The sequence below is a fragment of the Triplophysa dalaica genome, chromosome 17 (genome assembly GCF_015846415.1).
Source record: "Triplophysa dalaica isolate WHDGS20190420 chromosome 17, ASM1584641v1, whole genome shotgun sequence".
NCBI lineage: Eukaryota > Metazoa > Chordata > Actinopteri > Cypriniformes > Nemacheilidae > Triplophysa > Triplophysa dalaica.
The window spans coordinates 2,664,996-2,770,931 of NC_079558.1; the positions used below are offsets into that span (position 1 = coordinate 2,664,996).

General features: G+C 38.2%; 4 protein-coding genes across 9 annotated transcripts in view; 2 read left to right on the forward strand and 2 right to left on the reverse strand.

Annotated features, from left to right (window-relative positions):
- The first annotated feature begins 379 nt into the window (after nucleotides 1-379).
- Nucleotides 380-37,848, forward strand: aatkb (apoptosis-associated tyrosine kinase b). Its single transcript, XM_056771282.1, is given in 15 exon segments — nucleotides 380-964; nucleotides 17,443-17,576; nucleotides 22,754-22,895; nucleotides 28,240-28,319; nucleotides 29,003-29,121; nucleotides 29,593-29,680; nucleotides 29,964-30,082; nucleotides 30,964-31,048; nucleotides 31,194-31,315; nucleotides 31,581-31,730; nucleotides 31,836-32,076; nucleotides 32,079-35,339; nucleotides 35,427-35,571; nucleotides 35,682-35,891; nucleotides 35,974-37,848. Coding segments are annotated over 15 exon segments (5,007 nt in total). The 5' UTR covers nucleotides 380-882; the 3' UTR covers nucleotides 36,003-37,848.
- Nucleotides 37,849-38,747: 899 nt separating this feature from the next.
- On the reverse strand, nucleotides 38,748-85,992 carry baiap2b (BAR/IMD domain containing adaptor protein 2b). Of its 5 annotated transcripts, XM_056771313.1 has the most exons (15): nucleotides 85,741-85,992; nucleotides 74,528-74,603; nucleotides 71,698-71,784; nucleotides 60,874-60,935; nucleotides 60,240-60,311; nucleotides 59,311-59,448; nucleotides 53,683-53,835; nucleotides 48,969-49,199; nucleotides 48,381-48,579; nucleotides 47,182-47,383; nucleotides 46,813-46,881; nucleotides 46,547-46,709; nucleotides 45,817-45,854; nucleotides 40,820-40,847; nucleotides 38,748-39,110 (listed from the first exon to the last, which is right to left on the reverse strand). In XM_056771313.1, exons 1-14 carry the CDS (start codon nucleotides 85,810-85,812, stop codon nucleotides 40,820-40,822), a joined length of 1,590 nt encoding a protein of 529 aa, XP_056627291.1. In that variant the 5' UTR covers nucleotides 85,813-85,992; the 3' UTR covers nucleotides 38,748-39,110. The 5 variants fall into 5 exon arrangements, with proteins under 5 accessions (XP_056627291.1, XP_056627290.1, XP_056627292.1 ...); XM_056771312.1 differs by lacking the exons at nucleotides 38,748-39,110; nucleotides 40,820-40,847 and adding an exon at nucleotides 42,010-44,564; XM_056771314.1 differs by lacking the exons at nucleotides 38,748-39,110; nucleotides 40,820-40,847; nucleotides 71,698-71,784 and adding an exon at nucleotides 42,010-44,564.
- A 3,162-nt stretch (nucleotides 85,993-89,154) lies between these two features.
- Nucleotides 89,155-92,287, reverse strand: chmp6b (charged multivesicular body protein 6b). Its single transcript, XM_056771327.1, has 8 exons — nucleotides 92,088-92,287; nucleotides 91,487-91,596; nucleotides 91,310-91,397; nucleotides 90,941-91,027; nucleotides 90,736-90,801; nucleotides 90,522-90,602; nucleotides 90,324-90,393; nucleotides 89,155-90,135 (listed from the first exon to the last, which is right to left on the reverse strand). The coding sequence occupies exons 1-8, from the start codon at nucleotides 92,148-92,150 to the stop codon at nucleotides 90,083-90,085; spliced, it is 618 nt and encodes a 205-aa protein (XP_056627305.1). The 5' UTR covers nucleotides 92,151-92,287; the 3' UTR covers nucleotides 89,155-90,082.
- A 754-nt stretch (nucleotides 92,288-93,041) lies between these two features.
- sec24c (SEC24 homolog C, COPII coat complex component) overlaps nucleotides 93,042-105,936 on the forward strand; it is a 15,649-nt gene continuing 2,754 nt past the window's right edge. The window contains exons 1-20 of one of the 2 annotated variants that reach the window (XM_056771283.1): nucleotides 93,042-93,181; nucleotides 95,433-95,623; nucleotides 97,078-97,164; nucleotides 98,568-98,679; nucleotides 98,816-98,985; nucleotides 99,079-99,936; nucleotides 100,056-100,198; nucleotides 102,303-102,414; nucleotides 102,695-102,822; nucleotides 102,923-103,061; nucleotides 103,154-103,269; nucleotides 103,383-103,507; nucleotides 103,705-103,896; nucleotides 103,999-104,092; nucleotides 104,319-104,435; nucleotides 104,589-104,759; nucleotides 104,859-104,955; nucleotides 105,197-105,342; nucleotides 105,438-105,576; nucleotides 105,742-105,860. In XM_056771283.1, the coding sequence (XP_056627261.1) occupies nucleotides 95,452-95,623; nucleotides 97,078-97,164; nucleotides 98,568-98,679; nucleotides 98,816-98,985; nucleotides 99,079-99,936; nucleotides 100,056-100,198; nucleotides 102,303-102,414; nucleotides 102,695-102,822; nucleotides 102,923-103,061; nucleotides 103,154-103,269; nucleotides 103,383-103,507; nucleotides 103,705-103,896; nucleotides 103,999-104,092; nucleotides 104,319-104,435; nucleotides 104,589-104,759; nucleotides 104,859-104,955; nucleotides 105,197-105,342; nucleotides 105,438-105,576; nucleotides 105,742-105,860 (3,237 nt within the window). In that variant the 5' untranslated portion in view covers nucleotides 93,042-93,181; nucleotides 95,433-95,451. The remainder of the gene's footprint in view (nucleotides 93,182-95,432; nucleotides 95,624-97,077; nucleotides 97,165-98,567; nucleotides 98,680-98,815; nucleotides 98,986-99,078; nucleotides 99,937-100,055; nucleotides 100,199-102,302; nucleotides 102,415-102,694; nucleotides 102,823-102,922; nucleotides 103,062-103,153; nucleotides 103,270-103,382; nucleotides 103,508-103,704; nucleotides 103,897-103,998; nucleotides 104,093-104,318; nucleotides 104,436-104,588; nucleotides 104,760-104,858; nucleotides 104,956-105,196; nucleotides 105,343-105,437; nucleotides 105,577-105,741; nucleotides 105,861-105,936) is intronic. The other variant, XM_056771284.1, reaches the window with a different exon arrangement.

Consider the following 105,936-nt stretch of genomic DNA (forward strand, 5'->3'; position numbering starts at 1 on the left):
AACACTGAATTGCTTAGCCTGGGGTGATTTTAAATAACTAATAAATAAAATGACAGCAGCAATACAATAAACGCCAATTTGTTATAAATAGCCTAGTCATAATTTTAACCTATATGTAGTATAATAAATTCGCGTAAAGCTAGATTTTGGACTCTAGTTCGCAGTTTGGCTCATTTATTTAGAATTCCGTTATCGTGCGGTCACCAATAAGTGTTGATTGGCTTTTTGCTTCTGTCTCAATAGTGGCTCGTGCAATCAGAGCTGAAAGCGGAAACTATTCGTTGTATAAGAAAGCAAAAGCGTCAATCCCAGCTGCGGTTCTGGCGCAATCCCCTCCCCTTAAACGGATTCCAGCAGAAGTGTGATTCTGCGGAGCAATCGTAATGTGTAAGATGGCGCTGTGTCTTTCAGCACTGGACAGCTCCCATTAGACTTATTAAAGCGCCGTCCAAACCTGCTTGATTTGAGATTTAATAAAGCGGAACACAAAGCCATTCAAATGAATTGCTGATTTTGCTTTTCATCGTAATCTTGACATTCTGTCAGTGCTCCACAGGACGTGCGCGTCGTTTGGTGCAGAGACCACAGAAGACCCTCAATGGTGCCTCCGTAGAGACCTTCTCAAATTGAATGACCAAAGAAGAACCAGAGGAAAACATCAATGGCTCGCGATGACAGACATCTATGAAATGGACTGAAATATTCAACTTGATCCGTGGATTTATCCGTCTGTTCGGCAGTCTTTCTATAACATGGGGAGAGAGAGCACAGAACCAACGAAAGCTGTGTTTAAAACGAGAGAATGACACGTTTGGACTGATATTAAAGTATTTTATTTAATATCAAAGCCGTTTTAATGCCTGACTTCATCTTATCTTCAGCATGCCAGCCTCTCTAGTAATGCTGATCATGTCTGCGTCGTTTTTCAACCCGAGTTTTGCACTGAGCTCTCATTTTGACTCAGGTAGGTTGTTTCGATATGCCACTGATATTTTTCATAAATGCATGTATATGCATGGATATTTTGGGCCGTTTAAACCGTTGTGCACGTGCACGAATTCATCAAGTAAAGAGGTTTCGGTAGAGATCGTCATCCCAGCATCAAATGGTTAATGGGGTTTAAAAGAAGATCTTCAAAATTATGCGTTTTTAATTGAAAGTGTCATTAAGTTCGTTTCATTTCTGTTCTTCTCCTCAACCAAAATTTTGATATCAAATTAATTTATGATTGTATGCCTAATTCAATGCTTCAAGCCGTGTTGACTTGTTAAGGTACTGTAAGCAAAATGACTCAATTTGCCTATCCACATGTTCACTGAATCACATGCCAAAGGTGAGAGGTGGAGGTGTGAGATTGGCAGAGATACGCACAAGTAGCCGATTCTGATTGGATAAACTGGGCACTATCACCCTCCTGGGAGGTTTGTGTGTAGTAAGGAGTTCATTAGGCATATAATGACTGGTAAAAGAGGAAGAATCCAACTTGGATCAACTACAAGGTCAATTAATAGAAGTTTTGAGTCGTTTAAACTCAACACACATATACTATATAACACATATTTAGTCTACTCAAAATGTGAAAAAAAATGGTTCACCGTGTACAGTATTAAACATCTAATTATGGTTATATTCCATTTTTTGTTGATATTTGAGTTGTGTTTTGGTTAGATTTTAGCTACATTTTAGGGAGCAGTTCATCCTAAAATTAATATTTATTTATTTATTAACATGTTCCTGCAGGTTTGTTTTATATGAGTATCTTATCGTATATCCGGCTTGAAACAGCATTATGGTGAATATGTAATAAAACTATTTTTATTTTTTGGGCGAACAATCTCCCCATGGTGTTAAAATGAGCCATCTTGTGGGTGGGCGGTTGCTAACAGTGAATGGTATTCCCCTACCTCTCCGATGTGTTTGTAGCCTCCTAATATGGTTGTCATGGTTACTAAGAGGGTCCACAGCCTCAGATTTGGAACCCCCTAAGAAGCTGTTCAGTTTCCGGGTTTTTTTTGCATTACCCGTTAGGATATTGATTCATTTCATTGTAATGTTTTCTGTGTGGGTTACACAAATTCGCATTCACATTGGAATTTCATATTGAACATTCTGCCATTTTGCATTTTTATTTCTACTAGCAGATCATGTCCCATCCTTGACTCTAATCACGTCTGTCAGCAGTGATCAACCGGACAACCTAGTGTTTCTGTCAAGGTGATAAATGGAAGGAGAGAACATCATGAAGGTCTGGGAACGATTAAAAGGAGATAAAAGACAGAATATGTCATTTTGTGTCTGTTTCAGACTATGATGCTGAAGCCTGATTCAAATTGCTTTAGTAATTTTCCCTGTATATTTGTTAGGTTGCCCATCTCTCTTTCTCAATCCCTTCAACATGGTAGTTAATGGTAGTTGTTAAAAATGCTGTCGGTTTCACCGTGCACTTGGTTATTAGGAGGTCTTGAATTGTATTCAGTACTACATAATTTTCAATTTACTCGCATGTATTGTGTTGTTTTGTGCTTGAAGATGACTCAGAGTTATTCTCTGAATTCATGAGATGTATCATTTCGATAGTTTAGAATGTAAGACATCTTTGTGAATCATTGTGATATAACCCTGAGCATCATTCCAGCAGAATCCTCTTAATGAATTTTAATATAAGTAACTATAAAAGACATGAGACATTTTTTGTTTTGTTTAAAACAACATAACCTTTTGGTCAGCAGCTCCTATTTGTTTTTTTAAATTGTCTGTAATGTACGAACCGGAACAGCATGGGACTGGGAGGTCTGGTATGGTGGTGATGACATCACCTGTCTGGAAGCAGTGTTTGTTGGGTAATTTGTGGTAGAGTTGGCAGCGCTCCCATGCCAGCCTTCAGAGCTCAAGTTTCTTGACCGCCCGACGATCAGACTCGCCTTCAGCATTTGACTCTTCCTGAAAGACCTCTTGCTGTTTTGCTTCCTGCTTGTGAGTGCGCAAGAGCTGACCCAAAACAACACATCGGTAGGAACATTTTTCACCAAATAACCAGATGAATGCTTATAAATCGTAGACAATTTGAATGAAAATGCGACATTTGATTTAATGAAATTGAGTGAGCGAGTTTGCGCAGAGCATGTCTGGTACGAGACATAAAGGTGCTGAGATATTGTTTTTGAAGGACGTAGCTCTTACAGGATGCCGGCTGAAGGGCAGTTATATGGCAATCGGATGTAAACAATCTGGAATTGGTCAGTATGAGTTCAGTGCCGCTATGATTTATCTAAGCTTGGCTGATTTAAAAGAATTAGTACCACTGAATTTATAATAAGTTTGGCTGTTTCCAACCATGTTTGTTCTGTTCTAGTTCAATTCCCTTTGCATTGACATTTACAATGCAGTTCAGGTTAAGATCGCTTTTGTATTGGAGTCAAACCCATTTACTTGATGTTAAAAGCTCAATGTTCTATCATTCGAGCTTTAAGAACTTGGCACAGTGGTATGTAAAGACTTACTTGACCCTGTAGTATGTGCCTCGGCAGACTTTGTTACTTTCAGGATTAGCTCTCTGCACTTCTGTTCTACAGCAAGCAAAGCTCTCCACAGCCACATTTTCCTCCGAGCTTTATCATTTTACACCATTCTATCTACTTTATCAGAGAGTATGCTTTCCAGGATCTAACAAGTCGCTTTGATTATAAGAGGGCTTTTACTAATGGCCCCGTTTCTGCAGAACTACTGTGCAAGTGTGTGTGTTTGTGTAAAGAGGGAAAGTGAGTTTGTGGGAGTGCTCAGAAAATGGTGGAGGATAATCGATCCTGATTAGGAGAGGAATCGAGGAGATAGAAAACTCTAGAGCATCATCTTTCCTTCAGTCTTTTTCAGATTCCCCATAGGGTGCAAAATGGATGAAAATCCATAATTGTTTTGTTTGCTGTAAGTTTAGGACTTATACGTTTAAACAAGGACACTGAATGTTTGAGTCTTCACAAATATTTGATAATAATACCGAGCACATATTTTCTAAAAAGCAAGTTTGCCTGTGGAGGTAACCATAGCAACAGCAGATTGAGCGTTTTCTGATATGCAGTGTTTTAGAAATATCTAGGAATATTGTGATAACATTTTTATTTACCCAAATTTTTTATAAGCTCGTATATAGTTGACATTTGGTTATACCCAGCAAACAAAAAACGTTTTCCTAACGTTAGTACAGAGGTAGGGTAACCTTCCCCAAACAAAAATTACCTATTAAGTAAACCTTGTAAAAAACATGAACTCCCAAAAGTCGCTGTATAATTTGCACACTGTTTCCTTTCATAAAGACTGCATGCTATTTTATATCTCTTTTCATTACTCTTTGTATTGGTTTCTTTCTTGATAAAGAACCATCCGAATGGATATACAAAACATAGCTCAGTAGTCTTTGCTTTTACAAACAAAGCTTGAAAGATATACAAGTCTAGCACAACCGTGTATTATAAATAAGAATTTAATTGAACATAAGACATTTATTTGCTAAAATGCATGAAAGTTTGTTGAAAAAAGACAAAAGAGTTTGTTATCTGTGCACATTCTTTGAGTATTGATAAAAAAGCATTTGAAAGCCTGTGCTTTGCTTGTAAACATTATTTTTTGAGTCTGAAAAACATGGCTGATTGCATGCAGGATATTTAGTGCGAGAAAATAGAAAAATGGTGACCTAGAACAGAAATGAGGTACTCGTATTGCTTTTATGCTCAGTGTTAAGCTGTATACTCTTATGCTCTTTTTTCCTGAGGCCAAAAACACATGTAAAATATTTGAGTAGCACAAGAGCTATAGTGGTCTTTAGTGTTAACCTTACATTCATATAAAGCACTAAATACCAAATAAACACAAATACACACACACTTAAAAAGAAACCCCAAATGTGAGCAATTTTACAAAAATATTTCTGTATAGCCTTATTCTCATTTTTCACTATTACAGCTGTACATTGAGCAGCATTGAATGGCATATAGTTCCTTGATTCCTCAATTTCAACATTTTCAAGCCTCTTCAAAGCTAAAGTATTTATTTATAGGATTATTTCTGTTCAAAACAGATGTTAAAATTCACTTATCCACTTTGTTGATTCATCTAGAACAGGCAGCAGGTTTGCAAACATAATAAATGAATCCCTACAGATAGGTCAGAACCCCCCTTTAGACATCGAGGGTAAAAAATGCAGCAGTTAAGCATCTGCTGAAGAAAAGTTGCTGGCATTCCAGACTGCAGTGACCCAGAAAATACAGATGGATTACACAGCAAAATCACTTGTGTTAGAACAAAAATGCTGGAAGGGTACACTGTACAGACAAGAAGTTTGACTGTAGGAATGACTAATGTGGTTTGCACCCGAAAGTCAGAATGGGTTAGATGTTTAGATCTAGTGGTTTGAGATTGTATGATGCGTTGCATATACATATGGTTGCCTGCAGTTTAAACGGTATATATTTTATTGCACTTTTACTTCGGCCTAAGCATCACAGAGAGCTCTGAGGAAACATATAACCGGAGGGGATTACATCGCTCTCTTCTTGTCTACAGTATATATTTAGCATGTTGATGGACGGCAAGGCAAAGAGTCAAGCTCAATATGAAATCCATTTGGTACATTCTCTCTTACTCTCTCATTCTCTCGCTCTCCCTTTCTTCTTCTCTTTCCCTCTCACTTGTTATTCATAATTCCAAGGCAAATGCACAATACAGACTATCGAACAAAGTGCAAGAATGCTGATTGAGAACAGATTTTCATGGATGTCGTTTTATAGCGTCTAGAAATTTAATTCAACAGAGGTGATTTGAAGAGTGTGGGATTTCTTCTTTGGCTTGATGTTATATCTCTGTTTCGTGTTTCTAACATCATGAAGGCCTGTGTAATATTATGATATGAACACAATGTTGAATACAATATCATATCTGCACATTTGTTTCAGATTGTAGAAAGCTAGGCAGCGAGTTAAGGGTCAATATAAACGTGAGAGAAACATAAAAGTGTATGTGTTCACTTATTTATAAGTTGAAGGAATAGTTCACCCAAAAATGAAAATTCTCTGATAATTTACTCAATCCCAAGTTGTTGCACACGTGTATACATTTATTTGTCATGTACAACACAAAAAAAGATATTCTGAAGAATATGGGAAACTAAACCGTTCTGGGACACCATTGACTACTGTAATAGATTTGTTCCTACTATGGTAGTCAACAGTGCCCCAGAACTGTTTGGTTAAAAACATTCTTACAAATTTATTTTTGTTTGCTCAGCAGAACAACAAAATTTGTACATGCTTGAAACAACTTGAGGGTGAGTAAACGATGACAGAATTGTCCTTTTTGGGTGAACTATCCCTTTAAAGTTGTGGGAAACCCCCGTTAATATTTGCATGCAGGTTTGACTGTGTGTGTGATCAAGAAGTGTGAGACAGAAGTGTTGAGTTTACACAGCAGATGCTTGCCTCTATGTATCCATAGCAAGAGGCGACACAGATGTCACACCATCCCATCATTTCGGTCTCATTAATCAAACCCTGATTAGTATAGCCTGAAGACTTCATTCACATGATGCTGAATCACCCTGAACAACCAGAGTTATATATGACGAGTTAATGGCAGGGCATATGAAGACGCACGTAGGTGCTAGTTGGTGTAATTATTGAAAGACGTCATTTTGTATGTTTTCCTGCAATTTCACTGTAATTTAACTATATGACTGTTTTTCATATTCTTAATGAGAAACAGTCTGTTTTTGCTGCTGTGCCTTGAAGACGTCTGTATTTAAATGGCCTGTTGTGATTGATTAGCCTTTGCGTTCAGGTCTTATTTGTTAGTCTGAAAACAACATTGTGTTTAAATGGGATTGAAATTATGATGCAATGATAATATGAGGGTTTCTGCGGCTAAACAAATCACTTGATTTTATCAAAGTTGACCAGAATAATCATAATCAGCGGTTACAGTCTTCATTCTTTCTGTCCGAACCCAAATTCAAGAGATCAGGCTGCGCTATTTTTATATACAGTAATTGAACTGTTATCCAGTCCTGACCTTCAAAGCCCACATCATGTTATATGCATCGAAATTAATGAAACATATGTAGCCTCCCTGTCTCCATGGCAACAGCTGTTAGGCATCCATGGCACAGTGTGAGCACACTTAAGCTTTCCATTCTCAAAGCGTAATCACGCTGTTGCCATCTATAACCACAGCAACAGCAGGACCAATGATTCAGGTTTTAAGGGAATTAGAGGCACTGCCAAAAATTGAGGTCTTGTAGATCCATCATTCAAAGACGAACCAAAATCCACTTCTTGTCCTGGTTGTTATTCTCTACAAATCTGATAAATAATCTGCCAAATTTGGCATACCCATGTATTCTTGGTGAATATACAGTACTGTATGTGTGAGCAAAGTCCGTTAAGGGAAGTCGTCACATCTTTGCAACATGCTTCCGGGCAGGTAGGGCAGTTATTAGGAAATTCAAACCAGACGTGAATGGGAACTTTAAATCATTGGAGAATTCTCCTTAATTGGAGAATATCTCCTAAAATTCACATTTAAAATGGGCTATAGCAGCTAATGTTTTATTACTCTATGTTTGCTTAGTCCTTGCAGTCTAAAAAACAATTCATGTTTCAGTGCATATTTCTATTTACCATTTTCTACCATTTTGTTTTTTGGATAGGTGTTTTTGTCATGCTTTAATGAGTTGCCTAAGGTTAGAGAAAACATGTTTCTGTAGCTTATTTTTGGTAAATTGTCAGCAGGGGTAGAATAACCATGTGGCGTATAGAGACTTTTCCCAGGGGCTAGCATCTAAAATTGAATGGAGGGGACCCCTGGAATGCAAAATACTTGCGCGATCGGGCAAGAACGCAATTGGGGGACGGACGGAACAGATGGAAGGCAGCTCTTGGACATGAAGTCCAGGCTATTTTTTGGATGGTCGGTTGTTGTTATTTTACATATTAAACCATCCTGAGCTTGTTTAGTCTGGTCTACCTTATCTCTTTATCTTGTAAGTACTCCAAACCCTTTTCAAATTAGCAAAAAAGACCATCAAATAAGAACCAGCAAACCAACCTAGGCTGGTTAAAGCTGTCTTTTCAACACGAAAAAAGAACTCGCATTACAATTCAGCTGCAGTGAAATATGATTAGCAATGAAGTAACTCCTGGTGAGTTTCAAAGGAAAATATTTTAATAAGAAATATGCCCCGAGGCATAGAGAAATGATGGGACATTTGCATGCTTTCCAGCTTCTGATATTAAGAGAACCGGGGAAAAATGCTAAATTGATCTCTATCGCAGAATATATCTGAATATTTGGCATCGTTTAATTCTATAGTACATTGTCTTCCTTTTCACTTCTTCATAATTCTTTTATAAAACTGCTCTGCGTCGTAGGAGCTCTTAAGAACTTTGTTACAATGTCCCATTATCCACTGCTTCACTTATATGTGCACGATTAAAATTTAATGTCATGTTCTCGTACAAGGAACGAGAAGCACAAGGAACCTCGCTGCATATCCTGACCCAAAGCAGACAGGAATGCGTTTGAAGACTTTAAAAGGATGCCTCTGTTTATTTTTAGTAGAGGTTACATAACTTGGTTATGTAAGTTGCACAAAACCATGCCGAGATCTGCATTTCTGAGAGGAGATGATGTAGTAAGTGTCTACCAAGATCAAATATGGAATATTATGCGATTTGGATTCCTTTGGCTGGTTTCCACTTTGAAGACTGAGAAGACTTTAAAGTGTATTATTATAACACAGGCTTTTAGAGAGTTCTTTGTTTTTTGTCTTCTAAGGGTGCTCCCATAAAAGACAACAACATAGCATACTAGGTTTTGAAACAGAGGCAGGATATAGATGAAGGATGGCAGGTGAACCATTTGTGGGCTTTTCTTTCTATCGACTTTGTATTTCTGTATCCATCACTTGGTCTTTGAGGGCGCAATGACGGGTTCTCACGACAGGTGGACTTAGAGAACTCACAATTTGAATTGAGGGGGGTTTGGATTCAAAAGGCTTCTTACTGTGCAGAGAAGCCCAGCAGTATGTGTGGTGTGTATCCTGGCATGTCCCAGTTGGCACATTCCTGTCCACTGCATATCCAACCCTCCGTTCATGGCTAACTTAATTGATATATATACACACAGGCATGTACATTTTTGTCTCATTGGGCTTTCCAGCAAATAACTTAGACAACAGGGTGCATGTTTAAAATATGCTCAATATTCGACCCATGTAGTAAGGAATAAAGATATGATGCTATGGGATGCCCTTGTTTCATGAATCAGTGTTGTCTTAAAGAGATATTTATTTCAGCAAGTGTGATGAGGAGACCTGACCAAACCAACAGCTCCTGCACTACGATGGCTGACACAGGGCTAAGATGTCATCACTTTTCCGCTTCTTTGTGGATGGAGATAACGTATTTACGAAATGTGCTCTGTAGAGCAGTTTGGCCGTTTAGGGCTACTGTAGAAACAACACGGCGAATTCCATGTGAGGGGACCCACGGTGTACTATGTAGATGGAAATGGCTCATTCTAAGGTTATATAAACATAACGCTTGGTGACATTAGTTCTTCATAAACTTCTGAAGACATTGTTATGTATATTATATTGCATTTCTGTCAATAGATCCTCTACAAAATTACTCACAGCACCTTTAAGAAAATGAGATTAAAGAGGAAGTGTAGTTTACCGATTCCAGCTTAAAGGACACAGTGGGAAAATGGATTGTTAAATAAAAGGTGACAACCTACAAAATTAAATGAAGTGTTTTTGCCGTAAGTTTGAGGTATCAGGAGAATCAGAAAGACAGACGGGTCAAGTAATAAGCTACCAGCGAACTCTGAGGTACCACTGACACACACACAAATGTTTGTGTTAGACTTTTCTGCACTGTTGAAGTAATCCAATCCAAGTGTCCCTCGTGCAAAATATGACACATTTAGTGATGTTGACTGACCCAAATACTAACGGCCTGCTTTCTGGACAGCGTTTGTAAAAAGTGGGATGAATATCTTTGTGTTAGACTTGACTAGCAAACTATGTGAAGATAGGGTGTACAATACTGCAAACAAACTAGTCACCTTGGGTTTTTTGTCTCTCACTATGTTTGTGAGAGGATGCATACAAAATGTTTTTGTATATAAACTGGTGGCGTGGTGGATTTACTGATACTGATACTGCATATTTACTAATGTTGAGGCATTTCATTTGCTTGAAAATTTAATATGCATGGTCAAAGTTCCTACTGTACACGACATTATAAATATCTATTTGATTTCATTATTCTAGAAGAATTCTTCAAAACTCACGCAGTACAGTCTATGGCTTTTGTTTAAAGCTAAAACTATACCAAGAAGAAAGTAAAATGCTATAAACAATATGTACAAATATATACAAGGATGTGCATTCTGGATAATGCAGACGAACAAAATATTTCTTGGAAAGAGATTCGGTTTGCTCTTCATGTATTTTCACTCATCTCACAGGAGAAACATTTGAGACTTTTAAAAATCTGTCAAGCAGGAGCATCCCAACGTGACTGCTTCACACTTTTAATTTGTCATTGCTTTAGAGATCTGTAAAGACTGATTAGCTCCTCCATTACAAGGTTGTGTGTGTGTGCATGCTTCCTATTTACTTCCCGTGAGTGCATTTGAGAGGAGTCAAAATAATGAGAGACAGAAATGCTTTTTTGAAAGTCGCCATGGAGACTAGCTATTGTAACCCAGCATGTTATTAATGGTGAAAACAGATGGTACGCACCAACCCTCGCTGGGCCTGAAAATATCGTTACCCCTTAAAATAATGCAGCAAGAGAGATTACTATAAAAAGCATGGTAATGGTTTTTATACTGTAGCTGAAATTTGAACCGAATTAGAAAGTTAGGAGAAAGTATCTTATAACAATGATATATATACTGTGATAAATATACTGCATATTTATATATATGCATGCAAGGTGATCCGCCATTAAATAGCTGAACATATACAGCTAATGTTCAAAACATAGAGTAATTTGGGGCATATCTGATGCCCTGTCCCAGATGAAGCCGTTTTCTGTGCTCTGCTTCTTCAGGGTTTTGGTTTCTCATGCTGTATTTGGGGTCAGTCTGACAGCGAGAGCTGTTCGATAACCATATGCATCTCATGTCTCTGGCCGTTTCCAGCCCGTCTGCTATGGGCTGCAGTCCAGCTCCACCTTTCCCTCCTCCACCCGTTCCCTTATACGCCTTCTGCTCATCCATTCTGTCTGCTCATCAATATTAGGCTTCAGTTTATTAGATTAATCTTCCTATCATGTTTACACAGACTGTCTCTCTGTCTCTCTCTGGTGTTGCCAGATATCACTAGAAAAGCAACCTGGTCTGACAAAACAAGCCAAAAATAAGCCATTACTTGTGTAAAATAAGAAAAAGGGTAATGATGAGAATATTTTGTTGGGGGACGGGTATCACACGACTACAAGATTTAGAATGGGAACAAGCAAGAACTGTTGTATAATTGTATATATTTTATCTCTATCGTTTTGTCTTTCTTTATGTCTGACTTGGCAAAGCTGTCAGAAACATCTGCACATGTGTATACAGACCTTACATAATGATGCGATGTGTTTCAATTACCTTAGAATGAACATTTTCTATCTACATACTAGGGATGCACTGATAAAAATTTTTTAAGACGGAGTATGAATATTTTCTACTCGCCGATACCTATAACCGATGCCTGCATAATGTATAATTCTGTTAATAAACCAGTATCTTAGTGGTACATTTTCTTTTTTTCTTTTGTTTAGGTCTACTTAAATTTAAGTAATATTTTTGAATTAAGTAGCACAATTTTACTAGCACATTTACTTCAGTTTACTAAAGTAAACAATATACTCTGATCGCCGCAAATGGTGTTTGTTTATGTGTTCGTGTCCTAGTGCAGTGAAATGCTGGTGCTGAAAGCTCCATAAGCACAATGCTTTTAGTACACGCAACCGCACTACTCTTTCACACACAGTCACGCAAAACAAGCAGAATACATATTTAAACAGTATCTGAATATTTCGTAAACTGTTCAGTGCTAATTTCTTTTTAGGATATAATACATTTGCCAGATTACGTGCCATTCCGTGTTGTACAGCAAATTCAGTTTTTATGCCTGGATTCCTCGATTCTGTCCGCATTTTCCATATTGCGAAAATCCAGGGCTCTATGTATGTCACATGAGGTATCGGTCTTTGTTATCGGTGTGTCATTACGAGTATGAGTATATGAGCTTGAATCACTTGCATAGAATTCAGCATGTTGTTTCTACAGTAGCCCAAAACGGATAAACTTTGTCAAAACATTGTCTTCTTCGGCAAAGAAGCTGAAACATGACATTTTTGTCTTGAGCCACCATAGTGCTTTGAAAGGGAGGGGTGGAGTGAGCTGTTGGTTGCAATTCGCAACCTCACCCCTAGATTCCACGAAGTTTCATACACTGGACCTTTAAAACTACCAGTGTTAGAGTTTGTGTGTGTGTGCGTGTTAAAGCCGATCTTCTGAGTTCAGTGGGTTTGTGGTTGTATACTCTCAGACTACATCAGCACTAGACAAGACCTACAGCTAACAATAGCACTTCATCCCATACATTCGTTAACACACTTTGGCATAGTGATCTGTTTTTGGCGGTTTTGTAGCTTAAGGACTCTTGCCAGATGGGCAGCAGAAGGGTACAATAAGCTGATTTTGCTTTCTGACATGTTTGAGAGAGTAGGGACAGTTGGCACATAACATAAATTGTATTTGTTACATAAACCAAAAAAACTGCAGTTGAGAAGACTATGAGTTAAAAGGGAAAAAATTATAAAAATGTCTTGACGTCCCATACGGTGTGTGCAAATGTAAAGCGGTTGCTGAAGATGCAGTGATTTGTGTGTCACTTCGTGCCGTCTGATTTTGGTATTGCTGTCAATCATCAAACCCTGTATGCTCCTCCGCAGGTGTTTGTTGGTATGTGGTGATTTGCATAGAGACCCTGATTTGCTCCTCTGACAGTTTAGTTTTCAGTGAAAGTGCATGACCCGTGAAAATAAATCACCTGTCACTCATCTCCATGGTAACGGATGGCTCCTTCATCCAGGAATGTTGTCTCGGACCCACTTAGGTAATCCGGGGAACCGCTTATGAATTATATATCTTGGTCCCGTAAAATGTATTTGCAACAGTCCTGCATTTTTGCTGGTTAAGTGAACAGAGAGAGCTTGTGTTTAGTATATGCTATTCCACAAACTTATTTTTGGTGTATCTGAATAGCTGAATGCTGTTGTTTTCGACACAGCTTGACAGAGGAAGCCAGGCTGCTGTAAATGAAGCTTTCTGCTCGAGTTCTTTTGCTCAGCTCAAGTGGCTTCCCACGGGGAAGAGAGTACACGTTTCCTCCAGACCTCGTGGCTCTCCTCTGTGTGCCCCCGCTCTCATCATTTAGTCATTAGAGGCGCTTCTGCTCACCGCCTGAGACGGGTACCAACCCCTGAGCTCCTCTGAAGGAGAGAGAGAGCTACTCTATGTTGTGAAATACTGTCTAAATTCTCAATATGAAGAAATGATAGAACACTAGGTAGAAAACTAGAGGTTTCACTTTAAACTAGCATGCACAATGTTGTAGCAATTGGACACTAGGTGACGCTATTACATTAAAAACATAAAAAATCTACATTTCTCATAGTCCCAATTGTCTTGAAATGTCCAGTTATTCTCCTCTGTCCTTGCAGTTTATTGTGAGCAGAATTTGACGATGAGAATTCTCTATGCGTCAGTTCCACCAAACACTGGACTATAGTTTGTCTGCAAATCGAAGGTTTGATTGAATCAAAAGAAACCTCGAGGGCAATAAAACCTGTGTGCACCTGAAATCTAAAAGCTTTGTAATGGCTCAGTCAGACTGGGATGAGTCACATGACTTAAAATAAAAGCTCAGAGGTACCTGACAAAGTCTTTCAGGGAATGCGTTGCAATGAAGATCCCCATCTTAGAAAAAGCTCAAGATGCATGACTAATATGACTATATTTATGTAAAAGCTGTATTAAAAACATACTTATGGATGCACATATTGTGCAGTAGATAAGCATCGCATATCTAATCATTATGATTTCTCAGTGAGGCAGGAAGAAGCAGAGCAATTGGTTGTAATGATAGGCTTTAGATTATACTTTGCATTAGCTATTAAAATAGATCAGTGCTTTGACTAATTATGTTTCCTATTACATGATAATTCTGTTAAATTTAAACACAATTGCCTGTAGAGCGATTTAATTTGAAACATTGCTCATAATGGAGAAATTAACACGTAATTGAGTTTGTGGGGTATTTTATGTCTCACATGGCAATATATGAAGTGATGGTCTTTGATGCATTAGTTAGTACTCTGTAGTGCGTAAAAGAGTTATTAATGTACAGTTATTGTTGTTTATTTAGTATATATTGTGGCTTAAATTTACCTTAATATGTGTACTTGGCCCTAACTTTTTCTTTGCAGAATGTTTAACTTTTTCAAGTTTCAGTATATGTTGACCACCAGTGTTGGTAATTCATAATATAAAACCTAACAATTTTGCATGTATTAGACACGTAAAAATTGCAAAAGTTAAAAGTGTTGGAATAAAAAATCCTTATAGCGAATGCTCACCCAGACCTGCCTGAAACGCCTCGTGTAACCAAACCCCCACAAATCAACGTCAGTTCGTGGCATGATTTGACTAAGACCGCCCAAATGTAAACGCAAGTAAGGTGTCACTACAAATGTTTTGGAACCTGATGTTCCAAATATGGTAAGAAGCGTTACATTTCCGTCACATGCTTGCAGTTTTGGACCAATCACTCCGCACTGGTTAAATGACCAATCATAGCACACCTCGCTTTTCAGAGCGATGAGCTTTGTAAAAAATCTGCGCGTTTCAGAGAGGCGGGGCAAAGAGGAGATACAAACATGCACGGCATGTGGAAAATACAGCGTTTTTTTAACCTTAAATCGTGTTTACACATTGCATTCTTCTAAAACAAACGATAATATTCGTTTTAGCCGTGTCATACGACCCCTTTAATGTCCCCCTGTGGTGAAATTGAAGTTTTTAATCTTGTTTATGTGTATATGTGGTGTTTTATAGTTTTAGAAAAAAATGCACAAATATCGTTTTAAACCAATGCAGAGTATTTTCTCTTTAAACCTGCGGGGTTTAATTTGCATATTGATCAGTCTGTGTATACGAAAGGAAGCAAGGTGTACACATTACATTCGAGTCATTTTAAGGCATGAAGATATTATCATCACAGAAGAAGGAATGCAGAATCCAGATTAGACATTAAATAAATTCAGTTTCCCATATGAAGACAATGCATTTTAAACATCGCTTAAGTGTAAACACTGTGGCCATATCAAAATCTTGCAATGTAACATGAGGCTCAACCAATCATTTGAGTTTAAGGCGGGACTATCTGCTTCTCTAACTAATGGCACTATATTAAAGTTTATTAAGTAAAGAACAATGTGAATAAGGCATCAGATAATGAACAGAAGTATTCATGGATGTTTGTAGGAGTGTATAGAAGTCTTGTTGCTTAAAATGGTTGATGTGTCTTTTTTTCTAATACTACAAATACTCATTAACAGTGAAGAGGCCTTTTGCTCTTCAGCCCCTCTTAATGGCTTCATTAAGACATGACTCAATAACACTGATCTCACAATGTTGTGTGTGTGTGTGTGTAGGTGTGTGTGTGTGTGTGCGTGTGTGCGTGCATGCCCTGGCACAGGAGGGTTACTGTACTTTTTCTTCCAACCATTCTTTGTTCATTAAAGCAGCTTGTTTTATATCAGATCCCTCTCTGTGTCTCTTCACTGCATGAGATCCCATTCATAAATATGCAAACCTTTATTTCAGCTCAAATTTTGGCATTTATGCTGTGACCTATTCTTTAAGATAACCAGATACGCTCATGTGGAGAACGAAGGAGGTCTAGCTTCAATACGGTCTTAATAACCGGCTTTTTGAAGCTTGTCGGTGTAATCCACTTTTCATTAAAGATGGGTTTAAGTAGTGGCTGTTTTAAATATGAGGTTTGATAATCTGATTGTAATTCAGCTGCATTGAGCAGTTTTGCACCTAGAAACTCTCCAAGCTCCAGGTGTAGTGAAATATTGATGAATGAGACCTCATAACACACACACAAACACACACTAAAACCTACCCCTCACATGATCATTTTTACATTTTGAATGATTTGTGAGTTGATCCCCACATGGACAAAGAAGACAGATACACACTGTTACTGTTTTTTCATTATCTCAATCAGCTCCCTTGTTCATCAGTCAGGGCATTGACCAGGGAGTCGGACATTTTAAGGGCTATCTCATTCGCAAAATCCCTCCAGTGCACTGAAAAGTTAATTCCCTGAAAAATCCCGACAATGCTCCCTTGTTTTTGCAATTTTTTCGACACTCCCGTACCCTTACCGGAAATCGAGTGACAGGTTTTAAAGAGATTTAACCGAAATGGCTGGAACCAACTCAATGAACTTCATTAAATGCGACAGGACTTTTGAAAGCCAAACGTTCATTCAAGCACAATTGTTGCTAGACAGGCAGGCAACACCATCTAGGCTACTTGTCAGTTCAATTTAATAATCGACAAAATTTAACAGAATAATAATTGTGTTTCTCAACCAGTATTTAAAAAATAAAGACCCTACTCCAAGTACAAACCACAAAAAGTGGTTTGTACCACTTTTTTTCTGATGAAGTTTATTAAGATATTTACTAAACTAATCTAAGAAACGTAGTTTGAAACATCTACAATTTGAACTGAACAGAGTTTTTTTGGCTTTGGCATCGACCATTTATTTTGAGTAAATCCTTTCATCAGTAGATGGAGACAAAGAGTGAGTCTTGAATGTAAGACTAAACATAGCCGTCTAATCCATACAGAAATATTGTGTTTCTATACAGTGTCAATATGTCTTGACGTGTTGATTTTGTTCACAAATAAAAGGGCTTGTTTAGGCCTTCAGATCCATGTTTAAAATGGATTCAAAACAGCAAGAAGGCTAGTGAAGTGAATGGGTGAAGGGTGTGTTCAGTCAAGAGGTCCAACCAATCGTATTTTCTTCTAGACTTTTTTTAAAGCCCAAAGGTTGTGACTTTATTGACAAACCTGTGTTTCTTTAGTTTAAATGTGTAAATTATGTGTTTCTTTAATTTGATGCTTTTCTCTGTTCTGTTTTGCTCACGTCTCTACTGTTTGTGCTAAAATATTTTTTTCTTTGAAAACATGCAATGCAAAAATGCTACATTTTGAAAGTGTTCTAAAAATAAAATTGAATTGAAAGTTACTCTGATTAACTGCTATGATAGCAGAATGTCTAATGATACTACACCTGTCTTGCAGATGGCGCTCCTCTGAGTGAGCTGTCCTGGTCATCATCTCTGGCTGTGGTGGCTGTCTCTTTCTCTGGCCTCTTTACTTTTATCTTCCTCATGCTGGCTTGCCTGTGCTGCAAACGTGGAGACATTGGTTTTAAGGTGGGACCTACTCTTATTTCACATTCTTTTTTAATCATTAGTGAGTTTGCTGTCCTAGAATGGAGCAAACGTTCATGGTTTTACACGCCCAACATCTGGATGAGGCCTACATGAATAAATACTCACGTAATAAGAAAATGTTAACATTCATTTTCTATTCAGATCTGTAAAGTTATCACAGTGCAAAACACAAATCTGATTTTCAATTTGAATCTTTATTGCTGTTTTCAAGTTGAAATGCATTTTTTTATCACTTGTTGCAATGTAAGCAAACAGAAAACACCAATAGAGCAAGAGAGAAACTTATCAGGACTTAACACAACATGCGTGTCCTCAAAGATAACACACATGGAATAAAAGCAAAGTATAATAATAATAAAATATATATATTATTTAAATTTGTCTGAGTTCTGCATAAATTTGTCCATTCAGATTTTACAAATGTATCAATGATATTTAAATATTTTATTCTGAAAACGAGATTGCTGATAACAAAACTAAAATACTGATCAAATAAATCTGGCTATAGCATTTGCTATATACAAAAAACCTTAATCTAAGACCTTGGCCTGATGCTGTCCTGTATTTATTAATGAAATAGTTGTAAAGGGTACATTCTTGAATCTGTGTCAGTTTTAAATAAAACAAATCTGTTTCAGCTTTGTTGGAATGCTTTGCTTAAACACAGAGAAATGCATTTGTATGTCATTTTGCCATTGCGAGGTTACAGAAGCCAAGGGTTTCAGAGAAATGTCATTTCTGCAGTGCATCACTTTAGGTGGTCTCTTAAGGTTAAAGAGAGACTGCAAGCATGTCTCTATAGACCTGTTTTTAAAAGTGAAGCACATGTGTAAAGATCTCAGAGCACATTGTGCATTTTTCAGCAGAACTTTCAAAGTGGGTCAAGACACAAGAGAAAGATCTGTGGTCATGAGAGAAAGAGAGAGAGAGACTCTTTCATGCTTCTCAGCACCTGGTCTCCAGTAAAGGCCAAGTATTTGTAATTACAATCCCTCAGTGGAACTACAGCTCACTGCTTAAACAGCATCTGTCGTAAAGGGACCCGCAGTACCTTTTTATTTCCCTCTCGTCCTCTCCATCTAGTACCCAAAACAGTTTCTGTTTCTATTGTTTCTAGTGTTTTAAATGTTTCTAATATCTCTTCTGGACACACAGATTGTATCGTTACATAGATAAAACAACACAGAGGTGTTAGGTTTAAAGTACCCTGTTGTATATTCACGGTCAGAAATGAACATGTGCTGTATGAATGTAGTAAATTTGCTTTGGAAACATCTGGCACAAACTGTGCTTCCTCTACAACTGCGTGGAAACAAATGTGTTATCAGAATTATATATAGGGTACATACAGTTATTAATAACTTGCAAATGCTTGTGCATGAATCACAGTAAACAAATATGTATTTGTTTATTTATCTGTTTTTTATAATTCAGTGACCATAGGCAAAGTATATTTTTGGACCATGTGTAAAATGGCTACAAATGCAGCATGGGTCTCCAGGTTAATTTGTAAACTTGTCTATTTTAGCTCTAGATGCTGATTTTAATTCAGGTCAGTTCGATAATTCACTTCTAAATTTAGCGAAACAGTTGTATTTGTACATGAACTGCACATTTCTCAAAGATGGATTGCTTAAACACTATGCATACATGCAAAATCTGATCTTCACAATAGGTCCACATAGATAGAAAGAGCTTTGTGCGTGTACGGTCATGTGTGCTGATAGCTAAAGAAAGCGCCTGTCGTGCACATGTGCAATAGAATGTGCTCGAGGAATTAAGGAGGAAAAAAAGAAGTGATGTCATAAGCACAGTATGTAAAAGGCCTTACCCTCTTTCCCTGTTAGCGTTTTTCAGCCACACATTTTTGTGGGAGCGTCTCCACTATTCTTAGTCCTCCACACTGTCTGAGAAGGAACAGTGAAATGGCCCTTCTTTACATGCTCATCAATTTGCTTCTTATTTGTATGTTTTTGGAAAATTGAGATGTGTTCTGGAGAACAAATGTTTCATCCAGTGAACTACCTGTATGGGGTCATGTGGGCACCTTCAGGTGCTCGATGGAGAGGCCAGCGGTGGTGGGGAGTGTTATTCAGGATTCAAATAGATCAAACACATGTGCTTTAAGGACAGGTGAGATGAGAAACTCATATTCTCAAATTCTTTAGATCTTTGCAGTATTGCCTGTGGATTTAACTGCTATTTGGTAATCTGAAAATGTTTCTCCAAAATGCTGCAGGAATTCTGTACAACTCTCTAATGTTGGCGTATGTAGAACACTATTCAAAATGTGATTTTTATACAGTGTCCAAAAGTTTGAGACCACATTGCATGAAAGTGTAAAAAGCGAAAGATGGAAATGCCTAATGCTGATGCTGTCATTTGTAATGGGAAGAAATTGAAGCGTTAGTCATTATTATATTTTAGAATATTTTGATTTAATGTTAATTTGCCGCAAATGCCACAATGTTTTATATAACACAGTTTTGTCATCTTGTTTTTTTAATCAAGTATTAAAATGAGAAGAACTTTTTGGAATACTATTTATCTTTCACTGTATATAATTTTTTATAACATTGTTTTAAGTATAGTTCTTGTATATAAGTACCTTTGCTTGTAAAGTTTGATTGTATCATTAGTAAGATTAGTGCCATAAATGGCCTTATAGTGCTGATATGGCGTTAAAAGTAAATAAATAAACAACAGTTTTGCTTAAAAGATATTATGCAGTATTTGTTTTTATATGGACATGCTGCTTGTTCCAAAAAAATGATATCCTAAGATTCAATATATGCAGAATAATATAGTACGTGATTTTTACATCAGCAAATAAAATATTGCAGATCAGAGATGGCCAAGTAATCAGAATACTGTTGGCGGGAACGTTTATCCTGTGACTGGGACACGGCTGTGTGGTTTCAAGCAAAAATGTAATAAAGTTCTTCAGTTTCAGCAGTCAGCCGTTACAACTGTAGGTAACTATATACAATAAGTATACTTAAAACAATGTAAAAAATATACAGAATATAATGTCCATTTTATGATATAGTGTCTACGGCTCTGGGTCACATTAGAGTCGTGTGGGGCGTGTGAATGTGTACAGTGTGGCCTCTTGGGGTTTATGAATGCTTTACTGTAAGTGTTTTTGTGTGTGAGAGGACGCGTTTATGTCTGTTATCATGTGCTTTGTAAGTGTAAGTGTGTGTGACCTCTTCAGGTCACTGTTTTCCATTTCTTGAAGCCTTGTATCTCCAAAGCCTCGTTCAAAGAAAATGCCTCTTCGCAGCTTCTGGACCATCATTTCCGATTTGCAGATGCTGCCAAGTGCTTTCTTAGACCGTCTCATCCCTCTTTGTAGTTCGTCCTTGTGGGGGTGAAAAGCACATTGGAATGTAGACGTACAAGTTGAAAGCTCTTAAGATTAGTCTTCATTTGATCTTATTATGGTGACACATGCTTTAACGCACTGTTTAATAAATTGCAAGAAGTCTTTAATTCACAAGGAAACTAGTGGGGTTCAAAACGATTCGCTGTTTAGATCGGCGGTTGTTTCTTTTCAATTCAAAGATGTATTTTGCTTGTTTACTTTAGTATGACTTGTCTGAAAAACACAAAGGATGGTTTTATTATTCATACATGAGAGGCTGTTGGTTTAAAGAGCTCTCAGTCATGTGGGGTTTTTGGACAGGGACTCTTTAAAATCTGTCAAGATGTTCAACTTGCCATTTTCTCCACAAAATCAAAAGAAAATCAAGAAATCACATTTGCATAAATATAAGGTCAGTACTTTATCCAAAAATAAGAATTCTGACAACTATCCCCACATTTTTCATTGCTATAAGGGAAATAAATTGTTGAAAATAATTAAACATCATTGCAACTAAATATTTGTCTTACTGCATTACATTTATGCTGTTAACATTTCAAAAGTTGTGTCCAGACAGATAAAAATCTTATTGCACCTAAAAATATATTTATATAATTTTTCTAATGAAGTATTTTCGGGTTTTTTGGTGGAAAATCCGATGGATATTTCTTTGTGTATATCCAGTCATATCCAACAGAATGTAGAAAATAACTAGGAAGAAAGAAATGAATATATCCTATAACTAATAAAGTAAATGTATTTCAAAATAAAAGAAAAAAGTATAAGGAAATAAGAAACTAAATACATCACAACATGTCTGTACCCTCAAGTCAGAATGTCATTTGCTTTTAAGAAATGAATCCATCAAGTAAGGCTGAGTATTGATTCTGATGTTCCGATTCACAAGCTCTCGATTCGCGTCAATGATTATAGATTTAATACAAATCCAATTGATATTTCTAAAAAAGATTGGTAAATATCACAATACAATGGTGAATATAAAAATGAAATGTTGAGCCACAAACCTGAATATTAAACACACTTATAGGGTATGTTGAAACAGAAAAGGGTTATTTTACATTTAAGAAACGATATAACAAACACAATTTCATAAAATTAGCTGTAAAGAGAGGCTGCAATTATATCCACCCGTTGAAAAAAGAAAATTGTTATCTAGTGGATAGTAGTAGCAATAACATTCACTTTAAAGAGTACATAACTAGGGATTTTTAAGGTCCTACTTTGTTTTATGGAGTGTCCAACAACAGATTTATGTACATAGAAGGAGTACAAACACTATTAATTCGTAATAATATGTAGTAATTCTAACCTTACTTCTTGTCTGTTGTGATTGGTCAGATGGTTTAGTCTGCTGTGATTGGTCTACCGCGAATGAGGCTCACAAGCTACAGTGTTTGGGGAAGAAGAGTGAAGTTTTTGTGGGCAGTCTTAGCCAAACGTAGGCGGGACTATATCTAGTGACGTAAATCCGCGGCGGTTCACGATCGGACTAGGGACGACTCCTTTGCGTGATTCAGAGTCAACTCCCTTTTTTCCAAGCAAATAACTTTGCCAAATTGTAAATCCAAAGGTGATTGAATAACAGAGTTCTTACTTTCAAACACGGCAACATTGCAGACTTCATGAAATTGAATTTTCATGCTCTCATGTTGTGTAAAAAAAAAAAGATTCACAGCTTTTTTCGATTTTTTTGCCCAGCACTACTATCAAGACTTATGCATCCATGTCACTGTACATTGACCTCTGATTTTTTTCATTTCAATCATAGGAGTTTGAGAATGCAGAGGGAGAGGATTACCCAGCGGACATGTCCACTCCGCCGTCGCCTGCATCTCACACTGGGCCTGACGTCTACATCCTTCCTCTCACCGAAGTTTCGCTACCCGTCGCCAAGCAACCCGGCCGATCAGGTGGGTCATCACACACCCTGTCCAAAGATATTGCGCATGTATTTAAATGACAAAGACTCGACTTAAGCATGCCATGTGACTAGGACCAGATGTGATATCGCTCAACGTGCTGTCGAGCATTTTCTTCCCAGTCCAATATCCTTTCTGACTCTACTTGCGCAACTCCCACACGGGTTCCACATTCTCTGGACGGAGTTTTTATTTTTTTCCAGGGGACATTGTTAATGTGTTGCTTCCAACCCACAAGCTCTCCAGTGTAAAATCCAGAAAGGACCAACGCCCTGCTGCTCTGGCCCAGCCTCGACTGTCCCCTCCTGGGGTGAACAGTCTCCCACAGCCCTGAATGCTCTGGACCTTTACAACCAAATGCAGCTGTTCCGTGTTGATTAGACATGGGCGCTTTGGTTCTTTACATGTTTTTAGGTCCAGATCATTCCACCATTTTCCTTATTTTTCTGTGTTGCTATTCACTTTTGTCTCTCTGGAATATAATCTATGGGTTTCCTGAGACAACAAGGAGCAAGTGGGATGAAAAGAGAAAGAAATGGCTCAGAGACGAATTCACTTGGACGGCAAGGAAGAGTAAACTAAATCTCTTTAAGAAGAAATTAAATAATCGTTGTGTTGTTTAAACACTTTTTTATTGGATTTATAACAGAATTTCTTTTCAGTCAAATTGCATTTCTCTGTCTCCGTTTTCCACTTCCTCTCGCTTGCTTCATCCGAACAAACATCTGCCTGTTGCATAATTCTGCCTCAGCCAGCCTACAGAAATATTCCCTGGAATCTGAGGAATCCGTGAGGGGATGTGTGCAGTCAGATCCGCAGAGATTCTCTCTCGCTCTCTTTTTACTGTGTTTCACATAACAACAGCTCACTTCATGAGAGGCCGACAGTGATGCTGCCAGCTAATGCGCTTAGATTAGTACAGGTCAGAAGTCAAGAGTTTGCGGTTGGCCAGATTCTGTTCTCACACAACACTTCACTGTCCCATTTCATTTACGTGATGAGAGAATAGCGCATGTAGTGTTCTGCCACCTCACAGACATTTGTGTTAATGCATCAGTTCATCTCTCAACGCGGAGACAAGATGCATATAAATGAATATATATCCAGTGGATATCAAGCGGTCGTCATGCCGTTATTTATATTTACAGCCTCTGAAAAAATTGAGAACATTTTAAAATAGTTTTCAATTGACTATTTATAGGTATTTGTTTGGGTAAAATGGTTTAGGTTTTTTCCAATTTTCAAATAAGAATATTGTTTCTGTTTGCAGAAAATGAAAACTAGAGACACAAAAAGTCTCTATTTTTTTAAGACTCCAAATACTGCAAGGAATAATGTTTGTCTCAATAATGTTTGTACATGTATTCAGGAAAAGTTTTTTAATGTGCTAACCACAATTTTTCAATCACAGTTTTCATGCGTCTTGTCACGCTGTCAGTCTTTCACATTGGTGTTGCATGACTTTGTCACTACTGAGGTTTGATTTTGTTGAAATTCAACAGACACAGGACTGGAATGACCTCAATACATCTTTGAAATTTGGAATGGTCTTTATTTAACACTTTTTTAAATATATGACGGTTTTTGTAATTGATTGGTCATTGGGAGGAAGTCATTGGGAGGAAGTCATTGGGTTTTTGTGTTGGAGGGGTGGGATTGGCTCACAAATGATTTAAATGCAGTTCATTTCCTCAATATGATCTGATATGCCAAACGTGAAGCGATGTGATTTGAATACATTTATTTTTGTAGGTTTAGAAAACATTTCATTTTTCAGAATGAATTAAATGTCGTCATACATGCATAGATATTAGTCTAATTTGTCTTCAACCTGATAGCCATATGCGTTATGAGTCAAAGCAAATGATGTCATTATTGGTTTTGTTTTAAAACTACTTTCAGAATATTGAAAACCATCTGTTTGCAATTCTGTAAATTCCTCTTTCTGTCATTCTAACTCAGCATGACGTGAGGCGTGGCCACTGAACACTTCTTAATTATGAATTGTAAAGGGACCAATTCCTAATTTTTGTGCAAACATAACAAGAAACGCATATGTGTTAAGTGCTACACCAAGGCTCTGACACGTTGCTGTATGTTTATTATAAAAAAATATCCCATCTTGATCATAGTATTTTTAAAAGTATAGCTGAAATGACGTCCCTTCTTGCCAATGAGGACGAATTAAGATCTATAATCTACCAGCTTGTCATTTACAGTGCTGGACCAAGCATGTTTGCCTCCGTCACTGTGCACAGTCAATGAGTAGGCTAGGTCATAGGTGTCCTTGGCGTTTGTAGCGTTTGTCTGTAGTCAGTCATGTCTTTATCTTATGAGGAGTAGTGGGACAAAGAGCAGACAAAGTTAATTACATTTTTCATCTGATTCAACAAGTTTGAGCCAAACAGTTCCTGCATTGCACTCTGGTGTGCAGTATCCACCCTAACACAGCTGTGGTCATAAACACACCCTTATTCACGCATACATCCAGCTCTGAGCATGCAAATACTCTGAGGGTTACGTCATTTTATAAATGCACGCAGCCTGTTTTTACTCGCACAGATATTAATCACATCATTAACAACTTCACAAAACTATTATTCAGATTCATTTGCATTCCATGATAATAGATTTGACAGACAGTAAAAGTGACAAGTTGACGCTTATTTATACGCAGAGACACCCAAAAGATTGAATATTCGGATATGTTTTGATACTTTTTGTTGATATATTGTCATTATATTATTTCTTATTTTACGGTCATTTTACGTCGAAAAAATTTACACTAAAAACATTTGTATTATTGTAGCTGTGAAATCAATGAAATTTACTGTTTAAACTGTGTAAAAGTACAAAAAAGTCAAACTATTTCTATTAGAAATATTCATGACATATGTTCATTAAATATATGTACATTTTAGTTTTCATAAAAAAATGTTGGTGTACCATTGAAAAAATCTTAATTATTTAAAAAAATTAAATACAACTGTTTTTGTGCTATTTGCTATGCCGCATTATTTTTATGATTATATGAATTATTTTTTGAGTGCCAAGACTGCTTGATATGCTTTTCAGCATTAAGGGTGTTGCTTCTAAACTTTTCTGGTTGGCAGTATTTTATTATTCTTGATCATTTACTGCACACATTGAGCCAAATAGCTTTTTTGAGTAATTGAATCGAATTTAAGTTTAAGAATTTTATAGCAAAAAAACATTGGATCTCTTCCAAACAAGTGTCCCATTTTGGTTAAATTTGTATATTTTTCTATGCATCTTCTTTGTTCTCCTATCTCTCACCCACATCAAACATTTCTGATTTGTACTGCCAACTTACTTTCTGCTGTCAGACTAGAGACCTCAGGAATAATGGCGTCAGTGTTTCTATACACTCTGAGGTACCAGGCAGCACCAGCGGTGACAAAGAGTCCGATTCTCCCCAACGAAGGCTTTCTGTGAGGGGGTAGAGCCTGAACGGCCTCTGTATCGCCACATGGGCGTAAAATATGGCCGTTGCATAAAAAGGGGATGAGAATGAGACACTATGTCATAATCACTTACAATGAACTGTCTGTTTGTCTCCATGATGAGATAAGAGAGAGACAGAAAGGGACTGTGATGGTTTTTTGAGATGATAGAGATACACAAGGGCATGAATGGTACAGAAAATCACTTTAGTACAGCCGAAGCCACCGTGTCTCTCTATTTAGTCTCTTCGTTTTTTGGATTTTAGAAAAATGATTTTCAACCAACTGTGCAGATTTACTTTTGTCTTTGCTTCTCTGCCGTTTAACATCACTTGTACGAAGGAGATTTTCACTCTTAACCTTCTGGAGAGGATATTGGGAGGATGATTCTCTTGGAGAATTTTGAAGGGTCTTCACTAAATGTTCTTCAGATGTTGCGTACACTAAGGGTGTGTTACTGTATATTGAAGAAATGCTGAAGTTGAGGCAACAATGCTAATTTGTAAAGATTCTTGCTGTTTTTCGTTTTGTTCTTCAGTAGATTTGCTTGTTTTTTCATTCAGTGGATCTAGCCTATGTGTGTACTCTACAAAGTACAGTAATGTATACTGTCCCTAAGTCTTGCTTAGAAATTATATTTCAAATGTTTTTATGTGACCTTGGACAACAAAACCAGTCTTAAGTAGCACATTTTTAATAATCGTCAAAAATACATTGTAGGGATGAAAATGTAAGATTTTTCTTTTTGTCAAATATCAGTAGGATATTAAGTCAAGATCATCTTCCATGAAGATATTTCCTACCTTAAATGTATAAAAACTTTCTTTTTGTGAGTGGATGGTCTGCTACAGTGCCTCAGATTAACAACTTCAAAGGCGACTTTCTCAATATTTTGCTTTTTTACACCCACAAATTCCAGCTTTGTAAACAGTTGTTGTTCCGCCAGATAGTGTCCTATCCTTAAAAAACTTATATCAATAGAAATTTCTTCAGCTTTCAGATGATGTAACATCTCAATTTCGAAAAATCTACCGTTAAGACTGATTTTGTTGTCCAGGGTCACATATTTCCAATTTTCCAGTGGAAATGTTGTTCCTCGTGTTCATGTTGCTCTTTCATATCTCAAGATTTCTCAGATGAGTTTAATTTAAGTATCATCTTAACTTTCAAAACAAATAAGATAAAATATATTAATTTGGAGCTGTTAAATTAATTAACGAATTTGGATTTGGATGAATTTGATGAGAAATGTTGGTATTGATATCTTAAATAATATTGACTTGTTTGCAAACTTGGTACTTGAGCTCACCTTTGACATTGAGATCTCTTCTAAAACTCTAAGGAAACATTTGTGAGATTTATTTTTATACTATATCATATTAAAAAAAAATATTTAAATGATTATAAATCTAAGCTTTCTCACCCAAAAATGTGATTAGATTTTTTGCAAGATTTCCTTTTCTCAAGATAAATCTCTAAAGTTTCTATTTGCTCTCCAATCTCATTGATGTTTAAGAAAAATAAGCGTGATCTGAGATTATGGGCCTGTAGTTTATAACCCTTCACTCAAATTGCCTTTGACTCACAATATTTTCACTAAAATGTAGTTTCTAACTTTTGGATTCTAATGTACATGGGTAGTTGACAAATACATTTTGTCTTAATTTGTACAAAAAATTGTTAAAACTTTATTTTATATTATTAATATTTATATTTATCCAATAATATCAAGTAGCATTAAAGAGATTTATCTTCATTGTTAGTTTTTTGGTTATACATTTTCGCTGTCACACAATAGGACACATTTATTTTTTGAGCTATCCATATGTCAGACCAGTTTGCTTTAAACTTTCTTTGTCTTCTTGCTTTAGTCCAGCTGCTGAGGTCCAATGATCTTGGTCGCCACAGCTTACTTTACATAAAGGAGATTGGACATGGTTGGTTCGGCAAGGTAAATCCTGTTTATTTGTTTATACCTCACAGACAAATGTCCTACGCATGCGCTTGTACAGATCAAACGTTTAGTTTAGCTCTTTCCCTGAGGATGTAAAAATGTTGTCACGCTACATTACCTTACTAATATTGCGCTCATCCTCAACCTTGGATGTTGGGACTTTGATAGTTCTGTTAAGCTGTAAAGTCCAGAAGCCGTTCACGTCAGTAGTTAATAAGAACAATTGCCTCTTTCTTTCTCATTTTCTCTTTCTCTCTGCTTTGTCTTTTTGTAACACACACATACACTCACTCACTCACACAACCCCAATTACCCCAACTTTCCATTCAATGGGTATGTCCATCGGTCTGTCTGTCTCTGGCTGCATGTTTAATCAATCCTCATGTGGTTTGGTTTCGTGTGCATCTGTTTCCTTTCGAGCGTCTTTTTGCACGATTCCTGGACTTGATTTAAATCCTTTTTTGGGTTTTGTTTGTGTTGACTATCTGTACTCCATTGCCTTCCTGTTTGCCCATTTCCTTCCTGTCTGCATCTATTTATATCTGTCCGTCACCCGTAACTGTGTGTGTTGTCCACTTTCCCACTCTTTATACCTTTATGTGTTGTCTTTCCTCTGTGCGTCTGTGTATGTATGTGCATTGTGTACATGTGCGTGTATGTCGGCCTGTTGTCCTTTACAGATATTGTTGGGGGAGGTCCACTTGGGTCTCAGCAGTACCCAGGTGGTTGTTAAGGAACTGAAAGTCAGCGCGAGTGTTCAAGATCAGATGCACTTTCTGGAAGAAGCGCGACCTTACCGGTAAATAAATACTACAGTATATATTCCCATTTTGCTTTGATGTGGTGTTTGGAGTCTGGTGGTTACAGATCAAGCTCTGGGACTGTAGATCAACCTAAAGTTACCCTATTACAACTAAATGAACTATAGGATAGTTTGGATAGAAGTATGCTAAATGATGTGATTATCCAAAAATAATGTGAGACAATAAACCTGTTATGTGCACAAGTTAAAAATGCTGCTTCTTTTTCCTGCTTAACATACAAAGACAAATAAACCATTTATAGTTCGATTTTTCCGTTTGTTTGCTTATCTCAGCCAATAAAGTGAGCTTTTGGGGGAGTGATCTGTTTTGTCGATGGACTGAGGGTGGGAAACCAATTTCTTTATCTTTTATTGATGCTGGTGCTGCCGAAATTATGTGCTTTCGCTTTAATGAGAATGTAATATTAGTATAAATGAATTGTAGTGATGCTGAAATATTCTTTCCAGGTCTTTACAGCACCCGGCTCTAGTGCAATGCCTCACCCAGTGTACCGAAGTCACGCCCTATTTATTGGTCATGGAGTTTTGCCCTCTGGTTAGTCCAAAGAATTTGTGTATTTTATATATGTGCAACTGCAAGAAGAACCGGAGATCATTTTTAATGAGCCTTTGTCAAGAGGAATATCATAGTCTATCATGTTTAGCTGCATTTGCCAAGGCAGTCATCGCTGTTTTTTGTCATAGAGACTTGAAGGTGGAATCTTTTCACCCAGAACTCCTTGAAGATAGTTTGTCATACATCTCCCCCTTGTGGTTGGTGGAGAAAAATCAGGCTGTGATCTGCGGATGCTGAATGTTTTTTTTATCCATGGCAACAGGGTGATGTTAAAGGCTACCTGCGCAGTTGCACACTACCTGACCCCTTACTGCTTCAGAGAATGGCGTGTGAGATCACCTCAGGCCTACTGCACCTTCACAAAAACAACTTCATCCACAGGTGTGCCAACCTCTTATGTCTACTGTATATTATAGTCAGATTTTTTTCTATAGTGCATGTCATAATTCAACATTGTTTCATAGCCGCTTTACAGAAAACACATTTTAGCAATGGATACAAAAGAAAAAATTAATGGAAATAAGCAATCTACAGTAAAATTATTCAAATTAAGGTACTAAGGTATTATTGCAAATTTTTAATAAGGTGTACATTTGCACTACTAACTTTAAAAATAATTGTATAAAAAATAATTGTAATTATATTAATAGTACAAATATAAAATTATATGTATCATATACTGTTTGTCTTAAGTACTGTATATGGCTGAAATATGCTCTTTATACTGTATGCACAAATCACTTCGGAAAGTCGGTATGGAATGTCATGATTAATCTTAAAATTATGAAAGGAATAACATAATAACGTTTAAAAAAATACTTTACTACACTTTTTTTGATTCCATAAATGCTCTCCAGATGCAAATTTGTAACTGAAGACGTACTTTATAACTCAATCGCTCAGCTAGCCTTTAGGGAAACAGTATAGAATTTGCCATTCCAGACTGTTTGGTCTCATGGTTTTCTCCTGCAACAATCTCCTGATGCTGCCTGAGTGTGCATACTTCACTCCAGCATCAGTGATTTTGTTGCCGGGGGTCACCACTCACAACTCCAAGTACGTCATCTTCCTGAAGGCCTTAAGCTCGGAGCTCGAGCCAAGCCTCGGGTTCGAGCCCTCTTCGAAGACAGCAAGTTTGTCTACCATTATCTAGCAAGACTAAATGGGCGGGCAAACTTGTGAAATGATATCATTTACACCATGTGCTGTTTCTAGAATGTGCTTAGGAAATGTTTATTCATGGTACCTATATTTTTCTACAGTGATTTGGCTTTAAGAAATTGCCTTCTAACATCAGACATAAATGTCAAGATCGGAGACTATGGACTATCGCACAACAAGTACAAAGTATGTACCCTTTAAACTGTTTATCTTTATCATATTAGAGCATATAAAGGATATAATATTAATATGAATCTCAATCCAGTCTATTTGATTTTTACTGTAAATGTATGTGAACACAAATATATTATACAAATCATTTTTTTCCCAGGATGACTACTTTGTGACATCAGACCAGACCTGGATTCCTTTACGCTGGATTGCTCCAGAACTGGTGGATGAGGTTCATGGTAATCTGCTAGTTGTGGACCAAACAAAGGAAAGCAACGTCTGGTCAGTAAAGTGACAGCAGCTGCATAATACTCATTGTAATTAAAACAATATATTGTAATACAGTATCAGACTACAAATTTAGGCCTTTGGCAGTTAGGTTGTATAGAAGAAGAATAATCCACCTCTTAAACATCTGTGATGATTATAGTATGTTATACATCTAGAGAGATGGATGTTGCATGGATGTTGAAAATATGCTCGATTAATTTCCAACGTTATGGTTTAGTTTACAACTAAAGAATACCTTTTTTCTTTTTTCTTTAAGGTCTCTTGGAGTAACCATCTGGGAGCTCTTTGAATTGGGCAATCAGCCATACCGCCATTATTCAGACAGACAGGTTCTGAGCTATGCTGTAAAGGACCAGCAATTAAAGCTGCCCAAACCTCTCCTTAAGTACCCTCTTGCTGACCGCTGGTGGGTGTCTAATAAATTATATATTGCTCTGCAAACTTATGAGAGGCTTGAATTTCCCCCCCATCCAATTGGTGCCATTCCTTAACACAACTTAATTTTTTTCAGGTATGAAGTCATGCAATTCTGTTGGCTTCAGCCTGACCAGAGGCCCACTGCGGAAGAAGTTCATCTGCTACTTAGCTATCTATGTGCCAAAGGTGCCAGCGAGGCAGAGGAGGATTTCGAAAGACGCTGGAACTCAATGAGACCAAACACAAGCCATGCTAATTTACACGGATCAGGTGCACTTGCCATTGACATGCCCATGTCATCCACCAATTCCTCTTTCCCACTACTGGAGCAGTTCCCTACCGAGATGGGTACCACTCTGAATCTGGAGATGACATCCTTACAGTTACTGAAACCAGTCATGGCCTCAACTTTGAGTACAAGTGGGAACAGGCTAGAGCTGAACTGCACTATCATTCTTCATCCACAACTGGCACTTTGGGTCAAGGCAATCCTCATTGTCAGGAGGTCTTCTACCCTCCTGGCGGAATAGTGGGGGGCTGTGCAGTTGAAGGACTGGCCTTAGGGGTTTCTTACTACGACCCCAAGCAACTGCAGACCCCTGTTGTGGTACCCGTCCTAAGTGCTCACAGCCCATCAGTGAGTAATGAGTACTACATCCGCATTGAGGAACCAGTACAAAGCAATATTGATATGAATTTCACCATGTGTGCTTACAGTCCAGAATTTGGAGGCAGCAATGGGAGCTTTTTAACAGGTAGTGGAGACTCGGGGGAGTGTATCAACTGCCCCATTGAAACTAAGCCAGACATGTATTGGTCAGAAGATCTTCATAAATGCAGTGCCTATGATTCAGACAACAGTCCTGCTATGTCTCTAACTATGGAGCCTCTTTTAAGCCACGGTAGCCCTCCCAGGCCATGGGAGTCAGGTCACTACGTCTCGTACAAAGACAGAGATGGAGGTTACTATTACGAACCATCACCGCCCAAGAGAATGAACCCCTACCTGATAGGAGACTCAGTTGAACCTCCACAAGAGAGCTGGGGGTCTCGAAGCCTAAGGAAAGCTCTTGGAGAACTAGAGGACCCTTTAGGTGTCTCACCATCAGTTGGCAGTCCTCCGCAAGACTATGCTGATCCTTACTTGGAGAACGTTCAAGGTGCTATAATAGGAAAGAATGTTACAGGAGGATATTATGATATGATGGGCTCATTAAGGAATACCATGCCAGGCAACCACTCAGTTTGTATTGACATGGCATCAGGTGGAGCTAAGTTTGTAGGTCGAGGTGACAGTGAATCAGAAGAAGAGGATATATTTGTAGAGAGGCGAGGAAGGAGCTGGTCCGACAGCAAACCGGCAAATAACACAAGGCTGTATCAGAGGCAAGGGTCTTGTGGGCAAGAATCTTATGCAGACTTCCACTACACAATGCCAATGACAGATGTTGAAGATACTTGGCCAGAAGAGGAAAGCTTGGCATACCATATGGCAAAACCAGTTGACTACTTAGAGGCGACAGTTAAGAGTAACACATGTTTGGTTCACGGAAGACATGTACCTTCAAACCCTTCACCGGAGTGTAGCTCATATCTACATATGTGCCATGAACCCAGAGAGGCTGAAGTATATCCCGTGCCATGCTGTCAGGCTTTGAGCAGTTCACATTTTGTGGACCCTCTAACAGGGGCACTTGTGAGAAACTGTTTTATGATCGACTGTGTTCCAGGGAAAATCATTGGGTTGACCCAAAAAGACCAACATCTAGGTCAAGCACCTTTATCTGCTGGACATATAGTCTCCAAAATCGAGTCATCAAGGGACGGTGTAAAACAATTTGATGTCTTGGAACAGTATGTGGATATTGCAGTGGTGGGCACAATCCCCAAACATGAAAAAGCTTTGCATCAAGATACAGTTCCGGCAGACCCTAAAACTGAAGCGGTTACCATCACACCACAGCTGGAGAAAACCCCAGCTGAATTACCAAATTTGGAAGCAGAATCAGAGTTTAGCAAAACTGCGGACAGTGGTTTGGATCGTGGACACTCAAGTATCAGTCTTGTGGAGATTGATGACTGTAGCGATGATGACATCACCGACGTAACCTCAGGGATTTTTGGTGACTTCACAGTAGAAGTGGAAACCGTTGACTACACCAATCCAACATTCAAGTCTTTACAAAAGCAGGTCGGTACCCCAGACTCAATGGACTCTATTGACATACCATCTACAGCATGTTCCAATGAGACGCTCAGTCCTGCCTCGATTCATCCGTCAAGCTCTCCTAAAACTGTCGACAGTGGCTATGACACAGAAAACAATGAATCTCCAGAGTTTGTCTTAAAGGAACCCCATGAACCACAAGATTCCAAAGCCTTAATCCAGCCCTTGGTAAATCTAACCCTTGGGACTACATCTGTCAGCAAAGAACAAGAGATTGTAAGTGCAGAGGCGGAGCAGATAGAGCTTGATATTGAAATTCCTTTGACTACATCTGAGAGCAGCGATGGGGAGCTGAAAGCACTGAGTGATAATACTCCATACAGAGATTCAGCCTACTTCTCTGATTATGATGCGGGCAAAGATAAAGAAAGCGAAGAGGATTTCAATGAACTTGTGGATCAGAGAGATGAATCAGAAGAAATTATAAATACAGAGGAGTCGCTTCCTCAAGAGAAGACCAATGTAGATGAAACTCTTTTTCCAGCTACAAAGGAGAATGAAAAAACGCTTGAAAAGACTGAAGATGTAACCTCCACACAAGTAGATGAAAGTTCTTCTGCTGATGACCCTGCGGTCATGTCTCTCCCGTCTTTTGAGAATGAAGTTTCAATGATAAAAGATCACGTTGATGCTGAAGATCTTGGGATAGAATCAGATCATTCTCCTCAACTTGAACAACCAGAATTTCAAATATTTGATTCAGATACCTCCTTTAGTCCCAGTGCAATGGAAGAGGAACCTTGTAAACACGTAGGGAATGAGGAAAATCCTCTTGACCCACAAACCCCTGAAGAAGATATTGCAAACACCAATGTTTGCGTCAACGAGCCCATTCCGGAAGTTCTCATTGCTGAAGAGAATGACGCAGTCAATGATGTGAGCTGTGACATCATGTCCCAAGAAGAACCAGTGAGCCCAGCGAAGGAAACCGAAAAGGAGGTAGTGGTATTTGAAGAAAGCCAACGTGTATCCGATTCAATTACACATGAGCCGCTAGAATCCAAGAATGAAAATTCTGAAGATGGTGGACGTAAAAGAAACTCCTCACGTTCTTGCTCTCCTCCCCCTCCATTAGAAGGACGGGCATCTCCCACAGATGGAGAGGAGGCAGATGAGGAAGATGGCGACTCGGAGGACAGTGATGAATCAGATGAGGAGCTGCGCACGTACAGCATTCAGGAGCAAAACGAAGAAAGTGAGGACGAGATTTTGCCTGTACCTATTATTGTGAGCGATTGCAGCGATGCACACAATCTCAGAAGCTTGCTGAAGATGCCAACACTGGGCAGCGATTCACTGTGCGATGAAATGGAGACCAAAAAGAAGGTGGTGTCCTTCTTTGATGATGTCACAGTTTATCTGTTTGACCAGGTAAAAATGAATAGTAAGTGTTTTCATTAAATCATTTTATTATATTGTAACTATGAAACAAAAATATTTTTGTTTAAATCTCTCTAGGAAAGTCCTACCAGAGAGCTTGCCGATGCCAGCTTTCCTCTTGGTGGAGAGTCAGGCAAAGAGAGTGTAAAGAGCAAAGTACCAAACCTGCAGGAACGGGTCAATGTCTCTGATGATTCTTCTGATGGAAACATTTCAGAAGAGAGTAAGAGCCTCGTACATTTCCTTTTTTGGGCTAGAGAGTTTGCTTTTTGTTTTGCTTGTTTCTATAATACACCTATTTACCTTTCTGCCATCTATTGTCTTTGATTTCAGGTGCAGGGTTTGAATGGGAAGATGATTTCTCCCTGTTACCCCTCCCCACATCTTCCAAGGGGTCTCCGCCAGATGTAACAACAAAGCCGAGCCTACCATCCAGTAGCAGTAAACCTGTGGCTCAGGTCTCCCGTTTCACCGTCTCTCCATCCAATGTGTAACGTTTCTCCATCACGCATGTTTCAGATTCAGATATGGATTCTGCTGGAGGTCAGAAGCATAACAACTTTTAGTTTGTTGTGTGTTCTTATTTATTCATTGGGTAAAATTTGTTGTGCTTTGTCTATTAAAGGAAGCAGTGAAGATGGGGAAAAGGAGTAGATCATCATTCTACTGCCATCAGAGAGCTGCACTCACAGACCCCTTCATTTACTTTTGCTTTTAAGAATGAGGAGAACAAAGTGTAAAGGTTGGATCTCCTACAGTATTTGGATTCCCTCAAAGACTGTGCCTCTACACATCATCAATCTCTTTAGAAAAACCACCCGAACAAAGACGGATCAAACACACAATCTTTCTTAAGATGAAGCATTTTCAATCGAAGTTTGGATGGATCTGGTGGAGTAACTGGAAATCAACTGTGACTGTTTACAACACAAAAAATCAGATACTGTTGCTTTGGAACGTGTTCAGAAGATACTAAAGCATGGCTGCATCACAAACCGACAAGAAGATGAACAAAATGCAACAAAACTGATTTTTACTGTGAAGTAGCAATGCAGTAGTTTCATTCTAGACGAATGAAGGATTTTGAAAAAAGATGGTATTTAACTGTGTGTTTCTATGACTAAAAATAAGTTTATCACACATGGCCTTGTGTTTGTCACCTACCTAGAGTAGCACAGTGTTATGGTGATGTGGCAATCTGAAACCAGTTTTGAGTTTATTACAGAAGATTTCAATTAGTTTTCTTTTGAATATTGAATTGTGTATGTTTTTAGCGATTTTCTGTATTTATTTGTTATTAATTTAAGCCAGACTATTTGATTGTAGAATTCCAGTTTGGAGCCCAAATTTAAACATTGAAACGTTTTAAATGTTACAAAAGTCAGCAGCTAAACCCATAGACTAAAAAAGAAATGACCTTTTAAAAGAAGGGAAGTTTTAACATGCAATCATAAAATCAACATTATACTCTTAATACTTAAATATCTTTTATCAAACATCATGTAATTGAGAAGATGTATTTGCATTATTATGGGGCAGTTTATGGTTCGTATTTATGATGATGTACTTGTCAAAAATTGATGCTGTACATGCCTGCTGTCTTTTGAGAGTTGGAGCAGACTTGTGTTTTGATCAGGGTGTTAAACACGTCTTGTTTTAAGAGTGTTATTTATTCACAACACTTTTTATATTTTCTTGAATGTTAAAGAACAATTAATGCTCTTTATCATTGTACACTGCAATGCTTAATCAACGCTGGCCTACGCGTTGGACTCAATAGGAACAATTAAAACTTTTGAACGAAATGGACCTGTATTGCCATACTATTGACATTGGGAAAAACATCACCACATCTTTATGGACTCACAGATGTAATGGACAACAGTGTACAGAACTGAGGAACTCGAAGCGACCTGCACTTTTCTGTGCGTTTGAACCTAGGCCGTGTAGCCGGAGGGCCAAGCAGAAATCTTCATGAAATACTCTTGAATATGTTCCATGTTTGTTTGCCTTTTAAGGCTTTATTATACGTAATTGTCTATCTTAGATTGAACTAGACAACAGTCTGTACTATTTTTGTATTGGATCAAACCATTCTAAACCACTGAACGATCAAATGGATACTCAGGAGGGAAAATGTGTTGTCTGCCAAAGATATGTATTGTGTAATGTGGCATAAAATCTCGTATCTGTCCGAGGCAGAGAGTCACTGATTCTTCCTGGGTATAGCTGGTGAAATCCGGCCATATGATGGTTTTGGATGCAGTATAATAAGCGAGTGTGATTGTAAGTCAAATGTGTCACAACCTTAGTGAGAAAAATTAAACAATTCTGTTAAACAGTTTACTCTTGTTTAACAGGCTTCTCTCTTTCAGTTATTTTAATATACAAATTCCATTACAACTACTTTATATTTCTTCATGGTTAAAAAGATTTAAGTACATGGCGGTGTAATATATCGTGTTCAGCAGGATAAATACAATAAACACATTCACCTTGATGTAATAGTTTTATTGAAGTGATTATAGTATTTTGCATGTAAGTGGTATTTCATTTTTAACTTATGTTATTTTTTATTTTAAAATAAACTACTGACTGGACCATGCATGCAAAGATGATCAAAATTGGACATTGCCTTCTCTCACTTCATATTTAAATTTTTTACATACAGGCGCACACACATATACAGCGGATTTACTTTGCGACTACATAACTAATCCTTTACCCCAAAAGGTGTTTAGTCTGCGGTACATATTATTATTTTTAAAGAGATCATAACAGGTTGAAAAGTGTTCTTTACTCAATTTGAATACAGGACTTCATCTCAGTTTCATCATCTTAAGCATCGTCTCCTTTGAAAGTCACAAACTCTTTAAGGGTAGCTGATTTTTAGGATTTTTACTTTTTACAACACAGACACAAACTTATAGACCCAAAGTTGATCATCCACAAAAGGTTCTATTCAAATTCATGCAACTTAAGAAACGCTTTATATCAATAAACACCAGAATGACAATTATGTGATCTTTGTCGGACTGACTATGTGGAAAAAGTAGGTTTTCGTACATTTAAATAAATAGTATTTCTTAATTGCTTGTAGTCAAATGTATTACATACATTTCAGTTATAATATCAAATCCAAACAAAGAGGCCTCACTTTCTGACCAAAACAGGCATTAAAACATTGTTTTAAAGTGAAGCCTACAACAAAATTATGACACATCATAGAAAAACTATATTTAAACTGTACCAGATAGGCTATTTGTTTTGTTATAGCTATTTCATGAAGATTATTTTTATTGCCATAGACTGGGAGAAACCTTCAGAACTTAAACCCTCTTAATTTGATAGATATCTTTTATGTATTTATACAAGATATTTACTTCTTGGTCTTCTAAATAAACACATACTAAATGTATTTACATAATGTTTTTGTACACACAAAAAATATATATTATATTAAGAGGGTTTAAGTTCTGATGGTTTCTCCCAGTCCACGGCAATAATGATAATCTTCATGAAATAGCTATAACAAAACAAATTATATGAGAATAAGAAATGTCACTCTGAATCTTGAATATTGGGGCATTTGCTTGCAAGACACAAGTCCATGTGTTCACGGCAGAACTTTAGGGGGTCCTAATGAAGGAGTGGAGAGCTGAGGTCTTCGGTAATGATGAGTTTGTTTCTGCTCACAGGTGGAACTGCTGCGTCTTTGGTGAGATGCGAGTGCAAACTTGGTGAAAAGAGGAGGGTCCTTTCCTTTAAAACACAAACCATAACACTGATTCTTCATCGTATAAGAAAGACCATCACATGAGGTTTTCTAAAGGCTGGCTCACACTACAAGAGTTTTAATATACTGACCAGTTATACAATTTGGTTGCAGCACAAACATAAATCTTAACATTAAATAAAACATTAAAATCTTAACCATACTCAAACCAAAATATTTGACATTTCTGACGCATCACACACTACAAGATAATTTCAAGATTATCGTACCAGATGACGCCCATCACTTGATTTCACCAGAAAATAATGTAAATGATTGAATGACATGGATGTTAAAGGACACATAGTGGTAGTATGACGTTATGTCTACTGGTGGTCATGCAGAGATGTTTTGTTTCTGGTAGAAGTTAAATAAAGTTGTGTTTGGAAGCAACAGCTCGCGTTCACTTTGTAAAATACAGAACACAATGGGCATTGTGAAGTGCAACTTTAAGGATGCATTATAGAGGTATATGTTATGCTGCCACATTCCAACTAGATGTTAAAATCTGTACATCTCCGCATTCCAACGCACTGCGTTAAAATGTTTACTGCTCTGTCAGTCACTCTGACATCTTGCAGTCGTGTCTCTCATTGGATGTTGTAAAAGTACCAACATCATCATCCCGATTTAAAATCCTAAAAATGCAAAAAAATGCAAAAAAATGTTTGATATCGGGGCAGCTCCGATCAGAGCAGAGCAGGTCGGGAGGTGTAAGATTTGATCTGTGCCATAAATTACATGATAATCTCTACCCAACATCAGACCCGATCAAGGCCATGGATACGGATCTTTATGATTACAGGGAGGGGGAAAACAGGGTAAAATCTGTCCGAGTATCCTGTAATCTGAGCAAGTCTTAAATCTCCTGATAATCAAAACACGTACCATGGTTTAAAAAAAAAAACATGCAAAAAAGTTAATTTTTCAAATTATAAAATTAAAAAACAATTATGCATGTCATAACTAAACTTTGATACTTTGATACAAATTAGATACAGTGATTTAAATATATTCAATAATTTAAATGATTTAAATAATTTCAATTCTGTTACATGCAGAATGCTAAAGTCAAATAGTAACATATCAGTCATCATTGCAATAATCACATGGTCACAATTTTAGCATGCTGTGGACTGAGATGTCAACCCCATAACTTTATATTCTCAGTAACATACAGAGGTCCCAAAAAAATATTTGGACACTTAATGTACAGTTTATAAAAGTGTTGGATTTGATAACAAAATATCACACTGAATGACTGCAACCAAATGATGCTATAGCTTCTCTTTTCTAACCAACTGATCCCAAAGTAATTTCAAGAAAACATACTGTATGATGTCAACACAGGTTCACAGTTGTTTGACATCTAGAAAGCGTCTATATCTGTTCATATCCAAAATTTCTTTGGGGCCTCCATATAATGTACAGATTACTAATGATTAAATATCAAATGGTCTCAATAGCATGCAATGTTGCCTGATGATCGTCCTCAATGCTGAAATTCTGTTTTAAAAAATGTTGTTGTCCAAAAAATAAATTCCTATAATGACCTGTACTGACCACAAACAGTATAAATGCATGTACATACATGTATGTATACATGCTGTATAATCCCTTTCGGATATAAATAAGGAGTAACAAACAAAATAGATGAAAAAAATAATGGGGAGATAAGAGTAAATGGTTTACTCACTCAAAAGCGTTCAAATTCAGGAACCTTACTGAAAGAGTCAAAACAGACTGGAAATTGAATATTTGTCTTAAATTGCTATCACTACTGTCAGATATACTTAACATTTTCTACACAATACAATAAAAAGCACCATATGCTTTTTCTTATGCATGTTCTGTAAAAGATCAAGGATTTGATTTTATATTTATATTGCTTTACCAGTATTTAGAATAAAGTTGTTTAAACAAATAAATGTGTCGAAAAATGTAAAGTTATTTGTTGTTCTATATTATTAACAAAAATACAGACATGCAGGAAATATACAAGACAGATCAAAGCAGCTTACTAGGCAAAACAAAATGACACAAACAACACCCCTAGCTAGCAAACGCACTTTAACATAAAAGTAAAATAAAGTTCTGCAGGGAATGAAATGGGTTTATTATACTCAGAAATGCAGCCTACAAACACATGCATTTCAATTTGAAGGTTGTTAGAAAATGTGCAGGTATATAATGCAGTCAGGCGTTTGTTTAAGATACCTGTAAGTTCAAAATGGAATAGAATTCATATGATCACGTTCATATAGTACATCTTCTTTGAAGGATGTTTAGAGTGAGACCCCATTATTGCTTTTTCTAATAAGTGTACAAATTTATACAAATTTGCAATCTCGAAAAATGATCTATTATATTTTTTAAATGATAAATCAACTGATGTTCTTGGAAATTGCTTTTTTATCTACAAAATATGATGTTTTGAACAATGTTGGTCACCGAACAACATTGACCCCCCCCCATTGTCTCAAAACCACAGAGACATTTCTCAAAATATCTTATTTTGTGTTCCACAGCGGAAAGAGCTACAGATTTTGAACCTATGTGAGGGTGAATAAATGATGTCAGAATTTTATTTTTGGGTGAACTATCCCTTTTAGTTGAAAAGTTGTAAAAGATGAAGTATTAGTGATGTAAGTGAAGTGTTTTACAGTGATAATGACTCAAATAATTCTGACAACCACTAAAACAGTACATTAAAATGGTTAGAAGACAACTATTCAAATCAATTTAGAGACAAATTAATAAAAACTTAAATTTTCTTACAGTATCGATCATATTGCTTTACAATGCACATTATGATAAGGAAATTACAAATAAAAAAATAATGAGACGCTTACGTCTTTTTTTCAAAGAAACAAAATTTTATTCATCTTTTCAAGAGTCGAAAGTCACCATACATGGCCATTACGGAACATTACACCGTTTAGGTGTCCCTCAAAACACATGCATATTGGATTATATAGTTTTCTGTATGTTGTACATTCTCCTCTTTACATTCCAGAAGAAAATGACAATAAAAACAGACAGGTGGAGATTTCTACCCAGGGTTCAGTGAGCGTGGGAGCCGTACCGCGGCTTTACTCTAGTGCAGAAAGAAGAAACACTGGCAATGGCTTCCAGTCCTTGACATCTTACTGCTTTTGTCTCTAAATTCGTCAAAACAGAGATGGAGATTGTTGGCAGAGCTACAGCAAGACGTTGGTTTAGTTACACACAAAGACAAACGGAAGGCAAATGAATAAACCCGGCGGAGAAGATACAGACACGATGCACCCGGCAGGTTCGGTTTTTAAAGAACAATATAGGCTATTGAAGATTGCACTTGAAACCTTTCAAATAAATAACCACATCTGTTTAAACAAAAATGAGGAAAAGTATAAAAACACACTAATGTTGTATTTTAATTGTGCTTCATTTTCATGATGATACATCTTTTCATGTATACAATACAGAGAAAATCAATTATTTTCTGTTAAGTGACTGACTAGAGACAAGCAAAGCAGTATTTATATCACACCAGAGAAACATCTTCCCCTTATAATTATGAGCATTTTGTGTTTATTAAGAGGCAAATTCAAAGTCTTTAATTTGTTCCGTTTCATTACAAGATTTCATCTCTCCCTCCTGGCAGAAAAGTGCCCACACAAGTGCTGTGTGTGTGCAGAAGATGTGTGTTGTTTAAAAAATGTGTTATCCGACGTGATACCTGCAAGTATTTACATAACATACATACATTTAGTAACTGTTTTTACAGAGATTGTGTCGAAAGCAAAAAAGCTAGGCCATCAGTAAGAAACCTGCTTGATTATAATTTAACAGTGATACAGTAAAAATAACATTTGCTATGTACAAGGCACTGGCTCACGAGTTTTTAAAGTTGTATTAATATAGATATAATTGTACTAGCTATGCTTTAGTAACTCACACCTGGACGGAAATATCAGTGTCGGGAAAGTTCATATCAGTAAACCTGTAAACAACGAAAGTTGCGTCTCAATTCGAAGGCTGCGTCCTCCGGAGGTCGCCTGCAAACGTCATCAATTTTGTCTCATTTCAGTATTATGTATGTATTTACAATGCTTACTTATCTTAATACGTTATCATTGTAGATCTTACCTTGAAATGCTTATTTAAAATAAAACCTGAAATCCTTGATGACGACAAAACGCTCGACAAATGCGACCTCCGGAGGACGCAGCCTTCTTCGAATGGGTTAGTTGCACAAGATTGCACCGGTGAGCTTTCGGCAGACTTCTTTCCGAGTTGTTTTGGCTTAACGAATTGCAGCAATGTGAAGATGATCTATAATATTGCTGATATATTAGGCCTACTTTCTTCTTTTTTTATCTAAAAAACACCCATATTTGCATTCCCCAAATCCACCTTTACCCATACAGTGTACGACCGGAAACTAGTCTGCCAACCCTTGTGTCCCAAAAGATCACTGGTGCCATCTTGGGCAACTAGCGAATTGAGACCCACCTTGCGATCTAAATAAATATAGCTAATCAATGGCATTGCTTAGCAACCATAAACTAGCCTAAAGTTGGCAGAATTTATATATTTATTTGTGAGGCGTGTCACCTTTAGTTAAATCACTGCAGGAAATGGCGTGACATGGACATGTAGGAGTTCTCTTTTCTTTCATGCATGAAACATGCCCCTTCATCACTTCGGGAAAATCCTTTTTATATGCAATCCAAAAGGGTTTGCTTTAGTATAACAGTCTTCACTTGAGACACAGTGAAGGTCAAATATTTACGGTACATCTGTATTCCCATGGCTGACAGCATCCCGGCAAGACTTGACACATTCAAAACAAACTCCTTTATTGAAAGCGCTCCAAAATGATACATAATGAGATCATGGCGCGCAATTTACCTCAATAAATTTACATTTAAAAGTGCATATAATGACATCAAATTCAGTAAAAAGTATAATAATTCGACAACATTTTAATCACCCAAAATATAGAACAAATCTTTCTCAAGTGGGTTTGAGCTATTAACACATTTAAACCCCCGGATAATGTTACAACAACAGATGTCAATATCATCTGGATAGGCAGAAGTGATGCATTCGGATTGTACACAGCTGACATGTTCTGTACATGCATGAAAGACAAGCAGGACAATTCCTCCGAGAGCTCATGATAGGAGCGAGGATACCGAGGAAGGTCAACATGGAATATTGAAGTTAGTCTCTTTCATGATCACCCGGCCGCTTCCAGCTGGGATAAAATAAGGTTATGGAGAAGGAGGGAGGGGTGGATAGACTGTATCCTCTTCCTGTGTGGGTGGAGTGAACGGTAGGTGAATTGTTGAGATACAAAGCAAGACAGGGTGGTGTGAGTGTTCGGAAGGGGAAGATGCTGTCTGTGTGTCTGTCTGTCCTCTCACACTGTAGATATCAATTTGCCCTCCGTACTGTGGAACAAAGAGAGGGAGAAGCTGCCAGGTTGGGTTTGGACACAGACACATTGAAGCACAGGGAGCACAAAGCCCTAATGTGAAAGAAACAGTTCGGCCAAAAATGAAAGTCATGTCACTGCAAACCCAGATGACTTTTGTGGAACACAATTTTTGATGCCGGGTGCTTGGTTTCTTACCATTTGAAGTATAATTTTAAATGAAAGATCACAGTTTTTGTTTTAAATCGCATCTTTTTGATTTCCAGTCAACAAAAACAGACATATGGGTTCGGAACGTCATGAGGTTTATGAGCAAATTTGTATTTTTGGGTGAACTGTTTCTTTTCTGTTACGGCTAATATTAAATTCTCTCTCTGCACTTAAAAATCCATGACGGGCTTCAGTCTCTGCAAGACAAGTGTGAGGTTAAGCAATGTAATGTTATGGTAATTTTATGAAGAATGTCGATAATATCGCATATAAAAAAAAGAGGTATAATACACTTGTATTGTGAAAATGAAGCCCACTACTTGAAATACCTCATGGAAGTCAAATCTAAATGGTGTGGATATACAGTATAGATTTTAATTGGGATGCTAAGGGACACATTTAGCATTGGGCTGTGACTAAAATAGGACACGGTAGAGACTTAAAGACTTACACAAACAAATGGACAGCCAAAGCAAGAACGAAATGGAAACTCATGGTTTCTCTGTTACTTTCAATTTTTGTGATGCTAGGAAATTTGGAGTAAGATGTGATGCTAGGAAATTTTCCCATAGATGACCTAAAGAGATTTGTTCACTTTTTGTTTTAATTATAGTGATCTTGCACGTTCTACAATCTGATCGGAGACAGAAAACTGATTATATCAATAAAGTTCACAAAATGTCTCTCTATGGGAAATGACCAGGATAGTCGATTCAATTATTTGCGAGGTTTATGAAACCCATTTAAACAATCTGAGAGGTTTTGTTCAACATGGGTTTAGGTGCCCTGTGTGGTCACCCGCCCACCTTACGTTCGGGCTAGACCTTCAGAAACATCTGCTATGTTCGTCTGATCCATCTGCGGGTCAAGCAAAGGAGACTTTTGCTTGCCAAAATCGCCATGATTCAGATATTGATGTGGCATTTTAAATGTAAACAAAACCAGAGAGGAATAATTCAAACAAAACAACATAAGAGAAATTATAAACACGTGTTTTTTTCCTCCACATTGTGTCACTGTTCAGGGGGAATAAAATTCATACATAAATCAAGTCTTACCTTGTTTGGAATCGGGATTCGTAGTTTTCTAACCCTTGCTGTCAAGAAAGAGAGAAAATCTTTTAGCGATCGACTTTTCTTCCTATGGCCAGCAGATGACAGTAAGAGAACACTAACAAATGTGTAAAAGGGGGTCATTGAGTGCACACCAAACAAGAGCTATGATAAGCCAATGAAATCTTAACCTGAGACAAACACAACAGTCTACATTTTCAATGATTCATTTTTAAAGCACTTGGAAGGGGGTCAAGAAGTTTTGATGAGAGTTGCGTGTATTATTGACTCCCTACCTTTTAAATCTATGCCAGTGTGTTTCCACCTGCATGATATTTTGATATCTATACAGTGACACTTCTATTTAAACGTATATATTTAAATGTCACTGCGTTAAATCACAAAATAAACCTAACATCATTTTAGTTTCGTCTCTCGATTCCTCCTCTAATTGGTGTCTCAGAATGGCCTCTTATAAGGAAGTTTAATCAAACAGGAAAGATCTTTTTTAATCTCGGCAGTGCCAGCTAAAATAGCACACACACACTGAAGGACCGATCCTAATTCAGAATGTCCTGAAATGCTTTCTGTAGCTTGAGCTCAGGCTTCTCTAATCGAACTGTCGTCGGGCTATATTTCAGCCTGCGCCCAGATACGAAAGCGGAGTAAAACACTTTGGTAAATCTCGACTTATCTGCATACATTTGTCCGGGTATTTGTTCTGCGCATAGTTTACCTGTGAGAATCCGGGCATTGTCACGCTGTAGGGTCTCTGTCGGCTTTGTTGTGTGTTCTGTGGCTGTGTGAGGAAGCGGGTGGGCATGCCGTAGTCAGGTGTGGGTAAAGCCATCTCTCTCTCCAGGAGATTTCCTGTGCTGCTGCTCCGACTTTGCTGCAAACTACAAACACACATGTTCTTCTTAAACTACACTTCATATGATAAACTAAATGTCATTAAGGCTCTAAAATGGCTTTTGTAAACTCGTTGATTTTCAGACTCACCTGACGTGGAGTTTATTAGTGTCTGGTTCGGGTATCACGCGGGTGTAGGAGAACGGGAACCAGCCTCGCCTGACAGAACAGATGTTACACAATGAAAACTGTGCCATGAATTCTCTTTCGAAACCATCATCCATCCATCCATCAAAAATTGTGCATTTCTGTGCAAACGCCACTTAAACGCTAAGACGGAGACTTTACATGTTCAAAATAAAATGGCTTTGAGAAGCAAAAGTGTCCACCACAATGGCAGGTTGTTGCTAGTATGTTGGTTTCTAAACTGTTCTGGTGATGTTTTCGGTGAATGCTTACTGACAAAAGAGCAAAATCATTTAAAAGTGCGTTGATTATATTGAAACCTTGAGTACTTACATTCTGTTTTTCTCATTCTCGCCGTAGTGCCAGCCGTCTCGGGCTTCAGGTACCAGCAACGTGATGATGTCTCCTTCTGTGAAACTGAGGAGGGTGCTGTTGTCTCCCGCGGCGTGGGAGAAGAGGGCCTGAACACGCGTCCGGCCGTTTCTCTCTAGACCAGCAGCCATTGAGCTGGACCTGGGCAGGGTCTGTGTCTCCGCTGGGGTCCAGAGTCAAAGATCTGAGGTTAGTACTGAGCACGAGGCCATTCAAATTGTGTGTTTTGAGCTTATTAGAAAATAACGTTGTTAGTTTAAGGTTCAACTCTGCTGGGACCTATTTTGAGGTAAGTGTGTGTTATTCAGGGTGTGTTATTATTTATATGGCTGGCTGTGTTATAAATCATTCGCGTATTGGGTTTCGGTTTAGTTAGGATGCTGCCTTAGGTCACTAGGTTTTGGAACGGCTTTAAAAGTCCATCAAAACCTGGCGAAGTATGACACTGAAATCAGCTTGAATTCTCGACTTCCCTTAAAGAGAGAACTATACCCTTCACCTATTTTTCATCCATTTTTAAAGCTGTCCTCTCTATTCCCATCCGCCCTGGCCTGTTTTCATTTCAGCAGCGTTTGGCCTGTTATTGTCCAGGCAGTGAAGAATACTCGCTTCTCTTTGAAGGAGATAGAGAGGGAGACAGATGGGCACACGGGTGCACAGACACTGACACATTTATGAATACAGACGACAGCTTCAAATAACCTTTGCATGCGAGGATGAGCCTTTTAAAGTCTTGTATTAGAGTTGTGGAGACTTCCTGAGTTTTGAAACACATAACACCTCTGAATCTGACATTTGATGTCTTAAAGTCTCAATATTAATGTCTTTGATACATCTTTTTTAAATACTTTTCAGAAAATATTGATGTACAGTAAAAACAGTAAATTAAGAAGAAATGACAGTGGTTTTTCTGATGCCTGACCATTTCTTAGAAAGGTTTCAATTTTATGTATTTGTCAACAACTGTTCTTGGTCTTATGGACATTTTATTTTAAAATATACATTATGAAATTGTGGAAAGCACTATAGAAATAAATGTATAGAAATATATAGACTAGAAATAAATGAACTGAATTCGATGGCATTCATCTTAACAGGATCACAGAAATATTTGCCTCTTGCATGAAGGTTTTGAAGCGAGTTGCTATTATATGTCTTACCCAGCGTGTTCTTGGGCTTTACGGGAGCAACCTTGCGGACAGGCAGGGTGTTGGAGAAGGTCTCAGCGCCGTGTCTGTGGGTCGCCGGTGACGGTTTCTCTTGTGAGGCTCTAGTTTCCATCCAACGTTGGTAGTCGTCTCCCCCATGTACCCCTGCTGTGCCGTTTTTTATGGGGACACCTTCTGCTCCCATCATCCTCTGGAAGAATCATTTTTATGTTTTTAAAAACTCCTAGTTGTAATTTTACTTTCGTAGAAATAAATTAAAGGGAGTTGTAAGTGTGAATGCCTACAGGTTTCCGAATATTTCACAATGTGGTCATTAGTAAACTCGATTTAATGACAATACCCATTTATACTGAGCTTGCCCCCCCCACAAACACACACACACACACAAACAGCCTCAAGACTTAATTACACACTTCATTAATGTTACTATTTACAAATCTTCTAGCTGAAACTATTACATTTCAAGCTCACTATTGCTCAACAATTCGTTACATTCTGCAACTTCTTTTCGAGTCAAACTGGACACTTATCGGAAGCTTCGCTAACAGGGAGATTCTTATCAAAAGAGGTGCAACTCACCGTATGTTGGTTCCCCATGAGAGCGGCGAGTTCAGGTGGCACGGGAAGTGGCTTGGCCCCGGGGATGGGGTCTGAGATTGACAGGGTAGATTTGTAGGTGTGGTGAGAGCTGGCTCCCATTGCTCCAGATCCCATCCGCTGGGCCAGCAGCATCGCCCGCTCCGGGAGTTTATTTGGGTCAGCGCACGCTTGTTGCCACAAAGGTATTTTTTGTGTTAGCAGATCTCTGCCCTAAAAACAAACAAACAGACTAGTTTTAGGGCCCAGTATGGATGACCCGAACATTACGCGCCTGGAACAGCAACTCCATGTAGGCTATTGGGGATAATAACAAATACAGACTCTATCTGTTTGAAAAACTTCAGTTCCTGGGATTTCAGGGTTTAAGCTTTTCAATGATGGACTGACAGACAGAGGAAGCGCAATTAAGTGTTATACAGTAAAATGATGGCCTCTCACCATCTGGTCCCCTGAAGCTCTAAAACGTCCCCTTCCATCATGACAACCTCCATTCCCTGTATCCTGAAGCTTGAAATAGCCTCATTACTTTGCCCTGTGCACAGACAGTGAGCTCGGCTTAACTCTACAACCAGCAGCTGTTATAGAGAGATGAGGACGCCTAGAGACCACAGAATGTAGAGCACATGATGTGTGACTATTTTTGGTTTCTGGATTTTTAATCCTCTGTTTAGCAGTTTACGGATGTTTACAGTTCTCTTTATAAGTGTAACTCAAATTCAGTAATAACATGCATTGATAAAATTTATTGCTCAATTGTTTCCAATAGATTCACATTTTTCCTCACTGTAAAAAAATCCAGTCCAAAATTTATTTTACAATTTTCCCCGTTTTTTCTTCTAAATTTGTGGTCTTTTTCTTTTACTTTAACGGGTTTTGACCGTATTTCAAAAATATGTGAAAAGTCTGTGAATAAAAACTTATTGTGAAATTACCATTTTTGGACTTCATACATGAAAAACCTGCAAAAATAGATAACAGTAAAATTCTGTACAATTACAAGACAGCTGTGTCTTTTATCTTTTTGTACTCCACAAAACTGCAAAAGAGCTTGAAATGACTAAATTACGACATTTTATTGTGTACTATTCTAGATTTTTCCAGATGTCATATACTTGGAATCCAGCTTTTGTGGACACTGAACAGTCTGACCATCTTAGCTTTAATATCTGCTTTCCATCTTCTCCCCTTCTTTAGTCATAATACCGCCACAGTCTCTGTTTGTACCAGCCAGCACGGCTCAGTACAGACCCCCATAGTCTTCTTCTAAGTCACGACCACACACCACCAAGCGAAAGCAATTATCACCCGGTTGCCAGTCCGAACACCTGCAGACTCCATCACGACCTCATTGGGTTCACAGAGGCAAAAACACTACCGGTGTTTTGATTGCGTTCTAAAAATGTATAGATATACAGAATGCTATAACAGTCTGTATGTGTACAAAACATCACAATATCAGATTTCTCTATATCATAGCCGACAGAAATCACAATAACAGTGCGATATATGCATATCTATTGGCATATTTTTAAAGGTCCAGAGTGTGAAATTTAGTGGGCTCTAGAGGTGAGTTTACGAATTGCAAACAACAGCTCACTCCACAGCTCTCCCCTCATTTTCGAAGCACTACGGTGGCTCACACAGGACTAAGATGTCGTCACAGTTTTAATTTTTGTTGTGCTGTATGGGTACTTATACCCCGTCCACTCCAATCGCACGTAGAAAACTTGCATCACATAGATTAAAATACATCTGCCGCCAATTTAGTTTAATCATGGAGGAGGACTAACGTGAGCAGCAGGCAGGACGCGTATCAAACGGTGGGTTTGGACACCTGAAAGTCAATGCGAGAAAGGTACACAATAGAAGGGTCGTCTGAGATATGGAGAAATATTGAGTTCCTGTATCACTCCGTTTGCCAAGTTTCATCCGGCTATATCATTACATAAAATTGTCCATCTCTTTCCAAAGTCTCTACATCAAGTGCTCTGCCCTTTTTTAAAGAGAAGGGGACATATGCGATTGGACGCATGTGAAGCAGTTTCGCAAACTGTGCATTACCAGTTATAATGTTGAAATTAATGTTCAGTTTATTGCACAGTTCGATCGATTCGCTTAAATAACACATCATAACATCGAAATAAGCCGCAGGGCTGTATTTTGAACTTTTATATGAAAAACCATGGACGACAACTCCAGGTAAAAATCTTTATTGTTCTACCTAAGAAATAATGTCACATACATCTTGGATGGCATGAGGTTGATTAATTGATCAGCCAGCTCCTCAAATCCTACATATCCTACAGATATGACTGTTAATGCTAATCCAATGCAATTTAGGTTACAAATGTTTTTTATGGGCTCTTATTCATTAATATCTGCATTGTGGGGCCCACTACACATGATTGAACAATGTTGGAAGTGCATAAATGGTTTTAACTGGAAAACTGAGCTCATGATAGACAGACAGAACAGCACATTGAATGGTTATTTTGTCTTAGTTGTATCCAGTTATAAGCTTTATCAGTATGGTTAAGATGTGTTTTGTTATAAGTAGCTATTTTCTATATTAATCTCCAAATTTGATTATTAATAATTATTCTTTATTCATTAAATAACACTGCCAAAAAAGTGACGAGTAACTAGTACTCGGAGTAGTTTTTGAGAAGAGTTATTTTTGCTTTTACTCAATTACTTTTTTAACACCAGTACTTTTACTTGTGATTGAGTAAAATTTCAGTAACCAAAGGAAATAGCTCATTCTAAGATAATAAAAACATAACGCTTCAATATGTAAGGTATTTATACACCTCTGAAGACATAGTTATGGATATTGCATTCTTGTAAATAGCTCCTCCAAAATATCACGCATTGTACCTTTAAATGAAATAATGGCAGTATCCAGTAAAATGTATTTGTTATTCCCGTAAAACATTCTGTCAACTTTTTTGCGTTCTACGAACTCTAACACCGTGTCTACCCCGCACACGACCTGCCCAACACGACAAAAGACATTAGAAATGATTAGAACCCATTATACTTTTTGTCCACACTGGATTGTGTTGCGTCTGTCACGTCCGGTGTAGATACAGTGTAATGGTTTTGAGTGACATTGGAGTAAGGATTAACATTTTTCATTCTTATGTTTTAAGAAATGTTACTTCAATGATTGATCACCATGTTCTGGAGGACTATTACCCAGAACATCAGACCTACTGGTTTAATCTCCATATAGAGCGAGACATGAGCCATCACCATTGTGCCCTAGAGCATGATGCTTAACACCTGGCTTTCGCAGGGGAATAGCTCCTGTAATAAGGGTACTTTCATTTAGGATAAAAGCATCTAAATGACTACTTGCTGTCTTTTCACATAATTGCAATCTAGACGCTGTACTAAAGAATTCCCATTATATCAGCAAACCCATAAAACGCCCCTTATACATTTACAGTATAAGGTTAACATTGAGGTCTTTTTTCCCGATCCTACATTCTCACATCTCTATTTGAATGTGTTAGAGAATGTCTTTATGTTCTCTTTGTTCCTTCCAACCTCACTTGTAAGTTAGATGAACTGTTGATTTGCGTGACTTGCATGGGAGGTTGTGTGAACATCCCGCCATGACAAACTCTGGCAGATGGTCTGTTTATTTCACATTATTTTGTTCTCATAAGGCAAGCGGCGTGATCACATGATAAGAGCCTAACGTAGGTGAAAATGTTGTTATCTAATGCAATTTACACGGTGAAGAAATTCCTCTTTCGACATCCAAAAGTGTTTCCACTCGTGCGCTGAGAAATTTCTTCAAGGTCTTCCTACACGCATCCACGCAAACAGCGATTATGGTCTGAACAGTCTGTTCCTGTAAAAGTGGGCCACTCTCTGCCTGCCCGGCCCTCCCTTCTCTTGCCAACGCTCCGTCTATCACCAGCTCTTAAGCGTGGGCGTCACAGAACACAAACTCGCCTACTTGGGAATGACTGGTGTTCTTTGACGTGCTGGTGAATCCACCGAACATCACTGGTGAATCTCTGCTTTATTTCCTCATTGCAGATTAATAAATATTCTCTGCTGTATAATATCTGTGCAGCACAAACCTCAAAATTGATGTGAATGTTTCATTATAAATCATGTTACAGAACAAAACAAAATTTGGAGTTTGAACAATAACTGTTTTCACCCATAAAACAGCATTTCCAGATGCAGCACATTCAATAGCAAGCGTGATGAAAGATCAACGTGATGGCGGTAAAATGACATGAACGTATGAAAAAATGGAATTTGGGGCAGAAACAACTGAGCACAAAATCTGGATTTGTCCAGGTGTGTCATTTGATTGGCAAAATATGAGTCAAATGAATATTATGTATTATTGGAATATCGTATATATGATCTGTTTCATGTTTAGACTACATGACTATAAAGACAACATGAAAGCCAAATTCTTTGATAAAAGGTCAATAACATTAGCAAATTCTGACATAACCAATGATGGGCTGAATGATTTGATCTATTCCACTGACCAAATGATCCAATCAAAATTCACAGATATAAACATTTCAGCAAGAATTGTCACATTTTAGACATTAGATTTCATGTTGTCCACATTTAAATGTATACCTTCAATGTTTAACTTTACATTTCAGTGTTTCTGGAACCCAGATGTTTTTCGACACATGACTTGGACTCTTACCTTGGTGTGGTAAGAGCTGCTACTTTTGGCCACGGCGCACTGACGGGCAACGAGGAAGCAATACCTCCTTCTTTCCTCAGACATGACAGTCTTGTAGTTCTCTGCGATGTAGTTTTCCAGCTCATTTTGTTTGCTGCTGATGGTCTCGACGTACTGGGGACAGGAAGGTGGCGTGAAGCAGACACAGAAAACAACAAACCATGCACCAGTCAGGAGGCCATGCTTAAAGAAACCGCACTTTTGGATGGCAAACACATAAGCTTGCTGTCGAATTGTATGATGGCAAATGAAGCTAAATGATTCATGCAGTGGTCCACGCAAAGCTCAGAAACTCAACACGCCTGTTTGGTTTGATTTGAAAACCCAAGTCTCAAACCAGAGATTCATTAAAATAAAAGCACAAAAGTCGGATAGAAGTAGCATTGAACGATGCTTTTCTACTTTTTCAGGTAAACAATTTGATGTTTTTGACATTGCCCAGGATACTGCCTCAATAGAGACCAAACTCCTGCCAAAACATCTTTAAACATGAACATATACCTTGCCAGGACGAGGTGTGATCCAACAAAACACAAACACAATGTTTACACAACCTGTGCTCATATCACAGTGCGTTCTTTTGGTACCTTCCAACCAAGTGCAAATGAACAAAACCGTGATCACTGTTAGCGAGTATATTTTTAGCCTAAGGTTAGAAAAGGTCATCTTATTATGTAAAAGGTGTCATGGGCTCATAGTGATCAGAGCCTTTGAGAGAGAGAGTTCTGCCAATGGAAGTCCAAAACGCTGGAGCGTCACGTGATTCATGGAGCCTTCAAATAGTTCCTGGAAGTTATTTTTTCTCTTTAAATGCTTTATTTCATTCATTTTTTTATTCATTAAATGGTTCTTGTCTTAAACTGGGATAGAAATTTACCTCAGTTGGTCTGTTTAGTCACAGCTCCATGTGCTACTACTTCCGGGAACTATTGAAACTGTGAGAAAACTGTTCCATTGGAGTCAACGGAGAAGACGCCACTCTCTCTCTCTCTCCATGGCTCCGATAGTGATGTATGAATATACAAATCTGAAAAAATGCAGGGTTGTTTCAACCCAAGTTTGGGTAAAATATGGTCAAACCCAGACGGTTAAAATGGAAGCAAACCTAGGATTGTGGGTTGAAAACAACAGCATTTTTCGGCGACATTTAAGTTTAAATTTGTAGTTATGTATCTGAGTGTACACTGCAGTTTTTATGGGCTAATGGATGAAAGAATCCCCTTTCTCTGGTTAATGACAGCCGTATGCGCTTTGTAATTAATGACCTGGGGTCAAGACCACTTTTCTGCTCACATTAAATATTCCTTCAGCGTGTGAGTCATTGAGGACAGTTACATGTACAGTCATGCATTAAGATAAAAACGTCCAATGAGTGTTCTTATACAACTGCAAACCTAGAAAAAGTGCTGAATATAAAAGCAAAAATGGTCTAAGACGGTTTAATATGGTCTTCGATTGGTTTAGCTGGTTGGTCTAAGCTTAAACAAGGTGACAGATGCCGCTGAATGAATGTTAACTATTTGTTTTCCAACTATTTATTTCAAACATCATATACGAAAGTCAATATCACTTCTGTCAGATAATGGTGTACTGGGCTTTATTTAACACCCAGGTGGATGCTGCACATTGGTGGTGGTTGAGGAGATTCACCCCTTCCATGTAAAAGCGCTTTGAGTGTCCAAAAATATATAAAAATACATATATTTGTAACGATATAAATGTAACTAATTATTATTATTATTATTAACATCACAGAGGCAATTTTGCACCACACACGCAAAATCAACTAGCAAAAATGTGTATTAATGATCGGTGTATCAGGTAATGATAGGCTGTTTATATGATGTTAAGTACCACATTTGGTCAAAGTGGTTGAAATGATCCTACACAAGCAAACAACACATAAACACCATCTTTCAAAAACTGTAAACTACTGATTTACACAGCTGGTAAACATCTATTGGTGCCACTAGATTGGATGTCTTTGTATGCTGGGTACAGTATGTATGTAGCTTTATGACTCCCAGATCACGTATAGGCTGAATGGGATTAGATATCAAATTCAGATCAAATCTTTTGCACAATGTCCCTTCGTTGAAAGTACACGAGGGAAATACCTACACACACACATGCACGCACACAAAGATGATGTAACATGAGTCCCGACGCTACTACACACAAAAAATTATAAATGACGGTCCGGTCCAAATCAATCTGCCTACCCCGTGCGTGCCCTCATTTGAGCATGAGTTGAATTATGAATGCAGGATAGGATTGCAGTTCAGCATCATTTCTATGCATTACAACTCCTCTAGGAAAGAAGGGAAATCGACTGCATTACATTTGTCACGGTATTAATACTGGCATACATCCTGCAGGGAGCTGGAACAGACGTGTATTTCTTAGTAATCATAGAGATGTATTGGAACAGTGTATTATGTTTAATCCTTTTTTTCTGTATCTGTTTTGTACTAAATGTCTTCTTAACAGCTGTTTTGCAACATTGTGAAAAGCGCTGCAGAAATAAAATCTAATTGATTTGATATATTTCTTGCTTATATATATATATATATATATATATATAAGGACACAAACAGCATTCTGCTCATGTATTCTCTGAAAAAAAGCCCGCCTCAGCATGACGCAGGGGTGGGACCATGGGACCCACATGTAAAATTCATCCACGGCTCGTACTGAGCTGCTAAATGGCATTAACATACATGTAAACACACAGAGACACACACACCTATGAATAATTGACAAAACCTAGAATTGAAAAATAGCTTTCGTTGAAGAGGGGCAGGTGACAAAGGACAGGGTATAAAACAGTCTATGAGAGGCTGAGAAGGGTTTTAGATGCACACACAGACACGCACACACACACACAAAATGTCACCATGTGATTTCTCTAAGGTAAACCATAGCTTTCACACCTAGTAAACTGCAAAGAATCCTTGGGGAGCGTGAGATGAAACTGCTTGCAGCTCAGAATATCGAGTTTTGGAAACCTTTCCAAATCCCTGCGCCACATAGAGCTGTGTGTCACAAGCAAGACTTATAATGAACCTGCGATTTCCTTTTGATTTAAAAATGTACTTCGGTTTTAAACAATTGCCCTAGTTCATAAATCAACCAGCTCAACAATAAGGATTTCTTTCGGTGACCCAATAAGGAGAGTAAATTGAATTTTCAATAGACAATCAACATTTCCACGGGCTCCACCACTAACAAAAACAATACTGCACATTCTTATATTAGCAACATAAAAACTACAAACTATAATGTGAAAATGTGCACGAGATAGACAAAAGTTCAATAAAAAAACGAAATGCTTAAGCATGTCTCGGTTCTGAAATGCTGCCCCAAGTGGAAGAGAAACATTCAAAAGGAGCCTTTAAAGGCGGGGTGTATGAAATTTAGCGGCATCTAGCAGTCGGGTTTGTGAATTGCAACCAACGGCTCACTCCCCTTCCCTTTTGAAGCACTACCGTAACTGACACAGGACTAAGATCTCAACACATTTTAACTTCTTTGCCGAAGTAGAAAACGTATTTACGAAACGCGTTCTTGTAGAGAAGTTTGTCCATTTAGGGCTACTGTAGAAACAACATGGTGAATTCCATGTTAGGGAACACACGGTGTATGTAGATAGAAATAGCTCATTCTAACACCATGTCTACACCAGACGCATCGCGCCGGGTCTGGTGTTGACAAATTGTTTTCTTACAATCGGTTCTAAATCGTTATATTGTCTCGTCGCGTCGTGCCGCATCCGGTGTAGACACGGTATATGGTAAAAAAACATAACACTTCATCATATAAGGTCTTTATTCACCTCTGAATACATAGTTTTGTATAACCTATGGACGTATGAGATAGTATTTCTGCGCTCGATATACTCCCCCAGCGTTCGTATAGGTTCTGGCACGTTTTTTTCGAACATGGAAAGAGATTGGCAGAAACTGTGTGTGTTACGTCCGGTTAAAAGTCTGAACTAAAAGCAGAAAGAATAAAAGAGAATGAACAGAATAGCATTCGCATCATTCTGTTATTATGTTCCATGTACTTTAACAAGCCACTCAACTTCTCTTCTTCTGAAGTACACCTGTGGAGTGCGTCCACGAAGCAAACAGAGCCCACAACAGTTCCCACGCCATTACGAGGAGCGCACCTACTGCTCATATTGTGAACTGACCTTATGTCAGCCTGAAGCAAAATACTCCCACTTCCCTCCGACCTCACACCTGGTGACGATGGTAGTGAGAGGCGTACGTTCAAAACAAACGGCCTCCGACAATTCAACCCCCGTGAAACAAGGTCTCGGTGAACGAAAGCGCAAGGACAGTGAGAATAATGAAGCCCATACAAAACAAGCACAATATTGTGGAAAAGGGCTTCAGCCAGACTTAACCCGGAAGACTTTGTTGTCTGAGTGCTATGCAAAAACACATATATACCTTTATTTGAAATACAGGTCCGTAATGTGAGAAATGTGTTGCTTGCCCATGTGAAACTCGCCATTATCTTTGCTATGCTGCTGTTAAGATATTCTGGCTGCACTATTATTATATATATCAATATGTAGCCATGGGAAAAATTTCCAATATTTTTTTATTAATCTTGAGACCAATCTCTTTTTTTTAATTTTATTATTTATTAGTATGTGTTTAGATGATTTTCCTTTTGGTTTCATTCAATGAACTACATGTACTATATTTGTACATGTATTTAGGAAAAGTAAAAAAAAAGTTTTTAATTTTTATCATAGTTATGTCATAGTTGTCATGTGTCTTGTCATGCTGTCAGTCTTTCACTTTGCTGTTGGATGACTTTATGTCACTCCTGAGGTTTGATTTTGTTGAAAATCAACAGACACTTGACTGGAACGGCCACAATACTACTGTACATCTAAAATTTGAATTCTTAATTTTTTCCGCAGCTGTATAACTTTCTACAGCACATTTTTATGAACTGAATTTTAATTATTCACTGCTTATTCGTATGGAGTCCATATAAATAATTAAAATAAATAATTCATAAAAAAATTGCAATCTAGTAGTTGCTAGGGCACTGTGGGCACTAGGGTACGGTTGGCCTGTAACCATAATTATAAGCTACACTAATCGTGATGCTTGACTTTGCATGCGCCACTAATAAAACTATGACAATCTGATGAATGACATCATCAATGTAGCCTGCAAGTGTGAGATCACACATTTTGGTACATTTTAACATGTTCCATCTTGTTTCATTTTGTCATATTCTCTCAAGTGTCTTTGAAGGTGTATATTTAAATTGTGAAGAGAACGAGTGGGATTTATACAACTTTACAATCCCATGATATTACAACCCAGCGGGAAGTCTCATTTAGAGTCACGCTTTTATATACTGCAACACATATCAAATGCCTGCAACTACTGCCATTTCGAGAACAGTTCGCCCAAACAGAAAATTCTGGAACGATATGTGGGTGAGTAAATGATGACAGGATTTTCCTATTTGGGTGAACTAACCCAAGTGTTCTTTATATTTCAAGTAGTAGAAATAAACCTCTTTTCCATTGAAATCTAAAGAGCAGCGCTAACTCACCTGCATCTCCTTGTCTCCGTACTTGGATGGGTTCTTGCTGCCCTGACTCTTCCTTCGCAGCTTCTTCAGCTCGGCCTGGCACTTCTCCAGACTCTCTCCTTTACTCTTGTGTTCCATCTGATATTTCTTCAGAGCGGCCTGTCGACACAATAACACAGCTCTTATTGCAAACAAGAACTAACTAGAACATCCAAAATGAGGGATTTTAATGGTTGTATCTTGGATATTTTTGGCATGCATCTGTTCCACAAAGACCTGGGGTAGATAAAGGCCAACCAATATGAGCTGAGGCTCTCTTAAAGTATCCTTGACAACTCATTCTCCTCACACCCTGAGCTATGAAAACTCCCAGAAGGAATGTTTAGCGCAGCTATTGAGAGTCAATTGTTTCTTAAAGCTTAACTGCCCAGAACACAGACTCCAAAGAACCGAGAGTTCGTCTTGTTTTCTATGCTAATGGGAATTTGGCTGAGTCAGCCCAATCAGTAACTTCATTGTCCTCAAACTTAGTGTCTTCTCAGAATTCTTTGCTTCACAGATTCTTTGTGTTTCAGATCCTCACCGCTGCCAAAACCTTCTGCTACGTTTGACTGATCCTAACACCGTTTATTTTTCCATTTTTTCTCCCTGAGAACCACGGGCGCGTGGTTAATTGTTTCTGTCAACGCTGGTAATGAGTCACAGGATAAATTCGGCTTTGATTCCTCGCCAAGTTGCAGAGCCGTACGTGAACCTACAAAGCTTGAGAGTCAATCTTATGCATTTGCAAACAACCCTGTTAGAATCCCTACTAAGATGCCATCTCAGATTGAGCGTTGATCTTGTAAACTGTAATTCGGATGTCATATCATTTAGCTTCTGAATGTTTTTTTTCTCATGCAAGCTATGTTGGTGAACCTTTGTGTATTTGTATTTGCGTTTACACTTACATTCAGGTAGCGCACATCCAATTCGACTTTTTTCTCCAGTTCAGTGAGTAATTCATTGTGGAATGATTTCAGCTGTACAAAAATAATTTATTTTAATATAAAAACACACCAATTATCATCATTTACCCAATTACAGATATTCATGGTGAGAGACTCAAATGTCCTTGTTGTCCTTCTGAAACCTTGGAATGTCCGAATTTGCTTTTTCCGGAAGTAGAAATAACACTGTACTTTGTAAATGAATAAATACAGTGTTTTCAAAAAGTTGACAAGAACTTTTGAACACTTTGTTGGTTAGATATTTGCAAAACCAAATGACAAACATAAAGGGTGATTATAATAATAATGATTTATGGCAAAATTACAATCACAAAATATGGAGATACAAGGTTTCAGAAAGACTGCAGCGATATAACTTGTTTTAGCATCTATAGCCATGAGTACAGGAAGGTCTATGCTATGACTGTTTACACATGTGACCGTAAACTATTGTTCTCATTGTATACATGGAAGCAATTGACATTTTTTATGTCACACCCTTCCATTTCCTCTGACGCAACATGAGTAGGAAAATGAGTTTGTAAGAAAACGTAATGAGAAAACAAAAGTTTGGTACAATCAGCGTATTACCCACCATATCCTCAAGCTGCATTTGGATCTGTCTGTGAACCTCGGCCATCTGAAAAAGCACATCCCCTTGAGGAAGAGAGACATACAAAGATACAGGTAGAGAGAGAGGGAGAGAGAGAAAGGTAGAGATTATATTCTCATTACAATGTTTGCACCTGTGATAAAAAAAACACCATGCAGCGACACAAAGGCGCAAGTGAGAGAAACAGAGGAAGTAGAGAGAGAAAATAAAACAATAGATGAACAAGACGGTCCAACAGTGCGGTGAAAGAAAATGTCAGACAAATATGGAGAAATGAAAAATATCAAATTGTACAGTATGGCTTAATGTAAGAGACTAACAGAAGAATAATCAGTAGAAATATCAGCAAAATGGTTGGTTATTCCATTAAAGGAAAAAATATATATTAATGATAACACTGACAAGAAAAGCATACTGCAAGTGCACGTTCAATACACAAATAAATAAACATGAGCAGAATTGTGAAAAAGATTACACAAAAATGTTAGCACATAATTTCTCATGTCAGATGAATACTCTGTGAAAGAAAAATCAAATCGAGAGAAAAAGAGAAGAGAAGAAAGAAAGAAAGAGAACAAGTGAATCATGCAGCCATGTTAAGGCATGTGTGCTGTGTTTTGGTACCTACATGCTGCCTCTTCTGAGTAGGCAATGCATTGTAAAGAAAAGGAACAAAAGACCTAGTTTGAGCAGGAATAAAGTACAGAAGACCTTAAGACAGTGTCAAGAGAGAAAGAGTTAAAGCCAACGAGAGGGAAAGTATTAGACATTTTTGCATACTATACAACAGAGAACAGAGGGGTTTTCTCATAATGTTGTTTTCAACAACAAAACAAATATTTTGTTTGGTATTTTGTTTATTGTGTTTAGGGTATAAGTGCAAATTTTTTTTTTTTTCGGAAATATATTGCTTTTTTCTGGTGCATGGGTCGGCAAAGCACACATTTCCTTTTGTAATGCGTTTAAAGGTTAAAAGCTCAGCCTTGTAATAATGTAGTGTTTTTCTTGTAGAGTGATCAAAGCAGCCCTAAAACAAACATTTCATTACATTACAAGTCAAGACACACTCTTCTGAAGTCCCACAGGGACGGATGTAGCATGCCGAGATATCTTCCGTCCATCCATCAAATTCTTGTCTGACTTTGCATAAACCAGATTTTAACTGGCTTAATAAAATAATGAAATAACAAAAAACGCACACAGCATGTGACGCAGAGGGCAGCATTAGCCACAAACACACTGGGAATTTTTAGACAAGGTTCTTACAGACAGAATTCTTCTGTAGTCAAGAAACTACAGTTTGACAGTCACACACATGAACTCGCATGACATCCAATGGGCATGAGGTCTCTCTACCTCCTGAGCGTGTAAAAATTTAAATATATGTGCTAGTTTCTATACACTAGCTATTTTATAATACTTCTATTAATCTAAAAATATATTAACGGTGTTGGTAAATCAAGCATCAACCTTATTAGTTTCTCATACAGAATTTTAAACTTAAAGTAAAACTCGTCAGCTTTATCTCATACCTTTAACACAAAGCTTTTCATATTGTGTAAAATATGTACTTCCCTCATAAATTTGAACTGCTGAGCTACACAACATGTTTCGCAAGCGTGACCCTGCCAGTCTCTGAATCCGTCATGCCTGACCCGGGAAAACTGCACCAGCCTGCAGTACATATCCAATCAAGCCGCCCTCTTAAGCTCTTACAAACAGTGGAACGGTCTGTTTTATGAAACATTTTCAGATCAAGGTCAACAGAAGCCGTCCCATAAGTAATGTACATCAAAAAGGGAAATTAATAAGAGGGTGGATCCACACAGAAGTTACACATATGCCAAACAATGACAAACTCAATGTTAACGGAAAGAGTAACTATTGTACCAGGACGAGGGAAGAGACATGCTAAAACATTTAATCTCTAATTGTCGTTGCCCAATCCCATCGTTTCCCAATGAAAGGTTCAGTGTATGAAATTTAGCGGCATCTAGTGGTGAGGTTGAGAAATGCAACCAACGGCTAACTCCACTTCTCCCCCTTCCTTTCGTAGCACTACGGCAGCTGACACAGCACTACGATGTCGCCACATTTTTGTTTCTTTCCAGAAAGAGATAAAGTAGTATTTACGAAAAGCACTCTGTAGAGCAGTTTGTCCGTAAAGGGTTACTGTAGAAACAACATGGCAAATTCCATGTAAGGGGACACGTGGTGTGTTTAGATAGAAATATCTCATTCTAAGGTAATAAAAACATTATGCTTCATTATGTAAGGCCATTAAACACTTCTCAAGACATAGTTAGGTTTATTAAATTGCATTTCTGTCAATAGATCCTCCAAATGAATCGATGGGATATCCCAAATAATTTACACTTCAGATTAACAGGCACAAGCAGAACAATTCAGAAAAAGTCTTCATTCTGTCTCATTACTGTCTACAAGAAGCAAGTCAGATATTGACATGCATCTATCAAAAGGGCCATCTTACAGATTCACATAAAAGCTAAGCAATACGGAAAAAAGAACTTGTGGAATTTCCTTAATAAAATCCTCGTAACAATTTGCAGGAACATTTTTTAAGTAAAATTTGCTGCTATAATTCAAGTACAATTTACTAACCAGAATAAGGTAAATTCAACTTATTTAATGCGTTTAGTTTTTGTTAAAATATCAAGTAAATGTTACTTACACAACAAAAAAATACGCTGAACAAAAACATGTGTCTAACTCAAACTTCAAGGATCACTTACGTACATATTGAGATATACTATTTTGTTTACAACATAGATGGTCAAGTTAGAAGAGACTAGTGGTCTGTGTTCTGGCATTAGCACAGTTACTGCTCAAAAAAGAGAAATAACACACTTCATGACTCTTATCGTGACTTCCTCAGACTAGGCACAAGCAACACTCTTCTGAACAACGGTAATGACTCAAAAACCCAAACTAAAACTCTCCTAAATCTCAAAGATAAAACAAGTCTTTCTTTTTTACTGAAAAACACTTAAAATGACTGTTGATCTTGAAAATTAATCTCCTATTGCAGTCAGATACAAAGTATGATGGGAACTACAGATCAAATGCCAAGATGTTAAGTTATATCTACAAAAATGATCTGTAGTCTCAACAAAAAAGAAATAAGTAAACTTAATTTGACCAATTACAATGGGTATAACATAATACAATTGAGTTGGATTTACTTAATGATTTGTTCAATTAAAATGAATCAAAAAAAATAATTAAAATCTTAACAACCAAAATTATTCCCAAGATTATTACGTTATTTTATCTCTGTTTTTGTTAAAATCAGGAACATAATTGCATAAAGTATATTTTAATAATTTAATTTAAAAAAATCTTCTAAAGCACAAAAAAAATCAGTATGTTGTAGGTACTCTAGATCCCTCTCTGGGTTGTAGAACTTGGCCTTACCTGAACTTGGAACCCAGATCTTGTCTCTAGGTCAACATACACTCATTTCCTGTCCAAGTCAGCACTATGGTCTAATACCAAGCCCCTCACCCTTCATCTCCGCCTGCTGTAATTCAGCCATGCTCGGCAGGGCTCTAATCTGCTTACCGGTAATCAGCGGGGATCACAACATCTGCAGCTTTGAAAGATTTAAGCGTATTGTTGTGCACTCCTAAAGATCCAAATCAATTAAAGTATAGTCTGCAAAGACTCTTTACCCCGCAGCACTATATAGGAGGAATGTAGATTTAGATCCTGTTTACAATAAAAGATGATCCGTTACCCAAGACTGACTGCATTCAAAGATAAACACTGCAAAGATGCACAATTTAGCCAAGAATGGCTTTATTCAGAGCACCGAAACGTTTTGGCTTGACTTTGAGAGCATCCATCACTACTAAATATAACGTTAAAGATTTTTTAAGGATAAAGAAAGCATAAATCAGAGTTCCTATGTTAGTTTATGATGGTTAATGTTGGTCTAGCTGGCTGGTTCACGAACAATAATGTTCTACAAAATATATTTAACTCTTCTGTGACCTTGGTAGAGGTAGTACACATCAATATTGTTGGGAATTAAACTGCGCACAGATGGCTGTGATAAATTTCAGCACTTCATGACTGAACTCTTCTCCACTGAACGCTTCTAAACAAAAGCACATTCTGACAGATGCTTGCTGTGACACTTCATCCATATACTTGACATAAACCAATTTCTTTGCACTTCGACAGATAAGACATATGTGCACTAACTAAATCTATAGAGAAAAAACTAAATCAGCTGTAAGAAATCATACATCCTTCAGAATGCTCAAAGTCTGAAACTGTTTACTCACTGACCCAAAACCAAATGTAGTGATGCCTCGTTGAACTCAAACCCCAGAGGCTTGAATACTTCCTTGTAGTCATTATGTGACAAAAGTCAGTATTAATGGCTATTATAGAGCAGCTGATGGTCATAATGGAGACACATAACTGCAGTAGAAATAATATCTGGCTGAAGGTTTCGATCTGTTGGGTAGCCAGATCCATAAGACTGTCAGAAAAAAGAAATATGATTGTTATTATTCATCTCTATCCATAATATTGGATCCTAAAGGTGGTAAAATTGTGTCATACTACAGTGACTATCCCTTTTAATTATTGGATGTGGAATTGACTTCTCTTCCAAATTTTTTTTTACAAATGCTAGTCAAGGCTCATGAATACCAAAAGTTTTAACACAAATCAGTGCATTAATATTCATGAGCTATGCATTTACTTCAACACAGCTCATTAATTCCACAACAATAATCCAAATCTGCTTCTTTGTGTTGTGATATAAGGCACCGTGGTGGATCTATTTCCCGGCATCTCTTCACTTCATTGAGCTTATGTCGATAACGCCACCAATAGCAGCAATTATCAGTTCTGTGACTCATTCCTCAGAGGTGTTTGAGATAATTGTCTTTTGTTTTGTTTGTGTTTGGCAGAATCCCAAAGGTGAGACAATAAGGAAATACTGAAATCGTGTACATAACATTACAGATTCCGCTTGCTCGGAGTGAAAATGAAACCGTGTTGACCTGCAGCTGTACGTCTAACATCAGGATAGAGTCTGAAACATAATTTAAACCTGCAAAAGCTGCAGTAGAGGGTTTGAGAACTGAGAGAGAGAGAGAGCTAGTGAGAGAAATGAAGAGAGAAAGAAAGATAACATTTGTTGAATTCCCATACTGTTCACCTTACTCTAATGTCTTATTATTATTATTGTAAGTAACCAACGCCAATGATACTATTAATAATTCTAAAAATATATATATATATTATTAGATTATTATTATTACAATTATTTGCTTGTTTGTTTATAATATTGATTAATAATAATTAATATTATCATCATCATCATCATCATTATTATTATTAAACATTATAATGGTAACACTTTCCTTGAAGCATCTTTGTATAAACATTATAAAAGTAGCTTTAAAGCATTGTAATGTCTTATAAATAAATAATAAATGTATTTACAGTTAATACATTATAACACTTAGCAATACATTGTTACACTACACATTTTAAATTGGTTATAATTCTTTACAACTACATATTATGCATCACAACACACATTATGAAGCATTATAATGCATTATACATACATGCTTCAAGGAAAGTGTTACCATTATAATTTATTTGTCATCTATAATTCTATATAATTTATAGATATATAGATCATATATAATATATATATATATAATAATAGTATTAAATTATGAATCATAATTGTTGTTGTTTTATTGTTATTATTATTCTATTACAAAGAAAGCAAGAAAAAAAAGAAATATTATAAATGATATATTTGATTGGTTATATTGGTCTTTTCATTCTATTCTATTCCCACTATCATTTTCTATCCTCTTTACACTGTATATGTTTTATAAAGAAGCACAACTTAATGTCTTATAGATTACTATTGAAGTAAATAGAAGCCCTTACTTCCATCTGTTAAAAACCAAGCTTTCTTATTTCATCCTCTCAGCTAAAACAGTCATTATTCAGCGTGTTCAGCAAGAGCTAATAGTTGCGTGAACGTTTCTTTATTTCTTTCATTCTAAACTCATTTGACGGATGATTTGGTCCTGCAGCCATTCTGCACACAATAACTTCTACTACGATTTTGTACCATAACATCCTTTGAATTCTTGATGTCTGAATTGAAATTCTGATCTCTTTGTGAGGGATTGATTTTTATATCTTAACAAGAATGAGTCTGCATAAGTTGCCTATCAGTATAATATTGCCCAACATTAACAATTCAAACACCCCAGAGTAATTTTACAACTTTAGCAAGCCTCAAGAGTTAATCGAGTTTAGACCTCAACAAATATCTGTACTAGCTTGAGAATATCCAGGATTTAGACTAATTATCAGCGTAAACACTATAGAAATTGGTTGTGGCTAGAAGGAATATAGCTACGGGCGGAAGTGATGCAAAGTCTCGCCATAAAATGACAATAAATTACATAACCTAATGCCTAAACCTACCCGATCCCTAAACCTAACCTTACATTAATAAAAAATTGTAATTACATTTTGTCAGCATGACAAAATGATGCGGTATTGAAGTGTGCATGCCCAGTGGAGATAGCTGTATCCCTTCAAGCCAAAACCATTGAAAACTCCTAAAGACAGAACTACAAATGTGAAAAGACGACAACCTGCTGGTACCTCACAGGTATGACAACTGAAACCCATATTTGGACAGAGGAAACAGGAAGCTGTTTAATATGCAGCACAGTCCTGCAGTATTGGAGGAAGCAGACAAGTGAGGCTGTTTTTGGCTACGCTGACATCACCAGAGAGGCACGAGCCGCATCCTCCTTTCTTTGCTCTGTCTTTCTCTCTCTAGCGGAACTTCTCCTGTTAAGGCCAGTATTTAATCTATTTTTAGCTCGTTGCTCTCTCTCTCTCCCTGGCCGGCTGCGTTCCTGCATCAGTGCGTGGGCTGACTGCAGGCGGCGGGTGATGCGATACGCACAAGTGCTGCATTAAAGAATCACCGCACATCTCTCTTCACAGCGAGAGATTGAGATTTACTAAGATTTGAGGATGCCGTGAGGAGGCAGAGGGCGGTACTTAAAGAGATCACACCACTATCCACTACACCGAGAGTGATGCTTTTGCAATGATGTACAGGAATTTCATAATTTGTATCAACTCCTGTTCATTTGATTTTAAAATAAGATTAAAATGGCCAGGTGAGATTTAAGACTGACTTTGAAATAGATTAGTTCAAGCTCCTGATTTAATCGGGTACTAACATACATCTTGGGTGATGCAATATAAAGCAGACATGCTTAAACCCCATGATTCAGCCCATGATTTATCATGACCTAGAATTGATATAATCTATCAGTGTCATTTAGTAAAAGGTTAATGATTCTCTATCTACATGAACTTGAGCGACTTAAGACACAATAAGAACATTCAAATAAACCCTTTCTGTCCTGATTTTCCCACTAAATTTTCTGATAAAGGAATGAGCAATATTACAACACAAGTAGTAAGAAACACACACACACATCTTGAGCATGTGAGCAGTGCTGCCCATGTGGTCCGTTCTTCAAACCTTACATTATTAATGCACACCTGAGGCTCTTTGCACAACATCCATCCTTTTTAAAAACAGTCCATCTATGATGTTCTAACAAGACCATGAAAACAGAAAGTTCTTCACAGTGCAAATGAAGCACCTCTCCCCGCATCCAGTACTCTGGATCATTTTATCTAAAGAGACACAGTGCTAAAGGCAAAAAATTATCTGCATTAATTATTAACGCTGTATTAGGATCTCATTTAAAGGATTACTGAAGCGTACATCAAATGTGAGGAGATTAGGTCTCACATGCTCAAACACATGTGAAGGTCTAACTGGAAACACATTTTGCCTGTGGCCGAGTTGATCCGAAGTTTCTGGATCACAACACTGTTTTTGTTAAAGCTTGTGCACATTGGAGCACCTAAATTCCACTGATATTGATTAATATAATGTATCATTAATGATAATTTTTGCATTTTTTTCAGTTTTGCATTACCTGGGACATTTTCATTGTTAGGTGAATAATCTACAGAAGTGTCATATTCACACAAAAAAGGTGTTTAGTGATGCCATTTAAAAACCGTCTTTGGCCGTTAACACAATCGTAAACAAAAGGTTCTTTATAGTGATCAAATGTTCTGATGACTATAAAAACACAAGATAGAAATGGTTCTTTTTTTAGAACCTTTGACTTAAAAGGTTCTTTGATAATTAAAAAACGTTCTTCTATGGAATCACTGAAACTCTTTTAGAACCGTTATTTTTAAAGGTCCAATGTGTCATTTTTGGGGGATCTTTTGACAGAAATGCAATATAATACACATAACTATGTCTTCAGGAGTGTATAAAGACCTTACATAATATTTGTATTCCCTTAGAATTAGCCATTTCAATCTACATGTTGTTTCTACAGTAGCCCTAAACGGACAAACTGCTCTACAGACCATATTTCATTTACGTTATCTCCTTCGTCAAATAAACTAAAATGAGACGCCACCTTTGTGCTGTGTAAGCTGTCGTAGTGCTTCGAAAGGGAGGGGTTGAGTGAGCCTTTGGTTGCAATTCACAACCTCACTGCTAGATGCCGCTAAATCTTATACAATGGACTTTAAGAGTGTGTTGTACACATTTCCTTCAAAGCCTGTCAAAACAAACTCCAAGACAAACACTTCTTTCCCATACAAAAAACAACCTCAGTACACATCCAAACAAACAAAGTGCAGGTATTTGGCTATGAGACACATCAGGAATGTTCTTGGCCCGTGTGAACAGAAAGAATGTCAAGCGTCAAGAAATATGATGAGAAACGAGACAAAACAAACATGCACAATGCCGATCACTGTTAATTAATAGTTATGAAATCTTCATGATAATGTTGACATGCAGAAACAATCTTGCTTGTCATTCATAGTAAAAAAAAACATTAACATGCAAATAAATTTTAAATACTCTAAACAAGATTTAAAGAATGACATATTTACATTGACATTTATTCATTTGACAGACGCTTTTATGCAAAGCGACTATGCAAATATATGCATTATCAGCAAGCATACTACAGAGGAAGTGATGCACAAATGCAAGTTGATTTAAGCAGACGCACAAAACAAACACAGACTTGCTGTATTTTGCCTCAGTCTCATGAAACTTTTCTCATTAAACTACTTCTTCACACACAGATATTGCTGCTTTTTAACAATGCTGAGCTAGCAGCAGACTAGAAATGGATCTCTTACAGCCCAAAAAACAATCTCATAAGGCCTCCACTGCCGCCAGGGTATATTGTTGTGATATTGAAAAGTTGGAAATCGGTTAATACAATCTCAGGATGAGATGAGGTTGAATTCATTCAATAATAGCCTTTTACTGTTCAAATGAGAGCTGGGATGGTGAACTCCATTCAATGAGCAGTCAATGGCACACCGACTGATGAATGCTCAAAAGCAAAGGAGGAAAATGTTTCTGAGATTAATAATGAAAGTATAACCTGTTTTCATGATCTTACTCACTAGGCCACCACCCTCCTGTCATCTTCTTAGATTAAACTTTGATGGGCTTTTAGTGACATTCTGAAGGGTGAAAGGTTATAGAGGAGGCTCTACAGTATATCACACTTTCCAAAAAAAATCACTTTCTACGGTCTCACCCTCCATCTGGAGTGATACACGGGATCTATGACCAGACAACTAGACCTGCTTGTTTAAGGTTGATCATTGAAGCATATCACAAAACAAACCCACTCTCTGGTCAATAAATTCCCTATGGGCATCAATAATGCCAGACAATCTCTCCGGCTATAAATTAGATAGTCTTTAGAGGTGAGCCTCTCTTGCTACAGATCCATACATCCTGGGAAGCGAAATGTCCTTAAATTATTTTAGGTATCTGGTGCTTCCATTACCCAACAGTTGCTATAGTGTTGACTGTTCAATTTATTAACTGCGTGCTATGGCACGACCTTATAAATATAGTCACTTATAAATAATAAATAGCCAGAAAGTCCAGTGAAAGGAAACATGTTTCTTATTTAACTTCAGAACGATTTTCTGAATCGCACATCATGAATGAGATGAATTTGCGTATTACATTTCTCACGGGCATGTCATTTCATGGCATGTCAATCATTTCAAAGAAGTAATTTACTAGGTCGGAAAGAAAACGCATAGATACATTGTGATACTTTATCAAACAGTTTTGCATTTATGCCACATAGATTAATTCTAATTAATGAATAATTAAAATGAACAAATGCATGTTTTAAAGGTCCAGTCAGTGAAATCTAGCCGCAAGGTTGCGAATTGCAACCAACCGTTCTCTCATGCCCTCCTTTTCGAAACACTGCGACGGCTGACAGAACATGGCGAATTACATCCAAGGGGACCCGCAGTGTATGAAGCTCGTTCTCAGGTAATAAAAACATAACGCTTCACTGTGTAAATTCTTTATACACCTCTGAAGGCATAGCTATGTATATCATATTGCATTTCTCTCAATAGATCCTCCAAAAATTACACACTGGACCTTTAATACAAAACAACCCATTACTTGTTTTTGAAAATCTGAAAAGGGAAGAATGAGCACAATCCAATCCCCAATGAGCTACGAGTGAACCCGCAGGGCAGAGTTTGTGAATGTACACGATTGTACATATGTGTTATGTGCTCAGGCATCCGACCATTCACACCTCAAATGATTCTATTTTGCAATACCCCTTCCAACCACAGGGGGCACCGCAGCCTCAGTCTATAACTCACCAAGATCCTTAGAGCCGTGACTTTCGCTGGCCAGCTCTCCCATCCGCACCAGTGCGTCGAAGTAGCCTTTTGCTGCAAATGTCACACCTGGAAACATGGAAGCATTTGGGACATAAGAATCGAGAGTGTTCTAATGTCTCTCTTTCACACCCGAAGCTTCCCTTAACCCACAGGTGTTGCGTCTATGGATACAGGAGTGGTGGATGGGAAAGTCTTAAACTATATGTTCTGGGATGGCTCTGCCAGAGAACTGAGGGGGTGGGGGAGAAGCTTGTGATTGGTGAGCAATGAGAGGCAGAGATACTATTTAAAAAAAGCTTCACATTCACATCAGAAAGCGCATTACTGAGAGCAATCACTCATTCTGTGTGAGGTCTCACCTCAGGGGCAGCGCTGCTTCTACTACATCCCTATGGCAGAAACGGGTTCAGAATCAGGCTCTCTAAACTGGAGGATCACAGCAGTTTAGCGGTCCGACAGCATGCCAAGAAGCACAAAGTGTCTTGGAACATAGCAACATTTCTAAGTTTAATACGTATCAGAACAAGAGGATAGTGAAGGTCATGTGCAGCGGTAGAGATTCGTTTTAAAGGGACAGTTCACCCAAAAATGAAAATTTATCATTGACTCGGCCATGTAATTCCACATAATTCCAGACCTGCATGACTTTCAGAACACAAAAGATATTTAAAAGATGTTGGTAATCAAACAACATCGGCCTCTATTGACTTCCATTGTAAGGACGCAAAACCTTATAAGATCACCAAGACATTTCTCAAAATATCTTCTTTTGTGTTCCACAGAAGAAAGTCAGATACGCAGGTTTTGAGCGATGAATAAATGATGAATTTAAATTTTGGAGTGAACTATCCCTTTAACTACTCCGTGCATTGAAAATGAAGTAATTTCGGTAAAGAAATCAATTTGTGTGGATAAATTTTCATATTTCATAAGTTCCTTATACAGTATATCCATATTATGCCTCTTGATACACAGTATGACATACTGATCAAAATGTAGTGTCTCAATGTTACACATCTGCAGTATAGTCCCATTTGTACAGTCACATTTGAATGTATGGTGTTATGTTATACTGTCCGTGCAAATCCCTGGCTCAAGACAAGGTGTGTCCTGGTTGTGGCGGATTAGAGGGGGAAAGCTGGGGGCTTAGGTGCTCCAGCATTATGGGGGAGATGGGACGATCATTGATGAGTAAAGGAACGAGGCAGAGAGCAGAAGAAAAGAGGATTACAGAGGTCTGAAATATAAGGCCAGCAACAGGGACAGAGAAGTCTCTCCAACCCTCTCTGGGGAAATGCAGCTTCAAAAGACAATCCAAAATGTTACCTCCAGAACAGCTAAGAACCTGCTTTCAAATTTCAAGTTAATATGCGATCCAATTTTATAAAGAGAAAAGTCCTGACTAAAATATGGTTTATATCCAATAATTCAATCAAGTTCTACCTCCTTTCCAATCCTTGTTCAATGGAGTCTTCGAAGACTCAAAATATAATTCCCAACACCTCCCAAAAATGGGTTTCTCTGTGCAACTTAAACCAAGACCTTTTCTTCTTATCACCTACAACATTAAAAGCTTGCAAATGCCTCCAAAAACCGTTCTCCTTTCTTGTTTGACATTTATTTTCACAAAACAATCTATTATTCACATAACACCGCTTAAAACAACCCAAAAATGGTCCAAAGTTTGTGAATGCCCAAGTGGCTGCATCTGCACTAGTCATTAGTGGGTACTGTGGAGGGTTTCCGCTCTGCTGCCTGCAAGAACTGGCAAATTTACAACTCCGGCAAATCCCCATGATGGATTCCGTGTACCACCTAAGCTGCAGCCAATGCTGATCTGCAAGGGTGGAGTGCAAATCTCCCTCCGTTCGGCTCGTTTTTTACAAATATCAATCAGCCTGCGACACTCTCACGCACATGCACACACATTATTGTGGACAAGCCTCCGGGGGTTTGGTCTTTCGCTTGTGTTTTCTGCCTCATAAAATATTAGATGTGGAATGATGAGTGGAAGGGTTCTCTGCAATACTTGGTATGGTGATCAAACTCAACAGGGATGGTGCACAGATTCTACTCTGTTCTTGATGCTGATCTACACACACAGACACTATTTTTGATCAACAATGTTGTAGCGTCATTACATGAGAATCAGATTAAATTATTAGAGAATGTTAGGAAGGTTGTTAGAATAAAGAATAACGAAAGAAGCGATCCAAAAAAAGAAGTTTAAGTGTTGCTTCTATAGACCCACACTTGTCCTGAATACACATCTCATCTGCTCTCCTTTCGCGCTCTCTCTACGGGACTGTCTTCTCCCAGAGATCTCTCTGGCCTATTTTACGCCCGTCCTCCGTTCTATTTCGTTCTCCCTTCCTTCCGGTGCTCAGAAATACCTACATCTTTGTCCTTGCCCAGACGACTTGTTCAACACATGCAAACTCCGCACACATAACAGAAACACATCATCGAGCATCAGTGTATCAGACGGATCTGCAGATGCAACATGCATGAGGGATGTCAGGGGATTCGGGTGTGGATGAAGTTCACATTTAACACGCTATGACATCATCACTACAGGAGGAACAGGAAGTCTTCCGGCCCACAAACAAAAAAAATTGTAACAAACATTCAACACACATTTAAACAACATTTGAATAGATTTTAAAGAAATTAAGGAGCGGTGCTCCGCATAAACGTGAATATTTTTCTATTGTACATTAGTTTAAAGTGCAAACCAATGAAATGAGAGCTTGAATAGCCGCCTCACTGATTGATAGAGTGCTAAGGAAGACGACGGTGGGGTACTCACTCGACAGAGCCTTCTCGTAGGTCTTTCCCATGGCGACAAAGTTCCTCAAGCAAGGGTTGAACTGCTCCATGATGGACTGCAACACAAATAGCACAAGTTTAGTCAGCCTATTCGTCACTACACAAAGAACATAAATGAGGTACAGAAAAAGTGGTGAGGGGGTCCTAAAGAATCTACATGAGATGAGATGTGCAGATACAAAGATGAAAAAAGAGACAGAAGAAAGACAGAGCTTCAACAACCCCACTATTCAGAAAACTCTCATTAGCTGGACTTGCAGGGCACCATGCCAGCTGGGATTTGCCATTCTGTTGTTGCTGGTGGGCACAGACTGTGGGAGTTTATGACAACCTACCCACAGTCTGACTCATCTATAATTCAACATTAAGAGATGCCCTTTACGTTATACTCAATTCCCCCTTATTGAGACCTCCATCTCTTCTCAACGGAGCTCCGGCGTTCCATTACAACTCCAATCTCTCACTCTCGCTCGGTCGCTCGCTCTCAACTTGATGAATTTGTTCTAAGATCCTCTCCCCCCAGAGTCACACTGTTCTCGTTTCCACAGCTTGGAATATAATGCAGCATGGCATGAATAGAGGACAGAGGAAGGGAACGTCAGGGTGGGAGGAAAGTAAACCGGGATACGATGCTGGAACGCTCCAAAGACAAAGGATGAATGAATGGAGCCACGATCAACAAAGCATTGTGCAATAAAAATACTGCAGCAGCTATGGAGACGTACTGAAGTTGTAAAAATGTCCATAACAAAGATTCCACTTTAGGTTTGCTTCATGAAAGCAGGTATCCAGTATAAGAACAAAGCCTGTTTCGATATGTGTAAGCATGATTTTAGCACCACAAGCAGCCCCAAATAGAATTCAGCAATTGTGAATTTTATGTTTAGGCGTTATCCCAATTATATCTTTTATGCCCATTTCAAATAAGTTATGATAAAATAACAATAATATTTAGGAAAATTTGCATGATCATACATTTATATCTGTATATATTGGTCCGGACATTAATCCTCATGCTCTATATATCTATGTCTATTTGTATTGTTTATTACATTTCAGCATCTTAGTTCACAATCATTTCTTATGTAATTCATCATCTGCTGCTTATAATCACAGAGTTGAGTCCGGCCAGCTGCGCTGATCTTCCTCATAAAATCTGTATAACGAAATGGAGACCACAAACCAACATACACAAACAGAGGAGATGAGAAGGAAATACAGACACAAAAGCAGCTAAGAAGGAAGACATGAGAAGAAGCCGTGTACAAGCACAGCTGCAACTCTTTCATCAAAGAAAAAATAAATTACACAATCATAGTGTGACAGAAGTCACTATACCACATTCCTGACTGCATGCTTGAGGCGACATGCCTGACCTTCATGCAACGGTTTGGGTTGCCAGGGTGCACTTTGCATGTCACGGTTTGGTAAAACTTCAAAAGGGAAATTTTTGATTTCTTTAGAGCAAACATGTGCTAAGCTAAAGATTTGAGATAGTACACGATATCTGCTGATACTGATCCAGATTCTGAAGATCACATTCATATTTCTTAACTTTCTGAATGTGATTAATTCATATAATGACTATTAATATTGAATATCAAACTGATGATGCTTTTATCAATTTATGCAGATTATTGGCCGATATATGGGTGCATCTCCTAAAGACAGTTTTTAAAATACCAAAAGACTTCAATATCGATGACGCCCCCAAACGTTTTCCATTGGTTAAGACCATGTTTTCAACTCATGTCATTGGTTAAGCCAACGTTCCAAACTTCTAACTCATGCCAGTGTTTCAAACTCCTATCATGGGTTGACCCAATGCTCCAAAGTCATATGTTGAGCTAATGTTGCTGTTTAAACATCAGAGCAATGTTTTGATAGCATCAAATCACATGATCTACATTTAGCATTTATTTAGAAAATTCAGCACACAAATGCCTCCCTTACAGTTGCCTCTGCATATCTGAGATCCTAAACACTGACACATTCGCCTTTATAACACTTTATTAACCACATAACAGATCAAAAATAAACCCACATAATACATGAACAAACGCCAAGCTGATGTCCATCCAACATCGCCTCATTACACGGATTTAAAACACTCCACTGGGAAACCTTTCTTTCCTTGATTAGTCCCAAAGCAATCAATCCATGTAAAACAAGCATGAACGAGAGCACCCAATCCCTCGATTCAAAGTCATTTTCTTCTAAGCATGCCTATGCCAGACACTTATCATACATGACCATGTAAATTATAGCACTTCATAACAGGCATGTTCATTAAGAAATAATTAATAGCCCTAACAAGCAAGATTTAATATCGATTCATATTCAATCAGCAGACGCGCTGGCTGAGAAACAGCCATGGGAAATTGAGACTTCCTTCTTCGATCGTATCGATTACAGTAGCAGGTGTGGGGCTAGATATAAAAGATTGGATAAGAAGTAGCTTGTCAACTGAAGAAAATGTACCATTATTACCAGTTACAAGGGCAAATAAAGTACTTGATTTTTATCAATCCTTACAGCTGTGAGATGGAGTTTAAAATATGAAGAGATGGAGAGAATATGATGGCTCTGGTTCTGATGAGGTCCCAAAATGCAGATCTCTTGGTAACAGGTTGACAATGGGGGAGCTGTTAGTGTTTGTTCATCTAACAGGGTCATAAACACGCCTCATTTACCACAAACACACCCTCATACATCAACACCCATAAACCTGGTATATAACCTGTGATGCAAAACTAATGCAGTTGGGGTCTCACGGTATAAAACAGCTTGAAAAAGATTGATGGGTGTAATTAACTTTTGTGTGTGTGCGTGTCAGTCCAATGTCAAGCTTTGCTTCAATGTCACCTGTGGCATAAAAGCTCCTGTCCCCACCATTGTGTGTTCAACATACACAAGAAAATATTGTTGTCAGCAGTCTATTGATGTGAATTACGGTAGGAACTTGTTGTTTACTGTTATGTAATACTCTTGAGCCCTGCGGCACCAGGAAAATCGAGTTGGGTAACGGATGATGATGGGTATAAATCATTATGTCGGAGTAGGTTTTTTAACCTTAAAGGGAACCTTCACCCAAAAATGAAAGTTCGGTCATCATTTAGTCACCTTCGAGTTGTTCCAAATCTGTCTACATTTCTTTGTTCTGATGAACACAGAGAAAGATATTTGGAAGAATGCTTGTAAGAAACCAGACAGATTTTGCCCCCCCATAGACTACCATAGTAGAAAAAAACACAATGGTAGTCTAAAAAGCTCCAGAACTGTTTGCTCTCCTACATTCTTCAAAATATCTTCTTTTGTGCTCAACAGAACAAAAAAATGATAAAGTTATTTTTCCTACTATGGGAGTCAATGGGGGGCAAGATCTCGTCGGTTATAAGCATTCTTCCAAATATCTTTCCTGTGTTCATCAGAACAATGAAACTATTACAGATTCAGAACAACTCGGATCAAATATGAAATGATTTTCATATTTTCACATTACATTAGTCATAAAAAAATATTCTCTAGTGTTGTAAATACAATAAGAGGCAATTGTGAAATCATTCAGTCGTTACAATGAATCCTGACAGGATTGCGTTAATGTATGGCTTCATGTAAAAAAACTCTTTAAATTACAGATAGCTCATTGTGCACGTGTTACAAAAAAAAACTCAATTTTACACCTGATCTAGCATCAGTCAATGCGCTAATATGCTGCAGAGGCCGCCTTCAGCTTTCCACATGCACCAGGAGCTTCCATGTCCACTGCGGATGCTGCAAGTCATTCAGTTACAGCTGTGACACTCCTACGAGCCGCCCTAGTCCTCATCTCACCAATTTACATTACAGATGAGCCCGTCTATGTAAGTGTGTGTCTGCGGGGGTGTATATGCGAGTGCGACGGGAACATCAGCACTGCGTGTGCATCCCACTTCAGATGGAGCTAAGAGAGGTGAGATGGAGAAGGACTTCCTTGCCCATATATGGCCCTGTCGGAATTCCCCCGCATTACACTCTGCTAAAGTGCATTCCCATTCCCCGCACGTTCAGATTGTACCACCTGATCACGGTTGGGGAGGGAGGTTTAATGTGCAGCTAGTGCTCATCGACCAACGGAACATTGTGTACTCCTCCATCCCAACAGCTTAATCCATTCACAGAAAAGGAGAAGAGAAACGAGTGAATCGTTTTTTCAATTTCAGTGCAATGAGACAATGATGAATGCTGTGTGACTGTATAAAATGAATAATTATTCTGCACAAACGCGGTTTCGTCCTTCTGCCGGTGAGATCACGGACATAATGTCATGGCATAGATTCCAGAGGGAAGAATTTCCCAATTGTCTCTCCTCTCCCACTCACAACTTCTGTATTGTCTCACCTTCTTTGTCTCTCAGACTGTTTCTGTTAAATCTCTGCTGCTTTTCTTTCCCTCTCTTTATTTAGAAGATTTGCTGTGCGAATGTGAGGAAACGTGCAGGCCACATTTCACCCAAAGTCAACTTCATTAAAGAAGTAAACCATTGTATTACCTTTATTTCATTTTGGAACATAATTTTCAAGACAACTAAACACACTTAATTTTAAATTCTTAGTTCTATGTGTAAGAATGCCATTACTAGTGAAAAAATATATACACTCGCCTAAAGGATTATTAAGAACACCTGTTCAATTTCTCATTAATGCAATTATGGTGGTTGTGTAATGGTGTGGGGGATGTTTTCCTGGCACACTTTAGGCCCCTTAGTGCCAATTGGGCATCGTTTAAATGCCCAGGCCTACCTGAGCATTATTTCTGACCATGTCCATCCCTTTATGACCACCATGTACCCATCCTCTGATGGATACTTCCAGCAGGATAATGCACCATGTCACAAAGCTCGAATCATTTCAAATTGATTTCTTGAACATGACAATGTGTTCACTATACTAAAATGGCCTCCACAGCAGTGTTGGGTAAGTTACTCTGAAAAAGTAATTAATTACTAGTTACTCATTACATATTCAATAGTGTAATTAGATTACTGTCCAAATTACTCTGTCCAAAAAGTATTTAGTTACTCATTACTAATTACTTTCTATATCCTACATCAACCTTGATTAGTTAAGTGATTCAAGGATAGACATGAAACGGCTTATTGAATTCATTCCAATAAATATTATTAACTGACTAAAGTATTACAAATGTGATAATTATACATGAAAGCACAGATTTTAAAGTAAGACTTTGAATTTTGATGTCCATTACACTATTGCAAACCAATATATTGCACAAAGTATTTAGTTTAATTACATCAAAAGTAACTGTAATTAAATTACAGAAAACATACGAGTAATCCCTTACTTTACCTTTTCAAGGGAAAAGTAATTTAATTACAGTAACTAATTACTTAGTAACTAGTTACACCCAACACTGCTCCACAGTCACCAGATCTCAACCCAATAGAGCATCTTTGGGATGTGGTGGAACGGGAGCTTCGTGCATCCCACAAATCTCCATCAACTGCAAGATGTTATACTATCAATATGGGCCAACATTTCTAAAGAATGCTTTCAGGACCTTGTCGAATCAATGCCACATAGAATAAAGGCAGTTCTGAAGGCGAAAGGGGGTCAAACACAGTATTAGTATGGTGTTCCTAATAATCCTTTAGGTGAGTGTATATAAATCTTATTTCATTTTATTGCTGAAATAACAAATTGTCATGAAAACCATTTCAGTTCTTCTACACAAAGTATAATCTCCTATTTTTGTTAATTTGTTCTTTTGATAATTGGCGAAGTACCGCTTTTTCTTGTAAGTTTTCACAAGGTTCCCTCTGCCCTCGTGGTGCCTCATCATTGGCAGTTCAAGATTGCAATTACAGGATACTCAACGCTTCATACGTTTGCTTATCAAAGGACTGCTCTAATTTCATTTTTGCCAATCGGTTTCTTTTCATCCTACCGTTCTAACCCTGGTACCCACTTAAACCACCATGCCTGCTGGCATGCATGCCAATCAGTCGTATGTTTGTTCCTGCCAGTGTCTAGGCATAACAGACATGACAGAAACAGACTCCACTTCAATCACATTATATCCATCATGGCTGCCAAAGGACCACATTAGAACACATAGAAAAATGAGTCAGACTGGGCCAAAATATTGCCACATTAGCCAGACCCCATTTACGTTTGTCAAAGACAAAACAGATATGTGACTAAAGAGTATGATTCAGAAATATTTTTTTGATATACATTTTTGCATATTATATTTAGTTGAATTGAAATGAAATGACTGAGTTTTATCAAATGTTAATATGAAACAGATGTTTCTCTGAGTTCCCGTGTTCTTTGTTATTGACATTTATTCATGGCCATTAAAGTTTAAAAGCTTCTATGAACATGCAGCTGTCTCTGTTTAGCAAACTGTGGCTATGATTTTAAATAAAAGTACCAGAACATTCTGTACTAAAGCAAAATACTGTAGCTATGATTTTATATGAAAGTAACAGAACATTTTGTGCTTGTGAGAACACAATAATCTGACATCAGCAAACTCAATGAAGTGGACTTAAAGTCCCAGTGAAAAAAGAAAAAAAAATCATGATATATTGTGTTTATTGTAAATAGTTTATCAATCTGGGTCATTCTCGTTTTAAAATTTGTGTGCCCTCATTATCTTCAGTTAAAATCTGAAAATGCACTCTCGTCCTGTAATGACTATCCATCTTAAATGACGTATGTTAGACGGCTTAGGCGGAGCATCCGTTAATTCCTGCCTGTTCTGTTTCAAAATGCCACGGCTGTTTTTATACGTCCAATTAATCGAAAGCCATGCCCACTATTTCTCTCATTCTAAATTCCATTTCAAATGGAATTGAAATACTGAAGTAAAAACGATTGCAACTTCCGGTTCACGGGGGTTTTAATGTAAATACGAATATCTGCCAAATGACAGGCATGTGTGTCAAATCTTGAGCTGGACCCTCAGGACACTGACAGTACTTGTGTCAATCAAGCTGGACTCAAAGTGGACATATTGATGTGGACGCATTTTTTTAAAAAGCCATGTTAAACTCTCAGTGAATGCAAGCATGTTTTGGTAGAAAATAAAAGGGTCACAACAGGTTGTGCTACTCAGCCAAGAGACCAGAAAGTAAGAAACGACAGATTCTTAAATAAACAAATACCATAATGAAGGGAGGCGGCACGCTTACAATGTACCATCTGTATATAACAAGTTTCTGCATAAACAAAGCTTAGCCTTTGATTTAGATCTCAAGTTTTTGTATTCTACTTTACTCAAGAAAGCAGTACAGTTCCTTTAGAGGTTTCATGATCATAAAAACACAGACGGACACATGCAGTCCAACATACGACAGTCGTCTTCCAACATGCTGTTAAGCTACCATCTGCCCGCTTACAGCGCAAAAACAAACATAAAAATGAATTTAGAACAGATTTTTAATGACACCTATATTCTGGGTTCTCCAGACTGCTTGAACCGAGATGAGAGGAAAAGTGGAAAGTAGGGCTTCTTATGTAATGGTAAAACCAGGGCACACGGGACTACATACTGTGCTAATTGGTGTGCATATAAACAGAAAAATCCAAACACATTATGGAAAACGGCTTAAATACCTCACCCAGAAATCAAAACAATACTTTAACATCTTATACAGGTATTCAAATCTAAAAGAACACACTCAATCCGAACCCACACCTGAACACAAAACAAACACACAGATGTTGTTGATTTGGCAACAGTTGATACATCCAGTCAACAAAAATCTTGTTGGGGCAATTGTGTTTTCAAATAACTATTTGATTTGATACTTTATGGTAAATCTCTTTACTTAACAGCATGCTATGTGTGTCCAAGCACCACAAAATGATGTAATATCTCATTAATCAAATGACCCTAAAGGAACAGTTTGCCCCAAAATTTTGGCATTACTCATCTTCGCAGGCTGTTTACAATGATGTAAGATGCACATTAAGACAAAATATTAATGAGGAGTTCATCTTTCTCTCCTCAATGATAGTGAATGGAGTCCAAAATGCAAGTTGTTGTTCATTAAAATGAATGTTATGTCCCAACTTAAATATTTCTAGTGTAAAGGTCTTTGCATATACAGTCCGAAATTTTCGTATGCGTTTTTCGTATTTGGCTCTTGCTTGTACGATGTCTCGGAATTGATAAAAAGGCCACTCAAAATACTTGACGGATGCGAAAAACGCACAAAATCGAACCCAGTCCGAATTTTTTTATGACGGAGGAAAATATCGGAGTTGTGATTGATAAAATGTGAGGTTGTATTGATTTTTTAACTGCGGAAAATTCTGATGCGAATTTCGGACTTGAGTGACTGAACCATTTAAATGAAAATTATCTCAATATTTACTCACCCTTGTGTCATTCCAAACATACATGATTTTCTTTCTTTTGCAAAACACAAAAGAAGATATTTTGAAAAATGTCGGTAACCAAACAAAATTGGACTCCATTTAGTTCAGTGGTTTTTCCTCATATTATGGAAAGTCAATGGGGTCTATTGTTATTTGGTTACCAACTCTCTTCAAAAATATGTTTTTTTATTTTTGAGTGAACTATTCCTTTAAATGTCAGTTGGTCCCCAACAAAAAAACAACTATTTGGTTTCCAAACACTTTATTGTACGAGTCATGAGTGGACTATTAGCCATTACATTTTTTGAGAATCTGTTCCTATTCACTTTCAATTGGGGACACAAGTTTGCTCTAACATTATTCAAGAGACAGTCACAAGAAATTAAGTAAATGATGACATAACTTTTCAATTTCAGGTGAGCTAGCTAAGTTCATATGGCGAAAAATTTCCTCTATATCCCAAAACGAGGCCAGCTGAAGTGTCGACACATGGACAGGGTGTGGGCAGTACAATGAATGTCGTATAAAAGAAACATCCTCCAACAGATGACAGTGTCCTTCACGAGCCCTGACTTTCCTACTCACCGTGGGCATACACAAAGCTGAACTCTCACACATTTACAACCCCTACGCTTTGGCAGAGGCACATTCTCTCACACGAACCGTTAGGTCTGCGAGACACTACCCACATGCACGCAGACAGAGGCACATGCATGTACTGACACACATACTCTATGGGCCGTGAGACACTGCCTACGTTCACTGGCAGATGCAGACTGAGTCACTCGTGAGTGCAGACGGGCGGATTTGGGCTCCCAACCAAGGACCTGTGAGATTACTAAGCAGCTAGCAGGTGCGCATGCGCGCAGACATAAACATACACATACATTTACAAACTCACGTATAAAATGAAATTGTGTAGTCTCCCAGGCCCTATATTTTGTGATATAAAGTTGGATAAAAGAAAAGCTAATAATTTTAGAAGACGCAGTTAAAGGAATCTATAAAATGTCTTTCAGTAAGCCTTGAAGCCTAAAATGGACAACTTTGTTCTTGTATCCGCCTTAAGCGCAGTTTACCGCCACTTTGCATTCTCTCTCCTCATTTCTTATTTCTGATTAACCCCACTGCCTCACAATACCTGTAATTATACGGTTACAAAGTCTAAAAAAGTCAAGAGACCCAATGAAGAAGAAACATCCTCCAATTTAGAATCTTAAAGGCCAAAGCTAACCATCAATGCTACTTGAGTTCTCACTTTCCAGTGCTCATAGTGCACCTCACTCAGCACAACGTACTCCACTGGACATCTTAATCCCTCACAGCGAAATCTATTATTCTTTGAGCGGGCTACCACTGATTACTTCTTAAAGAGGCTTATACTCCGGGTTTTGAAATATTCACTGCAGTAAAAACACCAAGCAGTCAGTTCTCCTCCTTCTCTTGCTTAAAAGCATCCTATCCATTAAATCGAAAGGCTTAATCTTCAGTAATATATAAACTCCATGACTATCTAATCGTGGAACTACCAGTGCCGAGGCAGAAAAAATGCCAATGGTGTCATGAATAATGGTTAAACAGGAGGTTTCAATGCAACTCACAACAACGTTTGGCATCGAGATAAATATATATCTGATACATTGAAAATAATCCTAAAGGAGGATTATAAGGTTAAGAAAGGTCCAGTTATAAAACCGAAGCTTTCCACGGCTTATTACACAAGTTTTTTCGGCTCAATAATAAATCCACGCTGAAGTTACGCTGACAGTTCAAGGGCTTCAGGACACATGACCTCATGGTGACCTCAACATCACATGACCATTCGCAGATCAGCCTATAGGTTGGTATAAAGTATGCAAAGTTTGGATTTGCTCCGCTTTTGGACTTTATTATTCTTTTCAATCTGTTTTTTTCACGCAAAGTATTCCGCCAGCTGATTAATACTCTGTTCCTTCCTTCAGTAACCAAGGACATTAACTCCATGGGTTGGAATTAACAGCCTAAACATTAAGTCCCTTAACAGATGTCTGAAAGACTGAACTAACACACTTCACTCATTCAGCCTCTGCAACCTTCTTCTGGCAGAAGAAGAAAGTGTGCATGCATGTGGGAGAGGAGGAGGATGAGGATCCATGGAAGAGGCATTAGCCATTTCTGATGGGACATTCTCTATCCATCTGCTTTACACAATCAGTTTCATACCACATTATCAATCCAGAGGTCACTTTAGGAAAACAAATCCAAAGTTACTAATACGCACCCACCCAAAAAAAGCCAAATAGATTTATAATGATCCTAAACGTATAGCTTACATGTTAATCAAATGACATCCATTTTATGCAAACACCGTTGATGTTCATTCACAAAGTCATGTCAAAGAATTGAAATGTTGAACTACTAGCCATGTGGAAGTTTTGAAATCAACACTTTATGAGTGTTTCCTCACAATATTGGCTAAGTGATGTAATTACAACAGACACCCGAAACTCACCTGTCTTCCAAGTTACAGGTGAGAAAAAAGATTCAAGTTCTTAGCTAAACTGGTTTAACATTGAAATTTGCCTCAGTGATGTCCCTTATTAATAGCTTTATAAGACAAGCCTACAGTCAGAACACTTTAAAAGTTTACAGAGACGAGCAAAAGTGTTCATTTGCCGTTTGATAAGCTTACGATATTAATAAACATATTACCAAACAAATAGGCCTATATAAAATATAAATATATCAAATATATTCTTTAACGATAATTACAAAAAACAGGACCACGAAAGACTAGTCAGAACAACTCAAAACGTAAACTTACCTTATACACATTCTCCGTTATACGGTGCACCTCTTCGGTCCGGGACATATTGGAAGCTTGGGTCAAAACCATAGACGGGGACTTGAATCACTACTGCGGGAAAAGGTTTCCGAGAAAACACTAGAGAAGAACGAGATGAGGAGGCGGAGTACGACACTGTATCACTCAACCAGAGAGTGTCGGAGGCAGAGGATGATGCGGGAGCTTTTATACGGAACTCTCTCTCTGCGCCCACTGTTGCCCACGCGCCGCAGCCGGAGTGGCGGGGATCCACCGTGCGCGTTTCTCGGCGTCACTGGAACTGCGCTGGATGTAGAAACGGACTCCGCCTCTCGTTCGGGCTCCGCTGAACCGTCCCGACGGTCACGGAACTAGTCTTGCTCGTAGACCGCTTCAATGGTGGATGTAATGAAACTTCACTATTACAACATCGCATTGCGCGCTTGCAGAGAACGCTTGGCTTAAGGGGAGCGTTAAAACGTGTCGCGTTTCTGGCAGCAAATAAGCATCGGGAGAATCACCGCTGTAATAAAATCCATTCATGTCGATTATTTTTACGCAACATCATCCAAAAGAATGTTTAATTCTCTAATGTGGCGTTATTGATAGCCTGCGTAATGCTTGGTGTTAATGAAGCAAAGTGTCCTTTGTAAACGCGCTATAAAAACTGAAATGTAACCAAGACGTTATGGTAAAACGACACCACGACATACAAAATAGCTTTACTCCAAGTAAAGGATTAAAGTTCCTACGGGATATCAGACATGGTTTCAATTATCTCGTTTGCGTAATAATAGGAAAATTCACCTATAGATTTGAGAGATGATTTCGCGTGCTGTCTTTGTAACATTTGCTTTAATTCTATCCCTGATTTTACTTTAATAATTAACCCTGATTCATCACAACATCTGTGTTAAAGGAACATCACGCAGAGGTGGAGGGGGATCAGGTTAGATCATACGGGCACAGCAGTGGGCACTGCGCATTGCGCGCGTGGGACTGCGCGTGTGATGTAGGCAGGGATTCCTTTATGCTACTCATCCCTCAACAGATCCTACCCACACCACCAACACACAACACTGCTGCTCTCCCCTCTACACAAAACACAAATACTAGCCTATACATCCAACAAAGTATCCACATATTCATCAGGATTGCGGAGACCGGTTTATTAAAGGCAGGATAGGTGATCCTGTCCGGATTTTTTTTTCATGCTAGTTGGAATCTCTTTACACCCTGATAGCAATCAAGCAGTATAGTGGTCATATAACATATTTATAATTATATATTGTCCGTTAAAGGCGTAGGACCAAAGACGTTCGTCCAGTCAAAACGTTCTGGGCGAACCCTGTGACTGATCATGTGTTTTTGAAAAAGCAGTGTCTAAAAACATCTGGATCATGATAGAGGAAAAACTCTTTTACACGATGGAAACAGCTCCGGCAGGCAAAGTGTCTGAAAGAACATTCCATTGCTTTCTTTCTTTTTGACAAGTATGAAGTTGAACACTCTTCGATAAGAATTTAATACAGTTGGTTTGTAATGTTGTTTACGGAATACATTCATGTGTTTGGAGGAGGCTTGGCTTTGGATGGCGAATTGTATATAGGGTGAGATAATTTCATTGCTAGCAGTAGTTTACACCTTTCCAAATAGACCACTCCACCTTTAAGACTCCTACTGAAAAAGCTAAATTGTTGGACCGTTTATTTGGCCGATGTGTTCCCCTCAAACTGAAGGAGCTTACAACCCTGACACAAAACACAATTTACAGCTCTACTGGAAGAAAAAAAAGAGGCATCAATTTAAGAGTATAAACACCTGCTTATAAATTTCACATAAACCCCACGATCATAGACGATGTCCATTTGATTACAATTAAAGCCGAATCTGATCTCCAGTTCACGAGTTTCCCTGTTTAAAAGGTCAAATGAGAGAGTAGGGTGCCTTTAACTATGTGCACTCCTTGATTGCAAGGGTCAAGAAACTAAATCTAATACAATAGGCAATTTCCTCTGTTTTGTTTTTTGGCCACCTGCTAATACAACCCACACTGAAAACACATGAAGGTTCCCGGCAATTGCGTGTAACATCCAGAGGCCACACATCAATTGATTTCACATCACGTTATAAGTCTTACCTAGTTGATCTATCAAGCAGAACCTAGATCAATACAGACGTCTTAAACCTGCATCTCTTAAGAACAGTTGTATCTGACCTGAAGAGGAAATCCATTGACTTTAAAGTAAAAACCAACAGACAGGAGGGGAAACAAAGATAAAATAAAAGAAGTGCCACACATGAACATGGGTCACCAAAGCATTCAACACATAGTGTTTTTTATAGTTTTTGACGAAGCATGGTTTCAGGTTTACCGCATGCCCTTCACACCTCTCTTGTTCATTGATCAATGTCTATTGTCTGACAATATAAGTAACAGTATGAAACTGAATCACAATTGATCGAGAGCACTACTGCACCACACACAGCTCCAGCTGCCTGCTTAAAGGCAATGGACTTTCAAAGCAATACAGGTACTTATTTTGGGCCACTGCTTTTCAAACAATGATCAATGTGCACAAATAAAAGGGCATGCTAATGAAACATGGGTCTCTCAATAGTGCTAACCAATAACACACTTGACAGGCAAACTTATACTATTCTCTTAAAGGTGCAGTTTGGAACAATTTTGCAGTAAAATATCCCAAAAAACAGATAGGCTGGTTAACTACTTGTAAATCGTGATAAAATCGTAAAATCATTCTAAACAGTGACACGGGGCTGGGTAATCGCCTGTCAATGGAGTCATATCTGCTTTGTTACCGCCTTTGTAGAAACCGCATGACAACAGTGTCGTGGACAAATCCGGAAGTAGTGTCTAGCGTCTAGCAAGCAGTCACTTATATATGGACCACAATTATTCGCAAAATGTATCAAACTTAATCTCATCGCTAACATGATTCTCGTTGCCGTCTGATTGATTGCCATTAGCCAAGACAACAGATCCCATAATTCCACGCTTCTTCAGAGCGTCATCAAGCTATGGCATTGATGTTGTTGTTTTCGTCCTGCAGCGCTTAGCGGTGCTTTTTACAAACTACACCTTTAACTTAAATCCTCTGCATTATTGAGATCTTTATGAAACTCTATCAGAAACATATTTGAGGTAACTGTTCTCTTTTTCTCAAGTTAAAATCTGAGACCCCATCAAAGCTTTCTAAATCAATTAGAAGGCTTAAACAACATATAGTTTCCATTTGGGAAAATGTATTACAACTACCTTCAGTAAAATCAGACCACATGATGACTCCCAATCCACAACTGGTTCCAGTGGCACCTTGGACTACACTGCTCTCTTGTGGCCACTTGGTATACTTGCTCACCCATTCAACAACTTAAAAATGGATTAAAGGATTAAAAATGATAAAAATAAAATTTATTGGTGCAGATAAACAACATGAAAAGAGGACACCCGATCATAAGCCAATTGTCTTACTAAAGAATAAAAACGCAGTACAGTGATAAGTGTAATAAAAGATAAGCTTGAAGAATAACCAATTCTGTGAGTCAAAACTGGACAGAAAAACACTGTTTACAAAGCAGATGTCATTAGCTTTGCTCGCAAACATCAAATCCTTTGTACATACATAGTTCAGAAAAAACTAAGTCTCTATGAATCATACTGTTATCATTTGAAACTGCACTGGATGATTTTTTTGAGGAATAGACAAACGAAGAGCATTGCGCACAAAGGAGTCTTTACAGGGTTTCAATGTATTAACATTATTTCCAATTTGTATTACACACAGGTTTGCAGATTTGTGATGCCCGGTTTGACTACACTACATGTGTTAGATCTGTATTTACTCTTGAAGACATGTCTTCTCAACAATAAGTCAAGCATTTGTTTTTATTCTGAAACTGTATTTATATTGGCTTATTCTTGACAGGCTTTGTTTTATGAACGTCAACATTTAAACCTGAATCTAGGTACGAGACACTAAAGCTTGGGCATAATGTCACTGGTCATTGTAAAAGCAATGCATGCATTAAAAAAGTGACAGGCTAACCACAACAAGCCTTCGCGATTTAATTGAAAGAAAGACAAAACTGTAGGGTGATTAGAAAGACCAGGCACTATTAATAATCATCTTCATAAACTAAACAGCATACAGTATGTTTTGTATGTACAATTTAAAAAAAATGCCATGTTTGTAGGCTTTAACAACTTAGGTCTTCGGATCGCCCCAGTGTCTTGGTTTGGGATGAGCCCTTGAGGTCTCCAGTGAAACGGCTATAGAAAAGACACGGCAGATGTGACAGATGGCAGGAGGATCTGCATTTACACTGCCTGCATCTCTCGCTCTGCCTTCTTCACCCGTTCCTTCTCCCGCACTGAAACAGGAAAGATGCAAAAACGATTGCATTTAAATTTGTTTGAAATTTGCTCTTCTTGTATTCCATAAATTAATTACCTCCGCAGAGTATAGACTACATGCTGATATACATTATAAATTGTCAAATAGTATAGCAGTAACAAGTAACATATATGCATGTGTCATACAGATCAAGAGAACACACACCTGGTTCTTGCTCTGGAACATCTGGCAGTTCTTCTCCAGGTACCTCAGGAAGTTCAAGGTCAGCTTCTCCCTGAGAACACACATAAAAAACAAGAAAGATGAAAACAGCCCTGTTCTGACACAGTGGCAGACACAACATAATTTACAACGGCTGTAATGCTGTGTTAATATCACTCAAACCTCCCATGTCACACACACCTGAGTAATGGCCTCCAGCTCTGCGAGCACAGCGTCTTCATCCTCCTGGGTCAGAGATCCTGACAGAATCTCATCAATTTGCTGTAAACAGAGGCAAAAAGTAATGAGAACAAACACTCAAACATTTATATATATATATATATATATATATATATATCTCACAAATCAGAGATTCTTATGTCCGAATGAAAAGTGTCCTGTGTGTATAAATTACCTTCTGATACTCAATGGAATCATGTGTTTCATCCATTATCCTCTCTACCTCTTCTATAGACAGCACCTGGTTAGAAAAGAGAAGAAATACACAGACAGAGATGTTATATCTTATTTCTATATCCTACTGTAGTGTTTAGCAATTCACAACATAAATAATGTTTACTGGTAATGGCAACTAGTAGTGTTTTCCTTCATATTGTTACCTCATGCATTTTCTTCAGGCAATCGTTGCCAACTTTCAGTCCTTCAATGACTTTCATCTCTATTTGTGCAAATTCAATATCTTGGACCTGTAAAACAAAAGTGAATCTGGATGTGATTTGCATAAAGAATGGCCGATAAAAACACCATGCCCTTAGGCATAACACAAAGTTGATTTGAAAATGAAAACAAATATTTACGTTATCTTCCCAAAAATTTTACATTTCTACATTATGCAAACACTTTTAACCAAAGAGTCTTACAGTGCCTTTTTTTATAATTATGTTCTTAAACCGTAATAAAATAGTTTAAAACTTTGTTATATCAGATGTTTCTATTTGATATGCCCGTAGTAAAATGTGTGTATTTACCATCCGCTCCAAGTTGCTTATTTGATTTTCTGTCTTGTCCAGCAACTGGTCCTGGTAGCGTTTCTTTTTCAGGAGCAGGAGTGCTTTCCTAAATGAACATGAAAGATCGTGTTATGAAGGAGTGCATGCAAAAGAAAAATAGAGCAGAATAAGACATGATCAGTCATACACACTTACTCTTTCTTTCCATCTTTTACCAACTGTTTGGCCAGCTGTCTCTCTTTTTCCATATGTAGAGTGATCTTCTTTTGATACTGTCTCAGTTTATCTCTCTGTTGCTTCAGTTGCTGTTCATTCACAAATAATAATAAAGTAAAGAAATTAAAGAATATGTACAGAAATGCTGCCAATGGCCGAGCTGATCCCTGAGCTGGGCGGATAGGATCCACAATAAAAGAGGCTTAAAAATCTCAGTGTCTCAATTGCAGTCAAGCTGTTGAGTCAACTTTGGGTGCTACAGGCTGCATTCCTTTCTAAAACAACAAAAAAAGCTACGATTCTATACTAATAGTTCGAACAGACTACATCCTTTAGCAACCTATTTTTAACTTGTGTAATGTTTTGTAAACATCAAGAAATCGGAGTACACCTTCCACGTATTAAATTAGCTGGGGGACCCACCACAAACCAAGCCAACAGACATAACATTTACGCACAACCTGGGTATAATATACTAAAGATTTGTGTTTATAAGGGTTTATAAATAGAATATAAACTGTCAACTTCTTAATCTAAATGATTAACTTTACGTTAGCTAGTTAGCCACTGTATAACTTACCAGAACAGCTCTGTCGTGCTCGGTTACCCGAGTTACTTTCTTTTTCCCGAAAAGATTTCCCATTTCGATGCCGCATCCCCACCACTATCTATCCAGACAGGGATGGTGTTTTTAAAATGTAAAACACAAATTGTAATTCCTCAGGCCTCGTTCCTTTCAATCCATCACAGACCCGGCGAGAACTAAGCCAGCCTGCCGAGTCCGACCGGAAACAATGTTTTTCAAAATAAAAGCACGTTTCATAGAAATCTCTTCTCGCTTTTTTTAAATAAAACTAACATACTAATTAATAAAAAAGTATTTAATTAACATAGATGTACATGCAAATTTGTACTGGTTCAACAATACATTTAATAGTTGAAATTTTACAATTATAATCATACATTTAGAAATCCTGTCAGCACTAAATTAAATGGATCAATTATGGAACACACCTAGCTCGTGCTTACGGACAACTATTGCTGACAGTTCTGTAAAAGTCTTGCTTTTAATAGGTCTTCATGTGTAATAAGTATATGAAGAGTTTGTTTCCAAAAGGAGATAACTGTACTCCGTTTAAAAAATTCAAAAATCTTCTTGAAAAAATATGTGTTTAGTTATTTGTTATTAGCTTTCCTGTAACTCAGTGGTAAGAGAGCATTACGTTAACAACGTAAGGTTGTGGGTTCGATCCCAGGGGATTGCACATACCTATGTATACATGTATAGGATAATGAAAGCTTCTGCCAAATGCGTACATGTAACGTCAATTATGGCCAAACAAACCAACTGCAGTTTGATTGATATAAATTGAAATGCACAATAAAAAATATTTTCTGCCTTTTTTTAAACGAAGTTATTGAAATAGAAATAAACTCTGCATTTATTTATTTATTTTAAAGTACAGTTATTTATGATCAGAGTCATCGTCAATAACGGATGTGGACGTGGCACTCAGTGACAGTTCTTCCGGTGTGCGTGAGGAACGGATTAAACGTCCGTCTCGAGCTGCTGTCTTTCCGTGAAAGAACTGCAGACCCGTCGACTTTACCGGCGTTAACAACCGGAACGGCGTCTTGACGACTCGTTCGTTAACCACACGAGCTTTTATTGAGGTCAGTTGTCAGACGGCGCTCGATATTTGTTCAGCTTTTGTTTGTTTATTTTTTAGTGGCTCGTAGCTTAGCTTAGCACAGCTAGCGCGAGCCGCAACGTCGAGTCATTTACGAGTTTGAATTACTTTTATTCCATGAATTGACGTTTTTCGCTTAAACTGATATGAAATAAGAGTTTAGTGGTGTGAAATAAATGTTGTCACCCATAATGGGACATTTTACGGAGGTGTTTTAACACCAACTACGTAAAACATCCCAAATTAGCTTAGCGAGGGGATTTAATGTCCTCATATGCTCAATAAGTTAGCGATACAAGGAACAAACGCAAATTACATTTTAATTCAACGTGAACGTATTTCTTGGAAGCATGTTATTTAGTTTTCATTGGTACATGTGTTGGTCTTGTAATGTATCTGCCTGGCAAGTGTGTTGTGTTTTTGAATGTTCTGTTTGACATTTCTTATACGTCTTTTATTGGTTTAGTGTATTTGAAATCGTTTTAAGTGCTTAAGGGCCTCTGAGTCCCTTTACTCATCTTCTTAAGCATTGCTGTCTATGCAAGTATTAGGTTGAGACTGGTGGTTTCTGTTGCTGTTGCTGTTGTCATTTTTGTTGTGTGCGCAATGCAAAGGAATTTCTCTGAGGCAGGTCTAGGTCATGCAACAGGTCTCATTTATTTCAGACAGGTGGAAAATTAGCATGTTTATATCTGAAGTCCTCACACATGGGATACTGTATACTATTACGGTGTCCCTATCCTTCAATTATTCAGCATTATTCAAGGCTTTGTTGTGCTAAAGTTTCTCAGCTGTTACATTCTACTAGAAACCCGAGGAGTTGTATGTTTTGCAGCAGACCACGCTTTGAAGTCTAAATGAGGCTCTGGAAGTTTGGTAATAAGTTTAAAATCTACTTTCTATGTTTGTTCTGTGGTCCATAACATCTTGCTATTAAGAAGCAAGAATGCTTGCTGTAATTGTGTAATATGAGTCTCCTCTGCTTGTGTTTCATTGATGTTTGTGAAATTGAGAGATGGGTGGGACTATTAAATACCATGTGTAATCCATTTCAGTAGTTGTTCGGGTGAACTATTTGATCATGGACTCGTGAGCTACTGTCCTAGATGCTTTTTGTGGGTGTGGACAGCTGTTCTGTCTGTAGTGTTTGTTCTAGAAAAGTTATTATATAGAGTTTGTTCAATATATATATAGTTGATGCTTTAGATAAGTACATATTTCAGGTTTTAAAAAGTTGGTATTAGCCTTTCAGCAAAGTTTAATTGTAATATCCTCCTGCTTTCCCTCTGAAATTACTTTCATTTTCATTTGATGTTGTCTAGACATTATCTTAATCCACTGTAATTAGCATTGCACCACTTTTTTGTTAACTTGGCAGTACAGTAATTAAAAACTGTATGTTACTGTAATAGCAAATAATGAGACTGGGTCATAAGAACTTGACCTAAGGTCTGGACAAAAAAATGGGTGGTGCTGGCTGTTTTTTAGGTTGGGTAGTCATTTGCAGTGCAGCTCAAACTATCATTCAGGTCTGGCATGAAATTCTGGTACGAAATGCCCACTTCTCATGACCAGACCTGTTCCATCCAGAATGGATCAAATCATGTCACGCCTGCTGTCTTGTTTATTTTTTTACTATTGTTTGTCACAAAGGTATAAATAAGTTGTGAAAACTATGTTGGTTGTTGTTTTGTTACTATAAACATGTTAGATATTACTATATTAAGATTTGTATATAATTGGGTAGTATTAATATGCAGTAATTCTGTAGTGCTGCTGAGTGAATCAATATTGACTTTTACTCTATGATGACATCAGGGCTGGCTGAGAAATTGCAAACATTGATGAATTATGTTTATTCTTATCACACTTAAATCGATTTACATTACGGTACAAACATTTTAGGGTCTCTTACTTTTTTTCTTGTAATGATATTTTTTTCTCACTTCATGTGTTTTTTCATGTCAACTACCTTTATTGTTTTCTTTGAGTACTTTTTCCTGCTTGTGCAGGCCAGTTTTAGAGGCAGCCGTTTTTTCTGTGCAAATTTCAATTCTATGCCAACATTTGCTGCACTGGTCTAAGCTAAGCTTGGAGTTTTGCTGTGCTAGTAGTCCAGCAGCAAATGTATTTATACCCTGAAAGCTCTAGCAAGACCCCTTAAGCACTTCTTAAAGTACTTCATAAATATAGATTTATTCACTCACTTGCTCCTTTTTTCTTATTTTCTGCAGAATTAGGGATGAACTGAGAATGAATGTTAACCAGCAACCTCACATGGCCTCTCCTTATGGGCAGCCTCAGCCTGGATATCAGGGCTATCCCCAGCCTGGCTATGGGGGTGGACACGTGCCCGCGGGCATTCCCGCCCAGTACGCTCCTTATAATGGTCCAGGCGCAGCTCACCAACAAGGTCAACCACAAGGTAAGCAGGAACGCAGAAATGGTTCTCTATGAATAGTCATAATTTGTTGTTCATAGAATTTAATACTTAATTGGCAATGAAAAAATTTAGAATTCGAATTTTGCGTGTTAGAGCGTGTGCATATTGTGTGCGTGTTGGATATTGTGTGTGGGTTGTTTGAATTGATGTGCGTGCGGTGCCGCGTGTGTGCATGCGTGTGTCTGTTTCACAAGAGGTGCACCGATTGACCGGTCAGAAACCGGAATCGACAGGTTTTTGCATGATCGGCCGTGACCGGTGACCGGCTGGTCAGTCTCATGTCTTGCCGATTCGAAGCCGATCGTATGTTGCCAGCGGGCAATAATGTCAAATACCCAAGTATACGTCCGTTCAAGACTGCTGTCTTTCAAGGCTCATTTACGCTCGTGACTGCGTGGTTCCACCGAACTGTGCGAATCTCCGACAAAACTGCGCTAAACTCTGACACTCGAAGTCGTTCACTATGTGTAAAACAAATGTAAATTCTATTCACCCGATTAATTGTCTTACGTTAAAACTATGGTAAATTCACTGAGGTAAAATGACATTTAACAACCACTCATATAAAAAATGAATAAATCAACCAATATTTGTAAAATATATATATTATATATAGAGTTCTTAATTAACACAAAAAATACATATAAATATTTAGAGTAGAATTTACTCATAAGATTTTTACATTTCTATTGAAGTGGCAGCTAAAATCAACTCACTTCTTTTAGTACTACAGCCCCAAGATAAAGAAAAGTTATTTTACATTTCAGAAATAAATAAATAAAGGATGATAGTTTCATAAACAGAAACGGACAAGAGTAAAGTTGAATTATTTTATTGTTATCTTAGACTTTTGTGAGAGTACAAAAATGAAAAAGGTTGATGAAGTAAGTTTAATTATATTTTATATTTTATTATTTATAATTATTTTCTATAACAGAGTTCTTCAATTTAAGAGTTATTTGGGCAATTGAAGATTCTGTAATTTAATGCTGGCTGTAGAACTGTATTTAGGGAAATTGTAATGTTCGATAATTTATGTAATGATACTTAAAAAAAAACAGAATCGGCAGGTTTCACTCGGCAAAGAAAATTGCAATCGGTGGATCTCTAGTTTTCACCTTTTTTGTTTTTACCTATATAACTTTAAATGTGTTGATTATAGTCAATATGTTTCATGTACAGCTGCTTTGTATCAATGAGAATTGTAAAAAGCGCTGATAAATAAAGTTGACTTGACTTGAAAATGAACTGATTACTCAAATCATAAGATATTAATGTTAGCTGTATTTGTTCAGGTCCTACTGGTTTTGAAAAAAAAATTTGAAGAAGAAAGCAACAGTCAGATTCCTCCATCCCAACCTCCTCTGTTTATCCATCATTTCCTTACATTTCATTTTCTTGTGGTATTTTACAGCTTTTTCTCTCTTGTATTGCAGGATATTCTCCTTATGCAAGCTTTCCTTCTAAGACTGTCGCAGCAAACTTAGTCTCTGACCTGTCCTCCTCCTCTCCTCTTGATCTAGGTAACTCATTCAATTCTGCCTAGCGGCCTGTCTATTCCTCCTTCCTTGTGCTTTGTTATTGACTGTAGAGTGCCTCCAAACAGCAGGTTACACAAAAATATGCTGACACCTTCTTCGTCAAACACCCGTTTGCGGCAACCCGTCAAAATAAAAGTCCTTTATTTGGGAACAAGTTATAACATTGTTTTTCATAATTCGGCCACGGAGTAATTTACTTACTTTAGTAACTTGAAATAAATGTGCTAGTAAAATTTCTAAAAATAATATAAAAAAAATACTTGTTTAGAAAATAGTGGTAAAACTGTAGACCTAAAATCAGAAAGGATAAAAGAAATACTGTCTACAAGCCAAATAACTGCATTGAGTCCATTTATCTAGAGCCCTGCGCGGCGCAATGTGGGAAAATGTCAAAGTTATCCTGTAAGCGGAATTCTTCTATTCAAATATGTCCTCTACTTGTTCTGCGTGTGTACGAGTGAATGAGCTGCATACTGTAACTCTTTCCCCGCCTGCCTTTGAAAAAAAAGTTGCCAGCCTACGCCACCATTTTTTTAACGTTTTCACAAAATTTTAATGGCTCACAGAACTCTTAATATAACAATAAAAAAGAAAGAAACGAATGACGAATTCGGGAAAAAAAATGATATGGCCCTAATTTATCCCTCTGTATGTAAGTAACATTAATGTCATATACCTACCTATTATGTAATGAACATGCTCTTTTTATACTTCTGCTACAACTATTTGGCCTGTGCTTTAACATTAGCTCTGTAGCACCGGTGCTACTTGCAAAAAATGTTAATGTACAACCTGGGATCATAAAGGTTGTTGTATAGCAGCTATACTTATAGAAACATGTGCCTTATTTGCTGTTCTCATATGTGAGATTTTTTTTTTTTAGAATGTATTCTATTTGAAATCGTTTAATACACCGATTGTTGGGCTTTGAAATAGAGATGGCTCATGTGTAGGAGTTTCAAGGCAACTGACACAACTTGCCCTGTTGGAATAAAGAATAATGATTGTGATCCAAATGACTTCTATTCCATTTTCAAATCATTTATGTGACCGGTTTCTCAACATCACACAGAACTGATCTGTTTCACATATGCATTTACAACAGCTGCTCTTAGACTGCCTGTTCCACCACCAATGCTCAGGAGTACTGTTTGCTACCGTCTACAAATCAGAAATTTAATTCCAAGCCGCAAAAAATCTAATCTAATCAGGCTCTGCAGGAATCCCGCAGGAATGCAGACCTCTATTGTGTTGTGAAAAAGATTTCAGCAGGTAGCTGGGTACAAATAGAGCGTGTTATTGTCGATGCTATCATTGTGATGATAGTGATAAGTATTTAAATTGATGAATATTATAAATCTAAACCACTTCCTGTGCTCCTACAGGTATGAGAGGACCCCCAACCTCAGGAGCACCACCTGTGACACCTGTCCAGGACTATTCTCAGTTTGGAGACTCTCAGAACGGCCCACCTCCGATGGGTGCTCCACCACAGAGGTCAGCTCCCTTATTTAAGTTATATTACTACCTTTTACAAATTATTTCATATTTAACTTTTGATTTGTTGTTGGAACTTTAAGAGGTTGTAAATTGTAATTATTTTACTTTGTTGCTGATTTTATTGGTCATTTAGGCCTTCAGTGTCTCAGCCATACACTCCAGGAGCAGTAAACCTGTCCGGTCCTCAGCCCCCATACAACCAACAGTACGGAGCGCCACCCAACAGCATGCAACAGATGACCAATCAAATGTCCATTATGCAGGTTGGACCAACGGCTCCCTCTCCTGCTGGCCCAGGCTATGGTAAAACTGTCTTTGACACTTAGGGATCAAACTATTCCCTAAATATCACATATACATAGAGTAGTGTTGTGACATTTGTTTTTGTTTTTCTAGCTCCTCCCTCTGTATCCCAGGCTCCTGTCTCTGCTGCCTACACACCTGCAGCTCCTCACACTTTTTCACCCACATCTGCTGGTCCCACACATCCTCCTCCTACTGAAGGTGTGGCTCAGCCTCCCCCTCAATCCTACTACGGAGCGCCACCTTCTGCACAGCAGCCGTTCCCAAACGCCGCTCCTGCTTTCTCCTCTGCTGGCCCCACCCACCCCCAAGCCCCGCCCCCTGTCTCCCAGCAATCCTTCCCTCAATCTCCACCTGTCTCTCAGCCTTCTTTTTCAACAGCCCCACCTCCAGGTCCCATTCCAGGACCCAGAACCCATTCGTACGGTGGCCCACCTCCTGGAGCACAGACATCTTTCCAAAGACCTCCACTTCCCACCTCCCAGCCCTCTGCGTTCCCAGGGGGACCCACCTCCCAGCCCTCTGCGTTCCCAGGGGGACCCACCTCCCAGCCTTCTGCGTTCCCAGGGGGACCCACCTCCCAGCCCTCTGCGTTCCCAGGGGGTCCCACCTCCCACCCCTCTGCGTTCCCTGGAGGTCCACCACCTACCTCTGCACCTTCTCAGATACCGGGGGTCAGTCCACCCCAGCCGCCAGGTTCTCAACCTTCGTCTTACCACTCAGGACCTCCCCCTACCGCAGCTGGGTTTCCACCACAAGGGGGTCCTCCACAGAGGCCTCACCTTTCTGGAATGCAAGCTCCCCCTCATATGACTTCTCAAGGTCCTACAATGGTACAGGCGAACCATGTACCCCCTTCACAACCTGGCATGCTGCCTGCTCCTCCCAACGCTAGTATGTCAGGGCCGCCACAACAGCCAGGAATGCAGGGCTATCCTCCTCAGCAAAATGGTGAGTACGGACTTAGCATTAATGAATCATTATCTTCCTCTTAAAAATCCTCATCACGTCTCTGTAAGCCTTAAAAAAAGCCAATTTTTTTGTAAACAAACTTTGTATTTCTCTATCAGGTGCTTTTGGGCAGCACAGAGGTCCTCAGCCTGGCTATGCAGGGCCATATGCTGGGCAGCAGAACTATGGCGCACCTTCTGCTGCTCCTGCTCCAGCACCATCCGCCCCAAAGAGGCTCGATCCAGATTCAATCCCAGGCCCGGTATGAACGGTCCAAACCTTTTAACAGTCACACACACACATTCACCATACCAGTGTCTCATACATCTACTGTGTTGATTTTTTGAGTGTGTTTTTAATGTATTTATCCATCATCTTCAGTACTAACACACTTGCATAAACACAGGCATACACCATCTGTAATAAATGATGTTTATGGTCGTGTGATGTGTATGTGTTACGAAAAGCTTCGCTCTGGAGTCTCCTGTGTCTGATGTGCATGCACTTTGGCGGCTTAGCACAGATCCTGTTTCATAAGTAACGATTACAAGATTCAGAGATTTTTCAAGGCTTGGAAATTCTGCACACGCCACTTTGCAATAACTACATCTTTGTCTCTTATGCTGCCTGCTAAAGTGTGATTAATGATCAGTAATTCTAGGTTTGACAAAAACAGAGGAACTGTAACAGTTGTTACTCTTCTGTTTATCTTGTCTGCTCTTTCTCTCCTTTTCTTTTGTTTTGGCTCCTCTCTTTTTCTCTTTTATAATTTGCTGACTAAATTGTTAAATGTAAAGCAAGCCTCTGACATACCGCCTGTGCAGAAAACAAGACATAGAATAGACCCAGACGCAATCCCCAGTCCAGTAAGTGCCTCTGCCGTGTCTCTATGCTGTTCTGTGTTCATTTACCTACTCATTGTTTCTCTTTTAGAGGAATGACTCCGTTTAGATAAACATTCAGTAGATTATTTTATTAATACATTTTGAATCTCACAGAAATGTCTTCGGGGTTATGTTTTACCATAACATCAAATAGAACATAGAAGTGAATATCTAAATTTGGCCCGTCAGGATTGCACTTAAAGTGATACTTCACACAAAAATTCTGTCATTAACTCACCTTCGACTTGTTCCAAATCTGTATACATTTATTTATTCTGATGAACACAGAGAAAGATATTTGGAAGAATGCTTTCGTATAACCAGACATATTTTGCCCCCTTATGATTCCCATAGTAGGAAGTAACAATTGGTAGTTAAAAGTGCCCCAGAACTCTTTGCGGTCCTACATTCTTTAAAATGTCTTCTTTTGTGTTCAACAGAACAAAAAAGGATAGAATATTTTTTCTGACTGTGGGAGTCAATGGGGGGGCAAGATCTGTTTGGTTATAAGCATTCTTCCTAATATCCTTCTCTGTGTTCATCAGAACAAAGACATTTATACAGATTTACAACTCTTTGGTGAGTAAATGATGAGAGAATTTTTATTTTTGGGTGAAGTATCACTTAAACAAAATACTTTTTACTATAAATCCCAAAATGTATTTCTTTTGATTTTGGGATAAAGCATAACCTAGACATTTCTTGTCGTTTTTTCACGAGTTATGTTTGATTTACTGTTATGAACACTTTTATATTATTCGTTGTCATATACATCTCCATAAGACAATCCTGGGAATCGTTTGGGCAGATTTTAAGTTTTGCTTTGGTTCCTACCCAAAACTTACACACACTCCTGCATGCTTCATGTCTTTGCATGACTGTTGTTTTAGATGTGAAGGAATAACTCTTAGCATTGTAAGCAGTAATATTAACATAATTGCATCCTGGTTCCTCAGTGTCTTAAAACAAATTTTATCTATGGAGTGATGCACCTTTGTTAAAAAAAGGGAAGCTTATTGATAGCATTTACATTAGATATTTATTCAACGTTTATTGATTTTAAACTGATTTAAACTCAGATCTTATTTACATAAGCAAGAGAATTTCCTTTTAGTTTTTTAAACACAGTTGCGCACTTCAGGTTTGTTTTTGGTGTTGTGCGCTCACACAATAGGCTTCCATTGTAAATGCATTGTATATATGTTGTATGTATATTATGTTGTTTTCCACAAATCGAAGGACTTAGAATTATTTCCTGTGATAAACCATGGCATAGCATCTCTTGTTAAATCTTGATTGTATTCAGTTGTAAATATTCCTTTAAACTGGTTAGGATGGTGAGATGTAGTGCTAATATTCAAATTTACTTGGACTGGTTCTATTGAAGTAGGAGGATGTATATTGGGTGAAATGTCAGGGTGTGTGTTTGTTCAAGAATGAAGGCGTGTCATTCCTTTTTTAGACTGCTCTTTGTTTCCACAGATTCAGGTTATTGAGGATGACAAAGCAAACAAGGGAAGTGAACCTTTTACTACAGGCGTCAGAGGTCAAGCCCCACCTCTGGTCACCACCAACTTCCAGGTTAAAGATCAAGGTATTTATTAGGCTTTATTCCTATCAGATTGCTAATCTACTATTTAAAAGCTCTGCAGTGTACACTGTAGACTGAGTAGGTGAAACACTATTCAATGATAAGTGTTTAAAACAGTAACATGCTACGTTGTTACATGACGTCATGTCACGTGTTTAATTTAGTGAGCGGGATACACGTCAAAGCATTTTGTTGTTTTGTACAGAAATCTTAACAAGTTCCAATAAACAATACTTTGTATAGTTTGTATTGAACTGAACTGTATTGTGATTTATCTTCAAAGGGAATTCAAGTCCACGCTACATACGTTGCACAGCCTACAACGTGCCCTGTAATGCCGACATGGCCAAGCAGTCACAGGTCCCCCTGGCTGCTGTCATTAAACCCCTGGCCACTCTTCCCCCAGATGAGGTAAAAGACCACATTACCTTTCTTGAATATCACAAGGAAAGGGCTTATGGGTAATGGCAATGTTGAATATTGGGATTTTAAGCAAGTTCTTGTTCCACAGACAGCACCATATCTCGTGGATCATGGAGAAAGCGGTCCCATCCGCTGTAATCGCTGTAAAGCTTACATGTGTCCGTACATGCAGTTTATCGAAGGCGGACGCCGTTTCCAGTGCGGCTTCTGCAGCTGCGTCACCGAGGGTGAGTCAAAGGCGTGCACCGTTAAGATGTTTATATTGAATCCATCCAATCTACATTATCTAAAGTTGGACATGTTTATTTCCCTCTCCCAGTGCCTCCCCATTACTTCCAGCATCTGGATCACACTGGGAAGAGAGTGGACTGCTATGAGCGACCAGAGCTCTCAATGGGAAGTTATGAGTTTCTGGCTACTGTGGACTACTGTAAGGTACAGTGTTTTAGTATATTATATGTCCCCGTCATACCACTGCAAGGTATTTGTTTTTTCACTCTGTAATGAAATGTTGAAGTGTAATATAATTATTTACTATCTGTTTATAGAACAATAAGTTTCCTCAGCCACCATCCTTCATCTTCCTGATCGATGTGTCCTACAACGCCGTGAAGAGCGGCATGGTGGGAATTGTTTGCCAGGAGCTGAAGACACTCTTGGATTACTTGCCCAGGTGAAAATTTTAACATAGGACAGAACAACTAAACAAAATCAGAAGAACACTTTTGTATTGATTACCTGTAAAGCAACCATACTTTTTTTGCTGACATCACCTGGCCTAAAGCTATAGCTATTTATTCTTTGTTGGACCCTACTGTTGTGAATTTTGCCAGTCTTGTAACGTTGTCCCATGTTGACTTGTACTTTCAGAGAGAACCCTGACATGGAGTCAAACATTCGAGTCGGGTTTGTCACCTACAATAAAGTGCTTCATTTCTATAATGTGAAGGCCTCGCTCGCCCAGCCGCAGATGATGGTTGTATCGGATGTGTCCGATATGTTTGTTCCACTGTTAGATGGTTTTCTGGTCAATGTCCAGGAGTCAAGGGTGGTTATTGAGAGGTACGTTTTGGTTTCTCGTTTGTTTTGCCTTAACGTAAATCCATTTAAAACTCCAATACAATGAGAATCAAAGTGTATTGATTATGAACATGCGTGTTCCAGTTTGTTGGATCAGATCCCGGAGATGTTCGCAGACACGCGGGAAACAGAAACTGTGTTTGGGCCTGTCATTCAGGCGGGGCTGGAGGCACTAAAGGTGTGTGTGTTTGTGGGTTTTTTTATACAAACCATATACTGGGATTGAGAATATTGTGATTAACAGTTGTCTGTAATTGAGATGTATTGTTGTCTTGCTGACAGTAAACAAGTTCAGTAGAACATCTGTGTAGTGGATTATTCATGGCTGAAGTCTCATCTGTATTTGGGTTTAATTATCAAGTGGAGTTGTACAGTAATAATGACACTTGTGATTTGTCATCCAGGCTGCAGACTGTGCTGGAAAGCTCTTTATTTTCCACTCATCTCTGCCGATCGCAGAGGCCCCAGGCAAACTGAAGAACCGGGAGGATAAGAAACTAGTGGGCACTGATAAAGAGAAGGTACCTTGACCTGTTGGTTTTTTACTCTACTGATAGTATGTATTATAGAGTCTGCAGTTATTTAAATGCAAGAGTTTTTTGTTTTGGTCGTTTTTGGGCTGTAAGGAGAGTTTGATATATCATGATGAGTTGCTGTCTTCCTGTCTGTTTCAGTCACTTTTCCAGCCACAGGTTGGTTTTTACAACACTCTGGCAAAGGAATGCGTGGCCCAGGGTTGCTGTGTGGACCTCTTCCTCTTTCCTAACCAGTATGTTGATGTAGCAACGTTAGGGGTAGTGCCCACTTCAACGGGTGGCTCCATCTACAAATACACCTACTTCCAGGTGAGGGAAACACTGTTGTCGTGGTTATCGGTCATTTGACTCATATCAAAGTTGCCTTGGTTTACAAAAATACATTAACACCTATGGACTTTGATTTAGGCCCCAACTGACCAGGAGCGTTTCCTCAATGACTTGAGAAGAGATGTCCAGAAACCGATGGGCTTCGATGCTGTATTGAGGGTCCGCACCAGCACAGGTGAGATGAGGGACTTGCAAAACAGACGTTCAAAATAATGAGCTCTTCCTGGAGAAATGTCTGTCATATTTTACACTTAATTCTACTTGCGTGGAAATTAAGCACATTTTTTTTGTAAAGAACGTTTTTTTTGTATGTTTTAAAGCTTATACACACTTTGATATTGATGGCGAAATGCTGATGAGAGACGTCAGTCTAATAAAAAATGGTTGAGTTTAAACTGAGTGTGACTCTGCCCCAGGTATCCGAGCGACAGACTTCTTCGGTTCCTTTTACATGAGCAACACCACAGATGTAGAGCTGGCAGGACTAGACTGCGACAAGACCGTTACCGTGGAGTTCAGACACGACGACAAGCTCAGCGAGGAGACCGGAGCTCTAATGCAGGTGGGTTAAGTCACGCACACTCGTATGAAACGTCAGCTACACTGAAATCATCGATTTCAACGTTTTATGACTTTATGTGCATTCTCTCTCGTCAGTGTGCGGTTCTGTACACAAGCTGCAGCGGCCAGCGACGCCTTCTCATCCATAACATGGCAGTAAACTGCTGCTCTCAGCTGGCAGATCTGTACAGGAACTGCGAGACAGACACCATCATCAACTTCTTTGCCAAATATGGTGAGTAAAACCACACACATCCTCTCATAGCGGACGCTTGTGGTATCCTGTGCTGGGATTGTGAGGCTGCTTATGTTATATCAATCTGACATTGTGCAATAAATATATTTATGTATCTGTGCCAAGTGTTTTGGCAAGTTTGATTTGAGTTGTATGTGTTTACAGCATATCGCAGTGTACTCAGCAGTCCCACCAAGAATGTACGTGACAGCCTGGTGAATCAGTGTGCACAGATCTTGGCCTGCTACCGCAAGCACTGCGCAAGTCCATCTTCAGCGGGACAGGTAAGTACAGGAAATCACACAGACATAACCTATGACAACACAGTGCTCTAATGAAATGATTCTCTGTGTAGTTGAA

What these genes read in the sequence shown, in the direction of transcription:
- baiap2b (XM_056771312.1), bottom strand. Translation starts at nt 85,812, where the DNA reads ATGGTTTTGACCCAAGCTTCCAATATGTCCCGGACCGAAGAGGTGCAC. An exon ending in GCAGCTCTTACCACACCAAG is followed by an intron (nt 49,200 to 53,682) that starts GTAAGAGTCCAA and finishes GTTTGTTTTTAG; the next exon opens with GGCAGAGATCTGCTAACACA. An exon ending in CAATGCCCGGATTCTCACAG is followed by an intron (nt 45,855 to 46,546) that starts GTAAACTATGCG and finishes CTTTCTTGACAG; the next exon opens with CAAGGGTTAGAAAACTACGA.
- chmp6b (XM_056771327.1), bottom strand. Translation starts at nt 92,150, where the DNA reads ATGGGAAATCTTTTCGGGAAAAAGAAAGTAACTCGGGTAACCGAGCAC. An exon ending in AGCACGACAGAGCTGTTCTG is followed by an intron (nt 91,597 to 92,087) that starts GTAAGTTATACA and finishes GTGAATGAACAG; the next exon opens with CAACTGAAGCAACAGAGAGA. An exon ending in GTAAAAGATGGAAAGAAAGA is followed by an intron (nt 91,398 to 91,486) that starts GTAAGTGTGTAT and finishes ATGTTCATTTAG; the next exon opens with GAAAGCACTCCTGCTCCTGA.